Here is a 144,179-nt window from a genome sequence, read left to right on the forward strand (position 1 = left end):
CCATTTTTAAGTTCAGAATAGATTAGTTGCTTTGGAAGATGATCATCAGGCATCTGCACAACATGACAAGTCCAACAAAGTTGATGTTGAAGAATCATTGCTTCAACACTGGTAATCTTTGCTTCTTCCAGTACACTGATATTAGTTTGCCTGTCTTCCCAAGTGATGTGTAAATTTTTCGGAGACACCGTTAATGGAATCTTTCAAGAAGTTGAAGATGGTATTTATAAGTCGTCCATGTTTCACAAGCATCTAGTAAGGTTGGTAGTACAATAGCTTTATAAACAAGCATTTTGGTTTCCCTGCAAATGTCCCGGTCCTCAAACACTCTGGACTTCAAACAGGAGAAAGCTGCACTTGCAGAGCTCAGGCAATGCTGGATTTCGGCATCAATGTTGGCCCTTGTGGAAAGATAACTGCTTAGGTAGGAGAAGTGATCGACATTTTCCAACGTTACACCATTGAGTTGGATTTGTGATGCTGCAGAGGGGTTATTTTGTACTTATTGGTATCTATATTATAGACAGCATAATTTTAGAAGTCCAGGTTGTGTTTAATATCATATTTTCAAATGGGGTCTCCTGACTGGAGATTTCGGGGACTAAACCTGGAAACCTTTGTATGTAAAGCAGATGCTCTACTTCTGAGCCACAGCCCTAACTGTTTTGCTCATGGAAAATGCATTATATCCCCACACGTTTAAGACTTTCACAGTAAAATCCTCTTGAAAAGTTCCCAAAGCATGTCAGATCAGCTGTTACCTGTCCCTAATTCATGGCAATCATCTCAGTAACACTTACGTAACTGGCTTCTTGACATTGCTCCATTAGCTCCTCCACTATAATTAACATTATAATGACAACTTGGGCATATTAAACTAAATTTAAATAGCCCTAAAGATTTAACAACTAGCACCAGGAACAGAAATGGGAGGAATTTACTGAGGGATTGTGTGTGTGTAGGTGGGATTAGTTGCAGAAGGGCAAGTCATCTTTCTAAGGTGGGAAAGAGCTGAAAAGGCTTGTACTCAAAGCATTCCACAGACATGATCTCAGTTATCTACAAGAAAATCTCTTAAAATATGCCCATATTGCTCCTTCTCCTCCTTCGCCATTTCCCTCCCAAACATAATTGCAGTTTTGATTCTTTTTTCCCACCCCAAAGCTCATCATACAGCTAATCCCTTGCATATTTACTCAGAAGTAACCCCACCGAGATCAATGGTAGATGTACATAGGTCTGTGCCTCTACTCAAGTGAAAGTAAGCACCATGGTTGGCAGCCTGGAAATTTAGTTTCGCTCCTCCTTACCTGGTATCTCTCGGGCTGCTGAGTGGGACAGGAGACTTTGGCTTCAAGGAGGGGCATTTAAGGGGACTACAAAACAGGGGGAGGAGAAAATGAAGGGTGTATGGGGAAACAGAAGCAGTTGGGATAGGGTAAGGGTGGGCTTGGCAGACTGAATCCATGTCTGGACAGACCTGTGGCAGGCATGCACAAGCAACAAGAGAGAAAGGCGGTCTAAGAGCCCCCAGAGTTGACATTGGTGCTGATGGAAATGTTGGCTCCTAGCCTTTTTCAGCTACTGCGGCTAGGACTGGGCAGAAGAGGGTGGCACTGAATGTTTGCTAGAGGCTTAGATCATGATTGAAGAAGCTGCCGCTTCCTCTCCTCTTCAAAGACATGCTGTGGCCCACCAGCATGAAGCTCACAGATCAGTGGTGATCCACAGACCACAGTTTGGGAAACTCTGGATTAGTCTATTGTGGTCCCTCAAGGTTCCTCTCAGGATAACACTGAAAACTAGGTTTCCATAGACTTCCTGCCCCAAGAATTTAGTTCCTGAGTAATGATGCCTCAGTAGAAGATTTGGCTCTTCATATGCTGTGGTCTTGCTGTGTCCTTAGTGGTCTGAGCTGTTACTTTAATTAAATAATGAAAGACATGTGGGATAACCAGCCTTGTATAACCAACATGCTTAGTCTAATTAACACATGAAAGGGTTAAGACCACAGAGTAATCTGTCCTGCCAAGCTTAGCTAGGTCACACACCCTCACCTTTGGAGGAACATAATCAAGTTGATTCTTCCTTTCAGTCTACCTGAGGAGCTCAGCAGGTAAAGAGGTCGGAGTTGGTTGCCCCAGGCTCAGAACGCATGGCTCTGACAAGTCTCCCTTGAGTTCCTATACCAAAAATTTATGAATTTTCACCACTCAAGTTTTACTGCCTTTGTTTTCTGACTGACGTAAGGAAAAGCATTTTAATCTGCCCATCAGAGAGTTTGCAAGTAAACCATTTTTAACTCACCAAACGTGTGGTTTCCCCCCGCCCCTATGCTGGAGGAAGAGGGGACTACAGTGGTACCTCGGGTTAAGTACTTAATTCGTTCCGGAGGTCCGTACTTAACCTGAAACTGTTCTTAACCTGAAGCACCACTTTAGCTAATGGGGCTCTCACTGTTGCCGCGCCGCCAGAGCACGATTTCTGTTCTCATCCTGAAGCAAAGTTCTTAACCTGAAGCACTATTTCTGGGTTAGCAGAGTCTGTAACCTGTAGCGTATGTAACCTGAAGTGTATGTAACCTGAGGTACCACTGTATTTTGGAACTCACAAGGGCATATTTTAAAGGTCTAACAGCCTATATTTCTACACTTCATTTCCTGGGCTTCTTTCACCAAAGAGTACTTGTCCCAAACCTGGATCTTGGCATCTAGGTAATTCTCTTTTTTATATAACGTGTGACGCGGCAGCTAAAAAAGCCAATGCAATTCTGGGCTGCATCAATAGGAGTATAGCATCTAGATCAAGGGAAGTAATAGTGCCACTGTATTCTGCTCTGGTCAGACCTCACCTGGAGTACTGTGTCCAGTTCTGGGCACCACAGTTCAAGAAGGACACTGACAAACTGGACCGTGTCCAGAGGAGGGCAACCAAAATGGTCAAAGGCCTGGAAACGATGCCTTATGAGGAACGGCTAAGGGAGATGGGCATGTTTAGCCTGGAGAAGAGGAGGTTAAGGGGTGATATGATAGCCATGTTCAAATATATAAAAGGATGTCACATAGAGGAGGGATTAAGGTTGTTTTCTGCTGCTCCAGAGAAGCGGACACGGAGCAATGGATCCAAACTACAAGAAAGAAGATTCCACCTAAACATTAGGAAGAACTTCCTGACAGTAAGAGCTGTTCGACAGTGGAATTTGCTGCCAAGGAGTGTGGTGGAGTCTCCTTCTTTGGAGGTCTTTAAGCAGAGGCTTGACAACCATATGTCAGGAGTGCTCTGATGGTGTTTCCTGCTTGGCAGGGGGTTGGACCCGATGGCCCTTGTGGTCTCTTCCAACTCTATGATTCTATGATTCTACGATTCTATAACTATATTTTTTCCTTGCCACCAACAACACATTGGTGTCACTTGCCCTCTCACTACTTGGCCGTTCTACTTGCCTCATTGCTTCATCAATTGGGGCTTCTTGTAGCTTGTTGTTCAGCAGTTCTTCAGAAACCCTTCTCTGGGTGTCCTGGCTTTCTGAAAGTGAGGTAGATGACCATTGGAGAGATGGCCTTTTCTGAAGTGGTGCCCAATTTTTTTATTTTTTTTTTAATATATTGCCTGATGGCTTTGTTATTTTATCTCGGTGTTTAGTTTAGTATGTTATTGTGTAGTAAAAGGTGGGATACAAATTCCTCAAACGAATGAATCAAAAGCAAAATACTGTCCCTACCTAATATGGACGGGCATGGAGAAAATCCAAGTAATTTTATCCAAAGACCTACACAGAAATCAACAGCAAACTAACCAAAGGAACTGGGCTCTGACCTTTAGTTTGCAGCAAGTTGCCACAAATATGTTTGTCTCTCTATGATATCATCACTCACCAAAGAACACTTTGCTTTGTGGAAAAGGGCCAGGCAGCCCTGATAACAGTGTCTGCAAATTATGTGACGAGATTCTCTTTTTTATGCTATAACAGAATACAGTGCCACTCCCCAGCCCCCTACTAAAATTACTTGGTCAACTTTGGGAGGAAAGGTTTCCCTTTTTACAAATATGCCATAGTATTTTTGGAAGTGAGCCACGGTGTGATTATACGTGCTCACTTGCTGTGAGATTGGCTGTCGTTTTTCCCCAAGCCGCAACGTCAGCTTTTGAGTGACTCCTTCTGTGCCAAAATCTGTCCAGTGGAAAGAATGTCCCACAGTAAGCAGCCCATCGCGCCTCGTGCTTTTTCTTTCTTGCTACTTCTGTGACAATGAAATCCGTCTTAGCTTTCCTTCTTGGCTCCCGCGTCTCAGCTTCATGGGAAAATGCCTTTGCTCTCATAAAAATCCAAAGCATGTATTGTAGGTCTCTGATAAATTCTTATATGAAATTTGCAAGCAGTTTTACCTTCCATTATTTTGCTTATTTTTTTCTTCATGTTGGAAACTATTCACTGCAAATTCTGCGACCTTAGATTTTGTACCTTCTCATTATGCCCTCCACTCAAAGTCTGGCAGTGTTGTGGTTCTTGAAATTAAATTTCTTTTTATTTTTTTCCTGGAGATGAACTTTTATTGGTTTTCACATATTACATTACAATACAAAATACCATTTCCTCCCCATCCCCCCATACATTTATTTTTCTATTTCCTCAATCCATCATATTATTCTTTCCTCCTTCCTCCCACTTCCCTCCGCCCCCACTCGATTTCCTCCACATTATACAATTTACAATAATCTTTGCATTCTACAACCTTCTCACATCATCTATATATTCTTATTATTTTTCCTTACTAATTACTTCACATTTTAATCGAGGCATATTAGCATATCTTTTTTTGAGCAATATTTTGCCATATATTCATCAAAACATTTCCACTCCTTTTTTAATTTTTGATTCGACTGATTTCTTATTATAGCAATTAATTTTGCCAAAATTAAATACTCGTTTAGTTTACAAATCCATTCCTCCTTTGTGTGTATAATTTGTGACTTCCACCTAGCAGCAATCACTATTCTAGCAGCTGTACTTGCATATTCAAAAATCCCCCCCCCCCCCGGTGGTATCTCATCATTGATCTTGATATTAAATTTTTATCCCACTTTTCCTTCCAAGGGAGTCCAGGGCAGCAGATAGAAGAGTAGTAAAAGAATAACATCACAAATAAAATAAAAATCTATTTAAAAGAATTTTTGAAACGATGTACAACAGGTGCACACTCTTATAGCTAATAATTTCAAGGTTGGCATGAATGTGGACCTTAATAAACACTTTTTGAGAAACATTCAGTTACAAGATTAATATTTTTTGAATGTACCCAGTAACTCAAGTGACAAACACATTCTGTATAAACTTTGGATCTCAGTTAAAAATAGCCCAATAAAATACTTAGGAGTTTGGGTGCACTTATATTCACAAACAATTGTTGATCATAACTATAATAAAATAAGTACACAAAAAGATGAAGATCTTAAAAGATGGCAGATGCTACAACTCTCTTGGATCAGCTACTTCTGTGAATATAGTGGTACCTCAGGTTAAGTACTTAATTCGTTCCCGAGGTCCGTACTTAACCTGAAACTGTTCTTAACCTGAAGCACCACTTTAGCTAATGGGGCTAAAGCGCTGCTACCGCCGCGCCGCCAAAGCACGATTTCTGTTCTCATCCTGAAGCAAAATTCTTAACCTGATGCACTATTTCTGAATTAGCGGAGTCTGTAACCTGAAGCGTATGTAACCTGAGGTACCACTGTATTCCACTCAAGCTGTTATTTCTATTCTCTACTCCATCATTGGAAACCGATTATCTGAAACTTAATTCTTTACAGAGCATCCTTTTATTTGCTGTTCTATTGGGTTTATTTGACCATGTGACTTGGGTTCATATAGCCAAATAAACCAAACAGGACAGCAAATAAAAGCTTAGATCAGAAAAATTATGGAGGCATTAGAATACCAAACTTCAATGCTATTTTTTCTAGAAAAAGAGGTGCTAGAACTTGTTCTCTTATAATGACCGCTCTCCACATTAAATGGGGGGCACCCTTTGCGTGGTCGCGCGCAGCCCCCTGGACCCTATGTGGCACCATTAGCACAGGCTTGGCTTCGCCTCCCCCCCAGGTGGGATACCTGGAGGTCTCTGCCTACCTCAGTCAGTTGCCGAAACTGAGTTCCAGTGAATTCCAGCTGGAAAAAAAGCCCTGTCAAACTTTATAAGATAATATCAGGCAGCAAAACTTGACAGCACCAGTGATACTGATGAACCATTACTGAAAGCAGTCAAAGAACTTTACAGAATGCAACCAGCAAAATGCAGACCTTTTGGATTCTACTTAAGTGATTAATAAAATGTGGTGTCATTCATATATATATATATATATATATGAGAACATTCTCCCCAAGGACCTCAGTTTAAAAAAAGATCTTGTAGCTAACCATTTTTGGCAATTTACAGTTTTAAAAAATTGGAACAATTTGTTTAACTATGGCAGCTGGTTTGTGCAGGACCAAATTATTTTATATGAACAGGCAACAATAATATTCAAGCACAGATGCCCCAACGGTTCAATTGTTTTCAGCTGAGACGTGCAACTGAAAGCAAAATATGGATTACCGCATCAAAAAACCTCGTTTGAAAGTCCAGAGGAAAGTGCTAAAACTAAAGTAATAAGAAAGGTCTATTAATAATCTCAATATATGCAAACCAATCTCTTCATCCTTCATATAAAAAGAAATGCGGACAGGATTTAGCAAATTTTGGGTTAACAATCTTCAAAGCAGAATGGACGTGGGCATTTAAAAATATTCCAACAATGCTTAATTAATGTGAATACGAAAGATAGCTATCTTAAAACACTATTCCAAGAGTATTTTTAAAAAATGGTTCAAACGTGTTGCTGGAGGTGCAATGGAATTAAGGAGGATTTAATACATATCTTCTGGAGTTGAAGAAAAAAAACAACCCTGAATATTAGACGAATAAGTACAGGCTATGATCTGCCATGAGATTCTAAAATAACTCTCCTTTTGATACTTCATCCTGAACTCATTAATACTGTTTTACAACTGTATACTATGCTGAGAAAAACAGCAAAACAGTGTATTGCACAAAAATGGAAAAATAAAGAACCCCTATCATCGCTGATTGGTTAAGGGAAACCTGGCAAACTGTCTTAATGATATTTACACATGTGATAAACGCAATAGTTAATAATCAAGAAAACAAATTTGAGCGGTGGGACTTGTCTTCACATTTCTGGAATGGCAAAGTAAATGATGATGCTTTTGCTTTTAATTTATTCAGGGTGGTATGGGTTGGGTCTTTTTTAATATGATGTCTCTCTTCCCTCTTCATATGCAATTTCCTTGTTGTTCTTGTTTTCTTCTCTTTTTTATTTCACTTGTTTTCCTTTTTTTGCATGAGAAGCAAGGATGTTTGATATATAATGGTTTTTGCTACATATTGTCAAAACAGAATAAAAAAAAACACCCCACCCTTTGGAATTGCCCCTCATTACAGCGAGGGGGGGGGGTTGAGCTTCAGTTTTTGAATCCTTTGCCAGGGAGGATTAACTATCCTGAGACTTGACTAGAAAGAGCAGGGACTTCCTTCAAAAAGAAACATGTTAGCAACCAAAATCCCAAACATGTTCTGGCCTTTTCCATGAACCAACATGGGGGGGGGGGGGGAAGAAGTGCTTAACACAGAACAGAACTCCCAGCAGTCCTTAGCTAACAGTATTCTCTCGCATGAAGTACAATAGGGTGGGTCAAATCCCCTTCTTATTTTCCCCCAAACAGGATATTTGTGGAAGGAAATGCAGTCGGTATATAAAAAGCAGTCTCTGTCAAGTGGGTCATGAGTAAACTTCCCTTTGGAGATCACCTGATGCCAATTGAAAAGTAAATGTGTGGACCAAAGCCCAGGTGGATGCTCTAAACATATAAAGGGCCTTCTCGGTGGTGGCGCCCGCCCTGTGGAAAGCCCTTCTATCAGATGTCAAAGAAATAAACAACTATCTAACTTTTAGAAGACATCTGAAGACAGCCCTGTTTAGGGAAGCTTTAAATATTTGATGAATTATTGTATTTTAATATTTTGTTGGAAGCCGCACAGAGTGGCTGGGGAAACCTAGCCAGATGTAAAGGTAAAGGTAAAGGTACCCCTGCCCGTACGGGCCAGTCGTGTCCGATTCTGGGGTTGCGTGCTCATCTCGCTTAAGAGGCCGGGAACCAGCACTGTCTGAAGACACTTCCGGGTCACATGGCCAGCGTGACGAAGCTGCTCTGGCGAGCCGGCACCAGTGCAGCGCACGGAAACACTGTTTACCTTCCCGCTATAAAGCAGTAGCTATTTATCTACTTGCACTTAGGGATGCTTTCGAACTGCTAGGTGGGCAGGAGCTGGGACCGAATGACGGGAGCTCACCCCGCCGCGGGGATTCGAACCGCCGACCTTACGATCAGCAAGTCCTAGGCACTGAGGTTTTACCCACAGCGCCACCCGCGTCCCTTTACCTTTACCTTTATTTTGTTGGAAGCTGCCCAGAGTGGCTGGGGAAACCTAGCCAGATGGGTGGGGTATAAATAAATTCCTCCTCCTCTTCTTCTTCTTCTTCTTCTTCTTCTTCTTCTTCTTCTTCTTCTTCTTCTTCTTCAACATTGATTCAAAATGCCAAGGACATAGCCACTCACCGAACAGAGTGAATTCTATCCCCCCAAGAGGAATTTCGCCGAGTCCCACAACCACCTAGCCAAGACAACTTGGGAAACTTTCTTCCCCATATGAGACTCTCAAAAAGATATAAACCGAGTTTGAGACTTCTTGTACTGAGCTGCCCAGTCAAAGTAAAAACAAAGATCTCTTATGAACATCAAGTTTATGCCGTACTTTTTCCTGCGCAGGAACTGGGTTTGGACAAAGGGATGAAAGAACAATTTGTTGCAATCTATGATCTATGAAAGACTGACTTTATCCTAGACATGTCCAGGCAGAGAATCATCTCGCCCCAGTGAAAAAGACATAGCTCTGTGTTTGAAAACAGAGCACCCATTTCAAAATCTATGAGCTGAAGTAACCATTACCTGGAAAAGTGTTTTCAGCATCAGCTCTTGAAGGAGAGCCCTGGTCATAGGTTCAAAGGGGAGCCCTACCAGGGCATTCAGAGCCCAATTCAGATTACAATTAGGAAATCAATGAACCATCAATAAACTAGTAAGTGTCACACCTTGAGGATGATTAAAAATGGACCTCTTGCCTTCACATTCCAGAATAATATTGAGTGCCGCTACCTGTCTCCTTAATGTGCAAATACCGGGACAATAAGAAAAAGTCTGAAGACGCATCTGGCTCCCGCTTCCAACCATTTGTGCGCCACCGCAAAAAGGCCTTCCATGTGCCCCCATAGAGTTTGTTAGTGCAATTTCTTTTATATGTCAGCAAGGTCCTCCAGCACTGTTTTTGAAGGTTCACACTGCCTGAGCCTGAGCCACTCAAACTTCAGGCAGTCAAACTGGAAGATAAGAGTCTGCAGATAAATCACAGGGCCCTGAGAGAGGTCTGTTCTGGGTGATGGCTTCCAGTGTTTCCCGGCAGGCAAAGTCCTCAAAATTCAAAACATTATTTTTAAGTACAGTCATACCTTGGGTTACAGAAACTTCAGGTTGCGTTTTTTCGGGTTGCGGACCACCGAAACCTGGAAGAACCGGAAAGAGTTACTTCTGGGTTTTGGAGGTCACACATGCGCAGAAGCGCTAAATTGCGCTTTGCGCAGGCACAAAAGTGCCGAATCGCAACCCGCGGGTGTGCAGATGCTCCACTGTGGGTTGCAAACGTGCATCCCGCATGGATCACGTTCACAACCCGAGCGTCTACAGTACATGGATACTTGAGCATAAGACAATAAGGTAGTGGTCAAAGGTAAACAGTAAATGGACCCCTGACCATTAGGTCCAGTTGCGGACGACTCTGGGGTTGCGGCGCTCATCTCACTTTACTGGCTGAGGGAGCCGGCGTACAGCTTCCGGGTCATGTGGCCAGCATGACTAAGCTGCTTCTGGTGAACCAGAGCAGCGCACGGAAACACCATTTACCTTCCCACTGGAGCAGTACCTATTTATCTACTTGCACTTTGACGTGCTTTCGAACTGCTAGGTTGGCAGGAGCAGGGAGTGAGCAAAGGGAGCTCACCCCATTGCAGGGATTCAAACCGCCGCCCTTCTGATCAGCAAGCCCTAGGCTCTGTGGTTTAGACCACAGCGCCTCCCACGTTACACAGTACCAAAAATGGCGGATGGATGCAGATTTTGGTAGTGCCTGGTTGCTGCCCACCCCATGATTCATCACACAATTCAGTATCAGTACTGCAGGACACAGTCTCAAAGATGTGCTCTCCCAAGTCCACATTCCCAGCATGTTCACCCTTCTGTCTCAGCAATGTCTACACCGCCTTGGTCATGCCCACAGAAAGGAAGATGGCAGGATCCCCAAGGTCGTGCTCTATGGGGAGGTGGCTAATAATAATAATAATAATAATAATAATAATAATTTATTTATACCCCGCCCATCTGGCTGGGTTTCCCCAGCCACTCTGTGCGGCTTCCAATAAAACACTAAAATACAATAATCTATTAAACATTAAAAGCTTCCCTAAACAGGGCTGCCTACAGATGTCTTCTAAAAGTTTGGTAGTTATTTTTCTCTTTGACATCTGGTGGGAGGGCGTTCCACAGGGCGGGTGCCACTACCGAGAAGGCCCTCTGCCTGGTTCCCTTGGCTTCTCGCAGAGAGGGAACTGCCAGAAGGCCCTCAGCGCTGGACCTCAGTGTCCGGGAAGAAACGATGGAGGTGGAGACGCTCAGGAACCAGGCCCATTGGCATGCCAACTCTGCAGCAGTATCCAAATTCAGGTGGAGGCACAGATTGCTAGCTGGCTGATGATCTGAGCTGAATGACAAGTTCTTCCTCCAAGCTGGCTGTTAATGTATTGGTCACGTATTGGGTGCAACACTGATCAACTGTTCAGAATTCCTTCCAGCTACTTTTAGGAGCTATTACCAGTTATCTGACCTTGCTTTATATGTGCCACCCTGGCATTCGTGTGCTTGGATCAGGTGACAGAGGTTCAGGATGAGTCTGTAAAAGCTCTTATTCTGCAGAAAACCTTTGTGTATGTATTGCAAACAATCACTCTCTAGCGCATGGGTAGGCAAACTAAGGCCCAGGGGCCAGATGCGGCCCAATCACCTTCTCAATCCGGCCTGTGGACGGTACGGGAATCAGCGTATACATGAGTATAATGTGTCCTTTTATTTAAAATGCATCTCTGGGTTATTTGTGGGGCATAGGAATTCCTTCATATTTCCCCCCCAAAATATAGTCTGGCCCCCCACAAGGTCTGAGGGACAGTGGAGTGGCCCCCTGCCGAAAACTTTGCTGACCCTGGCTCTAGCCTAGCACATCACGGTTCCATTTAAGATCTTAAAGATGGAAGACTTTGCAGCCAAACAGCACCCAGTTCTGTTTTGGAACCAATCCCACAAAGCTAACGTCACCTACTGGCAGGTTCACATTAAAAAAAAAAAAAAAAATTAATGCGGGGAACGGGACAAAGGCTTCATTATAAATATGTGGTATCTATATGTAAACACACGATTAAAAAGTATATATACATTTGAATGGTTAGGTTAAACAGGCAACAAATGTGGCTTATCTTCCACCCCACATCTTTGACACCTGTAAAGCCACATATGGGAGTTTTAAGCTGCAGACGGCAACTGTGTTTATGGATCTGATAACTTTATAGGGCTGAGCTGAAAAAGAACAGATTCTTTTTCAGCTCAGGCCTATTTTTGCAACCTAAGAAATGCAGAATACGATCCCTTGTGCAGCTATGCTGTTTAAAAGCCACAGAAGGCAATGAGGTTTAAGCCACCAAAATGTGTACGAAGTTGCATTCCATATTGTTGCAGCGGTTACAAATGCACATAGTGTTTTTAAGTGGGCATGGTAGCAAAGGCGGCAGAATCAATGCCATGCATTTCTCGCTGACAGATCTTGGGTTGCATCGCTAGGAAACCTCTCTAGTTTAGTCATTGCTAAACAGATTAGATAAAACTCTCCTGTTTAGCTCAGGCTGAGATAAATACCGTATTTTTCTCTCCATAAGACGCACCCGACCATAAGATAGTTTTTAGTTTTTAGAGGAGGAAAAGAAGAAAAAAAATATTCTGAACGAAACAGTGGCTGTATGATTTTTGTGGTTCATGCTGTGGCCACAGACATGATATGTGATTTGATGGTGAGTTTGGGGTAGCCCAATGCAAAAATCCTGAGAATCCATGTGGATCCGTGCCATTGCGGCCCCGACAAAACAGTGGATGCGTGATTTTTTGATGCAGGCTATAGCCATGGACATGCTATGTGATCTGATGGTGAATTTGGGGTGACCCACTGCAAAAATCCTGAGCATCCATGTGTTTTTACCTCCTCCCTCCCAGGCAGCCTCCTTTATATCTAGAGTCCCTTATCCCCCCCGATCGCTTGCTGATCAGCTGCTCAGAGGTTTTGTTTCAACACCCCCTTCCCTCTTTCTAAAAAATAAAAGGCATGATCTGCTTTTTGCCCCTGGGCAATTCGGCTCCAGGGAGCACACATTTGCTCCATAAGATGCACAGACATTTCCCCTTACTTTTTAGGAGGAAAAAAGTGCATCTTATGGAGCGAAAAATACGGTACATACAAACACAGCAGTTAGCTTGGTTAATCCCTTGGAAGCAGGGGATAAAATCTAACAGCAGGCTTTACTAGGACCTGTGTGGCTTTCAGTTGGTCCTGATAAAAGAGAGCAAGTTTTCAAGAAAACTCAATCCTGATGGATGTTGTCATGAACTGGCAGGAATTCTGGGAGGAGGAAGAGGATTTTGGCAAGGGTTGCAGGTGGGAGTGGGTCACATGGGAGCCAGTTGGGGATGGTGAAGGAGAGATTGGTGTAGGTAGTAGTCATGGGGTGACAGAGGATGACGAGGGGCCGAGGGCCAGTGCCCAGGAAGCCGAGCAGCGGGACTCCTCACGAGAGCCAGAGGGGCCCCTGTCCTCACAAACACAGTGGGTCCTGGGGCGTAGGGAACAACAGGCAGGAGACTCCTGGAAGCAAAGAAAGGCAGGGCCTGCAGCCCAGTTCACCAGCTGGCCAGGTGGGGAAGGAGGCATGTGATTCTTCAGCTGGGGCAAACGGAGAGCAGGTGAGGGTCACCTGCCTCATCAAGCCCAGATGCTGCAGTCAGCAGGCACAGTATCAGAAGGCAGCAGAGCTCAACTGCCCATGTTGAGGGATCTCGTCTTGGTTCCTCCTGGACCTCCACAGGTTTCTACTGTGGGCTTGATGCTGGACTGCATCCTGACTTCGGACTTTGATTGACTCTGAACCTCATTTCCTGACCTTTGGCTTTCGACTTTGGATCTTGGACTGTGGACTTTGCGGATGCTCACCGACCCTCGGGTTTTGGACTTGGTCTAGGCATGCTGTCTGACTGCCAGGTGGGCTAGGGGATCAGGACAGTTGTTTAAAAACATTATCCCTGAGAAAAGAATGATATTGACCAAATAAAAAGCCCAAGACCTGTGGATTGTATTAGTTTTAGAAAGACCCCACAGCACGTACTACTTTTTGCTAAACATCTGCCCTGATAATGATGTTTTTTAATGAATTCACATTGCGTCCTCCTTAGATGGTTTCTAATAAAGGCATTTTCCTATTGTTATTTTAGGCAGATAAATATATTGAACCTGTGATATACTTCCAAGGTAAGTTGCAATCATAGAGCCATTAAACACATTACTCACAAAGGAATTGCTCACTTGATCACTTAAGATGGTCAGGATGATATGAAATTCCAGCAAAACCCAGTATTCCAGACCAGCCTGTAGAAAAGGAAAAGGAAAGTTACTTTAATTTAGATTTTTAGTTGAATTTAGTTTAATTTGGCCACCCCACCTTAAAAAAAGAAAACCCTTGCACCTGGCATATGTAAAAAATTTTGCATTGACTTGCTGGTATACTTGGGATGCCTGCTCCCTCATTTATAAGTCAAACCAGACTAGATAAAAGGTTTCTTTACTTGATATATTTTATTGTATAAATGAACTTTTTGCCTTTGCTTTTCTGAAGTAGGCAGAGACATGAGTTTACCATAACAAATTTCCGCTGTGAGTTTACCAATGCTCTTTCAGAAGTGTGTAATCGCCAGTCTAGCTGCCATTAGCAAGTAGCCAATTAGTTATTTCTTTTTACTATTGAAATTTTGACCACCCCAGATGTTCAAAATCACCTGAGTGGGTAACCTGTTGGATTTCTTCAAATACCTGACTCAGAAAGTGACTGCTTTAGGTCAGTTCCACCACAGGTGAAACAAGCAGTATGTCTCTTTTTCTTGCCTTTTTCTTGCAGTTCTGCAAAGATAACTAGGAAATGTAACGGGTGAAAGATGCCAGCAAAATAATCCAGAGGAAAATTGACTCATGTCATGTACTGAATTTTCCTTCCATTTTAAGATTCTGACAACTCGGGTACAGCAACAGTTTTGTATCTAATCATTTACCACATATAATTTCTGCTTTTGGCACTGCAGTACTCAAAGGCAATCATTACAGGAGCTTCCATTCAGTGGGTGCAAGATGGGGTCAAGATTACTTTTTATTACCTGCACATTCGCTCCCTTTTTAACAACAACCGTAACAATGAAAGTTTGGAATCGGGGCCGCCAGGTGGCACAACCTGGGATTTATGAGTACTCAGGCAAGCATCTGCACATCCCTGAGTATAATGCTTTTAAGAGGTTAAACAAGCAAATTCCTATTTGGGCAATAATAATTCCAGTTAGTTAGATCAGTAGATAGAAGTGCACATTATGCGGAGGGAGATCTTTGTCAAGCCAGAAGCAAATGAGAGATACTTACCTATTCAAACGGAAAGAGCTAGCGGTTTATTTAAAGGAAGCTGGTGAGCAGGGTGAAATCTTCAAGTGGTGATTACAAAAACCGCATGTTGGTTTCAATTTCCACTCCATATGCCAAGAGCAATAGCATAATTTGCTTCTGCAAAGAAACGGGGCAAATTAATTCAGGCAACAGGCAATGAGTAGGATGGATCTCTGCCAACACAAAGGCAGGCTGCACATTCTTTTCTTCATGGTTTACGCAGTAGCAAAGTACAGATTAGGGGTCAGTAAAGTTCTGGGGTTGTAAAAGCGTCTGCTCAGGAAGTTTACATTCTCTTGGTACAAAATCTCTCCCCCCCCTCCCGAAATATTAGCATATATTTTATTGAAGCAAAATCTCAGTGTCAAGCATAAGGATGGTGGAGAATTCTGTAATAGTTGAATGTGAAAGTGAGCTCTGCAGCTGTTCACTCATTTGTTAGCCTGGGAAGATGGTTGATTTCTATGTGAGCACCAGCCGTCTTTAACAAATATTCATTTTTGTTGTTGTTGTTGTTAAAAGTGAACATTGTTTTCAAACCCGGGGCATATTTAAAGACAGCTAGTTGTGTAGATATGTGAAATAAAACAAAACTGTGTCAAAGTCGACACGCACACACACACACACACACACACACACACACACACACACAGTGGTACCTCAGGTTAAGTACTTAATTTGTTCTGGAGCTCTGTTCTTAACCTGAAACTGTTCTTAACCTGAAACTGTTCTTAACCTGAAACTGTTCTTAACCTGAAGCACCACTTTAGCTAACGGGGCCTCCTGCTGCCGCCGCGCCGCCAGAGGATGATTTCTGTTCTTACCCTGAAGCAAAGTTCTTAACCTGAAGCACTATTTCTGGGTTAGCGGAGTCTGTAACCTGAAGCGTATGTAACCTGGTTAACTTTTCAACTAAAGCAATTTGTCAAATGTTTGTATACCACCCGGATACTGTTAATCCTTGACCAGTTTTTCAGTGTTTACTAACCACCTGACAAGCCAACACTATCAAAAATATGGACAACGACACTGAGGAATACATTAACGCTTGCAATCTACTTTTTTACCCATTTCTTCCAAGACTTTTTACCAAAATTGATTTATTAACACATAATTCCACCACTTATGATAGAAGGTTCCTTAGTGTTTGCACATCAATTTGTTGTGGTGGTTCAATGGAACAGGTGTCAAGTACCACCTATAGATCAGTTTTGGTGTGTTTTCATGCGTGCATGCAGAAACAAATTTCCGTAGTTTTTTACTCAATAGGACATTCCATTGTGCATCTGAAATGTTAATATTGAAATCTGATTCCAAAACTTTTTTAGAACTGGAATCATTTTGAGTGATTGGTAAGGATCCTGTAGATGAAAGAAGTTATTCTTTTAAGACTTGAAGAATATTCTGGTAATAATTTTCCCATTTTAGTTGGGCTTAGTGCTTTTAGTTGATACCATCTTATTATTGTTAAAATGTAAACTATGATGTAGTTGGAACCATGACATTTGTGTGTTTTGGAGCTGATGTTTTGGTTCTTCCCCAATTTTAAGAGTCCAACCCATTGACTAGCCCCCTCACCCCAGGAAGGCCTCTAGACTCCCATTGTTTAAATTGCAGTATATTAAAATTTCCATAGAACCAGAGCTTTTTTTAGCTGGAACTTGTCAGAACTCAGTTCTGGCACCTCTTGGGTAGGCGCAATTGGCATTATAAGAGGACCTGTTCATGGTGAGTTCAGCACCTCTTTTTCTAGAAAAATAGCACTGCATAGAACAACGGATGGAATATTATAGGTGATAACAGTGATTGTTCCGATGCAATAATCCCCCCCCCCCCCACTTTTGCCATACCCGCAGTTTGTGCTTCAAGCAAGGGTTTAAAAACCAAGCTATCCAATTTAATATTTCCTTCTTTAAATGGTATGGCTCAAAGATGCATAAGGTCTTCACTTGCACATTCCATTAGTTTGCCTAAATAATTGCAAAGGCATATGCTGCGTGCAGTTGAAAAAGCCCCATTTCTCTATTTTTAGATAGTTTCTACTGTTTGTGTGTGTGTGTGTGTGTAAGGTAAGTTAAACCTGGTGAGAGATTCATTTATACAGAGGCCAGGATAGGTTTATTTTGCTCCATTTTGTAAATCTTTTAAACTACCGTATTTTTTGCTCTATAAGACTCACTTTTTCCCTCCTAAAAAGTAAGGGGAAATGTGTGTGCGTCTTATGGAGTGAATGCAGGCTGCGCAGCTATCCCAGAAGCTAGAACAGCAAGAGGGATTGCTGCTTTCGCTGTGCAGCGATCCCTCTTGTTGTTCTGGCTTCTGAGATTCAGAATATTTTTTTTCTTGTTTTCCTCCTCCAAAAACTAGGTGCGTCTTGTGGTCTGGTGCGTCTTATAGAGCGAAAAATACGGTAGCGGAGTGTGTAACCTGAAGCGTATGTAACCCGAGGCACCACTGTATCAGGCAATTATACCACATCTCTGCTTCCGGTCTGATGGGATGATTCAGTTACAGTGGTACCTTGGGTTACATACACTTCAGGTTACAGATTACATAAGCTTCAGGTTACAGACTCCGCTGACCCAGAAATAGTGCTTCAGGTTAAGAACTTTGCTTCAGGATGAGAACAGAAATCGTGCTCTGGCGGCATGGCAGCAGCAGAAGGCCCCATTAGGTAAAGTGGTGCTTCAGGTTAAGAACAGTTTCAGGTTAAGTATGGACCTCCGGAACGAATTAAGTACCTTATTTTTCACCCCATAGGATGCACTTTTCCCCCTCCAAAAATGAAGGGGAAATGTGTGTGCGTCCTATGGGGCGAATGCAGGCTTTCGCTGAAGCCTGGAGAGTGAGAGGCATCGGTGCGCACCGACCCCTCTTGCTCTCCAGGCTTCAGGAAGCTATCCGCAAGCCTTGCAAGCCCTGTGGGAGTTCCCACGGGCTCACAAGGCTTGCGGGCAGCAGCCTCCCGCCCGAAGCACGGGGAGCCCTCCGGAGGACTCCCCGTGCTTCGGGCGCGTGTCCGCAAGCCTTGCGTGCCCGACGGGAGGTCCCGCCGAGCGTGCGAGGCTTGGGGCGGCAGCCTGCTGCCCAAAGCACGGGGAGCCCTCCGGAGGACTCCCCGTACTTCGGGCGAGTGTCCGCAAGCCTTGCGCGCCCGGCGGGAGGTCCCGCCGGGCGCGCAAGGCTTGGGGCGACACCCTGCCGCCCGAAGCACGGGGAGCCCTCCGGAGGGCTCCCCTTGCTTCTGGTGGGTGTCTGCAAGGCTTGGGGCGGCAGCCGCAGCTGGGGGGGGGGGAATAATTTTTTTTTATTCATTCCCCCCCCAAAAAAAACGAGGTGCGTCCTTTGGGCCGGTGCGCCCTATAGGATGAAAAATACGGTACTTAACCCGAGGTACCACTTTAACCTGTAGATGAGATTCTGCTCCACGAGTTATGTGGATCATATGAATGAACACACACACACACACACACACACACACACACACACACATATATATATATATATATATAATCAGCAGTAGCAGCAGCAACAACAACAACAGCAACAACACTTTGAATAATATAATATTAATATAATGATAATATAATGATATGCATGGATATGTTGGCAGGATTGTGGAATCCTATGCAGAAAGACATTTCAAATATCCCACCAGGAAGAAAATCCCCTTTAATATAATTGTTTTGCTTCATTTGTAAGACTACGTTGAAACAGATACCAGTTGCCTAAGAAAGGCATCTGGAATAGACAAGGCGGCTTATTTGTTTCAGCATTGCACACAAACATGATGCAGTTATTAATTGCCCTTCAAATATGGCTAGTGGGGGGGGGGGGCGTGTTATAACCTCTCTTATTGCTTTGGGCTGAAAGCTGTTCAAATCCCTTTCTCGCATGCAAACATACAGCATATATTGAAGCTCAAAAATAATCATGTGAAGCCAGAGAGCTTCACATCGGCATATGTGTTTAGGGGGAAAGGATGCTCACAAATATGATATAACAGAATATTTTAATTTGACTTTAATTTTTTGAGAGAATTAAAAGTTGACATTTTTCTTTTGTTTTTATCCCTGTGCAATGTTTATCACTTTACCAGGATATGCCTCTTAAAAAGACAGCTCATCTGGTGCTGATAATCAGTGTATTTGAACCACCTAGCTGTGGTCGCTAGGTAAAGGTAAAGGGACCCCTGTCTGTTAGGTCCTGTCACGGACGACTCTGGGGTTGCGGCGCTCATCTCGCTCTATTGGCCAAGGGAGCGGGTGTACAGCTTCCGGGTCATGTGGCCAGCATGACTAAGCCGCTTCTGGCGAACCAGAGCAGTGCACGGAAACGCCAGTTACCTTCCTGCTGGAGCAGTACCTATTTATCTACTTGCACTTTGATGTGCTTTCTAACTGCTAGGTTGGCAGGAGCTGGGACCGAGCAACGGGAGCTCACCCCGTCACGGGGATTCGAACAACCAACCTTCTGATCAGCAAGTCCTAGGCTCTGTGGTTTTAACCCACAGCGCCACCCGCATCCCTAAGGTGATAGCAAATACGACCATGTCAATTTCCCCTGAACTGAATATGTAAAGCAATGGTTGCATTTTGGATTTTTAGCTTGAATCACTCTGAGGGCCATCAGAATTTAACAGCGGAAGTTAAACATAATCCCATTAGAAAAAAACCCAGGGATTAGACACAGCTAAAGAATTGCAAGATGTTTCAACTTCCTTATTTCCCTATTCCATTTAGCACAAGAAGCCAAATTTGATAATTTCTCCGCAGCTCCCTTGTGTCTACTGATGTCATGCACAAAACAGGCAACGCTAGTTCTCAGTATTAGGGGGTCAGTGAAACAGTAGCAGCAGGAGGCCTCAGTTTGCTCCCAGAGGAAGAAAAGAATGTGACCCCGGGATGGAAGGCAGCCATCGTTCTGTTGAGACAGTTTCCGGCTGTTGTTTTAGGATTGCTTGAAAGAAGTGCTTGGCAAGGCAAACTCCTCTCTTTGCCCATTTGGCCTAATTAATACGGACATTAATATGTTGCCTTTGTCCATGGAATTTTCTTGGCAGGGATACTGGAGTGGCTTGCCGGTTCCTCCTCCAGGTGGATCATGTTTGGTCAAAATTCTCCACTATGACCTGTCCATCTTGGGTGCCCTGCTCGGCATAGTTCATAGCTTCTCTGAGTTATTCAAGCCCCTTCGCCATGGCAAGGCAGTGATCCATGAAGGGGAGAAAAGCAGTGACAAACCTAGGCAGCATCTTAGAAAGCAGAGACATCACGTTGCCAACAAAGGTCCGTATAGTTAAAGCTATGGTTTTCCCAGTAGTGATGTATGGAAGTGAGAGCTGGACCATAAAGAAGGCTGATCGCCGAAGAATATATGCTTTTGAATTATGGTGCTGGAGGAGACTCTTGAGAGTCCCATGGACTGCAAGAAGATCAAACCTATCCATCTTGAAATCAGCCTTGAGTGCTCACTGGAAGGACAGATCCTGAAGCTGAGGCTCCAATACTTTGGCCACCTCATGAGAAGAGAAGACTCCCTGGAAAAGACTCTGATGTTGGGAAAGATGGAGGGCACAAGGAGAAGGGGACGACAGAGGACGAGATGGTTGGACAGTGTTCTCGAAGCTACGAACATGAGTTTGACCAAACTGTGGGAGGCAGTGGAAGACAGAAGGGGCTGGCGTGCTCTGGTCCAGGGGGTCATGAAGAGTCGGACACGACTAAATGACTAAACAACAACAATACGGACAAATACTCAGAAGAAGAATCCTTAATTCCAAGCCATGTGTTGTGTAGCAATCAATATTTTAGCATTAACCTGTTTGTGTTGTCAGACCTGAGACACTTCAGAAACACTTTAACCCAGAGGCTCCCAAGCTTCCGATAGGTAGCCATTTTATTTTTAAGGGATTAAAATTAGAGGCCCACTTCATACCTTTAAAAAGTTTACTTTCAGTGTGAGAATAAAAATTACCCACACATAGTGGAGCTGACTCCCTGGGTTTCGGTGTGAGTCGCTTTTCTGAGTTTCCCTCCCGACTGAGAAAGGCAAACCCAATGTAAAGATCCGCGAAGAAATGCAGAATGCTTTAAAATATACATCTTCTCAATGTGGTGGAAATTTTTTGGTGCACCTCTGCATTCAGAGTACAGTGGTACCTCGGGTTAAGTACTTAATTCGTTCCGGAGGTTTCTTCTTAACCTGAAACTGTTCTTAACCTGAAGCACCACTTTAGCTAATGGGGCCTCCTGCTGAAAGTAAACACTGCCGAGTTTGCCTATACCTGGTTTAAAACAAACTAAATGGTGTTCCTTGGAGTAGTTACACTTTTAAGTTATAACTAAGCTGCTACTGTAGTTCAGGCATAGGCAAACTCGGCCCTCCAGATGTTTTGGGACTACAACTCCCATCATCCCCAGTTAACAGGACCAGTGGTCAGGGATGATGGGAATTGTAGTCTCAAAACATCTGGAGGGCCGAGTTTGCCTGTGCCTGCTGTAGTTTGTTTGTTTTAAAAGGCATCAGCAGACTTGATTATGGCAGTTTGCATAAAATCTATGTATCGGTTAAGTTTGTATTGAATAGGTTGTGTTTGCACTGAATAGACGTCAATCCAGGGAGCTGCAAAACCCATAGTGAGCAGTCCATGACTAGGAGTTAACTGGAGGGCTGAGTCTGAGCCAGGAAAGGTAGAAGCTGTTAGGATAAAGTCTACCTGGGTCTCATTCCGGTCAAGAGGGGAGAGTTTTTCTAGGAAAAGACTCCCAAGCCAGTAACAAGGGCTGAGGGTCCTTGGGTCTGTAACTGGAATATCTCAGGGGTGGGACTGCTAAGGGACAGGGTAACTGATGAAAAGTGCCCCTTGCTCATGAACCAAACTAATAAACACTGAAGGATCCGGTGCTTTGATTTTAAAAAAAGAATTCACGTGAAACATCTGAGAGAAGTGGCAGAAACTGAAGTGTAGTAGTTTGTTTTTATTTATTTATTTATTTTATTAATATATAAAACACATACATATACATTTACACAATACACATACACAACACACTACCTAATTTTCATGACATAAAACATACCTACATTACTCTATATAATACCTACCTATACTATACATATCAACATACCTACACACCTAGAATCATAGAATCATAGAGTTGGAAGAGACCACAAGGGCCATGGAGTCCAACCCCCTGCCAAGCAGGAAACACCATCAGAGCACTCCTGACATATGGTTGTCAAGCCTCTGCTTAAAGACCTCCAAAGAAGGAGACTCCACCACACTCCTTGGCAGCAAATTCCACTGTCGAACAGCTCTTACTGTCAGGAAGTTCTTCCTAATGTTTAGGTGGAATCTTCTTTCTTGTAGTTTGCATCCATTGCTCCGTGTCTGCTTCTCTGGAGCAGCAGAAAACAACCTTTCTCCCTCCTCTATGTGACATCCTTTTATATACTTGACCATGGCTATCATATCACCCCTTAACCTCCTCTTCTCCAGGCTAAACATGCCCAGCTCCCTTAGCCATTCCTCATAAAGCATCGTTTCCAGGCCTTTGACCATTTTGGTTGCCCTCCTCTGGACACGTTCCAGTTTGTCTGTGTCCTTCTTGAACTGTGGTGTCCAGAACTGGACACAGTACTCCAGGTGAGGTCTGACCAGAGCAGAATACAGTGGCACTATTACTTCCCTTGATCTAGATGCTATACTCCTATTGATGCAGCCCAGAATTGCATTGGGTTTTTTAGCTGCCGTGTCACCCCACACAGACACCCACCAAGTGACTTGACGTCCCGCCGTTCTTGTTACGCTACTTTATTTTTCCAACTAGCTTAAATGCATTTCATTATTTCTTTAATCTCTTCTTTTATCTTAACTTTACTCTTCTTTCACTCTAATCATTTTCTGGATTCACTCAGTATTTGTCAGAAATTCTACTTTTCCCACATAAATTTTGATGTATTCCTTAAAGGTAGCCCACTCCTTATTCACTTTTGGTACCATATCTCCTCTTATCCTCCCTGTTAGTTCGGCAATATGGAAGTATTTCATCATTTTAGATAACCAGTCTGTTTTAGTTGGAACGCTGCTGCTGTTCCAGTTTTTGGCAATCAATAACCTTGCTGCCGTAGTTGCATACATAAATATTGGTCTGACCGTAACTAAGTGAAAGGACCTAGAGAAGGGACAGAAACTGAAGTGTAGTGGCTGATTCCTGAGTAACTGAAGTTTAAGAAAAGCTGTGCTGTACATACTACAGTGGTGCCTCGCAAGACGAAATTAATTCGTTCCGCGAGTCTCTTCGTCTAGCGGTTTTTTCGTCTTGTGAAGCAACCCTATTAGCGGATTAGCGGATTAGCGCTATTAGCGGTTTAGCAGCTATTAAACCCTATTAGCGGCTATTAAAGGCTTAGCGGATTAGTGGATTAGCTGCTAAAAGGCTATTAGCGGTTTAGCGGCTTAGAAAAAGGGGGTGGGGAGCGAAAAAAAAATCTCAAAACTCGCAAGACATTATCGTCTTGTGAAGCAAGCCCATAGGGAAATTCGTCCTGCGAAGCGCATCGAAAAACGGAAAACCCTTTCGTCTAGTGGGTTTTCCGTCTTGCGAGGCATTCGTCTTGCGGGGCACCACTGTACTGTGTTTAAGCCCATGACCTCTTTATATTTGGTTTAAGTAATAAGTTAACTTCTACCTGAAAGAACGTACCTCCTGACCCAACATTGTTTTACCAACTTCTTTTTGTAAATAAAACCTTTACTGTTCAATTCCTGCCTGAGACTCCCTGAATCAAAGTTTCCCTCACACGTGACCCCCACCAGATAGACTGTGGTAAATTGTGGGCATTCCTTTCACTGGCGCACCATGAGGTGGATCCGCTATATATATTTAATTGGGGACAGTTACTGGGGTGAGTCCACTGCACCCAGCTTGGAAAGTTGCCCAAAATGGAATGCTGCCCTCAGGCTGAAAAGGTTCCTCACTCTGATACAAAGCCGGTCAGGACTTATTGATGAGGCTTTATAGATTTTTAGAGAGCCAGTGTGGTCTAGTTGTTAAACGCAGGAGTCTCGTAATCTGGTGAACCGGGTTCGCTTCCCCGCTCCTCCACATGCAGCTGCTGGGTGACCTTGGGCCAGTCACACTTCTTTGAAGTCTCTCAGCCCCACTCACCTCACAGAGTGTTTGTTGTGGGGGAGGAAGGGAAAGGAGAATGTTAGCCGCTTTGAGACTCCTTAAAGGGAGTGAAAGGCGGGATATCAAATCCAAACTCTTCTTCTTCTTCTTCTTCTTCTTCTAGATGAGCCGCATTTTCTGCTTATGGCATATCAAGTTCCAGCTTTCAGGGTCCTTTTGTTGGAGCACGTATCCTCAAAAACAAGTTCAGGTTTAGTATACCATGGCCACAGCTTCTCTGAGGAGTGATGCAAGTGATCCATTATGTCCCACTGCATTTAGCACACCTATCAATTGGGTGGAGCAATGTGGTGCTGTGGTCTCAACCACTGAGCCTCTTGGGCTTGCCGATCAGAAGGTCGGCTGTTCGAATCCCTGTGACGGGGTGAGCTCCCATTGCTCGGTCCCAGCTCCTGCCAACCTAGCAGTTCGAAAGCACATCAAAGTGCAAGTAGATAACTAGGTACCACACCGGCGGGAAGGTAAACGGCGTTTCTGTGCGCTGCTCTGGTTCGCCAGAAGCGGCTTAGTCATGCTGGCCACATGACCTGGAAGCTGTACACCAGCTCCCTCAGCCAGTAAAGCGAGATGAGCGCCGCAACCCCAGAGTCGTCCGCGACTGGACTTAATGATCATGGATCCCTTTACCTTTACCTTTATCTATTGGGGTATCAGTTTGTAGCAGACAAGGCTGGAAGCACTGGCATTTCATGAGAAAAAACGGATTCACATTCGCAACTTCAGGCTACAATCCTCTACACATACATTGAACTCATATGGGCTTTCTTCTGAGTAGACATCTATATATCTTAACAGCTGCGACTACTTTGCTACAATGCATTTCAAAATAAGAAAGGGAAAGCCAGCTTTGTTTCCTGTTAACGGGAAAAAGAAAATCCCAAAATAACTATTATGGAAAGTCCATTCAATTAAGACAGCTGTGTGTGCATCAGAGGACCAATACTATTTTCTACTGTTATTTGTTACAAATGTTCATGACTCATGTGCTGGGCTTTGCTACTTGTCAGCTATGCATCACTATCTTATGCTTGTTGTGTTTAATACCCTGCAGAACACCACAGCCCCTTCCCATTCCTCCATAAGATGCTAACCTCAGTTACTATTCTGTTCTTCATTATGCTGGATAATGAAATTAATTTCTCTTTCTTTTCCCATTCTTTACGATCACACTTTCATCCAGGGATGTCAAATAACTTACAAAAATAAAATAAAAACCATCTAGTCGAAAATCTAACAATACCATGCATCAAAATCATCCACCTATTAGTTATACATAACAATATATACTTTTGTCCCTACTCATTTATCCTTCCCAGTGGCGTAGCGTGGGGGGTGCAGGGGGGCCGGCCACACCGGGTACAACATCTGGGGGGCGGCGCGCTCGCACTCGCAGCTCTCTGCCCCTACCTGGCTCACTCACTCTCACTGCAGTGCTGGCTGTGCGAATCCGATCCGAGCCGCCGGGTCGTCGCCCACTGTGTGTGTGGGGGTGCCAGGCGTGCAGTGCGGTGCGGAGAGAGAGCGAGGGACTATCTGGGGGAGGGACAGTGCAGCGGGGGGGGGCGCAAATTACTTGCCGTGCCCCGGGTTAGAGGCGCAAATTACTTGCCTTGCCCCGGGTGCTGACAACCCACGCTACGCCACTGATCCTTCCCCCTTCCTCCCTCCTCTTTAACCACTCCCCCCAAAACTTGTTCTCTCTTCCGATCTTTAACCATGTGCACAGATTATTCATTCTAATTTGGATGCTTGGGTTGGCTTCCCCCCATGCTATCCAGTTCCTATAACATGTCCATTCATTCAAAATCTTTTGACATTTGTTTTCCCATGTATCTTCCGTCATTACCTGTTCAAAAATATCAGATTGAACATATTCAAAAACATAGTCATTCCATTTTTCCATTGTCCATTCATCCTTTGCTTTCCATCCTAATGCAATAACAAGCATACCAGCTAAGATCATGATTTTATACCAATCCTGCTCTTTTCTTTCTATTTTACTATTCCCCAGTATTCCTGGGATAAGCATTTCTCTATTGACTTCTATCTTAACCTGAAATACATCAGAGATAACCTTTATAATCTTTTGCCAACATTCCTTTACACAAATACACTTCCACCACATATGTGCATATACCCCTAACTCTTGACCGCAATGCCAACACTTAGGGCTCAGGATAAAGAAATTAAATAAGCTCACCCAACATGCTCAAAACCAGGGGAAACAGTTCCAGGGTATAGAGAAGGGTGAATCAGTGCATTGTTAAATATGAAAATCTGGCAGAAGATGCCTATGAACAGTATCAATGTGAGATTTTGTAGAATCCTTGGTAGCGAGTTGTGACATATGTGGAAGACACTTTGAGGATAAAGTTTTTTTAAAATAAGTTTTTATTCAAAATTAAAACAAAACATATTGTCCAGAAATATGTCATCCTTATCCCCCCCCCCATTTTTCCTCCCTCCCCCTCCCTCCCCCCACAGAACCCCCCCCACCCCCCCGACTTCTCTCAGTTCCAGTCTTTGATTTCTCTAAAAATGCTGTTTTCTGCATGTTACACAGTTGTATAGATCCTCAAACTATTTAGCTGATTATTATCAATAAAAAGTTTGTGAATGCTTATTCAAAACCAGCTAAGGAGTCCAGTTTGCTTTGTTGCGTCTTCAAATACTTTGTAAAGGGTTCCCATTCATCTTTAAAGTCACAGTTATCCTTGTCCCGTAGCTTGTATGCCAGTTTTGCCAGTTCTGCATCAATTTTTCTTGCCATGATTCTTTAGTTGGGGTTTCTTCAGTCTTCCATCCTTGTGCTTTTAAAACTCTCACGGCCGTTGTCGCATACATGAAGATGTTTTTGATGTCATGATTTGGGCTCCGTAGTTAGTCCATGGAATCAGTGTCAGCTCCCTGGGTTCCACAAAATTCCCCATGAAGGGGCCTGGCACCATTTTGGTGCCAGGGCCATGCACTGCTGAATGGCAGCCACAGCCTTGGGCAACCATGGTTGCGGAGCCAAGCTAGCACTCCTGCATGGAGTCCAGCTTTGTTGATTTTATGTGACTTGTGTTCTTCACTTTTGCCTGTCATGACTTAAATCTAGTGGGGAAGGGAAATTTGGTTGGGTGCAAGATGACCCCAGATTTCTTTAAAGGAATTATAAAATTGACTACTCCTGAAGAAACATAACCTGGAAAACCATAATCTTAACAACCACAGATCTATTGCCAATAGATCTGGGCTAGATATTCAAAAGAATGTTGATCAGGCCATGGTCAACTCCACTTTTAAGGAGGAAACAGATTCTGGTCAAGTTGCAGGCTTGGTTTTGGGACCAAAGCTGCCTAGGGAGCCCTGTGGGAAGGCTTTTGATGAAAGAGAGACGGGAAGATGTGAGCCTGCTGATTCTAGTGGACCTCTCAGCAGCTTTCAGTACCATTAACCACCATATTCCCTTGAATATGCACTCTGATGGAGCTGTGGGAGGCAAGACTTAGAGGGTCAGCTTCAGAAGGTGATGCTGCGGGCTACTGCTGGACTGTAATCCAGTAACAGCCTGGATGAGGGTGAACAAACTTGACATTCAAGCCAGACCAGCTGGGAATACAATTGGTGGGTGATTCAATCAACAGGTGCCATAACCCCTAACCCTGGAAACCACGGTGTGCCACAGAGGACCCTTATGAGGTTCAAGCCACTTCCTCAGGGGCACAACCATTGGTTCAGAGGATCCAGCCCTACCACCACCCTCAGATTTGGAGGATGAGTCCTTCCACCTCCTCAGCCTTGCAGAAATCCAACATTGCAAAATCATGTGAAACCCATTTAATAACCCAGCTAGCTCTTCCAGGGAAGTGAAGCTGGAGTCAACCACACTACGGGTCTCATCAGCCTATGTACAGCTTCAGTTGGCTTTACTTGGAGCTGTCCAAGGTCTTGTTTTTCCTGACCTCTGCCTAAGGCAGCCTCTTATTGGACTTGCCTTGATTTGCCTTCACTTGCCATGACTTGACTGTCTTCCCTGTGACCTGGCTGTATGTGCCTTGCCTTGCCTTGCTTTCACTGGGCAAAACCTGCTTCTCCTGAGCCTCAACTGTCCAAAGTTGAGTGGTATTCAACTTGTTATGAAAGGGCCAAATGGAGGTCCAAGTGACTCCTGTAGCTTAAAGTCCCCTTTTGCAGGCAGCTTTTGCTGATACGCCAGCTCCCTCGGCTAATAAAGTGAGATGAGCGCCGCAACCCCAGAGTCGGCCACGACTCGACCTAATGGCCAGGGGTCCCTTTACCTTTGCTGATGGGACGCAGGTGGCGCTGTGGGTTAAACCACAGAGCCTAGGACTTGCCGATCAGAAGGTCGGCGGTTCGAATCCCTGCGACAGGGTGAGCTCCTGTTGCTCGGTCCCTGCTCCTGCCAACCTAGCAGTTTGAAAGCATGTCAAAGTGCAGTTAGATAAATAGGTACCGCTCCGGTGGGAAGGTAAACGGCATTTCCGTGCACTGCTCTGGTTCGCCAGAAGCGGCTTAGTCATGCTGGCCACATGGCCCAGAAGCTGTACGCCGGCTCCCTCGGCCAATAAAGCGAGATGAGCGCCGCAACCCCAGAGTCGTCCGCGACTGGACCTAACAGTCAGGGGTCCCTTTACCTTTACCTTTGCTGATACACCAGGTGTCCCCATACCTGGGTGGTGATTGCTTGGCCTTAGTTGTCCGTGGCACTTAGCATATGGCAACGTATTGTCCATGCAACTGCTTTTAAGGTGGTCTGGACTACAGATGTAACAAAACAGAAATGAATAATTAACTGGGGCCATTTCTGGGCACAATTTGAAAGTGTTGGTTTTAACCTTTAAGGCCTGTGATGTCTGGGGGCCAGTTTTCCAAAAATATTGCCTTCTCCCGTATATACCCTACTGTCCCAACCAAGTGTAGTAAGGAAATTGAAAGTTGCATGCCGCAGACATGAGACTGAATTTAAATGAATATTAGCATAAAAATTTAATGATTAAGAAAGACTAATGTTTTAAGACATATGGAAATGTAATTATGTTAAGATATTAAGATTAAGTTGAACCGAAGATATGTCAGAGGGAAAGAATTTACTGTCCGAATATAAGATCTAGAATACAGAGTGGGAAGGTCTGGGGAAGTCGCAGACCCAGGTTAATGTTAAATAATGCAAAGACACAATGATTGTTTTTTAATTCTTTCTTTTATTTTTATTTTTTTCTTTTCTTCATGTACACTGTATTTTATATTGTTTGTATGTGTTGTTTCTATTTTCTGTTTCGTATTTGTTTGTTTGTATTGTCTCTTTATTGATTGTTAAAATAAAAAATATTATATAAAAAAAAAGAAAAAGGAAAAAAAAGAAAGTTGCATGCTGCATATTGTTGTTTTTGTTGATGCATTTAATTATTAGCTTGCATTAATATCCTGTTCCCTGTACGCCACTCAGTGCTCAAACATGGCCTGCAGGGGGACGGGAAGGTAATGGTCTGGCCCACCAGCTGTCTTCTGCCCCACACAGTATTCAGTATTCAACATGTATCTCTCTTTGGCTGAAACTAGATATGACGCCAGCCGCCTTTGGCATTCAAAACACATGATTGTGCGAGGCAGGAGAGAGGGACTGCATACATTCAAATGTAAGGTTCCACCTTAGGCAGGAATAACTTGCTGCAAAAATATAAGATGGGGGACACCTGGCTTTCCAGTAGTACATATGAAAAGGATCGAGGGATCTTAGTGGACCACAAGTTTAACATGAGTCAATGGTGTGATGCAGCAGCCAAAAAAGCTAATGCTATTCTAGGCTGCATCAACAGAAGTATAGTGTTCGGATCAAGGGAACTAATAGCACTGCTCTATTCTGGAGTACTACATCCAGTTCTGGGCACCACAATTTAAGGACTGTCTCGCCAGAGTGGTGCATGCTCTAGTTATCTCCCGCTTGGACTACTGCAATGCGCTCTACGTGGGGCTACCTTTGAAGGTGATCTGGAAACTGCAATTAATCCAGAATGCGGCAGCTAGACTGGTGACTGGGAGTGACCGCCGAGACCATATAACACCAGTCCTGAAAGATCTTCATTGGCTCCCAGTACGTATCCAAGCACAATTCAAAGTGTTAGTGCTGACCTTTAAAGCCCTAAATGGCCTCCGTCCTGTATACCTGAAGGAGTATCTCCACCCCCATCGTTCTGCCCGGACACTGAGATCCAGCACCAAGGGCCTCCTAGCAGTTCCCTCATTGCGAGAAGTGAGATTACAGGGAACCAGACAGAGGGCCTTCTCGGTAGTGGCGCCCACCCTGTGGAACGCCCTCCCATCAGATGTCAATGAGAAGAGCAACCATACGACATTTAGAAGACATCTGAAGGCAGCCCTATTTAGCGAAGCTTTTAATGTCTGATGCTTTATTGTTTTTGATATTTGGTTGGAAGCCGCCCAGAGTGGCTGGGGAGACCCAGTCAGATAGGCGGGGTATAAATAAATTATTATTATTATTATTATTATTATTATTATTATTATTATGTTGACAAGCTGGAACATGTACAGAGGAGGGCAACCAAAATGATCAAAGTTCTGGAAACAAAGCCTTATGAAGTCACATGAAGATGGAGCAAGTTTATTTTCTCCTGCTCTGGAGGGTAGGACTCGAACCAATGGCTTCAAGTTACAAGAAAGGAGATTCTGACTAAGAAGAATGAATGAATCTTTATTTGCGTCAGCCATTGGCCAAAGCAATAAAACAACAATACGATATACAAAGAATAGAAATAAAAAGTCAATTATGTAAAATAAATTTTAAGGTTTTGAATCAATAGCCAAATAATGGAACTTATTCTGATTGCCCCAGCTAAAAGCCTTGCAAGATTCTGACAAGATTCTGGCTAGTGATCCATGCGACGGTCACCTCCAGGCTTGACTACTGTAATTCACTCTACACGGGGCTGCCCTTGAAGCTGTCCCAGAAACTCCAGCGGGTGCAGAATGCTGCAGTGAGGCTCCTCACAGGGTCCCTGCCATGGGAGCATATTCACCCAGTGCTCTTCAAGCTGCACTGGCTCCCGGTGGAGTACAGGGTCAGATTTAAGGTGCTGGTTTTAACCTTTAAAGCCCTTCATGGCCTAGGACCCTCATACCTCTGGGACCGCCTCTCCTGGTATGCCCCACGGAGGACCTTAAGGTCCATCAATAGCAACACCCTAGAGGTCCCGGGCCCTAAGGAAGTTAGATTAGCCTCAACCAGAGCCAGGGCTTTTTCAACACTGGCTCCAGCCTGGTGGAACGCTCTGCCTCATGAGACCAAGGCCCTGCGGGATCTGATTTCTTTCCACAGGGCCTGCAAGACAGAGTTGTTCCGCCTGGCCTTTGGCTTGGAATCAATTTGATTCCCTCCCCCTCTTTCTTTTTTCCTTTCTCCTCCTGTGATGAGGCTGCATTTCAATGTTTCAATGTTTTAATGTTGTATTTTAATCTTGTTTTTAAGTTGTATTCATTCAACTTGTTTTTATTATTGCTTGTTAGCCTCCCTGAGCCCGGCCTTGGCTGGGGAGGGCGGGGTATAAATAAAAATTATTATTATTATTAACATCAGGAAGAACTTTCTGACAGTAAGAGCTGTTTGACAGTGGCACAGACTCCCACAAGAGGTGGTGGGCTCTCCTTCCTTGGAGGTTTCTAAGGAGAGAATCATAGAATCATAGAGTTGGAAGAGACCACAAGGGCCATCGAGTCCAACCCCCTGCCAAGCAGGAAACACCATCAGAGCACTCCTGACATATGGTTGTCAAGCCTCTGCTTAAAGACCTCCAAAGAAGGAGACTCCACCACACTCCTTGGCAGCAAATTCCACTGGCGAACAGCTCTTACTGTCAGGAAGTTCTTCCTAATGTTTAGGTGGAATCTTCTTTCTTGTAGTTTGGATCAATTGCTCCGTGTCCGCTTCTCTGGAGCAGCAGAAAACAACCTTTCTCCCTCCTCTATGTGACATCCTTTTATATATTTGAACATGGCTGTCATATCACCCCTTAATCTCCTCTTTCCAGGCTAAACATGCCCAGCTCCCTTAGCCGTTCCTCATCAGGCATCGTTTCCAGGCCTTTGACCATTTTGGTTGCCCTCCTGTGGACACGTTCCAGTTTGTCAGTGTCCTTCTTGAACTGTGGTGCCCAGAACTGGACACAGTACTCCAGGTGAAGTCTGACGAGAGCAGAATACAGTGGCACTATTACTTCCCTTGATCTAGACGCTATACTCCTATTGATGCAGCCCAGAATTGCATTGGCTTTTTTAGCTGCCGCATCACACTGTTGGCTCGTGTCAAGTTTGTGGTCAACCAAGACTCCTAGATCCTTTTCACATGTACTGCTCTCAAGCCAGGTAAGGTTGGGTGGACACCTGTCATGTGTGATCTAGTTGTGATTCCTGCACTGCAGGGGTTGGACTAGATGACCCTCAGGTTTCCTTCCAACTCCACAATTTTAGGATTCACCCTGCAGCAGCCACTTCCCAAGGCTGCCTACACATCTGGGTTGTCCCTGTGAGCTAGAGCTCTGAGCGCTGAGGGGAGGGCCAGCCTAGGCATGTTGGTCGGCTGCCCTGCTGCAGGATTGGGGACGGGCTGCCATGAGGTGAGCAAGCATGGCCTGCTCTCCTGCCTCCTGTGACAATTCTTGCAATTTTGAATGCCGAATAAAGCTACTCAGTTGTAACTTTCCTGCAGTGTTTTCCTATTTAAGCAAAAGGAGGTTTGGACCTTGTGAGCAGTGGCGTAGCGTGGGTTGTCAGCACCCGGGGCAAGGCAAGTAATTTGCGCCCCCTAACCTGGGGCAAGGCAAGTAATTTGCGCCCCTCCCCTGCACTGTCCCTCCCCCAGATAGTCCCTCGCTCTCGCACCGCACCGCACGCCTGGCACCCTCCCCTCCACAGTGGGCGGCGACCCGGCAGCTCGGATCGGATTTGCACAGCCAGCACTGCAGTGAGAGAGAGTGAGTGAGCCAGGTAGGGGCAGAGAGCTGCGAGTGCGAGCGCCCCCCCCCCAATGTTGCACCCGGTGCGGCCGGCCCCCCCTGCACCCCCCATGCTACGCCACTGCTTGTGAGCGGAGGAACAGCCAGGGTAGGAGTGAGAGAAAGCGAGTCTGCTGTAGCTGTTCTTGCTTGAAGTTTTCCCACACAAAACAGCGTCTGCCCGGAGCTGCTTTCGGTGAGAAAATGGTCCCAGTGACACAGCGAAGCACCCCTTCCCCCACCCTCTCAGTTGTTCTTCCACTCAAACCAGCGACTTTCTAAGGCTACTTTTGGAATCTGTTTGGGGTTCTTAAAAATAGCAACAAAACTGTGGGGGAAAAGATGCATGTAACAGCATGTCATCTCCAGTTTGGTCCTAACTCAAGCTCTCAAAAATCCCAGCATTCCATCCAGGGATCAGATTCTTTTTGAGATTAAAAACTGGCAACCAAAAATACGCATCCCCAACAGTGGTAAAACTGCAGCGAAACTGTTTTTCCATATAATAACTTTAAACAGCTGGAAGAACAGTGCATGGGCATGTTCTTGGCACCTGTAGGAATGTAGAAAGATGCCCCACACTGAGTAAGGCCATTTATCCAACTGGTTCATGGACAGGTCTGCAGAGCACGAGACTCTTAATCTCAGGGTTGTGGGGCTCAAGCCCCACATTGGGCAAAAGATTCCTGCGTCGCAGGGGGTTGGACTAGATGACCCTCGTGGTCCCTTCCAACTCTATGATTCTGTCTCCACTGATTAGCAATCGCTTTCCAGGGTTTCAGAGAGTGGCCTCTCCAGCTATATAGTGGTACCTCCGGTTAAGTACTTACAGTGCTACCTCAGGTTACATACGCTTCAGGTTACATACGCTTCAGGTTACACACTCCGCTAACCCAGAAATAATGCTTCAGGTTAAGAACTTTGCTTCAGGATAAGAACAGAAATCATGCTCCGGCAGCGCGGTGGCAGAGGGAGGCCCCATTAGCTAAAGTGGTGCTTCAGGTTAAGAACAGTTTTAGGTTAAGTACAGACCTCTGGAATGAATTAAGTACTTAACCCGAGGTACCACTGTAATTCGTTCTGGAGGTTCGTACTTAACCTGAAACTGTTCTTAACCTGAAGCACCACTTTAGCTAATGGGGCCTCCTGCTGCTGCCGAGCCACTGGAGCACAATTTCTGTTCTCATCCTGAAGCAAAGTTCTTAACCTGAAGCATTATTTCTGGGTTAGCAGAGTCTGTAACCTGAAGTGTATGTAACCTGAAGTGTATGTAACCTGAGGTACCGCTGTATCTGCCCCACAGCCCTTCCCCTGCAGCTACAGCTCTTTTTGTTGTCATTCCCCAATAAACTTATTTTTAGCCGGTTACCTGTAAATGATCTTGGAGAATGGCTTACCTTCCTGGGAAACTCTGCTGAGTAAACGAACTTTGTCTAACTAGCTTCCTGATAGGAGATAAATTCATGCATATACCACTTCTTCTAACATGGAGATTAATTGTTGTGCCAGGAAATAAGTGGCCTAATTTTCTTGCTGCTTGGAATTGGGATCCTCGGCTCTTTGAATCATATGATATTTTTAGGCCCATTGATAAACTTGCTCTTTCCGCTGTATGCACTTTTCAAGGGAAAGCAGCTATCTCTTAACAGGGAGACTGAGTGAGCAGGGAGAGCTCAGAGTTTTTACCAGTCTTTCGGGGTGCAACTGAACTGGCAGACACCACAACTGAGGATCTCAGATTTGGATTATTATTGAACGCAAGTGCCAAGAACCTCAAATCTATTTCTTATGCAGAATGTAGCTAATTTGGGATTTGAGGGGATGTACTGAGTTAAAGTAGTGGAAAGTTCAAACCTTGTATTTGTTTTCAGTACTAAGATTCCACACTGCAACGTATGTAATAAGAATGTATGAAAACATCCCTGAAGAAATGCAGAGTACATTTGCCTCGCCACTAAATAATCACAAAAAAAAGGATGAGAAAGATCTCTTAGGTTAGAGGATTTGAGTTCCTAGACAGACTTGTCCCAGGTATATCTTCAACTAAAAACTAACCATGGGATGTGGTTAGATACCTTCATGGCGCAATTATCCCTGGTTAATATTCAAAGGTTCATCATTAACTTACTATTTTTCATTCTTTACTTTTAAGCTTCTGTAATGGTTTCTGTTTCTTCTGTCAGTGTTTGAGAGCCATCCTTCAAACTGATTATGATTGAAGAGCCAAAAAACTGTTCCAGAACTATTCTCTGCTTCTCTCCTCTCCTTCCCCAATCAGTCACAATCGTCACACTTTTCTTCTGTTTGTTCATCATTCAGCAGCCCCCTTCTCATGAAAGAATTTCCATTGCAGCTGTGTATGTTTTGCCTGCTTGTCTGTATCAGTGCCAACCGCCATGGAAACACAACAGACTTGTTTAACTTGTACTCATAACATGCTCACAACACCCAGATCATTCCCCACTTTTCAGTTTCTATGCAATATTTCAACCACAAAGCGGTGCTATTGTGAAAGCTAACAATTACCAAAAAGAGAATTGTGATTATTCTTGTAAGCATTAGGGATACACGTATAAACCCAAATAGTTTCATTCTAGCCAACCATTCACCACCTCAACACTTCAGACACCTAGTGTTACATTGCGACATTGCCACATCACATTATTTCAACAACTTTTAATTACCAATTAATTTAAATACTTGGTGGTGTCCATTTTCCTAACCTCAAATTCTCACTATCTGATCCTCTGTCATTCGGAAGCCATGCTGTTTAGATTTTCAGCTGGTTCCATATCAGGGGGAATCTCTGGCAACTGCCCTCAAGATTTATATTTATACTATTTCTCCTGTATGTCCTCGTCTTAAGCCATATGAAATATATCTATATCTATCTATCTATCTATCTATCTATCTATCTATCTATGAATGATACACAATCAGATGACAGTGTATCAAAATCAAATGGCTATAACAGAAGATGTGGAAGATATTTCTTACAATTCACTATCCAGGAAAAAATTGAAATGCAAACAAAAGCCCACTAAATTTCAGGGCAAGAGGAATGGAGGGATGGCGAGTTTTTGTCGTTTTCCTAAAGCAACTCCCCACCTGCACTAAATCCCCCAACTCTTATCTGCCTTCAGAAGGGCAAAGATGAACACTGCTTTGTACATCAGTTTCATGGTCATTGGAGGCTAGGTCACCTATTATGAGGAGTTGGGGGCAAGTATCGCCCTCACTGCAGCAGCGCCAAGAGCAGCACTTTACTCCCCCCAGAAGTCAACGACAGCTATTCAATTTTATGGGTGAATTTGAAACAGGTGCATCTAGGGACTCCATGTGTGGAAGCAATGATTCTTCAACATCAACTTTGTTGGACTGGTCATGTTGTGCGGATGCCTGATGATTGTCTTCCAAAGCAACTACTCTATTCTGAACTTAAAAATGGAAAGTGTAATGCTGGTGGTCAACAAAAGAGGTTTAAAGACTGCCTGCCTCAAGGCAAATCTTTAAAAATGTAGTATAAACACCGACAACTGGGAAACACTGGCCTGCGAGCGCTCCAGTTGGAGAACAGTCTTTTCCAGAGACATCATGGACTTTGAAGAAAACTCGAACTCGGAACACAAGGGAGAAACGTGCTAAGAGGAAGGCACGCTTGGCAAATCCACACCGTGATCAACTCCCGCCCGGAAACCAATGTCCCCACTGTGGAAGGATGTGTGGATCCAGAATTTGGCCTCCACAGTCACTTACGGACTCATTGTTAAAACCATGTTTATGGAAGACAATCTTACTCGGCTATGAGTGATTGCCAGAGAAGAAGCTTGCTAAACAAGCAGCCTGCCTTAGGTAACCAAATCGTGGAGTTTGCTCCTATCTGTAGATCCCTGTGCTGGCAACCCCCCCCCCCCCCATTCTTGCAATTGATTTTTTTACCATCTTATTAAAATGTTGGCCTTGCTTCAAGTATTTCTGCAGCTTGCAATCTTTCAAAATGCTGTAGACCCACACCTTTCAAAACTGTTTGTAAAACAAAATAGAAATAAAAGATTCTTAGTGAGAGGAACTTTTGGGAGGAACCCAAGCATTTCATTCATTTATAGCCGAGGAAACAGGAAACACGGGTTGTCTCCCTTTTGCAGAGTTGTGAAGAGGGACCCTGCCTCCCCCACCCCCACCCAGGGATGCATATTTGGCAAGATTAGGTGTTGCGTCTCAAATTACAAGGCGTTGATCGCAGGAGGCCACAGGCACCAGTGGAGAATGGCAGGGAACATTTCCAGTTGCGAACAATGCAAGTTGCTGGTAGCCAGCCTCTCTGCAGGCTCATTGATTTAGGATCTTCTCTTTACTGCCTTCCCTTACGCTTGGACTGAGAGTGCACTGGCGGCCACAGTTTCCCAGGCTGTGAGCACATGTCAAATGGCTAACCTTTTGGCTGCCCATATTTCTCAGGACAAGAGCTGCTTTTAATTCTAGCATTTCCTGCAGGAGTTTAAATGCAGGAGTGAGCTGTTGCGAGCATTACATTTTTGCTCCAAGCGAACCATTTTTTTATTAAAAAGTTGTTATTAATGTTATTATTATTATGATGACTACATTCTGGATGGAAGATGCAAAGTGTTGAGTGGATAAATTTCCGTACAGACTGGAGGATAAGCAGAGAACGACAGAAGAATAAGTTTACTTAAGAAGCACCAGCGAAGGAAGATTACCTCCTCCTCAGCGAAAGTCAACCCAAGCAGTGAAAATGATGATGATGATGAGGCAGGTACAATGTGTAAAAATATGGAGCGTAAACATTAATTCATTAATAGGGGGAAATATATATATGCATGATTTATTATATGTGTGTGCAATTTCTGATTGATATATGAATTATATTCAGTGTGTGTTTTGCAAAGATGGCGATTGTCAGAGTGTGATCTTCATTTTCAAAGGACATTTGTCACACCTTGGGCTATAGAAATGAGAAATAACTCTTGTGACAGAGTCATTTCTGACACTGGACATCCTAAAACCCTAAGAATGAACCAACATTCACCTGTTTGATATCCATATGAGGGTAGGTGCTGAGAAGCTGGGTCTGCACATGAAGCAGACTGGACTGATATAATGCTCAGCAGTAGAATGAGCTACGGTGTCATGCTACAGATTTGGGGTGGCATTTTCAAATGTTTCCCTATATAATAAATTTCCCTGACAATAGAAAACTGGCATAAAGCTTTTAGCCCAGATGTCTGCCTGCTGCGCTGCTGTTTGTTTCCATGGTGTTTGTAGCATAGGGAAACAATAATAATAATAAAAAAGTTCTCCATCTGAACTGGTGGAGTCCTTTTTACCATCTCATAATCCCCTGCATGTGCAGATGTGAACAACCACCTAAGCGAAACTATTTTAAGCCTGTTGCTTATGAAAAGTGCAAAAGTACAGGCAAGGAAACTAAACGGAAGGGGAGACAGAAAAGATCTACCGACGGTTTGCTTAGACAATATATTATTGCAATAACCATAGCACTCTCAGTGTACTTGAAAGGGCAGCGATAAGACAAAAAGACTGATCTCTATCATGAGGAGTCTACAATCTAAATGGTAAAGAAATGGATAAAAGTTTTTCATGGAAGAAGGAAGGAAAGTATGCTGATCCACATTATTCTGTAAGGATGCAAACTGTGCAAACTTTCTGTAGCGTCAACATTTGGGTGGGAAAGTTTGCTCAGAACAAATCGTCCTCTGTGACCTCAAAGATGTTGGTTGTAACTTGCTCTTCACGTTCTATTTTAATCTGGCTGAGGAAAGAGCACGCACACACACACACACACACTCATACCCGATGATTTAAGCATGTATAAATTTAGAGGGAGAATTAAAGAGGCATGCAAGCTAAAATTATCATCTCCGTTCTTAGTGAGCTAGTGAGATAAATTCAAGGAAAAACGAGGTGGCAAAGTGGCCTTTCCTATTGATGCTGAGGAAATGCACACACAATTTTCATAATGGGTTCACCTACATATAAAACCTTGAACATTTGCCTAGTTTTGGTGAAATATGTATCAGTAGAATTCATTTGACTTATAGGCATTAACAAAAGAGGAGAAAAAGCAAGCCACCAGAAGCTGAAATCTGATTTGTAAGAGAGAGTGAGAAAGTTTCCAGTATTCCTCTCACCCCCAATATTTTGAATGCCTTTATATGATATGTACAGAATCTACCAATTTGCAGCCCTCCTGTGCATTTTTGTAGATGCAGGTAGGTCACTTTCAATATAGCTGTTAAGGCTGCAATCCTATACCCCCTAAAATAGACGTAAACTCCATTTAATCTGATGGGACCGTTTTGAGTAGACCGGGGCTGTCAGTGGCATCTCTTCTGAGAATTAACAGTGCAAATCTAAGCATGTCTACTGAGAATTCGGTAGGGCTTTCTGCCAGGTAAACGGGCTCAGGATTGCAGCCTCAACGCTTGAAAGCCATGCTAATAATTCCAGGCTGCAGTGCAAGTCAGTTCCGGGTAGCCTTGCACGCACGGGAGATGGGCCTCTAGGCTGCCATCCTGCACGCACTTACCTAGGTGCAAGTCTCCTGGGACACCGTGGGGCTTGCTTCCGAGGAAACGCACCGCACGTTTTTCCCCCGGCCAAGCTTTGCTCATGCCAACTCCACTTCCCATCCTTGTCAAACATGCCAGTCGAGGGCTTGAAATTACTTTTAATGCCCGGGAGCGCAAGAGGAGCACCCAAACGCTGCCTCTCCCTCCCCCCCCCCAAAAAAAAAGCAGCCTGAGAAAGAAAACTTCGCCCCGAGAGTTTCTTGCTGGTGTTTCCCGGCGCGGATTTGCAAGGGGCCGGCGCCGGAGGAGTGCGCGGCAGCCAAGGGGTTAAGGCGGCGAGCCATCTGGCGGAGCGGGTTTCTTATAGCCGCGCAGATTCAGGTTCGCGGGCGCAGAGGTTGCAGCTCGTCTCTCGGCTCGTAGCCGTGCAAGTTGCGGGGGGGCCCTGCTGCTGCTGCTGCTGCCGGCGGGCGAGCGCGCCTCTCCAAAGGGCCGGATCCTGCGCAGCCAGCTCGCTCTCTTCATGTCGGCTTCCCTGCAAACGGCCCCGCGGATGCCATGCTCACTTCTGCCACGGTAAGGGGACGGGGGTCGCGGGAGGGAGGCGAGGAGGGGGCCGAAACACCCCCCCCATCCCATTCCCTCGGCCCGATGAGGTTGGGCCTCGCTCGGGATTGCTTACTCGCGAGTAAAAGCCACGCCGGACTCGCAGCCTCCGCGCGGGGACCTGCCCAGGTTGGGGAGCTGGGTCCTCTTAAGAGGGACAGCGGGATGTGCGCGTGGAAGTCTGGGGGGGGGTCCCCTGGATTCTCTCCCCCCCAACCTTTGGAGGAGACATTGAGCAAGCCATGTTCCTAACAAAAGCAGGCGGGGAAGACGCGCGCGGGGGATTCCCCCCCCCCCGGCCACCCCCCTCCCCGTCTCTGTTACTCCAGGTAACTCCGATTCCCGCGGCCCGTTCCAGGTGTGGGTCGTCTCCTCCCTCCCCTTTCTCGAAGGCGGGGACACCCCCCCCCCCAAAAAAAGTCCAAATCATTCTCCTTTCCGGGAAATCAAAGGCAGGCTTTGCGCGCCCGCGTGTCGGCGGAGTGCGCCCCGTCCTCTGCGCGGGTGCGGAGGGGGAAGAGCCCCCCGTCGGGGCGCCCGAGGGAAAGCGCGCGAGAGGAGCCTCCGCCTTCCTCCTCCTCCTCCTCCTCCTCCTCCTGCAAAAGTCGCCGAGTTTCTCGGGAGCTTCGTCGGGAGACGCTCAGCCCGATGGCTTGCGGGCAGGGAGAGGCGGCGAGAGGCGAGCGCAATCCTGACATGGTTTGGATACTTTTCAGATCCAGCCCTTTAATCCTCCCCGTTAAAATAAAACTAGGAAAGGGAGAAAGTTGGTCTGGATCTCGAAATAGCCGGGAGATGGAGAGAAGAGCGGGGGGACGCGGGGACGGACAGACGGACGGCAGGATTTGGGTTTGAATGAAGTTTGCTGGCGGGCGGCTTCCTCGGTCACTTTGCGCGCAGCTATTTGGAGAGGCGAGCAGGAGTCTCAGCGCCTGCGAAGCGGAGGCTGCGCGCTGCGCCCGCGAGCTCCCTCGCGGTATAGCAGGGGCGAGGCGCGTGCGGGAGAGTCGGACTGGATGGGTGATCTTAGGTAGGCTGTATCTCCAGAGAGGTCTTCACCCCCCCCCACCGCCCCCAGCATCCAGGCAGTTGGGGGAACCACGTGCGTGCAAGAAAATGCAAGCTTTGCAAAAGCAATTTTTTATATACATAAAAAAAACACACCACATTCCAGGGATCCAGCTGCATTGTTGCAAAACCACAATAATGCAACGTAATCTGCAATCTCTAAACACGCCTCTTAGGGAAGAAGCGGCAATTTGGAAGAGCAGTAAACCCTTTTATAGCCTGAAGTCTTTCAGGGTATATGTGTATGTGTGTCTGTATGTTGAATCTCTTCCCCGCTCCCAAAATAAATCAAAATTCTCTGCGCATGAAAAAAATGGCACACCTGGGAAAAGATTAGGCGGAATCCTGTTCCCTCACCTGCTCCTTTTCTTTCTCTCCCACACACCTTTTTGTGTGTGTACAGGTCTGGCTTTCTTGTTTCTGGCAAGCTTTTGCTTCCTGTCTGGAGCGGTGCTGTCCCGACTCCGGGGAAGCTTTGCCACTGGAGTCTACTGACCTCATTATCATTATACTACCTGCAGAAAGTAAATATGGTTGTGTTGTGTTGTCTGCCCCAGTTGATGGTAGCCTAAAGACAGGAAGACAGTGGCAGGAAACTACAGGTGGAACTGATTCTTGCTGTAGTTGGGGCTGACATGGAAGCAAAGTGAAATTGGAGAGGTATGGTGCAAATCTGGTCTGGAGCATAGCTGTCAATTTACAGATTTGAAAATAAGGGACCAGCAGCCTCGAAAATAAGGGATCAACAATTACTTTGATAAAATACATATTTTGTTGCATGCAAATGGCTTTAGATACCTATTAGGTCCATAAATCACCATATAGCATATATTCAACACACAAAAAAGCAACAATTTGTTGTTGACAAAGGACAGCTGGACATAGAAAGGGCCCCATTACCTTCAGTAACTTATTTAAGGGACATCATCAATAAGGGACAGCAGCGGGACATGGCGCTGGGATAAGGGACTGTCCTGCCAAATAAGGGACGCTTGACAGCTATGGTCTGGAGGTTAAAGTGAGCAGGTGTGCTCACTGGCATCCAACATACAGGAGGGACACACTTTCAGACTCGAATGTTTTGACACTGCTGAGAATGCTACCAAGGGAGGTTGTGGCACTTCCAAAAGGGTCTTGGGGCTCAGGCCTGCACTGAGCGTATCTTAATGTCCCTCCTTAATGTTCAGTGCGAAGACAAGCTACAGTTGTTTGCTAATGAGGGACAGCTTTCCCTGGGCATTAGTTCTGAGAGCAGGAGGGAAGGTGGGGGTGTGGGAAGGCTAGGATACGGAGGAAGGGTGGTCTTCTTTGTAGTAAAAGCACTTAAAAGATCTGTGCAAATTTCCCCTAGGCGTGGGGAATGAACAATGAAAGGAATGGTCCACGCTTGTAATAAAGAGTGGAAGGAAACATTGAATGGAAAGAGAAGGTAAAGGCAACTGGGAACAAAGGTTGCTCGCATGGTATATAGTGTTAGGTTCTAGTACTGAAAAGACCTTTTTTATTTATAAACACTCACTCGCTAATCCTTTGTTCCCCACTAATATGCAGAGTAATCTCTCCTTGTTCTTAAGTATGCTCTGGAAGCATATAAACCAGTTATTATCCTGATTGCATTTCAACAGTGTGGTCAAAGCAGGTATGAGTTAATACTTTCTGGGGCCGCATAGGCATAGTAACATTTAGATATTAACTTGAATTTTAAGATTCTTGGGTGTATGTAGCTATATATGCACACAATAATATAAATATGCAAATAATAAAAGTTGTTTATTACTATGTAAATAATATGACAGCTTTTAGTAGCCACCAAAAAGAAAGCCTTCAAGGCCCGATTTATGTTTACAGAAAAGCCCAGTGTAGCCTTCTGGGACTGCAACACTGTGTGTGTGTGTGTGTGTGTGTTTGTTTGTTTGTTTGTGTGTAGCCCCAACTCCACACAAAGCTAGTAAAAAAGAAAAAGACCGCACTGGATAAACTGACAGACTGTCATGTCTCCCTGACGTACCATTAGTTTTCCAGAAGCAGGACATTATTTTGGACGTAGGGAAACATTCATTCTTGTGATTCTTTCACTTGAGTTCTGAAGTGGCATAGTCTTGGGAGGATCTGGAATTCTGAAGTGGCATAGTCTTTTTCCTGAAGATCTGGAAAAGTCTGGGGGGAAAGTGTCATGGTACCTTGGGAAATAATAGGCATATTGTGTTCTTTCATGCAGTGACCTATTTCATCAGGTAATCCCATTATACTGAAATTGCAGGGAATTGCTTTGCAGACTTCAGTTGGGGTTTGCTGGAGGATAAAACCAGTTAAGGCCTCTTGAATGCGCCTCACTGCTAATCCTAATGGCAACATTGCTGCATCAGTCTGAGAGCCCCTGTGGTATGGTGTCTGAAGACTTGAATGGCAGAGACATGGGTCCAAATTTCCATTTAGCTACCAAGCTTATTGGATGACCTTAGGTAGGTTGCTATTTCTCAGGCTAACCTACCTCATAATATTGTTATAGAGTCATACCTCAAGTTACGAACGCTGTGGGTTGCACATTTACGGGTTGTGGACCGTGCCGAACCTGGAAGTACCGGAACGGGTTACTTCCATGTTTTGGTGCTTGCACATGTACAGAAGCGCCGAATCGCATCACACGCGTGTGCATACACGCCGCTTCAGGCTGTGAACGCTGCAGGTTGCGAACGTGCCTCCCCCACAGATCACGTTTGCAACCAGAGGTATGACTGTAATGGATTCTCTGGAGAAATGATAGACAAGAGGCTGTTTGCAGGTGAACTTTGTTCAGAGGGACACACAAGGCTGCAAATGGCATTGTGTTGTAAGATGCTTGTGGTAATAATACAGGGCATAATAAAAGGATATGGTGGTACCCTAGTTGATATCTGAGGATATAGGCTAGCTTTAGTTGCTTGTAGAGATGGTGAACTCTGGCAAAGTGTGGTAATAGAGCAAGGAATAATGTATTACTTCACTGTGGAAGTATATTTTAATATATTTGCGAAGGAAGCTTGTTTGGTGATAAACAATCACTAGTACTGGAGAAGAAGGAACAAAGGGCCAAATGGGAACTTGGGCTGGTATTTAATAAGGAAGAAAACATGAGGTAAACTGGCTATGATGTCAGAATATTTTCCCATCATAATGTGAAGGTAGAGAAAACTGTGATGTTTAAGTGCAAAGAACTGCCTTGATGGAACAGACTGTCCATTTAGTTGAGCATTCTGTTTCTAACACTGACCAGTCAGATGCTTCAAGGAAGATGACTGCCATTTCGCCCCCTGCATCTGGTACTCAAAAGAAGGCCACTGCTTCTGAACATGGAGATTCAGAGTTAGGTATCAGAGTTATCAATGAAAGTTGCATCTTCCGTGAATTTTGTCCACTTCTTTTTGTAAAGCCATTCAAAGCAGAAATCATCTGTCTGACAGTTAAGATGGTAAGGAACCATGTTCCCAACAGGATCACTAGTGTGGGAAGAAGCCATCATCGTAGATCATCATAGAATTGTAGAGTTGAGAGGGACCCTGAGGGTCATCTAGTCCAACCTCCTGCAATGCAGGAATCCGGTCCACAGCTGTCCCTGGGTGAGCTCAAACTACCAAGTTTCTGGTTAACAGCCAGAGCCACTGACCCATTGCGCCACAGAGATCTGAATGGAAGCAGCTTGTACACTGGTGTTGGTAATATATGAATTGCCCCAAATCTAGTCTTTCTCATGACAGATTTGTGTGAGTGATAAAGTAGAATATTAAAATTTCACCGCAGTGTGCTTCATCGAGCCTTTAACACATCTATCATCTGTATACAAAATAGCTCAAAGTAGTGATTTGTGTGTTGGATTAGGACTGGGGAGACGCAGTTCAGATTTCCACTGGCCAGTGATGCTCACAGGGTGTGAGTATGAGTCTGCTACTCTCTCTGGCAGCTTCATCTACCTCACAGGGTTGTTGTGAAGATAAACTATAGAGGGAGGGACAACCATGTATGCTGCGTAAAGGTAAAGGGACCCCTGACCATTAGGTCCAGTCATGGCTGACTCTGGGGTTGCGGCACTCATCTCGCTTTATTGGCCGAGGGAGCCGGCGTACAGCTTCCGGGTCATGTGGCCAGCAGGACTAAGCCGCTTCTGGCGAACCAGAGCAGCGCACGGAAACGCTGTTTACCTTCCTGCCGGAGTGGTACCTATTTATCTACTTGCACTTTGACGTGCTTTCGAACTGCTGAGTCTGAGCAATGGGAGCTCAGCCCGTTGTGGGGATTCGAATTGCCGACCTTCTGATCGGCAAGTCCTAGGCTCTGTGGTTTAACCCACAGCGCCACCCCCGTCCCTGTATGCTGCATACAAACGTAATAAAAACAAATTAGGCATTTGGTAGCCTGGGTAGTAGATGGTGAACTAGAAGCTAATAGCTAGATGATATATTTACTATCTCAGCCAGCTGAAATTGGAGGGACAGGAATGTTTTGTAGGCAAAAGGAGTCAAATTTCATGGAAAGATGCACGAAGCCCACTTGAGAAGTTTTGCTCATCCTGTTAAAATGCCCCAGGCTCCCCTCAAAATCCCTTCAATTGCTTTGCTTGAATCCACCCCCTGCAGTTCATATCAGAACTTGCTTCATTGGCAGCCATAGTTCTGTTCAGGAGGAGCAGGTACTGGGTTTGAGGCACAAAGCTAAGGCAGTAATTTCCAAACAGTGTGATAGGGCACACACTAATAACTGAAGGGTCTGGCCTAAAGGTCTGCCGCCATCTTGCATATTTCCACTGTGCTGCTGGTCAGAATGTGGGGAACTCCAGAGCAGCATTGACCCTCGCTCTCCTTGCAGTGATGTTGTCCAAAGGGAGCCATGGCATTCTGTGAGGCAGCTTGCGTTGCAGCTGACTGGTGCAGCGGAGTCCCAGAAGCATCCTCACTTTTCCAAAAGCACTTGAGCTTGGATTGAATGGAAGGGAGAGCAGGACATTAAGAGACAGTATTACGTGAGCTGTCTTGAAGATGCAAGGAGAATGCCTGCCTATTTCCAGGGTGGGGTGAGGTTGGGGCAGAGCATAATACTGTAAGAGTTCACCATGTGTTATCAGGAACAAGAATCCAAACCACCCAAGTGAAAATGTGCAACTCTGTTTTCTTGATTTTGTTGTTTAGTCGTTTAGTCATAGAATCATAGAATCATAGAATCATAGAATCATAGAGTTGGAAGAGACCACAAGGGCCATCGAGTCCAACCCCCTGCCAAGCAGGAAACACCATCAGAGCACTCCTGACATATGGTTGTCAAGCCTCTGCTTAAAGACCTCCAAAGAAGGAGACTCCACCACACTCCTTGGCAGCAAATTCCACTGTCGAACAGCTCTTACTGTCAGGAAGTTCTTCCTAATGTTTAGGTGGAATCTTCCTTCTTGTAGTTTGGATCCATTGCTCCGTGTCCGCTTCTCTGGAGCAGCAGAAAACAGCCTTTCTCCCTCCTCTATGTGACATCCTTTTATATATTTGAACATGGCTATCATATCACCCCTTAACCTCCTCTTCGTGTCCGACTCTTTGTGACCCCATGGACCAGAGCACGCCAGGCACTCCTGTCTTTCACTGCCTCCCGCAGCTTGGTCAAACCCATGTTCGTGGCTTTGAGAACACTGTCCAACTATCTCGTCCTCTGTCGTCCCCTTCTCCTTCTGCCCTGCATCTTTCCCAGCATCAGGGTCTTTTCCAGGGAGTCTTCTCTTCTCATGAGGTGGCCAAAGTATTGGAGCCTCAGCTTCACGATCTGTCCTTCCAGTGAGCACTCAGGGCTGATTTCCTTCAGAATGGATAGATTGGATCTTCTTGCAGTCCATGGGACTCTCAAGAGTCTCCTTCAGCACCAGAATTCAAAAGCATCAATTCTTTGGTGATCAGCCTTCTTTATGGTCCAGTTAACCTGCAGATTTATGCTTGGAACCTGCTAGTTCAGACCAGCGTGGCATTATTAACAGCAGACCACTTAATAGGCTGCTGGGAGAGATCTGCAACGTATTTTGAGGGCAAAATCCCCCAGATCTGTGTCAAACTGGATGCCACAGCTAATAGACGTCCTTGGAGCACTGACTAGTTACAGTCTTGGTATCAGTTTTGGTTGTTGTGGATGCTTTCAGAAGTAAAGTCAGATAGAAGCCCTCTTGATCCTTTCCCATAATGGTAGATGAAATCTAGTAGGGATTGATTGATTGAATGGATGGGTCTGTGGTTTAGTTCAGGCATAGCAAACTCGGCCCTTCAGATGTTTTGGGACCACAATTCCCATCATCCCTGACCACTGGTCCTGTCAGCTAGGGATGATGGGAGTTGTAGTCCCAAAACATCGGGAGGGCTGAGTTTGCCTCTGCCTGGTTAATGCCTTTTTATGGGAGGGATTTATTCCCCCCCCCTTCCGTGGGCCCAGAGGTTTTAGAAAACTACTACCCAGTCTTTAATATTCCCTTTCTAGGTAAAATGAGGGGGTGGGTGGTGGGCAGCCAGCTGCAGGTGTGCATGGAGGAAACAGTTTATCCAGACTCGTCATCACTTGGTTTCAGGCCTAGTTTTAGCACCGAAACAGCCTTGGTTACCCTGGTCGATGACCTTTATTGGAAGAGAGATGCAGGGAGTGGAATCCTGTTGGTTTCCCTTGATATCTCAGCAACTTTTGTCACCATTGACAGTGGAATGACGCAGGTGGTTGGGAGTTTTGAGGCATGATGCAGTAGTGGTTCCACTCCTACCAGCCCCATCCTTACAGGAAGGTAGCTCAAGGGGCACGGCCAGATAATAATGGTTCATTTGGAGGAATTCCACCAAAACCCACATCTGCAAGGGGCCCCAGATGCTTAGCTTTTTTAATATATAATTTAAGTCTCTAACACCACTTTGAGGTTTTTTACAATCACGTGAGAGAGTAAATAACACCTCCCCAAATCATGTCCACTTGCTGTCACGGGTGGTAATGTCAGCTTCTCCTGTAAGCAGGCAGGTGAGAGGACAAAGTAGTCTGTACAATGCAAGCTTCTTACTCCTTCCTTCCTTCCCCACCACCTGCTTAAAGCAGGAGCCTGGAGTTGCTTCAGATAGCACTTTTGCCAAGCGCTTGAAGAGAGCCCCATTGCTCAGGTGAGAGTGCGTAGATTGTCTTAAAGAGCTTTGCAGAAGCACTCTTTGAAGCAGCCTCCCTTCTTGAGCAATGTTTACAGGAGGGAGGGGGAGGCTGCTTCAAACAGTGATTTTGCAAAGGGCTTTCAGACACCCCCTTGCACGCCCGCTCCTGTTTGAAGCTCCAGAGGCTCACACAGGGGTGCGAGCGCTGTCTAACCTTGAAGGAACTGCAGGTTCCCAAGCGCCCAGAAGCCAGCTGGAAAACCTGCACAAGGGATTTTGAGAGGTGGGTGGGGCCTCCCACCTGTCAAATTTGGCCTGAGAGGCCAGTCCTGATAAGGATCTGGTCTGTGGAGCCAAAAAGGATCTCCACCCCTGTTATACAACAAAATGTGCAGGCAGCTATGTGATGAGTCAGCCTGGCTGTTCCCCACCCACCCCTTTCGGTGCTTTCGCCCAATGAGGGAAAGCAGAGTTGTGATTGACAAGTGAGTTTTTTAGATACTGGGCTATAGGAATCCCTCCCTGGGCACTAAAGAGTTGCTATTTCTTCCTTCCTTCTAGTGCATTCTTCTTTCCTGCTTCCAATTCCTTTTATAATCCTTGGAAAACCTGTGCTTTGTCCTCCCTCCCTTGCTAGCAACCAAGATTTGTCTTTCCTGTGGTGGGCTTGTCTGAAATCAGGTGCTCACTAGAAGCTATTTTCTGCAGAAACTACTGCACATTAAGTAGGGACGGATGTTAAAGAACCTCCCCACTCAAAAGCAAATCAAAGTGTAAACTATCTGCCAGAGATTTATACATGTTCCCTGTTGTGCAGGCGCTCATTAAGAATTCAGTGTCTACAATAAAATTAAAAAAAACACATTTTATAGCATTTAAAAATCCTGATAATGATCTCCCATTAATGGTTTTGCTCCACAAGTACCCTTGCCTAGCAGGGATGTGTTCTTGAATGATGATAATGACTCTAACTTGCTTAGATGGAGATGGGTAACTATGTCTGGTCTGGGTTTCAGAAACTTTTGAAACCTTTGTCCTTTATATAGGTATATAAAGGTAAAGGGACCCCTGGCAGTTAATTCCAGTTGCAAACGACTCTGGGGGTGCGGCGCTCATCTTGCTTTACAGGCCGAGGGAGCTGGCATTTGTCCACTCCGCAGACAGTTTTTCCAGGTCATGTGGCCAGCATGACTAAGCCGCTTCTGGTGGACCAGAGCAGTGCACGGAAATGCTGTTTACCTTCCCGCTGAAGCGGTACCTATTAATCTACTTGCACTTTTTGGCGTGCTTTCGAACTGCTAGGTTGGCAGGAACAGGGACCAAGCAACGGGAGCTCACGCCATGACGGGGATTCGAACCGCCGACCTTTTGATCGCCAAGCCCAAGGCTCAGTGGTTTAGACTACAGCGCCACCCGCGTCCCAATATAGGTATATAGGTACTATACAAATGTAAGACTCGCACCTGTTGCTTTGCCCAGTTTTGCCTTTGGCTCCACTTACCCCAGACATATGGGACACAGGTGGCACTGTGGGTTAAACCACTGAGCCTAGGACTTGCTGATCAGAAGGTCGGTGGTCCGAATCCCCACGATGGGGTGAGCGCCCGTTGCTTTGCCTCTGCTCCTGCCAACCTAGCAGTTCGAAAGCACGTCAAAGTGCAAGTAGATAAATAGGTACCACTCCAGCGGGAAGGTAAATGGCATTTCCGTGCGCTGCTCTGGTTCGCCAGAAGCGGCTTAGTCATGCTGGCCACATGACCCGAAGCTGTACGCTGGCTCCCTCGGCCAATAAAGCGAGATGAGCGCCGCAACCCCAGAGTCGGCCACGACTGGACCTAATGGTCAGGGGTCCCTTTACCTTTACCCCTGACATGTGATTCCCCCTAACTGGAAGGTTGGTCATGCGGGAATGCAGTCCTCATGCTGAGAAAAATGTCCCATATCCCTGCTCTAGCAAAACAGTAAGGTCTGGAGGTTCCATAAGGAACTACAGGACCAGGACAATATGGGGGCATCTCTGCTAGCCCCAGATACTTCATCATCCCCACATAGATTTGGCCCTGAAAAACCGAGGGAAAGGTGGGCCCATTTAGGGTAGAAGCATCTGCTTGGCTTCCAGTTTTCCAGCTTTGTGGAAAGAATTGGCTTGAGCCAACATGAGAGACGCTTAACGCTCATCTTAAATTGGCAGTGCTTTTTGTTCGTTGGGTTTCTTAGTTTTTTTAAATGAAATTTATGGAAATACTTGGCTTTGTTTAGTGTTTGGGGGGGGAGCTCAGGTTGGGTGGGGTGTTTTGGGGTGCAGATTTTATTGTGTAGTTTCCAAATTTGCCTATATGCCTTAACCGTTTGGTGAGCCGCTGCCCCCGGTATCCTATTCCCAAAGGAGTAGGCATTGCACTCAGCATCCAGTAAGTGCCTGTCTCTCTCTCCAAAGATTGTAATCCTGGAGGAGAAAATAAATAAATGAAATATTCATCTGTGATTGTGCCGCCTTATTTTGTCAATAGTTTCCACCCACCCTTGATAAGGTCTAAAATGTGTATCACTTAGAAAGCTATTATTCTTCAGATTGTGCGGTAGGGTTGGGAAAGACTGGATGGGAAACAAATCTCAAGTTCATATTTCTTTTGCCATGTGCGCACAAGGTGACATTAGGGATGTTACCACTCCTTCAGCCTCAGTCCTACATCTGCAGGGTTTTGTAAGTATTGACCCCACCGTGTGAAGTGCTTTGGATGGTCTAGGGAAGTTTTTAATGGTTGATGTTTTAATGTATTTTTAGCCTTCTGCTGGAAGCCGCCCAGAGTGGCTGGGGAAACCTAGCCAGATGGGCAGGGTAGAAATAGTAAATTATTATTATTAAAATATTAGATATCATTATTGGTCTGGACAATTGTTTTTTCTCCTTATGAGATGCTCTGCTTGGTTTTATTTCCTACCGGCTAAACAGCATTTTGGTTAGTCATTTTAGATCTGGAAATAGTTCAGGAGGACTTCAATGTGCCAAATAGCATACAGGATTGCATCCTGAAACTTCGCTGTAAATTAAATTCATTTGCTTGCCTGTTAATCAGAATTAACCACTTCCTTAGTGCCGTCAAAATACCTACCTTTGGTATGTGCTTTTGTCTAAGTTTTTTTTTTTAAATTTTTGGTAAGTCTTGGTCTATATTTTGTCAGCTCTGTCCAGTCATTGGTCTCCTGATGCTCAGCAAATGCATGGAGGGAAAGCAGGGGCACAGATGCTGTCCTTGCCACAAACATTCCCACTGGCTCTGTTAAGTTGTGGGTGAAGATATCAGACGACACAGCGATTCTTCAAACGGCTCTTGTTTATTCACAGGCCAGAACAGAACTGAACTGAAGGGTTCAGTCAGCCTGCTTATATAGAGCTCCAGTACAACGTAACTGTAACAATTTTCTAAAACTATCCAATCACTGAGCGTCACTTTCGATCCCTTATTTGCATAACTATCTACAGTATCCCCCTGCTGGCCCAGGGTGAGAACTTCAGTACATAACAGGCTCCACTTCAGATCTCTGCATACTGAATGTGAAGACCTGAAGGGGTATTCTAAGCACTGAAGATATTCAGAAACCCTCCTTAGACCTTTATGCTGAACATGCAAAGATTGGGAGTGGAGCAGGCAAGGCTGTGGCCTCTCCTGCTTTATGTGATCTTTAAATACAAGTAGACCTAATGGCAAAGTAGGTCTTTTTCTCAGAGCAACAGAATTTAGTTTGACTTTCTTCTTCGTGGTACACTAAAGGGCTCTATGTTTGAAGCAACCCACAATTCTATGCTAGGTAAAATGGTTGGACTGTTCTTCCCTATAGCACTTTAGTGTTGCTGGAACATGCCTATCCCATAATTTAACCAGGATGCTCTCCTCGTCTCCACCAGGAGCTGTGAATTGAGTATTGTGGGCCAAGGTAAGGTTAAACAGGTGCCCTCACTACTACTGAAGGCTTAAAAAAAATTCTGATTTTAATAGTTTTATAAATACTTTTTTATTAGTTTTTACATATATTTTCCTGCATAACATCCTTTTAAACATCATTTTGAATTTTTTGGCTATCACAGCCTGAGACTTCCTTCAACCTCGACTGATGGTTTTCTAAAGTCTTTATAATTATGCATTTTGTTACAATAGTTATTGCTATTGACATCATTTGTAGGGTTTTAAAGAAGTTTTGTAAGGAGTAAGGAGTAATGATGTCAATTGATTACAATTGCTTTCCAGATATGTCGAAAACGTCTTCCATTCCTTTAGGAAAGTTTGGTCCTGCTGGTTCCGAATTTCCCTGTTTTTAATAGTTTTAACTCATTTTTTGTTTTCATTGCATTGATCTTCTTGTGTACCACTTAGCAGTGTCAGAAACTCACCTATATAAGCTAGGTGCCAAATAGGTCCTTAAACCAGGGTTAAAGTCGCCAAAACGGAATGTCTAGTTGCCATTTTGGCGCAAGACGGCTCTAAAGTTTTATTTTCCAAATGATGGACTGACTGATTATCAGACAGTATATATGTGGACAGTCACTGGATAAAGTGACTTTTCTTCTTGAAGTTCTCCAAGTTCTTAACCTAGCTCAAGGTTGTCACTTAAGCTGGATGTTTAGCTGGATGTCTGATTCCTGCCTCTTTTTCTTAATGCTTCTTCCACTGTGGTCTATGATTAAATGATTTCTGCAGGTTTTTGTGGTGCTTCAAATACATATATTGGGGGGTAATTATGACTCTAGCATACTACCTTGAACTCTTGTTGTCGTAAAGGGTAAAGGGACCCCTAACCATTAGGTCCAGTCATGACCGACTCTGGGGTTGCGGCGCTCATCTCGCTTTACTGGCCGAGGGAGTCGGCGTACAGCTTCCAGGTCATGTGGCCAGCATGACTAAGCCACTTCTGGTGAACCAGAGCAGCACACGGAAATGCCGTTTACCCTCCGGCCAGAGTGGTACCTATTTAATCTACTTGCACTTTGATATGCTTTTGAACTGCTAGGTTGGCAGGAGCAGGGATCGAGCAATGGGAGCTCACCCCGTCACGGGGATTCAAACCGCCGACCTTCTGATCAGCAAGCTCTAGGCTCTGTGGTTTAACCCACAGCGCCACCCACGTCCCATAAGACATGGTTACCCACCCACAAACCATGTGCACCCACACATGTGCACAAACGTGCCCTCTCTCTCCCCACCCAGCACTTCGGGTTGAAAAACATATTTCACATTTTGAAGCCTATTTGCTCACGTGGTGGCATGTGATCTTCCTGGAGCTTGCAGCTGGGGAAGGAGAGTTATTCCTTCCCCCTCCAGCTGCACTTTCCAGGAAGAACATTCCACCCACCCCCACAATTAGGCGTGAGCAAATTAGACTCCGGGAACCAGCGGATGACTTTTTCCCCCAAGCCTAATTGCAGTGTGAGGGCAGTTTCGGGGTGTGTGCACACAGCGAAGCGGGAGGGGAAGGCGAACATTTGCTTCTTCATCTTGAGGAGCGGTTCATAGAATCATAGACCTGGAGAGCTGGAGGAATCTCAGCTAAAGCATCCATGAAAGATGACCATCCAACCTCTGCTTAAAAACCTCCGAGGAAGGTCCATAATCTCTCGAGGGAGTCTGTTGCAATGTCAAACAGCTCTTACTCTCAGAAAGTTCTTCCTGATGTTTAGTCAGAATCTCCTTACTTGCAACTTGATTCCATTGATTTGGGTCCTAGCCTCCGGAGCAGGAGAAAACAAGCTTGGTCCATCTTCTTGCTGTGAGCTAGATGGGAAAATGTCATGGGCCACATTCAGCCTGTGGACCAATGGTTTCTCTGCATTTCAATACGCATGAAAGTACTGCATCTGTGGCTTGTACGTGTGGCAAATGTATTTTGGTAGAAGGTAATTAATATATGTGTATTACCAAAAATGTTCTTTTTTTTTTTGCAACTCTTAATTATTTCAGCATTTGTTATTAGATTTTCACCCACTGTCACTGCTGAAATAAATGAGCATTTGTTTAATCAACAGTGGTCTTGTTACTTCATGTAGCTTACTAGTTATCCTAAACAGTTTATTTCCTACATTGGTGTTTACTATTTTGCAACAGTTCTCCTCTCTGGTTATCCATGTTTTTGGTTCCAAGTTATTCAGCAACCATCTAATTTTTCCTTATAAGCCATTCCCTCTTGGTTTCTCTTCTCGGAAATGCCTGCAATTTACATTTATAAAAGTCAATATTTAAGCGTTGCACTTACAATATCCCATCTTTATTGTGCATCAGCAATGGTCCATTGAGCACATTGGAAGTTGTTCTGTGCAAGATTTGTTGAAATGAACAGCAGCTGCACAAGAGGCCGGGTTCAGCAATATATATTTCTAGAATGTTTAAATTGTGTTGCTTTTGATTTTGTGTCCCTTGAATATTGCTTAATTGATATAATGATAGGCTACTTTGAGAGCTTCCTAAGAAGCAAGGACAAAATGTTGTTAGGTAAATATGCAATGTTGGAGAACTTTGTGAAGGATCAAGTCTATTACAACAACAACAACAATCTTTATTATGGTCCAGAGACCCAACAGATCTATTAAGATCCTTTGAACAGTAAATAGATTTGCAACTTTCAGTTCTGATGGCACCTGTGCATTTATCATAACGTACAGTTTGAGCCAGAGTTTTTTTTCCCCTCCAAACCATTTTCACATTACAAACTCATTTCTAGTATTCATTTCCCAGAATCATATCCAGGACAACTATTCCCCACTACATTTTTTTTTTTGCCATACCGCCGTACAGATTTCGCCTGGTTGTGTTTCATATTATTTTCTCTCATATGTATTTGTTTGGAATTTTTTCCAGCCTAGAATGTTTGATTTTTCGCCATATTTTTTTAACCTTCCCTGATCCGTTTGCCTTGTTGTTCTTCTGGTTATTGCCCTGTTGTTTACGGCGTGTCCCAGATTAATGCCGTCTGTAAGTTTGAGCTATGTTCCATTGACCCTCGTCACATTGAAATAATTCAGCATCTTGTTAAAACAAATACCAGTGGAACTTCTGATTCTTGTGGTAGACCCCCAACCACTCTCCCTGCCTTGGTACCTTATTGTTTTTCATTACTGTGAATGCTTTAGTGCTGCCCATCATTTGAGTGCTGAGTGGGTGGGTGGGTGCCTTGCAGCATTAGAGAAATTGGGTCTGGGGTTGCATTTGTCGGAAAGCTGCATTTTATTACTTTAACAGTTTCCACGCACCCACATTGCCTGCTCTTCCCTCCAGACAAACGCTGTTGTAAACTGAGATCATTTTTTCTTGCCTTTGGGTATGGCCATGTCATTTCCCCTTTTTGAATTCCTCCACCAGCTCCCAGTTCCCCTCTACTGCCTCAGACCTCATGCCACAAGCTTGTAACAGTTCAGGCTTCTACGCTTGGCGCAGATGTTAACACCTCACCCTTATCTTTGTAAGCCTTTAGAAATGGCTCTCCCCTTCGTCGCTCTGTTGCCCATGTGTGCAATGGGTCTGTTTGAATAACTGTTCTATAAAATGTCCTCTTTCAGTTTGGGAAAGTATGTTTTGAGAGGTGGTGTATAAGTAAATAACTTACCGTATTTTTCGCTCTATAAGACGCACCAGACCACAAGACGCACCTAGTTTTTGGAGGAGGAAAACAAGAAAAAAAATATTCTGAATCTCAGAAGGCAGAACAGCAAGAGGGATCGCTGCGCAGTGAAAGCAGCAATCCCTCTTGCTGTTCTGGCTTCTGGGATAGCTGCACAGCCTGCATTTGCTCCGTAAGACGCCACACACATTTCCCCTTACTTTTTAGGAGGGAAAAAGTGAGTCTTATAGAGCAAAAAATACGGTATATTTATTTTATTAATTTTTCAAACTTAGTACTTCACCATCATGACCTAGTGGGCTTTGAATAGATTTCTTGCCTAGAAAGGTGGTGTGTGTGTGTGTGTGTGTGTGTGTGTGTGTGTACACGTACGGTGGCTCACAACACTTCATCCCTATATAGCATTATCAAGAGACTCAAGATAGGATGCAACTGTGATTGTATTGCAGACATTGCATTGCAGAGGGTTGGACTAGATGGTCCTGGAGGTCCCTTTCAACTCTACAGTTCTGTGATTCTGTAATTCTGTGAACAGGGTAACTTTCTGGATAACACTAAGTAGCTGGATCCACTTCAGTCTGGGTTCAGGATTGGTTTCAGGACTGAATCAGCCTTGGTGGCTTTGGTGAGTGGCCTTCATTCAGAGAGGGATGAGGAATTGTGAGCTATTAACTCTTTCTCATTCTTTCAGTGGCTTTGACCATAGAATAATAATAATAATAATAACAATAATAATAATAATAATTTTATTTATACCCCGCTCTTCCCTGTTTAAAAACCGGGCTCAGGGCGGCAACAGCAAATATAAAACATTGATTAAAATGCACTTAAAAACAGCATAAAACACCATAAAATACAACATAAAATGCAGCATCAATATCAATAAAATTCAAAACTTCAGGGATCATTTCGGAGGGGGGACCAGTCAGTAGACATCAAACGATCACCAGGGCTAACTGGCCAAGTTGGTTCTACTAGGGCCAGCAAGGAGACCAGGGAAAAATTTAAATGTGGGGTCCCAGAAAGGGTTTCTTCAGGGAAAAGGGGATAGAGGATCAGGCTAATTCAAATTGAAGGCCAGGCGGAATAGCTCTGTCTTACAGGCCCTGCGGAAGGAGATCAAGTCCTGCAGGGCCCTAGTCTCGTGGGCCAGAGCATTCCACCAGGTTGGAGCCATCACTAAAAAAGCCCTGGCCCTGGTGGAGGATAGTCTGGCTTCCTTAGGGCCTGGGACCTTTAAGCTATTATTATTCATGGACCTTAGAGTCCTCTGCGGGACATACCAGGAGAGGCGGTCCCGTAAGTACGAGGGTCCTGGGTGTTCTCCTGGATTGCCTGGGTGAAGGCTCAACATTCCAGTGGTTCTGTTCTTACGATTGAATCTAGACGAGAGGACTAGTGGAGTGTTCTGTTCCCCTTGGCATTTGTGCCATGATGTTCCAGAAGCACCATTTCATCCCCGATGCCATAAAGCCCACTGGGAGTGGTCCTTCGGAGTTTTGCAGCACTCTGTTTCTCCATAACTTCTGAACCAGGGGTGGTTGCAAGCCGTGGACCAATGCCTCGCTGCTGTGGCGAACCCTTATGCACCATATTGATCATGATTATCTGGAAGAGTGCTGCCAGCTGTTCCCCATGTCACAGCAGCCCAAGTGGCCTCAACTGGAAGCCAGGCAGTTAGCACTGACGGTCCCATGTTGTGGAGCACTCTTCCGGCAGAAGTTTGGCAGGCTACTGACTTTGACATGTCTCTTGAAGACCTCTTATGGGACTATGCAGCTTTTAAAAGATGATTTTTGTTCTGTTTTGTTGCTGCTGTGTGTTTTTTTCTTTTTGTGCTGTGAATGTGATATTTTACGTAGGTTAGTAGGCAGAGGGCCTTCTCGGTGGTGGCCCTGTGGAACACCCTCCCATCAGATGTCAAGGAAATAATGATAAAATTAACAAGTCTTTCATAGAGTTGGAAGGGACCCTGAGAATCATCTAATGCAATGCAGGAATATGCAGCTATCCCAGATGGGGATGGAACCTGCAACCTTGGTGTTAGTAGCACCATGTTCTAACCACCTGAACTATCCAGGCTGAGCTTAGTTGATTGCATTCATGCAAGTGTAGGGAAGCCCATGGTGCCCCAGACATTGCTGAAAAACAGCACCCTTCCCCCTTGACTGAGGCTAATAGCACAGTAAAGTGGTACCTTGGGTTACATACGCTTCAGGTTACATACACTTCAGGTTACACACTCTGCTAACCGAGAAATAGTGCTTCGGGTTAAGAACTTTGCTTCAGGATAAGAACAGAAATCGGGCTCCGGCGGCACGGCGGCAGGAGGAGGCCCCATTAGCTAAAGTGGTGCTTCAGGTTAAGAACAGTTTCAGGTTAAGAACGGACCTCCGGAATGAATTAATACTTAACCCGAGGTACCACTGTAGTTACAGCCCAGCAGCTGGAGGGCTTTAATGTCTTCCTCACTTGTAAGCCACACTCGTGTGCAGAATTTAACCTGCTATGTTGTTTTCGTTCCGCTTTTTGAAAAGCTCGTGTAGGACTGTTTACTTTGGTGCTATTTTTGCGCAGGTGATTGCAGTGTGAACAATATGCCACGGTTACCTTTGAACATGGGAGTGGTGGTGGTAGCTGGATGGACCTGTTTGGTGCTGTTCCTTTTTGCCTTTAGGGGGAGAAGCAGCTCTGGGAAGCAGGTGACTCCCGCCCCCCCCCCCCCAATTTCTCAGCCGGCCGTTTAAATGGTCAGCCCTAAACAGTCTTCCTTATTTCTGATACTTGCATGTAAGCACTAAGGCGAGCAACTGCAAGGACTTAAGAAATGTGTGACGTGTGTATAGCCATGCAGAACTTTGGATGAGGCTCAGGCAGGACTCTCAGATATCAAGCTGTGCCATGGAGACACCGGGAGACGGTTTGTGTGTTTGGAGGACGCAGAAGAACAGAGTTCAAGAGCAAGCCCCAGATCTCTGTATCTCATGCCACTGCGATATAAGGGGGAAGGGGGAGGCTGTTCCTGGAAGAGGCTGTAGTGACACCAACTTCACAATGCCCTGTGGAGGCAACCACCTGCACAGGTGTCCATGGTCACCCGTGTTTATACGAGGGAAGGAGAGAAGGTGTGGAACCACATCACCCTTCTTCAGCGCTTATGGTCACCATCGCTGCATGACATGGAATCATGCAGTGACTAGGAGGGATGCAGCACAATGCTAATTGCCAAATGGGCATGAGGGACAATTTCATTTAAAACAAATAGAAGTGCAGTGATGGAAGAGTTGGAAAGGACCCTTTGGCCATCTAGTCTAACCCCCAGCAATGAAATCTCAACTGAAGTTACTATTCACTTCTATGTCACAAAGTAAAATGCTTCACTTGGGGACACTGTTGAGGTAAGGGCCAAGTTTTCCCTGACGACAATTTTTCCCAGCTTGAGGGCTGTCATACTCTCAAGATATCCTCGAAATATACAAAGTGGCCGCCGAGGCCATATAACACCAGTTCTGAAAGACCTACATTGGCTCCCAATACATTTCCGAGCACAATTCCAAGTGTTGGTGCTGACCTCTAAAGCCCTAAACAGCCTCAGCCCTGTATACCTGAAGGAGGCTCTTCACCCCCATCGTCCAGCCCAAACACTGAGGTCCAGCTCCGAGGGCCTTCTGGCGGTTCCCTCCCTCCAAGAAGTGAGGTTACAGGGAACCAGGCAGAGGGCCTTCTCGGTGGTGGCCCTGTGGAACACCCTCCCATCAGATGTCAAGGAAATATCTGACTTTTAGAAGACATCTGAGGGCAGACCTGTTTAGGGAAGTCTTTAATGCTTTATTGTTATTAATCTGTTGGGAGCTGACCAGAGTGGCTGGGGAAACCCAGCCATATGGGCGGGGTATTAATAATACATTATTATTATTATTATTATTATTATTATTATTATGCACAGGTCCTCCCTACAGAGAAACCTGGCCTGTCATAATGAGGGGAATTTAAAGAGCTCAAAACAGAGTCGTAAGATCTAGCAGTCAGCTTTGTGTCCCTGAAGTCCTCTGGAATTTAAAAAAAGGACTTTACTTTTTTCCATGCAAACAGGCATGGTGAGACTTTCCTATCTAGGCAGTGAGCCCCACAGAGTGGATGCTACCAGTTGGAAAATCCCTGCTTCTTGGGAGGGCAGCAGGCTCTGCGCTGAGCCTTGTTTGATGCAGTGGGGACTGAAAACCTTTTACTGCCTGCAACATAAAATATAAAAATATAAGAATAAACCAAATATAAGAATAAACCAAATAGTTTGCATTTTGCTGCTCTTTAATTCTGTCACAATATCCTCTGCCTGGGGTGACTGGCCTTGCTTTGCCTAATTATAGTGCTGGCTCTGGTTTGATGAAGGGAAGTTGTCTCTAAGGTATTCTGTAAATGCTAAATGCTACCACTGAATGATCAGTATTTTGTGTGTTTTGATTATTTAAAATTATATATAACTTGTCTGATGTCAAATTGAGCTCAGGAATTTATTTAAAACAGTAATTTCATTCACAACAATAAATAAACAACAGAAAACAAAACAACAACAATATTAAAGCAAGGAGGAGCTGACTGCCATTTTATTGCATTGCAGAGTTAACAATTCACAAATCCCTAAGGAACATGACCAGGTCTTACCTGGTGTTGAAAAGGAGTCAAGGTTGGCGTCAGATAAATATTTTAGGGGAGGGTATTTAGAATCCAGGGCACCACCATAGAAATGGGTGTTTTTTTATCTATATATCCCAGGGTTCTGTGCAAATAATTTTTTATTCACATTAATAGTTTGTCCTTGGATAGTGAATGCTGCATTGGAGTGTAATTTGTTTGGGGGGGGGGGAGACAATCATTTTTTCCCTCCTTTTCACATCCAGAATACTCTGCATATGTGGGACTGTACATGCAAATTGTAGGGGCTGCCTTACAGAAGTCTGTGAAGACGGGGATTCCCTCCGAACTGTTGTTATCCGGAGCTGAGGAACGGTCACTTCATTGTGTCTGATAAAATACTGTGAATGGGGAACAGGTCTTGGAATGTTGGGGGCAGAGCGGATGCCATGGGAATGTGTATCCAATTATGTTCTATGGACTGCGCTGTGGTCTGGAATAGGGGTCCTTTTCTTGTGATGCAAAACATCTGGCATCCATAAAGTGCTTTCTTTTCCTTTGTCACACATGCACATGCAGTCATGCTTCTCAGTACTATGGTGCAAAATAATCGGACGGGAGTTTCTGTGAGAAATGGATTTGGGAGGCGGGGAGGGGGAGGGGGGACGCCCCTTCTGCAGCCAGGAGCTAAGTTACCAAGGATTTCCGAGAACTGGAAAGGAGATGGGTTTCTGCTGGAGTTTAATGTGAGCATACTTTAGAGCATCTATGGATAAGCAGCTGAGTAGGGTGACTGGATGGAGGACAGAGGAGGAATGCTCTTAGAGCAGGGGTCAGCAGGGGGCCGGTCCACTGTCCCTCAGACCTTGTGGGGGGCCGGACTATTTTTCTTTTTTAATGAACGAATTCCTATGGCCCACAAATAACCCAGAGATGCATTTTAAATAAAAGGACACATTCTACTCATGTAAAAACACGCTGATTCCTGGACCGTCCACGGGCCGGATTTAGAAGGCGATTGGGTCGCATCCTCCCCCCGGGCCTTAGTTTGCCTTCCCATGTCTTAGAGGAAATAGAGCAATGCAGGAAACTGGTTTGTCCTTTTCCACACTGTTTCACTGAGCAAAAATTCAACTGCTACAGCTCCCTGATGTTTTTGCATGGCTGTGACACACACTAGCACCCTTCAGTTGCTCTTCACGGACAGCAACAGTAAGTGGACATTTATCCCCATAGTCCCACCCCCTTTTCTTGCATTTATATTTCAATTTTTTCTGTCACAAGGTAATGTGCACATGGTTCATGGGCAGTCATCCATCTAGACTTCAGACCATACCCTCACAGTGTTCAAAACTCCCCTTGTTCTAGGTGCATTTTGCAACAGGGAATATCATTAAGGCGAACAGTTTCTGTGCTCTGGGCGCCGTACTGTGCCTAAGATTTCAGATTAAAACTGCAGAGTGGAAGGAAAGGAGGACCTTTTTTTCTGCCTCAGCATTCCAGCTACTCTCTGAAGACTGGAGAAGAGACCCCCTTAAGAATATTAGTGGGGTGGGCAGGGGAAGGACTAGACCATGCGAAAAATGTATTCTTGTCATAAAGAAGCATGCCTAGACGTTCAGTTGTTGTGCCCCTAACATAGGTTTCAAGGAGTCCTTTAGGTCCTAGCTTTCTTATCTCAGTTTCTAACGCTGTACCCTCAGATCCCCTAGGAGAAATGTACTCTGTCCATGTGTGCAACCTGCTAAACTATCCCCACTATCTGCATTGGGAGAATTAAGATTGGCAAACTCTGGACTGCTCTGTGTTTTTATTAATTTAAAGGATTTCTACTCTGTTCTTTAGAGTGGCTTGCAGAAAGCAGTAGTGCAGCAGTCTCTGTCGCCAGACTTAATGGCCTAAAAAAAATGACATATAAAAGAGATGGGAAGAAAGGAGTTGTGGAGGGAAGCTCAGTCAACGGTTCTGAAAAGTTACCATTCTTGCAATGCATCTGAATACAGGCAACACCCCATTTGTGCTCATTTAGCATGTGTGCAACCACTGACGTGTGCATTATGTTCAACACCGGAAGCGTGCAGAGCAGAACAGAATGGGGCAGGCTTATGCGTCTCCTGCTGGCGCACGTGGTGCCTTGAAACTTAACCCCCGTGTAACTGGGGACTTGTTGTTTAGTCATTTAGTTGTGTCCGACTCTTCATGACCCCATGGACCAGAGCAGGCCAGGCACTTCTGTCTTCCACTGCCTCCCGCAGTTTGGTCAAACTCATGCTGGTAGCTTCGAGAACACTGTCCAACCATCTCGTCCTCTGTCATCCCCTTCTCCTTGTGCCCTCCTTCTTTCCCAACATCAGGGTATTTTCCAGGGAGTCTTCTCTTCTCATGAGGTGGCCAAAGTACTGGAGCCTCAGCTTCACGATCTGTCCTTCCAGTGAGCATTCAGGGCTGATTTACTTAAAGATTTGGTAGGTTGGATCTTCTTGCAGCCCATGGGACTGTCAAGAGTCTCCTCCAGCACCATAATTCAAAAGCATCAATTCTTCGGCGATCAGCCTTCTTTATGGTCCAGCTCTCACTTCCATACATCACTACTGGGAAAACCATGGCTTTAACTATACGGACCTTTGTTGGCAAGGTGATGTCTCTGCTTTTTAAGATGTTGTCTAGGTTTGTCATTGCTTTTATCCCAAGAAGCAGACGTCTTTTATTTTCGTGGCTGCTGTCAGGCCAAGAAGGCAGGGCAAATCCCACCACACCGTTCTTCCTGCAGGCAGCTGATGGATCAATTTTTTCTGCCCCTCATACGGCATTTATCTATAGCTCAAACTTGTAGGCAGTGTAGTTAGGGTTCTGGTGTAGTGGGTGGAATTAGAGAAATCTGAAGAAGGAACTCTTCTTCCATTTTGTTCTCCTGCACATGGTCTGCACATGAACCAGTGTGGTGTAGTGGTTAAGAGTGGTAGTCTTGTAATCTGGTGAACCGGGTTCGCTTCCCCGCTCCTCCACATGCAGCTGCTGGGTGACCTTGGGCCAGTCACACTTCTCTGAAGTCTCTCAGTGCCACTCACCTCACAGAGTGTTCGTTGTGGGGGAGGAAGTGAAAGGAGAATGTTAGCAGCTTTGAGACTCCTTTGGGTAGTGATAAAGCGGGATATCAAATCCAAACTCTTCTTCTTCTTCTTCGAGCATGAGAAGTGATAAGCAAAGAGGACATTTAGCCCAAGGCTCTGCCAAAGCTTTCTTTCCAATCTTTTCCAGTAGTTCAGTGGGGTGGGGGCAAATAGAAGTGCCCTGGAAAGAGGCCAGTGGGGTGAGGGGAGAACCTTGGAGGTTTTTTTGTGGGGTGGGGGCAATGCTTGCATTCTTAAATTTTATGAGGTGGCAGAGTGCTCTTTTTCTTCCTTTTTATAATGCTGAGAAACTCCCCAGACATGTTCCCTGTGGCACAAAGCATCACCTACCGTCTGTGCTTCTACAATGACCGTGTGACTACATGACTGTTGCCTGGCCATATAGTCATTACAGAAAGTGTAGAGAATGCCGCCAACAGGTAATCTTTTGTGAGAAAAGCCCTGAATCACAGAGAGGTCGTGCAGTGAGTTTTTTAAAAGGGAAACACACAATTCATCTGTATTTAAGAATAAAAGTACAACCTCCTTCTCCCTCCTGCAATTTCACCAAATTTTCTGTGGTCCCCTTGAAAATGTGGAGAGCAAAGGTTTAGTTTGAAAGTTGGGGATGGGTCTCTGCACAGTGTTAGTGTGGGGGCTGTAATTCCGCTGAATTATCGGGGGGAGGAGATAATTTGGCTTCTGAAAACTCAGCATTGTCTTGAAAAAATAAGCCAGAAACTTTCTTGCATCTGTAGTTTTTTAAAAATTATGTTTGATAAAATTTCAGAAGCTAAGTAAGATTTCCGTTTCCAGATTTCAGTGTCCCACCTCTTTCCATGAGCAGCAAAACCAGAACAAAATATGCAAAAAGTAAAGTTTTTTTTTTTTTAAAAAAAGGCATGCATATAAATGTGCATTAATTCATATAATCCAACTTTTCCTGCTGCAAGGTTGTTGCTCTTTTCTGTTTCTTTTATTGCTTTTTTTTTATTTGGATACAGTGTGCCCATACTATTGGTTACTTTCGAGCGCTCAATAAAAGGCAGATTTTATTTCTATCTATAGCAATAAGCCCTTGAGTGTTACAGAATTAATCTTATTGGCGATGCCCTCATATTAGTGGCAAGCAAGCCCTGCTTATTTTAAGCGCTTCCCACCAGTGTCGCTTACCCCGGGCGCGGTGAAAACACTTGATCCCACATGCAGTAGCAGCTGTTGTTAATATGCCTGTGTAGTTTTTGACTTTATAAACTGCCTAAAACTGGAAGTTAATAGCACTTCTGTATATCAGCACTGTTAATATTCCTATTAAAAATGGAATGCAACTTCCAATTGTTTTATCTTGGGCTACACTATCATACATAGTTATGCTATGATTATTTCCCAAAAGAATACCAGCACAGTTGGCTGTGTGTGTGCTTAAGTCCACTGAAATTACTAAGGCACACGGAACAGTCCTTAATATTATTAAAGCCTAGTTCCGAGGATGTTAGCCTGTGTGTTGGAGCTACATCTGTTCAGACGGCAGGTGGAGGCCGACATGTTTGCATCTTAGGTAGGGGATGAGAAAGAGCATGGATATCGGTCCATCTATGCCTTCTCCTGCATGGACAGATGGCTTCAGAGACAAATTGTAATGGGCATGGTATATTAGAGCCATGTTCTGCTCCAAGAGGGGACTTAGTGCTCTTACGATGCACACTTATTACTTCTTAATTGCTGTGTTCTTCTGAAAAGAGAGAACCCTGTTAGGCTATTAGGGTACCGTATTTTCCCGTGCATGAGATGATATTTTTTCCTTATAAATATAGGCAAAAATTCTGGCTCGTCTTATACATGGATAGCAGAGGGGGGACGGGCGATTGGTGGCAGCAGCCAGCAGGAAATAGTCAGCGGTGAAGCATGCAACTTCCACTGGCATGCTGGTGATTGGTGGGGGTGATCCCCCCAGTAAAAGCTCAACAACTCTGGGCAAACTCCCCCCCCCCAAAAAACTCAACAACTTGGGGCAATTTCTACCCCAAAAATCTTTGTTGTGTTCCAAAAAATAGGGGGCGTGTTATACACAGAAAAATATGGTATACAGTAGACCCTCGGGTTACATTGTTGTTGTTATGGTTGTTGTTTAGTCATTTAGTCGTCTCCGACTCTTCGTGACCCCCTGGACCAGAGCACGCCAGGCACTCCTGTCTTCCACTCCCTCCCACAGTTTGGTCAAACTCATGCTTGTAGCTTCAAGAACACTGTCCCACCATCTCATCCTCTGTCGTCCCCTTCTCCTTGTGCCCTCCATCTTTCCCAACATCAGGGTCTTTTCCAGGAAGTCTTCTCTTCTCATGAGGTGGCCAAAGTATTGGAGTCTCAGCTTCAGGATCTGTCCTTCCTCGAGTAATGTAAACTTTGGGTTGCAAAAGCAGCAAACCCGGAAGTATACTTTTGGGTTTCGCCGCTTGCGCATGTGCAGAAGCGGGCCTCTGGGTTCGGATATTTTTGGGTGCACATGGACCCCCGGAATGAATTAAATTCATATCCAGAGGGTCCACTGTATCGGATTCCTTCCGATATTTTCTATGAGCCCAGTATTTTATCTAGGTTGTTCTTGGTTCCTGATTTCTTCTTTTCCCCTAGGGCTCCTTGATAACCCAATGAAAATTTCTGGATTGATGGGTTTTATCTCTTCTGCAGCCACAGACTTGTCTCTAGTAGGCACTCCGATATATAGTGACAGAAATGCTCAGCACACAAGGCTCTCCTGTATGTGCCCTTTTGGGACTGAAATAACTTATTGGGGTCCAATAATAGTTTTTATGTTGGACTGTCTTTTGGGAATGTTTTTAAATTAGTTTTTGTTACTTACATTTTATGTCAAAATCAGTCATATTCTTCTTTCTAAGCATCAGGACTGTGAGGTAGTGTGCATAGAAACCAGGAAAAAAACACCCTTATTTAAATTTAAGAGGAATTGCATTTATTTGTTTGTTTGGAATATTCATATCTTGCCTTTCCAACAAAATATTGCTCAAGGTGGCTATAAAAACATCAGTTACCATATACCGTAAACATCACAGTCAAGGAAACAAACCAAAATAAAGACAGCCCCTCACCAGATCTTTAAGCAGCAGAAAACATAGATTTAAAATCAGTCAGATACTCGAATGCCATCAAAAGGTGTGAGGCCAAGCAGCGAAGGTAAAGAATTCCAAAATCTGGGTGTGACCACTTCAAAAGGCTCTTTTGTGTTCCCACCAAACTCACTTTTGACATCTGCGGCACTCAGATAAATGACCTGTCTTCCTAACCAGTGCTTCCCCCCCTTTTTTTAAAAAAGGAGGCTGGTACTGTGTACCTTTGAGTACTCCCCAAAAAACCCACACTGATCCCTTCCCATCAGAATGAGCTACACAGGACCCTAGGTTTGTAAACCTCTGTCCGTAGCTCCTAGCAGGGACTTTTAAAAATTTGCAATCTCCATCTTGGAAATGGGTCTGTAAATGGACATCAGTTTATAGTTTTATAACTGTATAAAAATACAGTTTTTGTACTTTTAAACATTTCCCCTTTGTCTCTCTGCTTTGTGATCATTTGGATCCTATTATTGATATTAGAGAAATTGTCTTTTATAAATATTTTGGTCAAAAAAAGGGAAGGAAGTGTGCTTCCGCTATATGAGTTTTCGTAAACGTTGGCATATGTAGAAATCATAATAGTACATATGGGAAGACTGTATGTCTAGATGAAAGTGGGATGTTTGTTTCTTTTTGTGTTCATCCAGTTTAGGAAACCAGTCAAATAAGGGCTGAAAGGGGTGGTTGGGTAATCCAAGTGTTTTTCCTTTGATTTCTGGCCTGCTCTTACTGCAATTGTACTTCCACCACAAATGACTTAACATTCAGCTTCCACTTCATAGCAGCTAAACGGCATTGAGTTCTACTTCGACCACATCAGCTAGTGCCTCATGCACCTTTGTATGTTCATTCTAGCATGCAACTGTACGAAAAGAAAAGAAACAAAAGGAGAAAATATAAAAGTTTCCCTTTTAGTGCACTATATAATTTTCAAATATTACACACAATTGCTGACACTTACTTCCCCTTTACAAAACGTCTCCTACAAACCTTGGGCAAATTTTAAAGTTTAGTTGATCCATTACATTTTTACACAGTTGAAAGCGAGGTCAACTATTACATTTCCTGCCTGAAAAGCCCAACATAGATACAGTGGAACCTTGGTTCTCAAACTTAATTCGTTTCGGAAGTCCATTCGACTTCCGAAACTGTTCGGAAACCAAGGTGCGGCTACTCATTGGCTGCAGAAGCCATGTTGGAGGTTTGGCTTCCGAAAAATGTTTGAAAACCGGAACACTTACTTCTGGGTTTTCGGCGTTCAGGAACCGATTTGTTTGACAACTAAGCCGTTCGAGAACCAAGGTATGACTGTACGTCATCTGGAGTGTGAAGGCACTCTGGGATGGAGGAGGGATGCAGGTGAGACATTGGATTGTTGGATTGTAAAGCACTTCAGGGTGTTTCAAGGGAGGAGACGTGTACATTAAATAAATAATAAAATGTGTGATGGTCCCTAATGTGGGCTGGACTGCCAAATCACTGGGGTTAGGCAGTTGGCTGTGTGGACAAGTGCAGTATTTTACACCTCCACTCCATTTTTGGGAGACCTGCTCATTCCTGGACAGCCCTAGGGCAGAAGCTGAACATGCTACCAATTAATACAGTGACTAGGTTCCTGTAAGGCCCAGAATATTTCGCTTAAAAGTCCTAATTTTGGAGTGTCAATCAGATACCTGGGGGGTGGGGAGATACAGTGGTACCTCGGGTTACGAACTTAATTCGTTCCGGAGGTCCATTCTTAACCCAAAACTGTTCTTAATCTGAGGTGCGCTTTCGCTAATGGGGCCTCCTGCTGCCGCTGCGCCGCCATTGCGTGATTTCCGTTCTCATCCTGGGGCAAAGTTCTCAATCCAAGGTACTACTTCCGGGTTAGCGGATTTGTAACCCAAAGCGTTTGTAGCCCGAGGTACCACCGTACTTTTAAAATGCACTGTAACATTTGCCCTCCAGTTGAAGGCCCAATGAGGAATAGAGGTTCTCTTCTCATCTGTTATTTATTTATTTGCTTTTTGTTACATGAATGTTCCACATTTTCTGCATAACTCTGTAGCGTAGACTATGCTGAGAGATGGTGAGTGACTGACCCAAGCTCACCCAGGGAGCCTTGAACCCTGGTCTCTAAGGTCCTAGTCCACTACATCACACATTTCCATGAACAAATATTCCGATTTCTTCCCTTATTTGCTAACCTAAGTCTGTATTCCAAATATTGATGTTCCCTGTTGTGAGCATGTTCCATTAACAGCTGCTAGAATTTTAGCACCATATTCTCTCTTAATTCCCCACACTGTCTTTTGTCTCAGAATAATTACTTGTTGAAATGTGTGATTTTTTTCAGTGAAAATACTGGAAGAGTTGCGGTCTCAGCCCTTGGCCCCCAAAGACTTCTATAGAAAGGTCTTCAACTTTTCCAGTTTAGGCTCTTGAGTCATGCTAGAGCGTGGAGAAAAAAGTTTGTATGGTACGGTTGCCATATATCCGGAATTTCCCGGACACATATGGGAAAAAACTCAATTTAGGGCAAAAATTTTAAAAAACCCTCAACAACTTTGCCAAAAAGCCAACAACTTTTCACTATTTGAAACATGGCAACTCATCTGGGTTGTATGGAATATTGAAAACTGGCTTTTAGAAGGAATGTATTGCTTTACGCAACAGCTGTAGCCAGAATATTAGTGACGAAAAATGGGAAAACAGACAAAATACCAGAATTACTAGACTGGAGAGCCAAAATTTTTGAATTTGCGGAAATGGCAAGGTTAATAGCATCAAGTAGAGGTTGTCCTAATCAAAAAATCTATAAAGAGAGGGAATGTGTAAACGTTTACATAAAAAGAGTTGGTTTTGGAGCTTAAAAATTAATATGCAATAGCTTAAAGGGTGCAAGGAGATAGGATAATATCATAACAAAGATGGAACAACAAATATAAACAGCGGGTAATGCAACAACAACAAAATTACAGTATGTAAAGAAGATCGCACCCGGGTGGAGGGAAGCAATGGATCTTGGGGGAGGGTGGGAGATGAGGGTGCTAATTGAAAAATTGTCAAAGATCTATATAGGATTGAAGGGATTGAAAATAAGGAATTACAACAAGGAGACAAACATGAAGGAATATTAAAGTAATGGAATCTGAGAAGAGATTAGTATAAATGAAAACATGAGACTCAAGGTTTTGCCAGTGCTGGCGAAGTCAGCTGTTGCCACAGCCCAGGATAAGGGAGCACGCTTTGGGAGGGGTGATTGGGCCCCAAACGAGACCCCCAGAGTCCTTAGGCTGTGCTTCATCCACTCCCCTTCTAAGTACCTTCCCCACTGGCAGGAAAACACCCATGGAACGAGAGCAGTGTCTTTCTTTGTACAAATGCTGATTTGCACAGAAGTTACTTTATTAAAGGACGCTTGACCATTAGGTTCGGTCACGGATGACTCTGGGGTTGCGGCACTCATCTTGCTATATTGGCGAAGGGAGCCGGCGTACAGCTTCCAGGGCATGTGGCCAGCATGACTAAGCCACTTCTGGGGAACCAGAGCAGTGCACGGAAACACCGTTTACCTTCCTGCCGGAGCGGTACCTATTTATCTACTTGCACTTTGACATGCTTTCGAACTGCTAGGTTGGCAGGATCTGGGACTGAACAACGGGAGCTCACCCCGTCACGGGGATTCAAATCACCAACCTTCTGATCAGCAAGTCCTAGGCTCAGTGGTTTAACCCACAGTGCCATCCATGTCCCTTATTAGATATATAATAAATAATAATAAATTTTATTTATACCCCACCCTCCCCAGCCAAGACCGGGCTCAGGGTGGCTAACAACCAATAATACAAACAAGTTGATTGAAATACAACATTAAAACATGAAAATCACAGGAGGAGAAAGGAAAAAAGAAAGAGGGGGAGGGAATCAAATTGATTTCAAGCCAAAGGCCAGGCGGAACAACTCTGTTGTTTTTGTTTTTTTTAAAAAATAATATTTATTAAAAAAATTTAAGGTTACAGAAAAAAAAGAAAGGAAAAAAGGAAAAAAGAATAAACAGTACAAATCAATACATTACAATACATAAAAAGAAAACAAAAAACACAATACATCAAAACAAAAACAATTAAAAACACATCCAATATTTTCCATTATCTTTCATTAACCTATTTCCTCGACCTCCTCACACCTCCCTTTTTTGTGTTCTAGTTATTATTTCAGCAAATCCTTTCCATCTTTCACTGCTTTCTGTCATTTAATTATCTTAATTTATTTTAACCTTATCTTACCATCATCAAAACCCTAAAGCTTATTAATACTTAACTCCTTATAATGTTTCTACTAAAGCCATATAATTTCATTCCAACATTTTCCTATCATTCATTAATTTTACAATATTTCTCTAAATAAATTTTTAATTTTTTCCCAATCTTCTTCCACCGTCTCTTCTCCCTGGTCTCGGATTCTGTCAGTCCTTTCTATCAGTTCCATATAGTCCATCAACCTGGTGATCTTCTGTCCGAGGCTCTTAGCTCTTAACAACTCTGTCTTACAGGATGTGGTGCTGATGTAACTTTGAGAACTACAATGTGCTTGACAGTCTTTGTTCCCATAGGTTTATCATTTCAGGTGGTAGCAGGCGACATCTCCCCTCTGCAGCCTGGCCCCTGAAGCGACCTGCCCATGCGGGGAAAATCCTGGGTGGGCAGATCCATGGTTTTGCTTTCCGTGCCCTTTCTCAGCACGGAAGGAAAAATACGTGACCCTTCCCTGTAAGATGTGCGTGAATGAGAAGTGTATGTGTGGTGACAAATTGTGTATGTAAGAATGGGGGTGGGTGGGGGTGATTTGGCCCCCGGCCTGTTTGGGGCTGGCCTTGGCCACTTGGGGCTTGTGGTCCTGACTGCTTTCCTCTTGAAGGAATTCTGTCCTCAATGGGGAAAAGGTTCCCTCTTCTAAGAGCTGCCCATTTTTCACCCTGTAGCATCTTTTCATTGCTCAGTTTCCTTCCAAAAGACTTTATTGCATATATTCAAGTTTGCATCTGATATGTGTGTTTCCTTCTTTTTCTTTCCTTCCTTGCATTGTTTACTCGTTCCCATTTCTTTCTTTTGCTCTGCATTTTTGAATTCCTTCTCATTTGTCCTCATGTGTTCCAAATTAATGCAATTCCCCTCCCCCCCCGACATTTCTGTCTTCAATATTTTTCTCATGTGGACTGAGTTTATTATTTTGCTTTCACAAATGTTGACCGTAATCCTCAAACCACTTTGGTCTAATGGCACTGAAAATCAACGAAGCAAGCTGCCAATTTTAAAACAAACAAAACAGATATAAAATATGGCTTTGGTTGGCAGACCAGTTTCCTGTAGAATCCTTTCTCACATGCAAGGATTACATTATTCTCTTTTTTCACATGTTCAGTGTTGAGGCTGAAGAGATCGGGGCTCCTGCATCTTTGAAAGTTATAAGGGATCTTCTGCAGGTTTGTCATACTTGCTGGAATGGCCTTCTCTACACAACGATTAAAAGGGCCTCTTGTAGCTGTGACCTCCCTAAGTGTGAAAGACAGTTTGTTTTGAGTTCAGATATTGATTGATGGAGTTGCTGCTGTGCCTACACAGGAATGGCAGGGTGGTTAAGAGCACAATTCTATATATCTCGATATATTCAGCAGTAAGTCCCATTGAGTTCAGTAGGAATCTGAATCTTTTCCACCCCATCAATATCCTTCACGGGAGGCAACCACAGCTATACACAGCATCCCAAGTGTGGTTACACCATAGATTTGTATCATGGCAGTACAATACTGACAGTTTTGTTTTAAGTTCCTTTCCTAACTATCCCTAGCATGGAATTCGCCTTTTGGGTGACTGCTATAAGCTGGGTAAAGCTCTTCATTAAGCTATCCATTATGACCCCAAGGTCTCGTTCCTTTGGGAGGGAAGGGAAACGAGGCAAAAAGAGCAGCAAGGAACAGGCAGTGACTTGCACAAATGCAGCTACGTATGCCTAGCCATTTTTTGTTTGAGGAATAAGGGATTTATTTCCCTTCCTTTTCCGAGACACAGACCAGTAGGAGCATTCTTCTTCTTCTTCTTCTTCTTCTTCTTCTTCTTCTTCTTCTTCTTCTTCTTCTTCTTCTTCTATAGTTTAATGGTGATTTCATTTTCTACCAACCTAAGTCCTTTCCCCCTTTCATATTTTATTATAGAACAGGAAACTGCAATCCTTTCTAACATCACAAACATTTGGGGCTGAATTAATGAGCATGAAATAGCGACTCTTCCCTGATTATATACGTGTTCAACTCTTTCTGATAAGGATATCAAGGTTGCTTAGTCACACAAGGTTGCTCTAAGTCACTTAGAGCAGGTATCTTCAACCTTTTCAGATCCAGGACCCATTTTTTAACCCAAACCTGCATTTCTTACTCTTTTACCATATATTTGCATGGTGGCCATGCCTCTATAATGACCCACTTTGGATCAGGCCACAACCTGCTAGTGAGTCCTGACCAACCGGTTGAAAACCAGTGACTTAGAGGTCATCTCCTGTCAGTAGGCGACTTCAATGAGTTGATAAGGCTGGGTTTTTAAAGAAAATTCTTTGCATTATTTTCAGAATCATCACATATACATTCTGGAAATAAAGGTAACCCATAGCCAACAAAACCAATGAAATTTCCCCAGGGACCCCAGAAAATACACCACAACTTGTAACAGCATACATCAGTAAAACACGTTCTTAGTAAGTGATTCACCTCTGGAACTGATACTTGGTTTTCTGGAGTATTTGTGAATGAAATAAAGGTCCACCCTTCTCCTGCAAAGGTGTATTTGTGCTGTGTTCCTCTTCCTAGTCTCAGTTTGTGTTTGTTCTTCTGTAAGGGCAATACGGGTGGCGCTGTGGGTAAAACCTCAGCGCCTAGGACTTGCTGATTGCCTGGTCGGCGGTTCGAATCCCCGCGGCGGGGTGAGCTCCCGTCGTTTGGTCCCAGCTCCTGCCCACCTAGCAGTTCAAAAGCACCCTTAAGTGCAAGTAGATAAATAGGTACCGCTTTATAGCGGGCAGGTAAACGGTGTTTCCGTGTGCTGCGCTGGTGTAGGCTCGCTGGAGCAGCTTCGTCACGCTGGCCACGTGAACCGGAAGTGTCTGCGGACAGCGCTCGCTCCTGGCCTCTAGAGTGAGATGAGCGCACAACCCTAGAGTCTGTCAAGACTGACCCGTACGGGCAGGGGTACCTTTACCTTTACCTTTAAGGGCAATACACCATACTCTCTTGTACCAACTGTTCAAGTTCACACCTTTAAGTCTTTCCAGGGTGTCTGTATAACTAAAATGCTGCCACTAGGAGAAATCCAAGTACAGTGGTACTTTGGTTTTTGAACAGAACATGTTCCGGGAGTCCATTCGACTCCTGGAACCATTTGAAAACCAAAGTATGGCTTCTGATTGGCTGCAGGAGCGTCCTGCAGTCAATCGGAAGCCGTGCCGGACATTCAGCTTCTGAAAATCGTTTGAAAACCGGAACACTCACTTCCGGGATTCCATCGTTCGGAAGGCGTTCAGCTTCCGGGGTACGACTGTAGTGGTTTCCCCCCCAAGTCCCAAGTCCCATTTAAATACAGATTCAGTAATGCAAGCTCTGAAGGCTTTTTGATATACTGATGAGTGATTTTACTTATGTCATTAAACGCTTGTTCCCTCAAATTTACCGTCAGTCAGTCATGTCCACCACAAGTGCCTATAGATGCCTGTGCCCCCCACCACTGGTAGCAAACTGATGAAGTATGTTTATGCATATATGAAAGTTTAACTGGGGTTAAGCACCATTTCTGCAGTTGTGAGAGCAGTGTTTAAGTTGGCAAGGCTGTTAGTTAATACCACATACGAGACTAAAATTGCCTTTGAGCCTCTCTGGTGGTATTTACGTTATGTATGATTTCCAAGGAAGAGCACAAGTAAGAAACCCATTGAGCAAACAGAAGCAACCCAAAGCGAGTGGTGGAAGAGGCAAAGTGTGTGTGTGTGTGTGTGTGTGTGTGTGTCTGCTGCTTGAACTGAGTTACAGACCTGGCTGGGGTTGAGCCAGCAGCTATGCAACTCCTATCAGTAGCCTGCCACCGTCAGGCACAATAAAATCTTATTTTGCAGACTTTTCAGTACTCTCATTTTGCTTTACATCCTCTTTTTCCTCTTGTGTGTGTTTTCCAGAAATATGTCTACTGTGTGAAACTTCTGCCTTAGATTCAGGTAGTTAGCTGTGTTGATCTTCCACAGTCGAAATATATAAAAAATTGTCCAGTAGCACCTTAGGTAAAGGGACCCCTGACCATCAGGTCCAGTCATGACCGACTCTGGGGCTGTGGCGCTCATCTCGCTTTATTGGCAGAGAGAGCCAGTGTACAGCTTCCGGGTCATGTGGCCAGCATGACTAAACCGCTTCTGGTGAACCAGAGCAGCGCCGTTTGACATGCTTTCGAACTGCTAGGTTGGCAGGAGCAGGGACCGAGCAACAGGAGCTCACCCCGTCGCGGGGATTTGAACTGCCAGCTTTCTGATCCGCAAGTCCTAGGCTCTGTGGTTTAACCCACAGCGCCACCCGTGCCCCACCACGTAGCACCTTAGAGACCAACTAAGTTTGTTCTTGGTATAAGCTTTCGTATGCATGCACACTTCTTCAGATACACCACGGGTTGGCAAGGTTTACCTCACCTGGGCCGGTTCACTCCAGCAGAGATCCCTCCATGGGCTGGATCGCGCACTCGCCCGCGACTTTCGGCATCTGTTCATGTGCAGACACGATTTCCGGCGCCGCAGAAGCGAGTTGCTGCGCTGCGCTGGTTTAGTGCAGTGTGTGGGGACTCGACAAGCGGGCGGCTTGGCTCGGGGGCCGGTTAAACAACTCCCGTGGGCCACTTGTGGCCCATGGGCCTTAGGTTGCCAACCCCCTGTGATACACAGAAAGTTTATACCAACAACAAACTTATTTGGCCTCTAAGGTGCTACTGGACAATTTTTTTGCCTTAGAGTTTGTGTCATTTGTAGTATAGCACCACAGGCAGCTCCTTCAGTGCTGGTTTCAACAAGAGTATACAGTGGTACCTTGGGTTACATACGCTTCAGGTTACATACACTTCAGGTTACAGACTCCGCTAACCCAGAAATAGTGCTTCTGGTTAAGAATTCAGGATGAGAACAGAAATTGTGCTCTGGCGGCACGGCGGCAGCGGGAGGCCCCATTAGCTAAAGTGGTGCTTCAGGTTAAGAACAGTTTCAGGTTAAGTACGGACCTCCAGAACAAATTAAATACTTAACCTGAGGTACCACTGTATAGGGGGGACGCGGGTGGCGCTGTGGGTAAAAGCCTCAGCGCCTAGGGCTTGCCGATCGAAAGGTCGGCGGTTCGAATCCCCGCGGCGGGGTGCGCTCCCGTCGTTCAGTCCCAGCGCCTGCCAACCTAGCAGTTCGAAAGCGCTCCCGGGTGCAAGTAGATAAATAGGTACCACTTTATAGCGGGAAGGTAAACGGCGTTTCCGTGTGCGGCTCTGGCTCGCCAGAGCAGCGATGTCACGCTGGCCACGTGACCTGGAAGTGTCTCCGGACAGCGCTGGCCCCCGGCCTCTTGAGTGAGATGGGCGCACAATCTTAGAGTCTGTCAAGACTGGCCCGTACGGGCAGGGGTACCTTTACCTTTACCTTACCACTGTATAGGCATATTCTTATTCTTCAACTGCTTTCTGTGTACAAAGGTATTTCAGGAAAAACTCTGGCTTTGCTTGCTCCATAGCCTTTTCTGCCTTTCGTCTGCGGTGCTGAGCTCCAGATGGTCGCTTTTTAATCAGCCGTAGCTCAGTAGGAAAATGAATACATTTTCTAAATAAGATTAAGATGTGAGTGTAAGATTTAAAATTAAGTGCATTTTCACTTGGGGTGTGTGTGTGTGTGTGTGTGTGTCAATTCTACAGTCCATATTTCATATATGCATAAAAAACAATGCTAATGTATTAATTACTTCAAAATGATAAAATTATTCAAAATAATAAAAGTCAAATATTATAACAAATTTCTAAGACATAGCAGGCTGGTAGGGCTGCTGGGGCTGTATTTGTTCCTATATATATCTCAGTAGGAAGGCATAATGGTTAAGGGGAAGTTTGGTCTGAAAGCAATATAGTATAAAATTAGGTGTGGGGCTCTGTCTGTCCCTTCTTGGTTTTCCGCACTGCAGGCTTTCTTACAGCTCTAATGTAAGGGCTGATATTCAATCTTATGGTATCAAGACAGTGATGATATATTTGATGAACACCCTTTGTCCAAGTCGTTTATAAAGACGTTGAACAACAACGGGCCCAGCTGAGGTCAGACAGAAATTCCTTGTAGGATTCCCAGTGCTCACGGAAGATGTTTTTATCCTCCAAGCATTATAATTGCAGCTTGGAGTTTTGTAGTTTTAACCAGTTTTTACCTTTCCTGCATCTTATTTCTTGTACACCGCTTAGAGATTATAGTACTTAAGCCATGGATAAATTGTTTAAATAACAACAACAACAACTCCAAGGTTCTGGTATGAATGTGAGATCCGGTGATAAAAAGGGAGCAAGCAAGATCTTTCTCAGGCATTGCCAAGGCGTCTCAACGGTTGCTGCCCCGTCACTTGTTGCACTGATGTGAATCTGCATGTGTTTCTGTTTTTCTTAGTTTCTGTCAAATGCAATATCAGCCCGCTTGAGCACTGATCCTGCATGTTGGCAAAATCCTCAGATGTTTGCTTCTCTACCGGCCTTGTAAACCTTTATGCTGTAGAATGTCCCTGTCAGCCTGCATTGCTTTCTTCATTATCTTCAGCATTTTCACTTTATTCAAGTTTCTGAGGCTAAAAGCTGAAGGCTTCCTTTTATTTGCTGGCTTTAGATTTTCCATCTTCTATCAACAGATGGATTACCAGTGGTTCTATCCTACTAAACTCAACAACACAAACATGGTGTATATAAATACTTTATAGTGATGTGATTCCTTGAAATTCTCCTTCAGCAGCTGCCCCGTATTTACCCATTCAGAGCTCCCTCAGAAGTTGGACCCAATGCCTCTATTCCCCCTTGCTTTTTGCGTGTGTAGGTCCCCAGGCCACCCCTCAAATAACTTCACACATAACACGTAATTTAGTTTTGGTTTTTGGGCACTATTTTGGCCACAACTTTATTAAAATACAAAATCAGTGAGTGGTTGTTTAGACATTGGTTATGACTATCTGTCCCCCCGCCTGGGACAGAACTGACATCCCGAGGTCTGATCGGTAGCCAGTAGAAGAGAAAGTCAAACTGGGGGGTCATTTGAGCTAAGCGTCGGACCCACGCCGCTCTCCCCAGCAGCTCCCCGAAAGCTTGCCGGCCCGGTCCTATGACAAGGATTCCCATGACAGGGATTGGGCGGCCCTGGTCCCATGACAGGGATTGGACGAAATCATGGCAAGCCCCAGGATTCCTTTAACGGAATTCCCTTCAGCGCAATAGGAGGGGCAGGCACAGCCTGTTCAGACCCCTCCACCACCAGCCAGTGGCGTAGCGTGGGGGGTGCAGGGGGGGCCGGCCGCACCGGGCGCAACATCTGGGGGGTAGGGTTAAGGGGCCAAATCCACGGGTTAGGGGGCGCAAATCCACGGGTTAGGGGGCGCAAATTACTTGCCTTGCCCCGGGTGCTGACAACCCACGCTACGCCACTGCCACCAGCATATTATAACCAATGCCTAACAGCAACCTTACAAGTTGTGACAAATTGCTGAGTAGTAGGCAAAAACCAAATGGCACAGCCAATCACCAAATGGCAAAATTCCTACTTGGCCCCTGTGCCAAGGCAGACGACCCCATGACAGGCAAAGGAAGGTCAACCGGAAAAGAGGGCGGGCGGGCGGGTGATCTGATGCACTCTGCAAAGAGAAAGAGAAACCAGAGTGCGCCAATATTTAAAGACCATGGTCCCACCCACCCAATTTGCAACATACAATTTGCCCCAGCAACCCAGTTATCCAATCACAATGCCAGGCAACAACTATTAACCTGCCTGGCAACAAGAGGCCTGGCCCGGTGGCCCACACCGCAACACGTGCTCTCATTTATTGGAGAACACGCTTTCTCTTTGATTCCAATATAGAACTCTTCTTTGAGAGTGGTTTTCTTTTTATTCAGGCCAGAATTCAATTGCTTGACTGTATAGTGGTACCTCAGGTTACATAAGCTTCAGGTTACATATGCTTCAGGTTACAGACTCCGCTAACCCAGAAATAGTAATATTCAGGTTAAGAACTTTGCTTCAGGATGAGAACAGTAATCGTGCTCCGGCGGCACGGCGGCAGCAGGAGGCCCCATTAGCTAAAGTGGTGCCTCAGGTTAAGAACAGTTTCAGGTTAAGAGCAGACCTCCAGAATGAATTAAGTACTTAACTCGAGGTACCACTGTACAGCCATAGAAAGCATTCGTTCAAGACACCAACTTGGTCGCCATCTTGAATTATGGGGTTTCTTTGAAATGAAAGCCCTTCATGATATTTTGTTAGCAAACTCATTAAATACAGAATAGGCCAGGCATAGGCAAACTCGGCCCTCCAGATGTTTTGGGACTACAACTCCCATGATCCCTAGCTAACAGGACCAGTGGGCAGGGATGATGGGAACTGTAGTCCCTAAACATCTGGAGGGCCGAGTTCGCCTCTGCCTGGGATAGGCGATAGTACCATCAGGTGAATTCACTTTTGGTTGGAAAACTACACACGGTCTGCTCATTAATGGCTCATCTTCATACTGCAGGCAGGTTTTGAGTGGAGTGCTGTAGCACTCTGTCATGCCTGGTGTTCTTTAACATTTTTATCTTGGATGAAGAGGTGGAAGAAATCTGCAGATGGCACAAACTTTTGCAGATGGCATAAAGCTTGGAGGACTAATTTGGCACCTCGGAAGAACAGAAATATATTTTCAAAATGAATTTAACAGGGTGGAGAACTTGGATTCATGACAAAATGAAATTCAGCAGAGACGAATGCAAAGTTCTGCATGGAGAACTCTCTCGACAGTAAGAGCAGTTAGACAGTGGAACCAGTTCCCTGTCTTCAAGCAGAGGCTGGGCAACCATCTGTTGGAGATGCCTTGGGTCTGGATTTTCTGTATTGATCATAGATAGCTTATAATGCATTCTTCGGTTCTGTGATTTTGTGACCAAAAAACCCAGCATTCTGTCTCCTTTGGTGGTCAACAATACAGTGGTGCCTCACAAGATGAAATTAATTCGTTCTGCGAGTTTTTTCGTCTTGTGAAGCACCACTGTGCATTGATGGTTTCCCATAGGAATGCATTGACGGTTTTTTAAAAAAGGCGCAAGACGTTTTCGTCTTGCGAAGCAAGCCCATAGGGAAATTTGTCTTGCGAAGCAACTCAAAAAATGAAAAACTCTTTCGTCTTGCGAGTTTTTCGTCTTGTGAGGCATTCGTCTTGCGAGGTACCACTGTATAACTCTGGGAAGCCTATGAGCACAACATGGATTTCGTGGCCTTTGTCTGTTGGTTGCTTCCTTTTTTTAATAACAATTTTTATTAATTTTAACATATAAATTATAATACATGCCACAAAACTTCACCACTTATACAATCTTTTTTGGACTTCCATCAGCACCTCTGATGATCCACCGTTTTTATCACTTCTTATGCATTTCTTAAATTCATATTGCCTTTAATTATCTTAACTAACCATCCTCCCCCTTATCCATTTTTGCAGTAGTTCCAATAATTCACCTCAGAAAACTTCTTGCAAACCTACAAACGTAGTCTTATCATCACAATTACTTTTCAAATAGTCTGTAAATTTACACCAGTCTTCTGTGAATTTCTGGTCCCGCAGATTTTGAATCCTTCCTGTTAGTTTGTCTAGTTTTGCATATCCATTAAGTTCATCCTCTATTCTTCTTTCGTCGGTAATTCTTCTTGCTTCCATTTTTGTGCCAATAATATTCTTGCTGCTGTCGTTGCATATAAAAACAGCTTACAGTCTTTTCTATTTATATCACTTCCTACAATGCCCAGTAAAAATGCTTCTGGTTTCTTTATAAATGTATATTTCAACATTTTTTTCATCTCGTTATATATCATTTCCCAGAAGCTTTTCACTTTTTTACATTCCCACCACATGTGATAAAAGGTTCTGTTGGTTGCTTCCAATAAGTTCCGTGTAGCTATCATAGCTACTACTTGTTCATTGAGCCACCCTCCGTGAGGGAATGAAGGATAATTGTGGTTGATGAGGGTATGGCTGCTTGCACGCCATTTCCCCCTCGTCCACAGGACTCTGGTTGCTCTTCCACTGTGCCCCCTAAATTTTGTGGTATTGTTATTGAATGCAGCTTGGTCCATAATAAGGCCTCGTTGGTTGAGGGCGCCAACCTGGTGTGCATTGCCCTCACAGAGCTGCAATTCTCAGTGGTTTAGCAATCTTCCCTCTTCCCAGGCAACTCTAAGAATTGAAGATCTCTGAGGGTTTCTTAACTTAAGCACCCTTAAGAGACTACAGTTCCCAGTATTCTTTGGGGAAGCCATAACTGTGGTGTGTGATACTTTTAAAAATGTATAATGCAGAAGGGGCCTCTCACAGATGCCTCAAATTGGTTTCGTTTCTCCACGAACCAAGGCTTTTAGTGTTATGGCACCAGTAATTTGGAACACTGGAAATCAAACAAACACTTAAAATCCTAAAAATTGCATTGCAAGAAGCAATTTGATTGGTCCTTTATTTTGTATTTTATCATTGTATGGTTTAATGATTTTATTGTACACTGCCTTAAGGTTTTTTTATGAGTTGGCAGTTTATATAAAAAAAAATTACAAGTCAAAATCATTTTCCCCTGTTATGGTCAATGACCAGCATTTATTCTTATAAGTAATTTGTCTGTGCTTCTTCTAGTAATTTAAACCAGTGGCCATCACCGCATGTCACAACATTGAATTACAAAACTTAGCTGTGTATTGCATGAGGAAATAGTTTATTTTATCTGTCCTGAACCCATTGCCAGTATGTTTAATTTGGTGACCCTGAGTTCAATTGTTTTCAGGAGAGGTAGTAAAAATTTCTTTATACACTCTCCTTGCGACATTAATAATTTTATAAGCATATCCTGTTTCCACCGAAGAAGACACCTCAGTCTCCTTTCCTCCGTCCCAAATTGAAAAGCCTCGAGCTGTGTTTCCTAGTAGGGAACAAGACACATTCCTGAATTTGGCATTGTGTTTCAAATCCAACATTTTCTGCCTGAAACGTAATGTGCACTGACATCCATGATTGATGGACAACAGTGCCGTGCATGGCATGGATTGGATCTTGATTCTGAATGAGACTTTGTGCTATCATTAGCCAGAGCTCTTGAAACTGTGTATGAAGAGCAATAAAATAGGCTGAACTAGGTGGCCGGCCACAGAGAGAGAGGACGAAGGGCTTACTTAGCAGCGGGTGAATGGAAAGTCCCAAGGAAATTTGAATGGGTTTGCCATGTTGAGAAGTCTTCTCTGCCCTGTGACAAGGTGTCTGTCCAGCCGTCCTGTGCGTTTCCGCTTACATAAGCAGATTGGATCTTAAAGCGCAGTCTGAGCTCAGACCTCTTCAGGTTTCAGTAATATGGTTGCAGGTTCAAAATCTGAATCCCCCAGAACCAAATGAAAAATGCGCAGTCTTGAAGCCTGGCTAGGAGCCAAATGTGGAAAGGGTGAATTATCCAGTTACTGAACTCTCACAGGAGCAGCTGTTCCTCTCGAGAGCTTTCGACTCAACATGGTGGGAATGTTTTGAATGCACAAACGTATAAAATAATCTGGCAAAATTTCAATCACTTTTCAAAGGCAGAATAAAAACTTGAAGGAAAGCCACAGTGCTTTGGAAGCGTGTAGAAGATTTATAGGCCCCTGACAAGCAAACAAGTCGGGGGGGGGGGTGTCTCTAAATTCCAGTTGCTGTTTCTCTGTGGAGGCTGCAGCTAGGAATGGAGGATAAATTTGATTCAGTTTGTGTTTAAAGGCAAACATACCCAACTCACACTTTCTGAAAACTGTAACACAGCTAGCCCTCAAAATTCACACGTCTCCTAATTTTGCAGTACAGTTTTCCAGTCAAGTAATGTGTGCAAATATGCATGTAGCAGGGGGAGTAGTGCATATAAATATGTATATTAGTGGAAGTAAGATCAAAAATACACCAAATTTGAAAAACTGCATACAAAATTGTGAATATTTAAAAGTTGCACTAAAATCTTGCTGAATTTTCATGAGAACTTTTTGATACCAGTTTGTGATGATGATGATTTTTTAATGTGGAGAACAGAACTTTGGAAAGACTGGAAAATGAGAAACCCTTAAAAAAACAACCAAATAAATAGCTGTTTATTTTTAATTAAAGGGGTAGAGATCTTTTTTTTTTTTTAAAGGAACATAAATAAGAAAGCAGATTTGACAGATAATGCCCATCCCTAGTTGCAGTATGGTTGCAGCTGGAAGCATTGTTCTTGTAACAGGGTGTTGAAATAGGTGGTTCAGCTGTGTTGCCAAATGATTTTGTATGCACCTTGCACACTCAGAGAGCAGAGTTGGAGTGTCTCCAAGAAATCTCAAGTTATACCTTCCCTCCCTCTGAAGCTGCTGCCACATGTGTTTGCCACTGCTTTCCAAAGCCTGTGATCCAACATCTGTCAGGGATTTTTTAGCTGTGATTCTTGCATTACAGAAAGTGGACTAGATGACTCTCCTGGTGCCTTCTATAAGATCAGGGGTCAGCAAACTTTTTCAGCAGGGGGCCGGTCCACTGTCCCTCAGACCTTGTTGAGGGCCAGACTATATTTTGAAGAAAAAACCCAACGAATTCCTATGCCCCACAAATAACCCAGAGATGCATTTTAAATAAAAGGACACATTCTACTCATGTAAAAACACGCGGGCCGGATTTAGAAGGCGATTGCACCGGATCCGGCCCCCGGGCCTTGGTTTGCCTACCCTTGTATAAGATCTGCCTAAGCATTTCAGAGGGGTGAGAGCATGTTTCCAGTGCTAAATTACTCATGGGTCCTGGCACCAGTGCCCACAATGATTATGTGGAGTCATCTGTCCCTTTGGGGGTTTGGACTCACTGCTCTCTATGATGTACATAGTGACACCACCTCCAATAGGCCCTTGCAGTAGATTTTGTGTCCACAGACACAACTGTGTCCCACTGGTTTTCTGTGCTCCACCACATTCCTATTGTTCCCATTAGATGCCATCCTGTAAGACCAAGCACTCTAGTTCACCTATCATGGTTCAGAGGCTTTTAGCATTAGTCTATAAGCAGTTGTGAGGGATGCAGGTGGTGCTGTGGGTTAAACCACAGAACCTAGGACTTGCTGATCAGAAGGTCGGCGATTCGAATCCCCGCAATGGGGTGAGCTCCTGTTGCTCGGTCCCTGCTCCTGCCAACCTAGCAGTTCGAAATCACGTCAAAGTGCAAGTAGATAAATAGGCGGGAAAGTAAACGGCGTTTCTGTGCGCTGCTCTGGTTCGCCAGAAGCAGCTTAGTCATGCTGGCCACATGACCCGGAAGCTGTATGCCGGCTCCCTTCGCCAATAAAGCGAGATGAGTGCCGCAACCCCAGGGTCGGTCACGACTGGACCTAATGGTCAGGGGTCCCTTTACCTTTACCTTTTTATAAGCACTTGCATGCAGCACTTAGGTTTTTGCCTGCAGTTGTCTCTCAGTTGCTCTCCTGCGACCTTTTATTCGCAACGCCTAGTTCTGTGCCTCCTGTAATTAACTGTACATCAGCTTTATCACCTTCACCCCCAGGGAAAGATTCATTCTGACCCTTCTCAGCTCCTGTCGGATTTTCCCGCTCAATCACTGGAGAGCCAGCGTGGCGTAATGGTTAGAAGGAACATGGGTGGCTCTGTGGTCTATGTTATGGTAGAGGCCCGTAGAAGGAACTTCATACTCTGCTCTCAAAGTGCACAGGAGTTTGGCCTTTTGTTTTTCCCATCCAAAGTAACAGTTCATTATAAAAGCTGCAGAAAAGATGGGAGATGTAGGGTTTTCACAGTGAGTCCCCATGGCTGATGTAATGACTCAGTCTGAAGCCTTATTTACCTAGGGATCCATTAGCCACGCCATCCCCTGGACCTCGGAGGGAACAAAAGTACCAGGAAAGCAAAATCTTCTTTGGAGAAAAAGAGTTTATTGAGATCTGAGCACAGAGTCAAGGTCTGTACTCAGAGACAGCCTGCTGGTTAGTTCCTAGAAATACACTGGCTGTAAAGCAAGACACTTCAGCAGACTTTCTTATACCCCCAGACTTCCCCAATCGGCTAGCAAATATTGCTTGCTTAACACATTTTATTGCTTGCTAGATATTCCTGTCTTTCTGCTAAGCCAAGCACTCCCTCCCACCTCCTTGTACACGTGTTCGCTAGCTAAGCATTCCCTTCGTATCTCTTCTTATCTAAAGCAGAAGTAAAGCAGGAAACATCTTGCTAGTGGTTTTTAGTTGACAGCAGTTTTTGGCTAGGCAGGAAACGACCTTCTGACCTGTAACTAGCATCAGCAGTTTCAAGTAGCTGGTTAGACAGGAAACGGCCTCCTGACCTGTCTGATTTAGACTTTGCAAATAACTGCATTTTTGGGTTTGAGCTTGTGTAACCATCCTAGCAGAGTGCCGGAATTTACTATGTGTAGATAATATTTGAGAGCAACAGAATAAAATATTGAGAGAAACCTTTCCCATCTCCCTTTACTCCGTCCTCTTCTTTTGAACAATCTATTACTTAGATTCGTTCTGGGGTAGGGGTCTATATTCTCTCATTACAGCAATCACGCGAGGTCCCATCATGCGAGACATCATCTTTTTCATCATATGTTGCAGGCATTGCATTAAGCAGGGTATACAGAAGCAGAAAAGCAATAGAAGCATTATTGGGCCTATTCTCCCCACAAATACGATACCGTTCATGCCAACAGAAATACGAGAGCATCCATATGACAAGGGCGGTACATATCACTCCTACCCACCAAACCCAATATCTCCATGGTTCCTCCCACCAATATTCAGGGGGTGTGCTCATTGTTGAAGAGCCCACTGATATTTGTGCCCGACTACCTGTTGAGCCTCAAGGATGAGAGCCCACCGGTGAGCTGATGCTCCCACTATGTGGGTCAATTTTTCTATTAGCCCTGTTGGGTGGATTGAACTCTCGTGCTGCCTCCCTAGTGACCAGAGCATATGGAAGCTGAAATCCTGGGGTGGCAATTCTTACTGGCACGCACTTGTTTAGTAATTTCAATGCACACCTGGCTCAGGTTCCCATCTATCACCTGGGTTAAGAGTAGGACCTGGTCTATCAAATGAGATTGGTACAGTGCTCTACCTTCCAGATAACAGTTGACTACCCTCCCACAACAGCAAGAGCGGTACAGAACTAGATAGATTTCGATCGTCTCTACAGCTTCCCGTAAGAGCACTGTCCACGCATGCTGGTCAGTGGTGTGGGAGAGGAGCCACAACGGGGCAGTGGGGTGTCTCAATACGGTAATCTCATCAAACCCCAGTTTCCAATAGCCAAGGAGCACGCCATCTCTTACCACCGGCAAGACGAACCAGTCGTAGCAGAGTCCATCAGGCCAATAGGGTTGGTATGGTTCGGTAGGGTCAGGGCAATAAGACATAGAGCAAGTCAATAAAGAAAATAAGAGAGAAAAGAGAAAGTCTTTGTAACTGTCCTTGTGATGATTAGTCGCAGGATCTCGTTGCCCGTGGCCTAACGCTTTTTCCTGGTAGCGTCAGACACAAGGTGATGATCAACTTCAGAGGGTCAGCGGGATTTCTTTTGCAAGTCCAGACACCCTTCTTCAGATGCGTGTGATGTACCCAGGGGATCACCTCGACTACTTTCACTGCAGTTAGGGATGAGGGGGTCGCCAGACGCTGTCACTCAGAGGGACTGGTGAACCGGCTCAGCGAGACTGCCACGGGACTGCAGGTGTACGCTTGAGGGACTACCTGGAAAGAAAGCAAACACACACAACAAACACAGGGATTGCACTTGTTCTTGGGTGATGTGATCTCCCATCTGCCCAAACCGGCGGGGATGCCTCGGACGAAAGGGGTTGGCCTGCCATATAGAAGTTCAAAGGGTGATAGTTCTCAGTCTCTTGGTTGGCGCACAGGGCACATTTTGGGATATAGCAGCAGTTAGTTATAGCAGCAGTTAGTTGAGGTAGAATATTCTCCCAAGGTGCGCCTTAGCAGCTGGGCCTCCCAAATGGGTGGACTCGTGGTAATTCTTTACAATTGTGCTGGCCAGATGTTGGGGCACAAAAACACGGCTGTCCGGTCCTTCCTGGAGCGTTGCTCCTTCTTGGCTGGTCCACTGCTGTTCATCAAGGGTGTAACGTGGTTCCACATCGTCTGGAGTGAGTTCTGGTACCAATATCAAAAGTCCCGGTGGTGCCTCTAAATTGGCTGGAGAACAAATGTCTACGTCGGGGGCGCTGCCTGCGGGCGCCCCTCCCATCCAATTCTTCACCGTGCGTAGAGATATCAGCAAGGCGGTCGTCACTGGAGGGGATCTTCAGGATGCTGAGACACAGTCCAATCTGAAGCAGCTTTCTTATGTGGTGGACCCAAGGGGTGGTGCCAGCGACCTTCACAGCTGTGGGTGTGGAGAGCAGATGGGCCCTTCCAGCACGGCGGCAGTGGTGCCTGGGACCAGTCTCATCCACACCTCGTCACCTGGCTCAAACTGGTCATGCAAGAAGTTCGGGCCTGGGTTGAGAGAGAAAATCTCGAGAGAGAGACTGTACATAATTGTTCAATTCCACATCTTGAGCAGGGATAGGTGAAAGCATGCACACATAAGGAACCGGTCTCCCAAACATCACTTCAAAAGGGTGACAAGTGAATACGTTTCAATGGGAGGCTACAGACTCTAAGCAAAGCCAAGGGCAACATGGACACCCAATTAGACCCTGTTTCTTGGGTCAATGGTTTTTTTTTTTTTCAAAGTCCTGTTCATCCTTTCCTCTTTTCCAGAACTTTGGGGCCTATATGCGGTACCCACCATCTTCCTTCTTCACTGGCAACAGTGGGGTGTTTCACTGTGATTGGCATTGTTTCAAGATTCCATGTTGAAGCAATCGCTTCAAATGCACCCACACTCCTTCAGCTGCCTGTCGTGGGATGGGGTATTGGTTTTTATCTTTCGCCCATAGTCCAGGGTCAACATCATGAGGCAGGCTAACAGGGAGGATTCCCTCCTCTTCTTTTACCATCATCAAGCACCAATGGTCTCTCAGGGGCATTTCTAAAGAAAACTCTCCTGCTGGTCCAGTTGTCATCATTACTTCCCCCATTGGTTGGAAGGAAATCTGGGCTTGTAATTTTGTTAACAAGTCTTGGCCCAATAAAGGAATGGGACACTCTGGTATATACAAAAAATTGTGCTGGACTACTTGGCCACCTAGGCAGCAGGTAACAGACTGCAAAAAAAAACGGGGCCTTTTGTGATTTACCTGTGGCCCCAATTATATTAACCACTTGGTTTGTGGGTTTTGTTACAGGCACAGGTAAGACTGAGTGGGCAGCTCCCTTGTTCACCTTCTCCTACCTGTAATAAGGTAGCTAGGTTAAGGGCTGTGGTAACCTGAAACTTCAGGCGTGAATGTAATAACAGCATCTGGCACTTCCTCATTTTCGCTTGTGATAGGAAATAGGTGCCTTTCATGTCAAGTAAGGCTGGGACTGCATGTGGAGTCACACAGGTGGTGTCCTGTCCAAACGTGAATTTTATCTGCCTTCGTGAGTAGGGTGGCCACTGCCACAATCGCTTTCATACAGGGGGGGGGCAATCTCTGTTCTGTTGGGGTTAGCTTCTCTGACAAGTATGCGACGGGTTGCTGCCAATTTTTCAGTTTCTGGCATAAGACTCCCTTGGCTACCCCCTGGTCTTCATCTATGAACAGCGTAAAAGGCTTCTTGGGGTTTGGATGCCAAGCACTGGGGCTTGTTGTCACTTTGAGATCCTGAAAAGCCTGCTGCTGTTCCCTGCCCCATATAAAAGGATCCTTCTCTATTCCCTAGTTGACTCATGCAGGGGCCAAGCAATGCTTCTGTAATTAGTAGTGAGTCCAGGAGATATTGTTCATCATCATAAGTGGGATTATAGGTTTAAAAAAAAAAATCCCTTCAAACAATTTTACGATCTTTGCTGGATTCTCCTCAAAAGAGGGGTTCTGATTTCTCCAATTACAAACATCTGCACTTGAAAAGGGTATATGCTGGACCGTGTAGGTCTGTGGTGCCTTCGCTTGTTCAGCTGGGACAGGGGCTGGTGGATCATAAACCCTCTGAAAGGGGCATTTCTCCAGTTGCCTGATCCTTCCTGGTTTTCTCATACTATCTGTGAGACATAACTCTCTTCGCCGCCTGTCCCCACTTACGTTGCCATCTCTTCCTCTTTTCAGGGGTGCAGCATTCTGCTGCCTCAACTAACAAGGGGCTTACATCCAACTTCTTCCTCAAATGGCTTTACAAACTCCTTTAGTCTCTTTTTCTGTCTTTCTGTCCACATTTTCTTTCCTTGATTCATATCATCTAGTGTCTTCCTAAACTCTTCGTTATCTTCCTCATCTTCCTCTTCTTCCGTCTCACTATCCTCCTTCGCAGGTCCTCCTCCCCCCTACACCAGCACCTCCCTGTGCTTCTTGATCTTGGCCTGGGGGGGGGGGGTTTGGAGGGGCTGTTGGTGGAGTGTAAGGTGGTGGCTTAATCACTCCCCCTCCTCATCTTCTGGGTCTTCTAACACCAGAGGCTTCACTGTACAAATCCTGTTCTGTGTGTTGCTGTCACAGCAAGACTTTAGCCATGGTAGATTCTTTTCTTTACATTGGTCTTCCATGTAGAGATATAGGGGATCTGGTCTGGGTGGACATTTAATATATTTTGCCACAGGGGGTTGATTTGCCACAGGGGGTTGATTAATTGCAAATCAAAGCCACGCAGTTCTCTGGGTTGGCAAGTCCACCTCACATAAAGTTTTGAGTCTCTGTTTTTTCAATGTGAATCATCACTCTTCGTGGCTGTTTTCCAGTTATTAAAAAAACATTCCAGAGGAATACATTGGCTTGCTCCAGACCCTATTTTTTTTTTTTTTTTTCTTCAGATACTCCGCACCTGACTGGGCTGTAAATTCTTTCACAGTTCACACGATACAGATTGTGGTCTGCACGAGGTCGCCCTGGCAGAAAACGCACAACCCTGCAATCGCTCGGCCAAGGGGAGCGCTAGGCCCCGACCCACACTTGACAACAATTCAGTCACTGGAGTATCTGACACACAACATGTCAACAAAACACTCAATTCCCTCTGCCCCATTCCCTTTCCCAAACCTTTACCAATTCCTTTCCTGGTGGCATTCTTACTGCCGGGCACTCTACTGCCAACTACCAGGTGAGGCTGATCAGGCCTCTGGCCCTTTCCCTCGGGCCCCTAGCCCTTTCCCTCGGGCTTACCTTTCTCCGCTGCGGACCTGTCCCCTCGGCGCCGTTCTGTCCTCTTGTTCTCCCTCAACTAGATGTCTCCGCTCCAGGACGGTGTGGCAATCTCCCCCTACAAACTGGCAGGGTGTGCACCGGAAATGCGAACGCCGATTGGAGCTGTTCACCTTAGTTGAGCCTGGCCCTCCGGTCCGTATTTGGGGAGGGGGCTGATCCCGGGCGAGCCCCCAAAGAAATGAAGCCTTATTTACCTAGGGATCCATTAGCCACGCCATCCCCTGGACCTCGGAGGGAACAAAAGTACCAGGAAAGCAAAATCTTCTTTGGAGAAAAAGAGTTTATTGAGATCTGAGCACAGAGTCAAGGTCTGTACTCAGAGACAGCCTGCTGGTTAGTTCCTAGAAATACACTGGCTGTAAAGCAAGACACTTCAGCAGACTTTCTTATACCCCCAGACTTCCCCAATCGGCTAGCAAATATTGCTTGCTTAACACATTTTATTGCTTGCTAGATATTCCTGTCTTTCTGCTAAGCCAAGCACTCCCTCCCACCTCCTTGTACACGTGTTCGCTAGCTAAGCATTCCCTTCGTATCTCTTCTTATCTAAAGCAGAAGTAAAGCAGGAAACATCTTGCTAGTGGTTTTTAGTTGACAGCAGTTTTTGGCTAGGCAGGAAACGACCTTCTGACCTGTAACTAGCATCAGCAGTTTCAAGTAGCTGGTTAGACAGGAAACGGCCTCCTGACCTGTCTGATTTAGACTTTGCAAATAACTGCATTTTTGGGTTTGAGCTTGTGTAACCATCCTAGCAGAGTGCCGGAATTTACTATGTGTAGATAATATTTGAGAGCAACAGAATAAAATATTGAGAGAAACCTTTCCCATCTCCCTTTAAGTCCAGGATCTCCATAGTCTGATAATCGTACAAACATAATGAAGATGTTTCAGGTGAAGGGGGGCTTTCCCTACTTGTAGGCAAGTCAAATCTGTCACCATTTTTGAATGTTTTTACAACTCAGGCAATGTTAGATCTGTTGCTAGAAGGGGACAGATATATTCTGCTTACCATATTTTTTGCTCTATAAGACTCACTTTCCCCCTCCTAATAAGTAAGGGGGAATGTGTGTGCGTCTTATGGAGCGAATGCAGGCTGCACAGCTATCCCAGAAGCCAGAACAGCAAGAGGGATTGCTGCTTTCGCTGCACAGCGATCCCTCTTGTTGTTCTGGCTTCTGAGATTCAGAATATTTTTTTTCTTGTTTTCCTCCTCCAAAAACTAGGTGCGTCTTATGGCCTGGTGCGTCTTATGGTGCGAAAAATACGGTAATGAAGAACGTGATGTTTAAGAAAATTAATCTCAAAATGGTGGCATGTTGCTGTGTTGCAAAATCAATGAACTGGCATAGTTTCCACCTTTTTAAAGAGCCTCATTTGTATTGTCTGCTCTTGTTATTAGTTATATAGCATTTCACCAAACAAATATTATTCATCCCCCTTTAAAAATAGTTGCAGTGGGGTTAAGTGTACTACTTAGCCCTAGTAATACACTAGGCACTAACCAATAGGTGTTAACAACAACAACAACTATTATTATTATAATATAATATAATATAATATAATATAATATAATATAATATATCTACTGCCTTTCATCCAAGGATCACAGGGTGGTATGTTTTTGTGTGTGTGTGAGAGTGTGTTTGTTTGTGTGTGTGTAAGTTTGGGGCTTATTTCCCCTTGGGGATGAATAGGGATGGGACTCAAATACTTTTCTTAACTGGGTTTGTGTTCCAAGTTTGTGTCACAGTTGCTCAGTCCACGATGACGCTAAGCTTGTTGTACCAGTATGGTCTCATTCCTCAGCCTGGAATGTCAACAGTGAACTCAATTCTGGTGTTGATTTTTACAATTCCAGCCAAAAAGATCTCCCTGCAAATGCGAATTGTGTGCCCCCAGGGCACACAAAAACAACTCCCATCCTTGGATCCTGTTTTTGGGTGCAAGCACCAAAAAAACACAGCAAAACGTACTTCTGTGAATAAACATATATAAGATGGGTGGTGCCTTTGTGATCCCTTGAGGCAGTTGATGTTCTGCCTTTTCCTGTGATCTGGGATTTCTCCCAAGCTTTTGAATACCTCCTACCATTTTCTAAAAGGTATGGTGCTTTCTGGGGCTCAGTGCGCTCTTCAGTGGTGGGCAGAGGTTCTTGCACAAAATTATTTCACCCACTGCTGTTTCATGCTAGGATTGGTGGGGTGATATAACGTGTCCCAGAATTGACATTAGAAGCCTAGCAGAAGAAAGTACTATTGAATTCAGTGACACTTGCTCTCAGCTAAGCAGAGTTTGGATTGTTGCAGAGTTCTGTATTTTTTTTTTTATTGTAAGGAAATGTAAAAAATTGGGAGTCATCTTATACACAGATAGTGCATGGGGGAACAGGCGATTGGTGGCAGCCACGAGCGGGAGATTGTCAGTGGCGATTGGGCGGGTGATTGGTGACTGCGGCAAGGCCTGCTGACGATTGGCTGCTGCGGCAATTGGGAGGGCAGTTGGCGGTGAGCGGACAGGCGATTGGTGGCTTCAGCAAAGTGTGCAATTGGCAGCGGCGGTCAGGCGGGTGAGCGATTGTTGGCAGTCCCCCCCCAAAAGCTCAGGAACTCTGGGCAATCCCCCCATTTCCCTAATTTGGTGTCCCAAAAAATAGGGGTTGTCTTATACACGGGGGCGTTTTACACACAGAAAAATACGGTAAAAAGCAATCCAAAGCCCATCCTAGAATCATAGAATCATAGAGTTGGAAGAGACCACAAGGGCCATCGAGTCCAACCCCCTGCCAATCCTAAAGCCAGATGTGCTGTTGATGTCTTTAAAATACTTTTTCATTAAAAGTGAAGTTAATGAATGGGATGTGGCAACCTATGTAGGATCCAGGAGGATGGGGCGGCGAGTTTTTGTGACTTTAATAGCTAAACAGAAGACACCGAGTGCTGTTGCTAAGGATAGATAGAGGTGTTGCACCTAGCTTGTATATCTGAGTTTCCAACACTGCAACCTCTGTTGCTGCTATTTGTTCCTTAATTTGTGTTTATGCAATTTCTGCCTTCCCTTCAAGGCTTTCTTATTATTCATCCTCCACTGATCTAATGTTTTGGATACTCAATAAAATTACCACAAATGTTCTGACACACTGGGGTTGTTCACCGATGTTTAATTAATTAAACAACATAGTTTTATTTGGGTTTTGAACAAATGTGCAATTAATTGTTACTGTTCTGAAGTTTATTGTGTTATAATCTTCCTTAGTGGGCCAGGCAAACTACTGTTCAAAACAATGGTTTTCCTTAGGGTGGCGCAGGGGGAGAGTTTATGTAACCAAGCCAGGGTGGGGTGGGGGCTGAAAAAGTTTGGGAACCACTGGATTAGACCGTTGAGACATTTGGATGGCATGTAAAATTAATATGGCAAAAGTTTTCATTTTTGTTTACGGCAATATAGAAAATATTTCTAAACTCCACATAAAAGTAAGCCAAATTTAGTTTATTAAAACAGCTAAAACAACTTAAATCAGTGATGGCCAAACTCCAGCTGTTTTGGGACTACAACTCCCATTACCCCTAGCTAACAGGACCAGTGGTCAGGGATGATGTGAATTGTAGTCCCAAAACAGCTGGAGGGCCAAGTTTGGCTTTCACTGACTTAAATGGTTTACCATATATAATAGAAATAAACTTGCTAAATCTAAATCGGCTCTCCTTATATGGTCAAGACCAGCACTTTGAATTCGGAACAGAAACTAATTGGTAGTAAGTGCAGTTGGGTGAGAATTGGCGTAATATGCTCAAACCGTCTTGCCCCAATGAGTAACCTGGCTGCTGAATCTTGCAGCAGCTGAAGTTTCTGAAATGTCTTCTGAGGCAGCCCCATGTCTAATATTTTGAATTAATCTAACCTAGTGGCTACCAGAGCATAGACGGCAGACGTTAGGCTATCCCTATCCAGATAGGGGCGGGACGTGGGTGGCGCTGTGGGTTAAACCACAGAGCCTAGGGCTTGATGATCAGAAGATTGGCGGTTCGAATCCCCGCGACGGGGTGAGCTCCCATTGCTTGGTCCCTGCTCCTGCCAACCTAGCAGTTCGAAAGCATGTCAAAGTGCAAGTAGATAAATAGGTACCACTCTGGCGGGAAGGTAAACGGCGTTTCCATGCGCTGCTCTGGTTCACCAGAAGGGGCTTAGTCATGCTGGCCACATGACCCGGAAGCTGTACGCCAGCTCCCTCGGCCAATAAAGCGAGATGAGTGCCGCAACCCCAGTCGGCCACGACTGGACCTGATGGTCAGGGGTCCCTTTACCTTTACCTTTCTCCAGATAGGGGCACAGCTGGGCCACCTGCTGTAACTGATGGAAGGAGCTCAGTGCCACGGAGGCCACCCAAGTTTCAAGAGCAGCCATGGATCCAGAAGAACCCTGAAGCTATATACCCACTCCTTCAGAGGAAGTGTAACCCCATCAAGAGCAGGCAACCTGCCAGCCATCCAGTCTAGAGAACTGCCGCCTATCAGTGCCCCAGTCTTAATCTGGATTGAGCTTCAGTTTATTGACTCTCATCCGGCCTATTACTGGGGCAAGACACTGGTCCAGCACTTCTGCTGCCTCATCTGCAGATGTAAAGAGAAGTACAGTGGTGCCTCGCATGACGAAAAGAATCCGTTCCGCGAGTCTTTTCGTCTTGCGGTTTTTTCGTCTTGTGAAGCAAGCCCATTGACGGAGTAGCGCTATTAGCGCTATTGACATTTTAAGGGCTAAAAACGGCTTTTTAACGCTTGGGAGATTAGCGGTTTTGCTGCTAAAATGCTTTTAGCAGCTTAGCGATTCAAATTAAGGGGTTTTGGAGCGGGAAAAAAATTCAAATTTTTTCGTCATTTTTCGTCTTGCGAAGCAAGTCCATAGGGAAATTCGTCTTGCGAAGCGCCTCTGCAGAGGGAAAACCCTTTCGTCTTGCGGGTTTTCCGTCTTGCGAGGCATTCGTCTTGCGGGACACCACTGTAGAGTGGTGTGCCATCAGCATACTGCTGACAATGTACTCCAGAATTATGGATAACCCCACTCAGCGGTTTCATGTAGATCAGGGGTCAGCAACTTAAGGCCCATGGGCCAGAAGCGGCCTGCGGAGGTCGTTTGACCGGCACATGAGCCACTCCCGAACTGAGATGCCCACTCACACGCTGCGCTAAACTGGTGCAGGGACTTGCTTCCGCGGCGCAAAAAATCATGTCTGCGTAGAAGCAAGTGCTGAAAATCACAGGCGCGCACACAATCCAGCCCATGGAGGGATCTCCGTGGGACCGATAGATACCGTATATACTCGAGTATAAGCCGACCTGAATATAAGCCGAGGCACCTAATTTTAGCACAAAAAACTGGGGAAACTTATTCACTTGAGTATAAGCCGCTTCACCACACCATAAACCTGGTGGTAGCGGCAGCGGTGGAGGAAGAACAAGGAACAAGGGCTGCTTGTTCCTCCTCTGCCGCTGCAAACAGCGGCAAGGGTGGCGAAGGAGGAAAGAGCAGCCCGAAAGCAACTGTGCCTCTCCCAACCGCGACTCCTGTGCCTGCCCTTGTGAGAGGCGGGCGGCGGTGGGACCAGCGGCGAGAAAGGGCTCCTTTTGGGCCGCTTGTCCCTTTGCCGCCACCACCCGCCTCACTCGAGTATAAGCCGAGGGGGGCTTTTTCAGGATTAAAAATATGCGGAGAAAGTCGGCTTATACTCGAGTATATACGGTAAACCTTGGTGACCCCTGATGTAGATGTTGAACAGTATAGGGGATAAAACTGAACCCTGGGGAACCCCACATTGAAGGCTTCAGGGGCCCAAAGAGTACTCCTCAAGCATCACCCTTGGGAATGATCACCCAAGTAGAACCAGAGCCATCACAAAGCGGTGCCACACACCCCTAACTCGGACGTCTGCTCCAGAAGGATACTGTGGTTGATGGTATCAAAAGCCACTGAGAGGTCAAGGAGAATTAAGAGGGACACATTTCTTTCTCTCCTGGCAGAGGTCATCATACAGGGCACCCAAAGCAGTTTAGGTGCCAAAGCTGGGCCTAAATCCCAATTGAAATGGCCCATTAGTTGTGTCATTAGTTACTATGCGCAGGCTGCCTTTGGGATTTTGATAATTATGTATTGCTGTTTGTATCCTTTTGCTTTTTTGTATGCACCCTCATTTTTGCCTGAATGGCAGTTCACCTGCCAAGCATAATTTGTTTTTATTTTTATAGTATATAAATTTTATGAAAAATATAATTCATTGTGTTTCCCTTTGCCTTTTGGGACCTGAGTTTACAACTTGAATGCCATATTGAGCTCCACTGGCTGCAGTTGCTTGGCTGAATTGGAGTGATTCTCCCAGAGGACATTAACAGAGTTCTTGGGGATCTCTAGCCAGTTTCACACACTCTCTTGGCTGACTGTAGCTAGTCAAGTTGAGCTACTCATTTTGGTCCATTCTGTGATGGTTTCCTCTCTTAGGGAGGGACTCCTATCCTCCTCTCTTGAAGGAGGCAATTGTGTGTTTTCTACTTTAGAAGTTATCCCCTGAATCTAACTAATCTGGTCAGTTTTATGGGCAATTTTATTTGTTTGTTTGTTAAATTTCTACCTTACCCTTCCTCTGAAAGGATGGGGTGGTAGCTGTATGGCTCTGGGACATTCAGGAGGGAAATGATCATATAGATCATTATCAATCTGACTTCAGGCTAAGTTTTGGTTGGCAAATGCGTCGATAAACTGGTGGATCCATGCCATGGGTAGGCAAACTAAGGCCCGGGGGCCGGATCCAGCCCAATCGCCTTCTCAAACCGGCCCGCGGACGGTCCAAGAATCAGCGTGTTTTTACATGAGTAGAATGTGTCCTTTTATTTAAAATGCATCTCTGGGTTATTTGCGGGGCATAGGGATTCGTTCATTCCCCCCCCCCCGAAAAAAAAATAGTCCGGCCCCCCACAAGGTCTGAGGGGCAGTGGACCGGTCCCCTGCTGAAAAGGTTTGCTGACCCCGATCTATGCAGTGCTTTTTTTCTGGGGGGACGCAGGGGTACGCATACCCGTAAACATTTTGTGAATCTAAGTTTGGCCTCATTGAGGGGCAGTATTTCAATATGAGTAGGAAAATGAAAGTACCCCTAAACATTTATTTTTTAAAAAAACAACAACACTGGATCTATGTCAAGAGATATATAGGGGCCTATCCAAGCAGGCTGATTTTCTTGGATCTCTGTTGCTACCATTGTGACCTTCTGAGGCATTGCAATGTGGAGTCTCCTTGTTAGGAAGATCCCAGAAAATAATCTTGATGCATTTATGCTTTGCACTGCTTTGTGGAATTTGTCTAGTGGAGCTCCTCAAGATCTGATCTTGTCCACCACGTTCTTCAATATCTACATGAAACTTCTAGGAGCAGTGTATTTGGAGATCTGGCGTGATCTGACCACCACTTGGGTGGCAAAAAGCTGCCTATAAAAAAAAATGGCACCAATAAGTTGATTACACCCAGCTCTACTTTTTTCTGCCAGGCCTGGGTGAGGAAGTGGTAATTGAGAACAGATGTCTGGTGGCAGTGATAGACTACAGGAAGAAGAATAAAATGAAACCCATACGCCGAGATCTTCAGAAGAATACCTGCTCCAATTAAAAACCCTACATAAGTTTGGGAGTGGCATTAAGGTGCAATGGGATCTGCTCTTCAGAATGCACTCCCTAGGGAAGCTTGCCATGCAAGTTCTCGTCTCATCCTCCAGAAACTTTTTGTTCCAAGTTGGTATTTGGGATGGGAGGCAGATGTTGCTTTGCTGAGTGGGTGATATACAACTAAGTCATATTTGGAGCGGCCCCATTGAAATTTGCTGAGAATTATTAAACATTGCCCACTGTTTCTTCTGTAGTGCTTTGTTTCTTTCATTTATAAAAGTATTTATATGCCACCAGATCGTAAAACATCAGTGTGGCGTGCAACAATAAAACATAAAACTGCATTTGAAATAGTACAACATAATTGGAAAAATGACTTGCTAATTCAGAATGTTTTAAGCAGTTGCAGGCGGAATAAAAAAATAACTGAGAGACACCTCAACATCAAAATCAAGCATGCCTGCCGAATTTCTGCTGGAAAAGTATTCTATAGTAAGGGAGCAACAAAATTAAATACCAGGTATCTACTTGAAGCCAGTTTAGCTTCTGTGATATGGGGGAAATCTGGATGCTCTCAGGGACTGAGCTGTGATGTAAGCGTTCAATTGGTCTTTAAGATATGTGGGACCCTAGTTCTTCAGGGCTTTATATACCAATCTGAGCCAGTAGCATATGGGAGCCGGTGCATATATTCTAGCAGAGATGTCTCATACTGTTGGTTGTCTGCCCCACCAGCAGTCAGTAGCTTGCTGAGACCCTTAAAGCCAGAACTATTCTATCATTTTCTGGCCAAATTCAAAATTTCCTTTCCAAGAATCTTGATCCCTACTCAGACTAAGACAGACAAGTTTCATAACTTCATCCCACCTCTTGCTGGTATGATTTGATCTCTCAAATGGTTAGTGATTTTCCGTAAATTAGCATTCATTCCTAATTGCAAAGTCATACAGTGTTAGAAGGAATTCAGGCGTGGTAGCCCATAACAGTATTTTGAAATCTACGCAATCACATAAATCAGGGTTGATATTGTTGCTATGCAGTGCCATTTGTTCCATTTTCCTAGTGTGAGACTCGATTCCTATTCACTAGCTAAGTTTTTCTTCCAGCCAGGTGCAGGTTAACAAGAGCCTTGCCATTGTGAACACCTCTGAATCTTGAGATAGGGTAAGAAATTCTGATGTTTAAATATGTTAAGGTTGTGCTATTCATAGCTGCCAAGTGTCCCTTATTTGGCGGGACAGTCCCTTATCCCAGCGCCATGTCCCGCTGCTGTCCCTTATTAATGATGTCCCTTAAATAAGCTACTGAAGGTAATGGGGCCCTTTCTATTTCCAGCTGTCCTTTGTCAACAACAAATTGTTGCCTTTTTTGTGTTGAATATGTGTGATATGGTAATTTATGGACCTAATAGGTATCTAAAGCCATTTGCACGCAACAAAATATGTATTTTATCAAAGTAATTGTTGATCCCTTATTTTCGAGGCTGCTGGTCCCTTATTCTCAAATCTGTAAGTTGACAGCTATGGTGTTATTTTAATTCATTTAAAACATTTATATGCTGACTTTGAGAAAACCCTTCCAAGAAGGCTTACCATAGAACACGGTTTTATTTTCTTGATTGCTCACTGATTTTACACTCCATGATATGTCTGCATGAGCAGGAGATTGCTGCTGTTTGCAGGCTTCTCTGGCTTTCCACGGGCTTCTGCCTGGGCGCTGTGGGAATGGGATGCCCCTTAGTTCTCCAAAGGCATCAGTATGAGGACAAGGGAACCGTTATTAGAGCTAGTTGTAGAGCAATTACAGTAATCTCCTTTCAGCACTAATCCGTGCGATGATGACAGGGATCCCCTCCAAATTATCTGCAGAGGAGAACATGCTGCAAAAATGTTGATAGGCACCGACTGTTTGATATGGAAACTGTTAAGTTGTGGGTAGACATAGCAGACGACACAGCGATGCTTCAAACAGCTCTTGTTTATTCACAGGCCAGAACAGAACTGAAGGGTTCAGCCAGCCTGCTTATATAGAGCTCCACTAGAACGCAACAGTAACCATTTTCTGTAACTATCCAATCACTGAACGCCACTTTCGATCCCTTATTTGCATATGTGGACCTGAACTATCTACAGTATCCCCCTGCTGGCCCAGGGTGAGAACTTCAGTACATAACAGAAACAGATGATATTTAGGTAAACTGCTTCACATGGAGGCTCCCATTCAGCTGATAGCGAATAGTCGTTGATAGGATTTCCCTCCCAAATATTCTCTCTCCTACATGAATGAGTCTGATCTTTTTAAAAGAGTCACCTACATTAAGGATCCCTGCAGTATGTCTTACAGCAGTGAATTCCACAACAATGGGTTGTTTGTAGCACTTTTGTCCATTAATTTCATCGGCCCTGCTTACAAATCATCTCAAGCCATAGTTAAACCATGGCATTTCACTAGTATTTGTGTGCCATGGCTCACAGTAAATATTGCATCTGCAAAGTATGGGCCAATGTTCATTTATTAACTAAATTTCATGCAAAGCAAAGAATAAAGCATAGCAGGAACATTTTGTGTACAATGCAAGGGCTGGGTGGGAGATTTGATAGTTTCTATTTGGAAAGAAGGTTTTTCTAAAAAAAGACTTTACCCAAATAAGTCATTGGATGTGTCTGGAAGTGTGCAGAGTGCTGTTTTCCTTTTGATAGCTGGGGCAGACTTTTTAGCAGTTGCATTTGGAGACGCATCATCTGATATCCCCCCAAAAGTTTGCTCTTGCTCAGTAGAAGAGTAAGAATTGTCTGCTTTCTTTGTATCCACCCAGTTCACTGATCTGAGCATTCCTCTTGATTCGAAGGAGGTGATTCAAGCAGAGGTTACTAAATCCATTACCTTTGTAGTCTTTCCTGAAAATAGCAGCAGCTTCCTCTTAATGTGGGTCCTGCTGCATCTCTGCATTGGGAATAACTGAATCAATCAATCAATCAATCAATCAATCAATCATTCACACCTGATGCAAGTGAATGATCACTCTCCAGAAGAGGTTGATTGGAAGGGGCCAAGTCCAGACGATGAATTATGCAAAAATATGGTAGGATAAAAAACCCCCCATGGATAAGAACTTGGGTGTGTTTAATTATTTGTTTCTTGTGTTCAGTCAGTTTGAGAATTGTTCACGGAGAGAGGAGAGCGCTTCCTATCTCTCTCTGTGTGCATTTCTGCATTTGGGGCCATTTCCTTTTTCAGGTTCATATCCGTTTCCCACCCAATATATGTTTGTTTAACTTTAATAAAATGTGTGTAAGCAAAGGTTTTAGATCCCCAGGGGTCTGGTTAGATATCACTACTTCCTAACATTCTCCCTTCCTTTTAATATCTCAAGCTCAGGATAATGATTCTCCAGATGCATCAGCTTTCAGTGTTTACGTTGACTCTCACTTAGTAGACTCTCACTTTATTTTCTGCCAAAGGCCTTAGCCTTTTCCAGGCTCTTAATATTGTCTCACTCTGGACCTACTGGCCTGTGCAGATGGTCCTTAATCAGTTGCCAGCTTGCAGTTTGGACGTTCTGCTCCTAAAGGAAGCACAAGAAATGCCTGGTGCTAAATCAAAATGGCGATACTGCAACCAGTAAGTGGCTTTTCCGACAGGCTTTTTACTTTCCTTATTGCAATTTGCGTTTGATTGGAAAACACTGGCTTGTGTTAAACGATAAACCAAACTGGGGCTTACTGGGGCTGCACAAATGTGACAGCTCCTGCAGAGGAGATTTCAGCTGTAGTGTGAGCAGGAACTAAAGTGATTTAGAAATGGTTGTGTTGATGCGGGGAGGGAGGCAGGAATCAGTTCTGGGTGTCACCAGCAGGGAAAGCAAGCTAAGTTTGCTAGCAGCTCACCGCTAAGTAAAGTTTGTTCCTTCTAATTCAGTCTCTGCGGCTTCTTCGTAACCTTGCAAATGCTACATGCAGCCGTCCAGTGAGCTCCCCTCCCCCTGGATGCTGCTCAGCAGATTGGTGGAAGAAGTCCAAAAGAGTGGACAACCTTTTCTTTCCGGCCCTAAGGGTACCATTGGTGCTGGACAGCTTCTACTGGATTTGGCTCCATGGAAGGCAGAAGACCGTTACATCTACAGCTGCCCGTCTGCTTCTGGCAGACTCTTCCTAGCAGTAGCAGAGGTGCTGCAGCAGAAGCAGCCACACTCGGTTTTTGTACTATGCAACCAATTCATAAACTCGCCTCTGCTCAAGCTAGGCAGCTTCCTTAGAGGTTGAGAACGGGGATGCAATGGCTGTTCTTCCATGGAGGCAGGACATGGAAGAAAAGGGGGAATCTTCTCTTGCCATGCCCTCCTTCCTTCTTTCTACAAAGAAGTAAGTGTCCATACTAGTTGGAAAGTAGCAGTAAAAATTTAATAACTTAATTTATAGTAGAAAAGAGAAGGTTATTAATACACACATCCCCAAAAGTCGTGAAATACAGCAATAGCAGCATTTTCTCTGTAATGGGGGGGACGGGACAACGACGACAAAGTATCCTCCCAATCGTTTGAGCCTGTGGTCAATCCACAGGCTTCCGTCCAGCCAAGAGTGGAAAAGTCTGACCTCTACTATTGGACTATTGAGCTCATCCCTAATTAGTTATTTGCATTCACTTATCTGTGGAGCGCAAAGATTTGAGAAATATGAAGAGAGGCCACAGGCAGGGGCTGAAGCAGTAAAACTGACCCTGGACTTGACCGCATGGGGAAATGGTTCACCACAGGGAAAAAGGAAAATTCCTGTACATAGAAAGCAACAGACTGCAGCTTGGGATAAGGAGAAACTTGGTCCACTTTGCATTTTACCTAATTCACGCTTCCTGGGGCAGACTGCAAACTGAAATGCAGCTGCCCTTCAAAATTTGCACTTCTCCAAATTTTGTGACAGCCAAAAACTGCACAAGAGCGTATATTTTGGGGGGAAAGCATTCATAAAAAGGGGGAATGTGCACAAATGCCTTTTTTAAAGGACTTCTTTGTAAAAAACAAACTGATAAGTTTGATGTTGTGTAGTTGAGGAACAGTTTTACTCCTACCAAAGCGTAGTCACCTGACCTTTTTCTACAACACTGACATAACTGTTGATATCTGATGGTTCCATGCCTTCAAGCTTAGTTTGGTGGAGTGCAGCAGCTGGACAGTTTTCATTCTCCAGTTGATATCAGCCGTGCTAGACGCTCTAACCACTCTTTCCTCCCACCTTTGTGAGATCTGGGTTACCGTTTCACATTTAACTTGCTTCAGCAAGAGTGCCGGTCCTTCCATTCCTGCAATCTACTGTTAGAAACCCCAATGTTTTCTCCACAGACTTCTGTTTTTATAGAACAGCAAGAAATTGTCATTTAAGTATTAAGGAAAACGTAGTCTAGACTTAGGTGAGCTCATTTCATAACAAAATATGGGAATGAGGAAAACACATTTCTTGACCATAAAAGGGCAGCCTGCACGTTGACAGTCATTTCTCCCTCCCCCATCCAGAGCAGAAAGCTGCTGTTAACTGGTCCAGAGATGCAAGTTGCAAAAAGCTAGCACATTAAGGCTGAAATTCTCAGCACACTTGGTAGGGAAGAAGTTCTGTGGAGCGCAGTATGACTGACATCTGAATAAGTATACTTAAAGTTGCACTGTTACTATACTGTATTGTACAGTTTTGTGGACCAGAGTCTACAACTAAAAGTAGTGAAGCAACTAAAAGTAGTGATGCTACTAAAAACATTAGGGCAACTGTGGGCTAACAGGCTACTTCACACACACACCTTGTTTTCTTTTGCTAGGAAGAAAAATGAGTTTTATATTTACAGAGCAAAAGTGCATAGTCAGGGTCTCTGCATTATTAAAGCATAAGTAATATGGGATATGGGATCTTGAGATGTTCAGCTTAGAACATCTGCTGTGCTGGAAGTGGTCAGTCTACTAGTCTCCGACTTCTTTGCAAGATCCCAGGAACCAGCAGTCTCTAGCTGCTGGTCCACTGGTGTCCCGCCAGTGGTTTTATCTTCTGCTCACTCCTGATATTGAACTACTTAATGCGTTATATAATCACACATGATTTCCCCACTCCACTTCATTGGCTGCTATTTGCAGGAGTGAGAAACTTGCATGATGTTACAAAGGCAGAGTGGAAGAAGATGGGGTGAGATTCTTGTTTTTAGTGGTAGTCGTAAGTCTGCTGTAACATTTGATTCTGACCATACACTTAGTAATAAACGCACACATCTTTGCTCTTCTCCGTGGCCACCATGAGGGACACTGTGAATACACAGGCTTACGGATCGTGCATGGATTCAGTTTTGCCATGTAAAAATTCAGCTGGTATCAGTGGAATGTATGTGTGAATTAGAACCTTACAGCAAGAACTCCTGAGATCATGTGCAGGTCAGATTTTTCTGAGAGTTTAAAAAATAGGAATGATATGCTTGCCGTGCTTGTCTACATGCATGTCCCAAATTCAATCCCTGGCCTCTCCAGTTAAATGAATCTCAGAGAGTAGGGATATGAGAGATTTCCATGTGAGATTCTGGAGAGCTCCTGCCACTCATATCAGACAATATGATCTTAATCAGTACAGTATAAGGCAGATTCATAGATTTTTTCCTAGCTCAATGAGAAAGCAGACAGAAAGCCCAGTGTTAATTCCTGGCACCTCCAGCTATAGGGGTCCAGAACAGCTGGGCTGGAAAGGGTTACGGCCAGTCACAGTAGATAATATTGAGCGTAAAGAGCCAATGGTTTGTCTAAAGAAGCTTCATATGACCATATGAATTTGGGGAAAAGCTTGCATGAATTTATTGGCCGTTTGATATTGCACACGCAGTTTGTAAAACTTTGCATCTGCCAAATATTGAAAAGAAAATGATGAAAAGAAAAACAACCACCACCAACCACTTGACTATGTAAGCTCATTTGTTTGTCTCCAAGTTGACTCTTGGTTCTTTTTCAGATCTTACACGTGAACAAGGTGATGTCCATCTTGTTTTATGTGATATTCCTTGCTTATCTCCGTGGCATCCAGTCTACCAACATGGACCAAGGGAGTTTACCAGAAGATTCAATAAATTCTCTCATTATAAAACTTATTCAAGCAGACATCTTAAGAAATAAGATCTCCAAGCAAATCACAGATATCAAGGATAGTGTTCAAGACACAATGAAGAAAACAGAGACTGCTGAGCCTGATATGGATGGCAATGAAAGCGTGAAACTGGACTTCCAGCCAGTTATCTCAATGGATACAGAACTACTAAAACATCAGAAACGCTACAGCTCTCCCAGGGTCCTCCTGAGTGACAATACCCCATTGGAACCCCCACCATTATACCTTACGGAGGATTACATTGGCAGTTCTGTGGCGGCAAACCAAACGTCTCGGCAGAAGAGGTTTGCTGAAAACAAGAGTCATCGTGGGGAGTATTCCGTGTGTGACAGTGAGAGCCGATGGGTCACCGACAAATCTTCTGCTATTGACATTAGAGGACACCAGGTTACTGTGCTGGGGGAAATCAGAACAGGGCCTTCCCCAGTCAAGCAATATTTTTATGAAACAAAGTGTAAACAAGCCAAACCTGCCAAAAGTGGCTGCCGTGGTATAGATGATAAGCACTGGAACTCCCAGTGCAAAACATCCCAAACATTTGTACGAGCATTGACTTCAGAAAACAATAAACTTGTAGCCTGGCGATGGATAAGAATAGACACTTCTTGTGTGTGTGCATTATCCAGAAAAATTGGACGAACATAGGTCTGTGCCTCTCCGTCGTATAAATTATTATGTCTAAATTATATGATATGCATGTAGCATATAAATGTTTATATTGTTTTATATATTATAAGTTGTCCTTATTTATTAAATTCCAGAAAACTGCCATGTGTGTATGTATATGTGTATGTATATATACATATATATATACATATATATATGCATGCACATAAACAACACCAATTAAATAACAGTAAAGTATGGATATCTACAATTGGCTACACCAGTTTTCATGACTGCTTGTGACTTCTGTTCCTCTTCAGCCTTCCATAAGTTGCCTGTAAAATCTTTGTGTAACATTGGTATTTTTTTGCCCAGAACTGTCAATCCACTGACTTTCATGGAGTAAACCTGTTAAAAGAAATTAGATCAAGTTGCCGAGACTTCTGTACATGCTTTTCCATTCCTTGATGATAAGATTAAATATATAGTGTTTAACTGTATCCCTTCATCCCAAAAACAAAATCAATCAATGTAGGCTATAGCTAGCATTGACTAGGAATAATATTCATTTTCTGTATGTTCTGCCAGCTTAACCATTAGAGTTACCATTTATTCCGCCCCCCCCCCCATCCTGTCCCTGTGTCACTGTTCCAGACCCACTGCTAATAAGCCTGCAATTTAAGTTTAGGCTTGTTTTTCTTTTCTTTTTTTAAAAAATACATTTGTTTTGTAACTGTTTTTAGTGCTGCCAATTTGTCTTTTAGAAGGCTAGGAGAAAAATCTAAAATATTTGTCCTAGAAACTTACCAAAGCCAAGAAACAATCCAAGTGGATCATTAATATAATATATAAAAGATGGGATTCCTCAAAATAAGCACTTTAAAAAAAAAAAAAATGTGAGCAGCCTTCTTCTGTTTGGAATAAGCTGTTTTACTCCTGATGTTTCATTGCATTTATGTGTTTATTGGTACAGTAGGGGAAAATCCGGTTCAGATTTTAGTTGCTACAGTGTTCAGATATAGACGACGATATATTTCTGGAATAGGCATCAAAGCCAGATCCATTCAAAGCTGCTCAAATGGTTTTGGAGAACTTTTGATGGAAAAAGACATACTGAAAATTGAGCAAAACCCCTTTTTGTGTGGAACGAGCACTCTTAAGTCTTCCAAGTCTCAATGCAGTCCACCTTCAATTTTGCATAGCTGGTCATATGGAACAGCTAGTAGATCAATCCTGATTCTGTCTGCCGATCTTTCTTTCTGGATTAGCGTGCAGATGTGTCTGGACATGTGTGTTTGCAACACAGCTCCCACACTTCCTTTCACCCCCTTCCAGCCCTTCCTGGGTTTTCATGTTTGTTTTTATTGTAACTATATTGGTTTAATAGCAATTCAGCAATAAGAAAGAAGGACTGTGAATGAAGAAACAGGTGCCTGTAGCTAGTCATTTCTATTTTATCACTTAGTTATTTAAGGGACATGGGTGGCGCTGTGGGTTAAACCACAGAGCCTAGGACTTGCCGATCAGAAGGTTGGCGGTTCGAATCCCCGCGACGGGGTGAGCTCCCATTGCTCAGTCCCTGCTCCTGCCAACCTAGCAGTTCGAAAGCACGTCAAAGTGCAAGTAGATAAATAGGTACCGCTCCGGCGGGAAGGTAAACGGTGTTTCCGTGTGCTGCCCTGGTTCGCCAGAAGCGGCTTAGTCCTGCTGGCCACATGACCCGGAAGCTGTACGCCAGCTCCCTCGGCCAATAAAGCGAGATGAGCGCCGCAACCCTAGAGTCGGCCACGACTGGACCTAATGGTCAGGGGTCCCTTTACCTTACCTTTTTATACATAGATTTCTATATCATTAAGGGGAAAAATCTCTTACGTTTTTCTGCACTCGGGTCAGATTCCCAGTTCTGCACACACCCTAAGAGGAGTTGCTCTTTCATTTTGGGGGAAGTGAAATCTGTCTCTAGTTTCTCCTTCTGTTCTATCAGAATTCAGTGGCAAAGTATGTTTTACTGTGTTAGTCTGGAAACAGGACCAATGAAGAGATGCAGCGATGCTTCCTTGCCTAACCTTCTGCCCTTGCCCATCATTATGTTCCTGAGAAAGAAAATCTGAATGTTCATCTACTTCTAAGGAGGAGCTGCAGAGGCTGAGAAAATGGTTTAATTCAGTTTACAAACTAAAAGAAAAACTGCTATGTAGTCTGGAATCCTTGTTTGTTCACTATGCAGTTGGGCATAACATCATAACCAAATTTTGCATGGTGGTTCCTGAGGTCAAGGAGCAGGCTTTCATCTATGCTTGGATACAACCGGATGTCATTTTGAAACAAAATGGGGTAAAAAGGTAAAGGGACCCCTGACCATTTGGTCCAGTCGTGGCCGACTCTGGGGTTGCGGTGCTCATCTCGTTTTACTGGCCGACAGCTTCCGGGTCATGTGGCCAGCATGACTAAGCCGCTTCTGTCGAACCAGAGCAGCACATGGAAACACCGTTTACCTTCCCACTGGAGCGGTACCTATTTATCTACTTGCACTTTGACGTGCTTTCGAACTGCTAGGTTGGCAGGAGCAGGGACCGAACAACGGGAGCTCACCCCGTTGCGGGGATTCGAACCGCCAACCTTCTGAATGGCAAGTCCTAGGCTCTGTGGTTTAACCCACAGCGCCACCCGCGTCCCTATACGGGGTACTGAACCTTTAAAAACTGCACTGATTTAACCATTGTTTTCAAAACTGCACTGATTTTGTTTGTTTGTTTCTTAGAATTCCCAAGCAATGCAGGGCTTGAGGCTGCTAGTATTACGTGATTAAAAGTTTAGTAATTGTCAAGATATTTGTAGATGGCTCCATAAGACAAAACATCCCCAAAGGCAAGGCAAACAGAAGAGCTAAGAGACAAGCTGACACATAATATTTAATGCTACTTAAGGATTGATGTATGGGACGTGGGTAGCGCTGTGGTCTAAACCACAGAGCCTAGGGCTTGCTGATCAGAAGGCCGGCGGTTCGAATCCCCGCAACGGGGTGAGCTCCCGTTGCTCGGTCCCTGCTCCTGCCAACCTAGCAGTTCGAAAGCACGTCAAAGTGCAAGTATAGTGGTACCTTGGGTTACAGACGCTTCAGGTTACAGTCTCCACTAACCCAGAACTTTGCTTCAGGATGAGAGCAAAAATCGTGTGGTGGCGGCGCGGCAGCAGCGGGAGGCCCCATTAGCTAAAGTGGTGCTTCAGGTTAAGAACAGTTTCAGGTTAAGAATGGACCTCCAGAACGAATTAAGTGCTTAACCCGAGGTACCACTGTAGATAAATAGGTACTGCTCCGGCGGGAAGGTAATGGCATTTCCGTGCGCTGCTCTGGTTTCGCCAGAAGTGGCTTAGTCATGCTGGCCACATGACCCGGAAAAACTGCGGACAAACATTGGCTCCCTTGGCCAGTAAAGCGAGATGAGCGCCGCAACCCCAGAGTCTGTGACTGGACCTAACTGTCAGGGGTCCTTTACCTTTACCTTTTTAAGGATTGATGTAAACTCGCATTCCTTAATTTTAACCATGATTTCATGTCTTTGATCAGTATGCAATCTGGAGTTCACATCTCTGGTATTCTACTATACTCATTATTGGCTAAAGTTGTAGTAAAGCAAAAGGTGAACTACTAGGCATAACAAATCAATCAGAAAAACATACGTGAAGGATAAAACGTTCATAGTTCTAGCATTTTGCATTGAATAACCCCAAAGTATTAATTCACAATAGCCAATTGGTATGGAATGTAGCTCTGAAGTGCTGTGAAACGAACCAGCCAAGATGCCTAAGAGTTCATCCAGGGAGAAGCCAACAGGTAAGTAAGTTGAATTTTCAAACAACCCCACAGAAAATTTCAGTAACCCATAATACTCACTTCAAATGCTGTTTTAACACTTCAGCAACAACCACCTTCTCTTGTAGCTTTCTAGTGAAGAAATGGACCACTCAACTACATTACGTGCTTAAAATCTTTAGAATCTAGTGCTCTTTGGGATCATTCTTCATATTAAATTCACATATTCAAATCAATAGCTGGGGTTTTTCCCCCCTTGTGCTATAGCATACACCTTCCTTAGAAATTAACACTTCAAGCTAACCCAGAAGGAGAATGTATGCTGGTCGTTCCTTCAACATACTCCTCCTCATATCCTGTATATTTCTTAACTGTTCCATTATTTCTTTGCATTTTCTGTGGGATAACCTTGGTTCTTTATGTGAAATTGCCTTTCCAAGAGGAACTTGGTAGAGTTTCTGATATGCAAAGGATCCTTTCAGACAACAAGCCTGCTGGAACGGACTAAAGCTCTATATCAGGCATAGGCAAACTCCAGCCCTCCAGATGTTTGGGACTACAATTCCCATCATCCCTAGCTAAGAGGACCAGTGGCCAGGGATGATGGGAATTGTAGTCCCAAACATATGGAGGGCCGGAGTTTGCCTATGCCCGCTCTATATAGCCTAGCATTTTCTCCCATTGTCACCATCTGGCTAGATGTCTATAGGAAGCTCACAGGAGATATTCAAAGGTTGGGTGCCTCTGATCTTGGAGGTAGCATCTAGCCATCACGGTGAGTAGATATTGATACTGTCTGTTTTGGGTCTGTGGACCGCATTAGAGCTATGTGTGTGTGAGTGATATTGATACTCTTTATCTTCCATTAATTTATCTAACAGGTCTGTAGATAAATGTTTCCTTTGTGTTGACCTGTGCTTCCTAGAGGCATCTTGCTAGACATCGCTGGAAACGGGACACTGAGCTAATTGGAGTCTTGGTCTGATCCAGCAAGACTCTTCTGTTGTGTGCAGCCAGGTGGAGGTTGATTTGAACAAGTCCAAAAAGTAAGCTGCTTTTTTCAATCAGCTAACCATAGAATCATAGAATCCTAGAGTTGGAAGAGACCACAAGGGCCATCGAGTCCAACGCCCTGCCAAGCAGGAAACACCATCAGAGCACTCCTGGCATATGGTTGTCAAGCCTCTGCTTAAAGACCTCCAAAGAAGGAGACTCCACTACACTCCTTGGCAGCAAATTCCACTGTCAAACAGCTCTTACTGTCAGGAAGTTCTTCCTAATGTTTAGGTGGAATCTTCTTTCTTGTAGTTTGGATCCATTGCTCCGTGTCCGCTTCTCTGGAGCAGCAGAAAACAACCTTTCTCCCTCCTCTATGTGACATCCTTTTATATATTGGAACATGGCTATCATATCACCCCTTAACCTCCTCTTCTCCAGGCTAAACATGCCCAGCTCCCTTAGCCGTTCCGCATAAGGCATCGTTTCCAGGCCTTTGACCATTTTGGTTGCCCTCCTCTGGACACGTTCCAGTTTGTCAGTGTCCTTCTTGAACTGTGGTGCCCAGAACTAGACATTGGAATTCGTTCTTTTTTTTTTCTTTTTCCAAAATATAGCCTGGCCCCCCACAAGGTCTGGGGGACAGTGGACCGGCCCCCTGCTGAAAACGTTTGCTGACCCCTGTTCTAGTCTAACCCCCTGCAATGCAGGAATCTTCTGCCCAACCTGGAGCTTGAACCCACAACCCTGAAATTAAGTGTCTCATGCTCTATTCTGAAATTGCACCTATGGCATCATCAAGTCGTACATATTGCTGACAAAGAACTCATGGATTGCTGCAGCCAATAAGGCTAAGCAACAGTATAAACAAAGGAGGTAAGCTGAGGGATGGCAAGAAGGAAGATGGGACTGAGGAACAACAGGACTTGAGAAATAACACAAATGCCCCAATTCACCATAGGCAGGAGAGACTTCTCGACACAGGAAATTGGTTTTATTTGAAGTTCCATTTATATCTTGACCTTTCAGTCCTGTTATTTATATCGTGACCTTTCAGCAAATGTATTTTTTAACGATAGCCCGAAATATATAAAACCATCCATTTTATTTATTAGAAACATTTTGGAGCAAAATAAAATCAATGGGATCCTGTGTTCTTTCTGCGCACTTTGCAAATGCAATTCATCACGGATGTGGCAGGGAGAGCGAAAGAGCACGGGAATCGGTCCTCGGGCCTGAGAAATGAGGAGGAAAGGGTAAAGAGCTAGTTGTGAGGGAATTTGTTTTCTGAAATACTTTGCCTGTATTTGGTTAATGCGGATGGCAGGAGGTTGAAGGAAGCCCAGATGCCTGGACAATAGTAAACAAACACAAGGGTTTCCAAAAAGTCTTCTGAGAACTGGGCATTCTATAAGCCTGGTGTTCTGAGCCTTGTATTCTTAAACAGTTAATCCCTTTTAAGCAGAGCTGTACCCATGAATCATCTTAATTGGAAGATTAATCAGCTGCAGCTGTGGGGAGGACCATCATCTTCTAATTCCTTCAGTATCTACAAAAGGCGCCACATCTTTGACAGCCACTCTGAACAGGCCAGCTACGCAAGTGGAGAAGGGCCAGCACAAGGCTAATCTGAATTCTCTTTCCTCTTGGCACCAATGGTTAATGCAAGTTCAGTCATTGCTCCCTTTGTCAGGGCTGTGGCCTCAGGGTCATGTCCTAGTGGGACAGCTTAGTCCGTAGAGCATGAGACTCTTAATCTCCGGATTTGAGCCCCATGTTGCGTGAAATATTCCTGCATTGTAGGGTAAGGTTACCAGATTTTTTTCAAAGAATCCGGGGACACTTTTCTTTTTTAAGAGAAAAAAAGTTATTTAAAAAGTTGTTTTTTTAAATAGAAGTAATTGTTGGGATACTGCCAGGGAGACAAAGTCCATCTTGACCTCCATGTCATCTCCGGATGTCCATTGATCTCCGTAGACACGCAGTATCAGCAATTAGCGACACGAGCTCCAGAATTAGCTTCTGGCATTCTAGAGCCGATGCACGCTCTTATCAGCAGATATGCACAGCGAAAGATGCACTCAGGAGAGCATTATATAGAAGTTTATTCAGCGTTGATCAGAACAAACAAAAGCCATGACTGCCTGCTTGAGAGAGTTCCGGCAGTGAGAGAGAAATGAAAACAAAGACACAACAGAAACATCCTGTGAAAACAGGAAATACGCAGACTCTGTGACTCAAAGCCTGCTCCCTTTTAAGGTGGAACGGAAATATCCTAACAGTAATATCTTCTCTTCTGTAGTCTCCTCTTGTGCAGCCTTCCTCTGGGCCCTGGCCTGTTCTCTTGGAGTGCTAGCCGCCATGGAGTAGGCTCGGGTCAGGCCTGGGCTCAGCCACGTGTCCTTGCCCTCCCAGTGCTCTCCTACCTCTCCTCCTCAGTGACAGCGGCTGCAGCGGAGCGGCAAGGTTGGGGCTCCCCTCTTTCTTCTCCTTCCTCTTTCTCTCTCTTCCTTCTTCTCCTCTCTCCTTAACCCTGTGTCAGCTCCGGGGTTTTCCTGGCCCTGGACAGCCACTGGGCAGTCAGCCGGGAAGCCGAGCACTCTTGCTCCTGGCTCAATTTGGGTCGGTGGTTCCCCCAGTTGATGCGCCGGGCACCCCCTGTTTCCCCTTGGCAGTGGCGGCAGCAGTGGCAGTCTCAGCAGCCCGGAGCCAGCCTGGTAGCGCAGTTGGCTCTGTCTGGCTTCAGGAGCTGCTCGCTGCCATGGCACCCGCCATTTTGCCTCGCTGGAAGTCCCCATATGATGTGTCTTGTGCTGTTGAACCAATTAAGCAACATTCATCCCCTACTAATAAATCTACAACACTTAAAAAATAAATCCGGGGACATTAAATGAAATCCGGGGACTGATTTTGTCCGGGGACAGATTTGTAAATCCGGGGACTGTGCCCGGGAAACGGGGACGTCTGGTAACCATATGTAGGGGGTTGGACTTGATGAGCTTTATGGACCCTTCCATGATTTAAAGCACTTGCCCCAAGGGAACTGGAACCCTTGGATTATGGTGGGAGACACTGAATTATATGATATAGCATGAGGGGAACAGAGCAGGCAAACTAAATAAAGAAAGCTGGTTGCCCACAGCCTGGTACAGAGAGGCATGGCAGAGAGCCATGGAGGCCCAGTGAAGGCAAGGGATCCCATTAGGGATAAAATAATGATTCCATTCTGCATCGAAAACACTCCACAAAAATGGGGGGCGGGGGGAGCAATGCTACTAGCCCTCTCATTTGCCTCCACCCCATTTCCCACACAGTCACACATTGACCAAGTTGCAAGTTGGAAAGGAGGGATAATGGCAGCCAAGGCCATGATCCCTAAGGGCCTCTTTCTAATCCAGGCATAAGCAAACTCAGCCCTCCAGATGTTTTGGGACTACAACTCCCACAATCCCTAGCTAACAGGACCAGTGGTCAGGGATGATGGGAGCTGTGGTCCCAAAACATCTGGAGGGCCGAGTTTGCCCAAGCCTGTTCCAATCTGTTCCGCTACTGTCAGTTCTGCAAGTTTGCTGCTGCCGCCGTTGTTGAGTCCACCTGACTCATTGACCAGGCAAAATAAAACAAAAACAGCTGTTGTTCTCAGTTGCAGGTGGGTGGAAGTCTAGGAAAAGCTTTTACCACCAACCCTCTCAGCTGCTCCCCTCGCTCCCACCGCCTGCTTGATGCCTTGGCACCTTTAAGCATGTGTGGGAAAGAAGAGAAGAGGGAAGCTGGTAAACAAGAAGAGCTTGTTGGGACTTTAAAAGTTGTGAGGTGTTCTCATAATTTCCAGAACCTAGCCAGAAATTCCCAACCCCCAAGAAGAAAGTTACTGCATATGTGAGTGAACACCAGGGGGGAAGGGGCAGAAGTATATCACTTCACTACTGACATCACCCAAAGGGTCAAAATCTCCCTAAAGCCATGAGGAAGAGGACTATGAATGTGTGTTACTGAATCCTGAATCTGTTATTGAGAGTGTGGGACACAAACTCTCTTCCAGGAATCTTAAACTGAAGTGACAGAGAGGAGCATGAGATCTCTTGGATCTCACGCCCAGCCTCAGAAACAACTCCTCGCCTTCCAAGCCAGTCCAAGGGTGGTTGCCAGTGTGGTGTAGTGGTTAAGAGCGGTAGTCTCGTAATCTGGGGAACCGGGTTCGCGTCTCCGCTCCTCCACATGCAGCTGCTGGGTGACCTTGGGCCAGTCACACTTCTTTGAAATTCTCAGCCTCACTCACCTCACAGAGTGTTTGTTGTGGGGGAGGAAGGGAAAGGAGAATGTTAGCCGCTTTGAGATGCCTTCGGGTAGTGATAAAGCGGGATATCAAATCCAAATCCAAACTCATCAGAGGCATGAAGCCTAATCTTCAATTGCAGAGTCTATGCACATGTTTGCAAAGGGTGAGAAGAATTGTTAGGAGTAGAATCAGGGAAATGAAATGGGGATCATTTATCAGGTGAAGTGGACTTTAGTCCATGAGATCTCAAGCATAACAAATTGTTCAGTTTTTGAATGTGCCACAAAATTTCTTGCTGTTTTTTTGCTGAAATAGGTGAATGCAGGTGTCCAAATTAATTATTTTGTTAAATTTGTGCAAAAATAAACAAATGTCAAGGGGGAAAGACCGTATCTTTTGCTCTATAAGAGTCACTTTTTCCCTCCTAAAAAGTAAGGGGAAATGTGTGTGCGTCTTATGGAGCGAATGCAGGCTGCACAGCTATCCCAGAAGCCAGAACAGCAAGAGGGATTGCTGCTTTCACTGTGCAGCGATCCCTCTTGCTGTTCTGGCTTCTGAGATTCAGAATATTTTTTTCCTTGTTTTCCTCCTCCAAAAAGTAGGTGCATCTTGTGGTCTGGTGTGTCTTATAGAGCAAAAAATACGGTACTTTGTCCTTGAACTCAAGGTACAATGCTATACAAGTCCCATTGAGTTCAGTGGAGGTTACTCTAGAGTAAGTGAGTAAGAGTAAGATTTACATGGAACATTTTGTCAGCTCAGTCTGATCCATACAGATGTGAAAGGCAGGTTCCACTGGGCAGGAGACTTAGGAAGTGTGAATTGCTTTTGAAAGCTCAGCAGAAATCACCACCCACTCTAAGGAGCCCCAAGCAAAGGTGAAGGTCAGCAATGGGAAGCCTTTCATCTTTTTAAAGTAGTCTGATATTTGCAGTCTTTTTATTTGGCTTTTGTCAACAGGCTTTACCCTTCCCAGATTATGAACCTGTTAAACCTGTTACCTTGCTGTGCAAGAGAAAGAGTAATAATTACTCTAACCAGTGATTCTACTGGTGGCGAGATTTGCATGCATATGATGCTATGTAGGTCTCTGTCTACGATCAGGGCAACACCTCTCATAGCAAATTCCTCACGCAAACCTGTATTCCCACTCAGTCCAGCCAAGTGTGAGGGGGTGGGTTTAGAGGCTAGCTCTTCAGGAACATGTATTCAATTTAAGATATTATTAAAGCTGATGTGCAAAGAATTGTGTTTACTCTCTTGTATTCCCTGATGTCAGAAGCAGAGCTTGGGCCATTCAAAATCCTTAAACACAGACCGTATTTTTCGCTCTATAAGACGCACCAGACCACAAGACGCACCTAGTTTTTGGAGGAGGAAAACAAGGAAAAAAATATTGTGAATCCTAGAAGCCAGAACAGCAAGAGGGATCACTGCGCAGCGAAAGCAGCCCTCCCTCTTGCTGTTCTGGCTTCTGTGATAGCTGCGCAGCCTGCATTCGTTCCATAAGGCGCACACACATTTCCCCTTACTTTTTAGGAGGGAAAAAGTGAGTCTTATAGACCAAAAAGTACAGTAATTCTCCTGTAAGTGAAGAGTTGCTCTACTGAAATCAGTGGGTGACATTCTCTTGCAAAAGCTCCACTCCCTCCCTCAGCGTAAAGTTTGGTACAGCCTGAAGGGAGGCATATCATAATATAATGCCCAGACTGTATGTTTCTGTCAGTGTGTGTGTGTGTGCGTGTGTGTGTGTGTGTATTCCCCTAATAATTAATTCCGAACATTCAAAATGCATACAGAAGGCTGGAGGTTCGTGGTTGGTTTTTTGTTTTGCAGATGTTGTGATAAGCACAATTCTCTGTCGGCATGGGGTTGAGTTCCGCCCTGACAGGAATCCAGGCTGGAACCGCAGGTTGCAGGTGGGGCGGAAATATTTCTGGAATCGATCCAGGGTTTGCTCCTTTCCAGCTTCTTTCCTTCATCTATCACCATCTCCCTGCTTCTCAGGGAAAGGACCGTTTTCTTGCTTATGCTATTATTGGTATTGTGCAAGAGGCCATCTATATCTGTGCTGCTTTGCAGAGTGCAATAGGACAGGCCCTACCCTAGGAAGGTTACCTGGTTTTGTGTGGAGGGTTGGTGATAGAGGAAGGACAGAGGCTGGGAATTTGACACGGGTGGATGACAGAGGAAAAGGAGGCACAAGGGTAAACGGGAGCAGTATGTGTTCGTTTCTCTGCTCACATTTGTTGTTGTTTAGTCATTTAGTCGTGTCCGACTCTTCGTGACCCCATGGACCAGAGCACACCAGGCACTTCTGTCTTCCACTGCCTCCCGCAGTTTGGTCAAACTCATGCTGGTAGCTTCGAGAACACTGTCCAACCATCTCGTCCTCTGTCGTCCCCTTCTCCTTGTGCCCTTCATCTTTCCCAACATCAGGGTCTTTTCCAGGGAGTCTTCTCTTCTCATGAGGTGGCCAAAGTATTGGAGCCTCAGCTTCAGGATCTGTCCTTCCAGTGAGCACTCTGGGCTGATTTCCTTCAGAATGGAGAGGTTTGATCTTCTTGCAGTCCATGGGACTCTCAAGAGTCTCCTCCAGCACCATAATTCAAAAGCATCAATTCTTCGGTGATCAGCCTTCTTTATGGTCCAGCTTTCACTTCCATATATCACTACTGGGAAAACCATAGCTTTTACTATACGGACCTTTGTTGGCAAGGTGATGTCTCTGCTTTTTAAGATGCTGTCTAGGTTTGTCATTGCTTTCTGCTCACACTTTGGCTTAGTGAAATGCACTCTTGCAGGCAAGCACACAGATGATGGCTGATAGAATCACACATAGAGGTGCCTCTCTGCCACCCTTTCTCAGCAGAGAGGAGCACTGCCGGTGAGGGTCTGCTTGCTTTCCCTCCCACCCAGACTTGGTGGGATTGGATTCACCAGATTCAAAGGCTCTGGGTCTCACAAGAAGCCCACACCTTGAATCTCTCAGGCACAACAGCCTAGAACTGGTGTCGTGAGAAAACAGAACCAAAGAAACAGGGCTTAGGATGTGGTGGTAGATGCATTGCTCTTCTCCTCCCAGCCCTACTTAGGATTCCTTTGTCAGTTACCATATGGCAAAGGAATGAATGGGTTGTGCTTTGTGGCAAAGGTAGCTTTGGGGATGGGATTTGAATGAAGGCACCACAGTTTAAGAAGGATATTGACAAGCTAGAATGTGTACAAAGGAGGGCAGCCAGGATGATCAAGGGTCTGAAAACCAAGCCTTGTGAGGAACGGTTGAAGGAGGTGGGTATGTTTAACCTGAAAAAGAGGAGACTAAGAGGAGATATGAGGGACGCGGGTGGCGCTGTGGGTAAAACCTCAGTGCCTAGGACTTGCCGATCGTATGGTCGGCGGTTCGAATCCCCGCGGTGGGGTGAGCTCCTGTCTTTCGGTCCTAGCTCCTGCCCACCTAGCAGTTCAAAAACACCCCTAAGTGCAAGTAGATAAATAGGTACCGCTTTATAGCGGGAAGGTAAACGGCGTTTCCATGTGCTGCGCTGGTGCTGGCTCGCCAGAGCAGCTTTGTCACGCTGGCTACGTGACCCGGAAGTGTCTCCGGACAGCGCTGGCCCCTGGCCTCTTAAGTGAGATGGGCGCACAACCCTAGAGTCGGATACAACTGGCCCGTATGGGCAGGGGTACCTTTACCTTTAAGAGGAAATATGATAGCCACCTTCAAATATCTCAAGGGTGTCACAGGGAAGATGGAGCAAACTTGCCTTCTCCTGCTCCAGTGGGTAGGACTTGAACCAATGGATTCAAGTTACAGGAAAGGAGATTCCGACTCAACATCAGGAGGAACTTTCTGACAGTAAGAGTTGTTTGACAGTGGAACGATCTCCCTCCGAGAGCCAGTGTGGTGTAGTGGTTAAGAGCAGTGGACTCGTAATCTGGTGAACCGGGTTCGCTTCCCCGCTCCTCCACACGCAGCTGCTGGGTGACCTTGGGCTAGTCACACTTCTCTGAAGTCTCTCAGCCCCACTCACCTCACAGAGTGTTTGTTGTGGGGGAGGAAGGGAAAGGAGATTGTTAGCTGCTTTGAGACTCCTTAGGGTAGTGACAAAGCGGGATATCAAATCCAAACGCTTCTTCAGAAGGTGGTGGACTCTCCTTCACTGGAGGTTTTTAAGCAGAGTTTGGATGGCCACCTGACATGGATGCTATAGCTATGATCCCTGCATTACAGGGGATTGGACTAGATGACCCTTAGGGTCCCTTCCAAGTTCTATGATTCCATGCAGGTGTTATTTTATGAAGCCATGTGTACATTGATGCAATGACAATGAAAGTGCATCCAAGTATTTTTCATCTGTTGCCCTTGAGATGCTGGATCACGGCTGCTATTATTCTGGCTCCTCGGCTTTGTTGTTGTTTAGTCGTTCAGTCGTGTCCGACTCTTCGTGACCCCATGGACCAGAGCACGCCAGGCACTCCTGTCTTCCACTGCCACCCGCAGTTTGGTCAGACTCATGTTTGTAGCTTCGAGAACACTGTCCAACCATCTCGTCCTCTGCCGTCCCCTTCTCCTTGTGCCCTTCATCTTTCCCAACATCAGGGTCTTTTCCAGGGAGTCTTCTCTTCTCATGAGGTGGCTAAAGTCTTGGAGCCTCAGCTTCAGGATCTGTCCTTCCAGTGAGCCCTCAGGGCTGATTTCCTTAAGAATGGATGCGTTTGATCTTCTTGCAGTCCATGGGACTCTCAAGAGTTTCCTCCAGCACCATAATTCAAAAGCGTCAATTCTTCGGCGATCAGCCTTCTTTATGGTCCAGCTCTCACTTCCATACATCACTACTGGGAAAACCAGAGCTTTTACTATACGGACCTTTGTTGACAAGGTGATGTCTCTACTTTTTAAAATGCTGTCTAGGTTTAAAATGCTGTCCTCGGCTTTAGGCTGCTGTAACAGGTAAACCTATAAGCCAACCTTATAAAGAGGAAAGAGATATAAATGCTCTCTAATAATAAATTTACAAAAAGAATTAACGATGGTTAAATATCTCTGCTGCAGCAATTTGCAAATGGATATGATCACTGAAGTGAAAATGTATGATGGGACCATATATATAAAAATATTTTCAGTAACGGTGAACGACCAGGGCAGCAGGTTAACATGACTGAAGCAGGAAGAGGAGTTCTCAGCATATAAATATGTTATTATTTTATTAATAAATAATTTTGAGCAGGGATGAACCACTACTATTTTGATGTCATAGAGCTGGGATGAACAGGAGAGATTAAGACTCAGATACTGACCCTTTCTAAATGCCCGAAGGCCTGCTCCGGTCAGATTCTGGAAATCGTGGGGGGGGGTTAGTAAAACATAATCTATAGAGCCAGACATAAAGAAATAGTTGGTTGAGCTTTGTATTTCTCCCCACCTCTACCCAGACCCACACCTGCTTTTCTGAACAGCCCAAAGACCTTTTAAAACGGCAATTTGATACCATACGGCTGACGGCTGCTGGACATCAATCTGCATAAACTGCTCAGCAGATGGAATTTTCAAAGCCAACATCAAATCGACCACCAGTGTAGATGAAGCGGAGAGAAAGGGGGATGGAAAATGCATTTGTTTGTCAAAAATATAACAAATGCATTAGTCTAAGCAAGGGGGGGAGAAGATGTAAATGAATGAGGTGAGTTTGTAAACTAAGGCTGGAGCCCTGTACACATCGCTACTGAAGAGGAGCCTTGTTTTTAAGCCAACAAGAAACTTCAACTTCAACTTACACATGTCTCTCTTGAAAAAATGTTACTCCAGCAGCCTTCAGTCAGGATTTGGAAGATCAGTTCAATGCCAAGAGAATAATAATAATAATAATAATAATAATAATATCTGAAAAAAGAAAGTTTGTTCGCTTCATAGTAACACACATTTTCCACCTCTGAAGCTGTTAGTCATATATACCTCTCCTTCCTATGTGTTTTCTCTCCAAAATTTCACTCCTTTTCAGACTCTCCCCTCTTTATTACTCCAGTTAGCAATGCAATGAGCTGGTGGAATCCTAAAGTGCTGGGGAGAATTGTACCAGTTCAGATACAGGTAGAGATACCATTAACAAACAAACAATCAAACAAACAAACAAACCACCAAATCAATCAAAAACTCGTCACAAGCAGAAAACAATTCCCTGCTGTAATTTTCTATCTGCAGGGAGTTTTGTAGGGAAGAATTCAAGATGTGACCTTCGACCTTGAAATAATATATTTCATTCTACTGCCTCCAGATTATACTGCTGCATGTGTATATATCAAGGGTTATGTCAGGCTTCCTCAAACTCGGCCCTCCAGATGTTTTGAGACTACAGTTCCCACCATCCCTGACTACTTACTAGCTAGGGATCATGGGAGTTGTAGGCCAAAAAACATTGGGAGGGCCAAGGTTGAGGAAGCCTGGGTTAATTTTTTTTGTGCACTTGGGCAAAAAAAATGAGAGGCACAAATACAAGATAGGTGACACCTGGCTTGAGAGCAGTACATGTGAAAAGGATCTAGGAGTCTTGGTTGACCACAAACTTGGCATGAGCCAACAGTGTGACGCGGCAGCTAAAAAAGCCAATGCAATTCTGGGCTGCATCAATAGGAGTATAGCATCTAGATCAAGGGAAGTAATAGTGCCACTGTATTCTGCTCTGGTCAGACCTCACCTGGAGTACTGTGTCCAGTTCTGGGCACCACAGTTCAAGAAGTACACTGACAAACTGGAACGTGTCCAGAGGAGGGCAACCAAAATGGTCAAAGGCCTGGAAACGATGCCTTATGAGGAACGGCTAAGGGAGCTGGGCATGTTTAGCCTGGAGAAGAGGAGGTTAAGGGGGTGATATGATAGCCATGTTCAAATATATAAAAGGATGTCACATAGAGGAGGGAGAAAGGTTGCTTTCTGCTGCTCCAGAGAAGCGGACACGGAGCAATGGATCCAAACTACAAGAAAGAAGATTCCACCTAAACATTAGGAAGAACTTCCTGACACTAAGAACTGTTCGACAGTGGAATTTGCTGCCAAGGAGTGTGGTGGAGTCTCCTTCTTTGGAGGTCTTTAAGCAGAGGCTTGACAACCATATGTCAGGAGTGCTCTGATGGTGTTTCCTGCTTGGCAGGGGATTGGACTCGATGGTCCTTGTGGTCTCTTCCAACTCTATGATTCTATGATTCTAAGTGATGGAGTGGTTGAGAGGACTACCACATATAAAATAAAGCCAAAATGAAATTTTGCAAGCCATACAGCTGAATACAAATGCACTTGACATCTCTCTATATAATAAAAATTGAAGGCAAAGTTGCACAATATCAGTGGCTGCGGCATGGAAGCAAGGAGGGGGGCACACTGATAGGGGAAAGTGGTGGTTTAAAAGACTGGCAGAAGTTTTAGTAAAGTGGGGTGGAGAGACACTGAGAGAAAACACTATTTTAATACTTTGTTGGAAGCTGCCCAGAGTGGCTGGGGAAACCCAGCCAGATGGGCGGGGTATAAATAATAAATTATTATTATTATTATTTTAAACAAATGCCATAGGTTGAAATAAAGCAGGGGTGGATTAACAATGAGAGGGGGGAAGGTGGTGATTTCAAAATGGTGGCAGAGGTTTGAGTAGAGCAAGCAGGGGGAAGCACTGAGGGGGTGGGAATCCAAGCCTCAGCTCAAAGCAGTGGTTATGCTCAACATCAAAAAAACAAAGATCATGGCCACTGGTCCCATCACCTCCTGGCAAATAGAAGGGGAAGAAATGAAGGCAGTGAGAGATTTTACTTTCTTGGGCTCCATGATCACTGCAGATGGTGAGAGCAGCCATGAAATTAAAAGACGCCTGCTTCTTGGGAGAAAAGCCATGACAAACCTAGACAGCATCTTAAAAAGCAGAGACATCACCTTGGCGACAAAGGTCTGTATAGTTAAAGCTATGGTTTTCCCAGTACTGATGTATGGAAGTGAGAGCTGGATCATAAAGAAGGCTGATCACCAAAGAATTGATGCTTTTGAATTATGGTGCTGGAGGAGACTCTTGAGAGTCCCATGGACTGCAAGAAGATCAAACCTCTCCATTCTGAAGGAAATCAGCCCTGAGTGCTCACTCGAAGGACAGATCATGAAGCTGAGGCTCCAGTACTTTGGCCACCTCATGAGAAGAGAAGACCCCCTGGAAAAGACCCTGATGCTGGGAAAGATGGAGGGCACAAGGAGAAGGGGACGACAGAGGACGAGATGGTTGGACAGTGTTCTCGAAGCTACCAGCATGAGTTTGACCAAACTGCGGGAGGCAGTGGAAGACAGGAGTGCCTGGCATGCTCTGGTCCATGGGGTTATGAAAAGTCAGACACGACTAAACAACAAAATGCTGAGCGACAGCTCAACAGCAACCTGGGAAGCTGCTACTTTGTGGAATGAAGTGGATGGGAGGGGAAATGGGTGAGGAGGAGCACTTTGCTGGGCTGCTTCCGCCAAGAGGATGAGGGGGCTGGAACAGGAAGTAGAAGCACTCAGGAGCATGCAAGTAGGATGTCCCTGCCCCTATCCTACCCCAAGTTGGCTTTCAGTACTGGTTTATGTCTGTTTGCTCAGCACCAAAGCTCACAGACTTACTGCTGCTCTTCACACCTTCAACAAAGCCTACGTGCCTCCAGACATCGTGCAGCAGGACACAAAATTTTCAGAAGGTCCAGGGTTATCATCACCATCATTTTCAAAGTTATATGCTGCCTATCGTTCCCGGTGAGTCCAGGATGATAAACACACAAACAGCAGAATGTTAAAAAGAAAATACTGTCTATTACAAATGCAGACTGGGAAAGATCTGAATTTGAAAAGCTCGTTGAAAGACGAAGGTCTTCAGGAGGCATCAAAACGACAACAGTAACAACTCCTGTCTAATATTTAAAGGGTGGGTGCTGCAACACTGAAGTCCCGATTCCTATTCTATGTGAACAGACCAAACAGCAGCAAATGCCACTGGGCTGACTTCTATTCCTGACATGGGACAAATAAGTAAAGGCCAGCAATTTCTGCTCCCCTTTCCATCAGAATTCGCTGATACAGTGGTGCCTCTCAAGACGAAATCAATTCGTTCTGCGAGTTTTTTCGTCTTGTGAATTTTTCGTCTTGCGAAGCACAGTTTCCCATAGGAAATGCATTGACGGTTTCCCATAGGAATGCATTGACGGTTTTAAGAAAAAGGCGCAAGAGGTTTTCATCTTGCGAAGCCCATAGGGAAATTCGTCTTGTGAAGCAACTCAAAAAACAAAAATTCGTCTTGCGAGGCATTCGTCTTGTGAGGTACCACTGTATCCCTATTTTTAAGTTCCAGGTGGAACTTTGTTTTTTACCCAGCCTCTGCAAATATAAAATTATGCCAAGGTGAAGAGTTCTGTATAGGCTTTTCCCCGACATGTTATTTTTCTATGCCAGGGAGGTCCCCCATCCTAGGAAGCGTTCAAACGTGCAGCAAAACAGCTGTTTGCACCAGCACGCAGCATTTCCTGAATACAAAGCCTTGCTGGCCTGCTCTTTGTCCTTCCTATAACAAAGAAAAAACGCTTTAACAATGTTTAATCTCACCATGCCTGGAGTTGGGGTCAGGAAAGGGACGTGAGTGGACTGCGGGTTAATTGAGGGAGAATTGATTTGAGGCACGATCTAAGTGGGTAATGAATTTGAGAAAATATATCGTCTGTGCAGAACATTAATTTGGAGAAATAAATTAATTTAAGAGGAATTCGTTTAGATGGAATGAGTTGTCGTGAACACAGTGGAATTTCTGAATAAAGACGGCAAGACCAGGAATAATTGTGCAGGTCGCATTTGAAGTAAGTAGTAGGGACTCCATAAGATCGTTGAGTCCACGGTCTAAAATTACTTAGCTGCATCAGTAGCAGTGGCGTAGCGTGGGGGGTGCAGGGGGGGCCGGCCGCACCGGGCGCAACATCTGGGGGGGGGACGCTCGCACTCGCAGCTCTCTGCCCCTACCTGGCTCACTCACTCTCTCTCACTGCAGTGCTGGCTGTGCGAATCCGATCCGAGCCGCCGGGTCGCCGCCCACTGTGGAGGGGAGGGTGCCAGGCGTGCAGTGCGGTGCGGAGAGAGAGCGAGGGACTATCTGGGGGAGGGACGGTGCAGCGGGGGGGGGCGCAAATTACTTGCCTTGCCCCGGGTTAGGGGGCGCAAATTACTTGCCTTGCCCCGGGTGCTGACAACCCACGCTACGCCACTGATCAGTAGACAAGACAACAAGGATCAAAACAGCTGTACAATATGCAGGGATGGGGGAAGATGATGATGATAAGCTGTTACCCTTTATTTTTGATGCATTTCAAATGAAAATGATTTTCAAGGGAAATGACTCTTAAAGCAGTTGTTTAAGCCTGTCACCATGCTTAAACAAAGGTTTGAGGTAGCCTTTCTTTCAGAGACTTAGCAATGGAAAAAGGGGGGGGGGGGATGAATGTGAGTGGATAGTATAGTTTATTATTACGGTCGGAGACCAGCTTGTAAAACGCAAATGGAACTACAATCCCAAAAGCAAAACAAACATTTAAAACAATATACAGCAGTGGATTTTAAATTTAAAAATGCGGTAGGCATATAATCACATAAAAACTTTAAGATGGACTGCCATAGAGAAATGACCCAGAGTTGCCTGTGGATCCGAGTTCGGGAATTTTCTTAACAATCTAGTTTGAATCGGGGGGTGGTCTGCACCTACAGATCTGTGCGCAGAATCTGGCAACCGTCCGGGTCGTCTTGTGATCTTTGCCTAAGAAGATTGAATTTTTGCTTTACCAGGAAGTCAGCAAGCCTCACCAGCAGGGGGTCATTGGTTTCTCTACATGCCTCATGGTAAAAGGGACTAAAAAATATGTATTCAGCACTTCCTATTTCCCCCAGTGGGCAGGCACAAAGTCTCTGGGCATATGGGACTTTTTAAAAGGATCCTTCCAAGACCGGCGAGGGCAGAGCCGAGCTTCTGGCAAGTGTAAAAGCCCTTCTTGCATTTTTGGATACGAGAAAAAAGAGATATGCTGCCGGTGCAGCTATATAGCTCTTGATTTCTACAATTTTGGTGAGTGGATTTAATGACCCTACTTGTTTGTAAAGACTATTTCCTATGAAAATAAGTTTTACTTGAAATATATATGCACTTCCTTTTCTTACACAGTTCTTTTTCCTTCTTGAAGTTATTCCATTTTGTCCTATCAGCAACTGCATGGGGTATTTAACTCTCAGAGTGACTTGCCCAGAATGAGCAAACATGGAACTCTCTGCCCCAGGAGATTCTTCTGGCTCCCACTTTGCCAGTAGGCTTTTTTTTTTTTTTTTTTTACATAAAGTGGTGGCACTGTGGGTTAAACCACAGACTTGCCAATCAGAAGGTTGGCGGTTCGAATCTCCGCGACGGGGTGAGCTCCCGTTGTTCGGTCCCTGCTTCTGCCAACCTAGCAGTTCGAAAACACGTCAAAGTGCAAGTAGATAAATAGGTACCGCTCCAGTGGGAAGGTAAACGGCGTTTCCATGCGCTGCTCTGGTTCGCCAGAAGCGGCTTAGTCATGCTGGCCACATGTACGCCGGCTCCCTCGGCCAATAAAGCGAGATGAGCGCCGCAACCCCAGAGTCGGTCACGACTGGACCTAATGGTCAGGGCTCCCTTTACCTTTATTCTGCTTTCCTCTTCTCCTCATCCCATTTTAATCAGAGTCTAGACTAGCACAGCCTCTTCCACAACTTTCCAAATTTTACGTTTATATTGGCATTTGCTACATCCTGTCACTATTTGAATGTCACAATTTTGTACATGCAGAGTCCTTCCCCTTTCTTACTTTTCTTGTGGCACTCCTGCTGTCCACTTTGTGCTGCCGTGCAAACAAATATTGAATAAGCTAAATATCTGTGACGGCTGCTGAGCGGCTTCTGGATTTTTGTCCCCCCCCCCCCAACTGATATTTGTTATCAAGGCAAAAGGCAGACTTTTATGGCTGCTCTCTAATTGAAGTGGTCTGCTGTGCTGTACCAAAATGGAACAGGTGAGTTGAAACAGGGAAAAATATTTCATACAGAACGATGAAGGCAAAAGTTGGACAGACCAGTGGTTGCAAACATAAATGAAAATTAAATGAAGGATCAACACCGGAATGGTTTTTTGACTAACTAAGAAATACAATGTGATATTAGATGATCAGCACTCTGCGAAATTCAGAGCATGGAAAGTCACCCAAAGATATATAATTTGGCTTTTATATTTGGCTATTGTATTGTAATTTGGAATGTTTTAATGTGGTTTTTACTGGAGCATTAAAATGGAAAACTTAATTATTTTTTTTTTTTTTTAAGGAACAGGCGAGTTGGGAGAAGCTTCACTTTAAAATGCCAGACAAGTAACAACTCCAAATATTGAATGGTTTTGTTTGAATCTATTTTAAAACAAACACGTTTCATGCCTCTACTGTGCCTATCAGGGTCCCCCCCCCCCCCCAGCTAGGGGAAACTTAAATAATCTAAGGGAGGAGCTGGGGCACACTCAAATCCAGCACATGCCATATGGATATGGACCCAAAAATGAGTGCCTGGAACACTTCCAGAACACTGCAAATGTGGAAGCAGCCTCTGTTGTTGATTTCCTAATGTTTTCATTGTTTAATTGGCTTCCTGGGTGTAAAGTGTTTGGGGCATTTCCTTCTGGAACTAGAAAGAAGGCTTTGCCTATACAAATAAAACATGATGCACGTCTGGGGGAATGGCACTGTGTTTTGTCTGCTTACGCAGTCCCCACGACATCCCCATCATGCTCCAAATCGTTTGCTGCTGGCAGGGGGAGGTGCAAGGAAATAACATGGCAGAGGATTGCCCTTTCCCCCCAGCCTGAGTGGAAATTTAAAGTCTCTCCAGTCTGAGTCTAACACTCTTATTTGCCACACCTGAGCAGTCTCCAGAAAGGTGTAGCCTTTACACGCACGCACACACACGCAGAGGTGCTGATGAGTTTTGACACAGACCTCGAGGCTAGTCTATCAAGGAAATATATTTAGCATTACTGCACAAAATAATAAAAACAATACCAAAAGCAGCTGAACTGCAAAAAGGCAGCAGGAGGAAGAATGTTTTCCAGTTGTTCTCAGAAAATGAGAACACTTAGTTTTCTTTGGCAAGCGCATTAGTTAATAAGAGCCAGATTTTTAAAAATCCTCTTTTTTTTTTTTAAGGATCAGCTTATCCTCTCAGACATGTCGTGCTATTAGAATTTCTCAAAAGTAACTGTGAAGTATAAATTGGGTACCATTACTCAGATTAGAAAAGATTTAAAGGGAGAAGGAAGTATGTTTCTGGATGCAGTGGTTTCCAAACTTTCTACCCCCCAAAAAACTCCCCTCCCCATATTGACTCATCTGTCAAGAGGCATTGTAACTGTAAAGGTAAGGGGCCCCTGACCGTTAGGTCCAGTCGCGAACGACTCTGGGGTTGTGGCGCTCATCTCACTTTACTGGCCAAGGGAGCTGGCGCTTGTCCACAGTTTTTCTGGGTCATGTGGCCAGCATGACTAAGCCGCTTCTGGCGAAACCAGAGCAGCACACAGAAACACCATTTACCTTCCCGCCGGAGCGGTACCTATTTATCTACTTGCACTGGCATGCTTTTGAACTGCTAGGTTGGCAGGAGCAGGGACCGAGCAATGGGAGCTCACCCCCTCGTAGGGATTCGAACCACCGACCTTCTGATCGACAAGCCCAAGGCTCAGTGGTTTACACCGCAGTGTAGTATATCACAAATGATTCTAGTGAATATAGAAGGGTTTATGCTCCTCTCATATGGGACATTAGCCAGGACAGTGTGACCAAGAACACATCCAACATTGTCTTGTGCTCTCCATTATAGGGAAAGATGAGTATTGGATGACACACTGTCTCATAAATTCTTGTCTGTCACTTCTGACCACCTTATTGAGTAATTCCTCATAAGCTCCCCAAGAAGAGCTGTAGCTCCCGAGTAGAGCATCTGCTTTGCATACAGGAGGTCCAGCATCTCCAGATCAGGCCGGGAGAATTCCCCGTCTGAAACCATGGAGAGCTACCACCAGTCAGTGTGGACCAACTAGATGCACAAATTGGTCTGACTTGGTATAAGGTAGCATTCTATGTAAGGAACAGTTTGAAAATGATTGGCCAAACCATAGAATCATGGATCCACTGTCAAGCAGCTCTTACTGCCAGAAAGTTTTTCCTGATCTTTAGTCAGAATCTCCTTTCTTGTAATTTGAAGCCATTGGGTCCCATCTTCTGACAGTGGAATGAACTCCATTGGAAGATGGTGGCTTCTCCTTCACAAGAGGCTTCTAAGCAGAGGTTGGATGGCCATCTGTCATGGATGCTTTAATTGAGATTCCTGCATTGCAGGAGTTGGACAAGATGATGCTCAAGAACCCTTCCAACTCTACGATTCTGTGAACTCAAAATGTTCCATGCTATTTTGGAACACTTTAGGTTGGCCTAATAAAGATATTGCCCTAATATGTATTTTGGTTTTTTTCTGAATGAGTTGACATGACTGCCTTTACTTTTTCTTTGATTTCTTATGCAAGTGATAACCAGGTGCTGATTTATTCTGCAGATCAGAACAATTCTTCTTTGCGTAACTGAAGATGAAAGTTTGTACATAGCCCAAATTTGTACATACGTATGTGCTTTTCATATTGTACCTCCCTCAGGGGCATGGCCGTACCTCCCATTTACAGTCATAAGGTAAAGGTAAAGGTACCCCTGCCCATACGGGCCAGTCTTGACAGACTCTAGGGTTGTGCGCCCATCTCACTCAAGAGGCCGGGGGCCTGCGCTGTCCGCAGACACTTCCGGGTCACGTGGCCAGCGTGACAAGCTGCATCTGGCGAGCCAGCGCAGCACACGGAACGCCGTTTACCTTCCCGCTAGTAAGCGGTCCCTATTTATCTACTTGCACCCGGGAGTGCTTTCGAACTGCTAGGTTGGTAGGCGCTGGGACCAAACAACGGGAGCGCACCCCGCCATGGGGATTCGAACCGCCGACCTTTCGATCGGCAAGCCCTAGGCTCTGTGGTTTAACCCACAGCGCCACCCGCATCCCATTTACAGTCATAATATGTCCTAATTGGACATTCCATGCAGCAAAGTATAGGAAATGAGTTGGCTACCATATATGTAATAAACCTAGCTGTCAACATTTCCCTTTTTTAAAAGGAAATTCCCTTATTCCGAATAGGATCCCTTGCAAGAAAAGGGAAAAGTTGACAGCTATGGTAATAAATAGGTTTGAAATAGATGTGAGTGATCGTTACAATGGCCATAATTTCTGGTCCTCATAGCACTTTGCTGGTTAAACTCCCACTGCTATTATATGTTTGGTAGCATAGTTTCTTAACTTCCTTATGGTGTTTGGTAAACTCATATAGGTTCATTAGTTTCAGAATTCATAACCTAACCTGTTCCGTGCAATGATATATGACACTGAAAAGGATATTCAGAGTCATTTTCTTGTCAAGCTGCATACAACTGATCTGCAAGGATGGCTTTTTTAACATGCTGATGCCTGAAACTCATTTTCTAATGGACTTCCTAGGGCCTCCTCCTCCTTCTGCACATGGTAACATGGAGGTGGGCTTTTTCCCTTGTTGGCACTAGTAGTGTAGAATGCCCCTCCCTGCTGAAACAAAAGAGGAGGCCCCATTAGTGTTGGCTCCTTAATACACAATTATTCAAACAAGCATTCCACTGAATTGAATTTGTGGCTTTATTTAGAAATCTATGTTTAACTCTTATTTTTTTTAATTGTTTGTTTTATTATATATTTTAAATAAGGATGTTTTAATGTCGTGTATTTTAACTACGGGGTGATTTTGTAGTGGTTAGCTGCTTAGGAGCCAATTAGCTATTAATTAATTAATTACTTAATTAATAATACTTGTAGTGGTGGTTAATAATATTAACTGGATTTCTTACCCATCTGTCACCTTAAGGCTCCAGGGCAGCAGGATACAAGCACATATAAGAATGCAATACTGAAACCATTTAAAACAATTTACAATCAGAAGAATAGGGTTGCCCAGGGCAAAGAGGCTCTAGGTTATATTAACCTACTATAAACACGTGTAGAAGAATGAAGTAAAAATTATAAAATAGGGTTCTGAGCCTGAGGTCATGCATGCATGATAAAGCGTGTTCTCCTTCATGGAGAGCACGTGTTGCGGTGGGGTCTGCTGAGCCACCCCTCTGTTACCAGGCAGGGTCTCTAAAGATGGCCTGGGGCAGTGATTGGTTCACTGGGTTGCTGGGGTAAAAGTTATGTTGCAATTTTGGTGGGAGGGGTAAAATGTTTAAATACTCTGCACACAGCCTGGAGCTTTCTCTTCGCTGCGTGCAAAGGATCACCCGCCCACCCACCCTTGAGTAAGGGGTTGTTGCATTGACCTTGCTATGCCTGTCATGGGGTCGTCTGCCGTTGGGACAGGGGCCTGGTAGGAATTTTGTCCATCTGGCTGATTGGCTGGGCCATTTGGTTTTTGCCTACTGCGTAGCAAATCGTCACAACTTGTAAGGTTGCGGTTAGGCATTGGTTATAAATTGGTGGAGGAGGGGTTAGGATAGGCTGGGCCTGCCCCTCCATGGTTGCTGCGGAAAGGGAATTCTGCTAAAGGAATCCTGGGGCTTGCCATCTTTTTGTCCAATCCCTGGAATGGGACTAGGGCCGGCAAGCCTTCGGGGAGCATGCGGATGAGAATTGAGGGTCTGTGACTCAGCTCCATTTCTCCCCGACTTGCTTTCCCCCGCACTGTCTTTCGGTGGTGCCCGGAAGTCAGTTCTGTCCCCAGGCGGGGGGACAGATAGTCTTAACCAATGCCTAAACAACCACTCACGGTTTTGTATTTAAATAAAGTTGTGGCCAAAATTATGCCAAAAACCTTAAACAAAAATTAAGTGTGCGTTGTGAGTTATTTGGGGGGTGGCTTGGGGACCTCGACATGCAACAGATATGCCCGTTCCTTTCTGAATTGTACCCTGTGTTTTAAGAAAGCAGGAAAGGGCAAGCAGCAAACTAACGCAGCAGCCTGGGTACCAGTTTTCCTACCTGAACAGAAATGGCTAAAACCATCCTAGAGTTTGCTTTGGGGGGGGGGTATTCAGTGGCCACTGCTGGACAAGCCGTACAAATTAGCTGTAGCTCCTAGTTTAAAAGACTATCTTTTCACCCTCACCTTCTTAGCTGGGGTTTTGATGCTTTGGAAATTAATACCAGGAAAATGTCACTGTCCTAAATGATTTAACAGAAGCAATTTATTCCTGTTTCAACTGGAAACTGAAACCTCAGTTTAAATAAAGGATTCTGTCCAAAGCTGTTCCACACACACACACACACACACACACACACACAGACTGCCTTCACAAGGCAGATTACAGAGGGGGAATTATAAAACACCAAAACACAACAATTTTATGAAATAAATTTCAAAATTAAAAACTTCCACCATAGGCCACAATAAATACAGTATAGACTATAATCAATGTATACACACACATACATACAGTACACAGATACAGAATGCATGGACCCACATTCCCTGAAAAAAGTTGGCAATTGAAATGTTTTATTCGCTTCATATCTCCCCCCCCCCCGCCCCCGAACCCCGGCAGAAAGCTCCTAGAAAAACCCTGAATTTTCACTTGACATGGAATCCGATGGCAAGCCAGGCCTTATCAACTCCACTTGATAATCCAGCACAATTTCTCCTGCAGCCCCAAACTCTGAACCAGAGAGCAGCAAACAGGGAGAATTCCACCCCCTTTGGAATCTGAGCCGGAATCACTGTTTCCGGTGGGGGTGGAGGCATTTAGGGAATGGCTGCAAAGCCTGCTTGCTCTCCAGAGGAGACTGAGCCAGTCTCAAAATACAGTCAGGACTCCGCTGCAACGAAGGGAGGTGGTTTTGTTTTGTTTTGTTGTTTGCCTGCCTTGGATATCCTGGCATGCGAAAGTAAAAAAACAAAAACAAAGTCCCTCATGGGATTGCTTCTTACAGAAGCAAAGAAACCATCTCATAAGGGCAAAGGGTTTGTTTTTTTTTAGTTTTAGTTTTTAAAACTGTCAACATCATCCCAGACTGTGATGGGAGGAGGGGGGCAGTCTAGCTGAGCCAGGAGGCTCACTTACAGTGAGGGGGGGAAAGTATTTGATCCCCTGCTAAATTTGCCGGTTTGCCCTCTGACGAAGAAATGACCAGTCCATAAGTTTAATGGTAGGTTCATTGTAGTTGCGAGAGACAGAATAACCCCCAGAAAACCCAGAAGACAAAAGTCAGAGACAGATGTGCATTATAATAAGTGAAATAAGTATTTGATCCCCTATCAACCATCAGCCAGCCCCTATCACTCATTATAATGCACATCAATCTCTGACTTTTGTCTTCTGGGTTTCTGGGGTTTTTTTCCTGTTGTTCTCTCGCAGCTACAATAAACCTTCCATTAAAATTATGGACTGGTCATTTCTTCATCAGAGGGCAAACCGGCAAATTTAGCAGGGCGATCAAATACTTTCCCCCCTCACTGTAGACTCCCCCACCACTACCTCTGATCATCCAAGATGCAGGCAGAGGTGCTTGTTTGTATATTTAGGTTAATTTGTGTCACTGGATTATTTCTCAGTTGCTCTGCTAAATACTGTTAACAATGAATGAATGGATAAATAAATGAAGGAATGAATGAACCATGCGGCTGCCTATCACACAGACTGCCAGGTGCCTAGGGAGTGTGTAGTATTCCGCTCTCCCTTTAAAAGAATAGGTAAACAAAAGATTTCCTTCCTCTCTGTTGCTCCTTCAGAGAAGCCCAGGGAAATGTACCTCACGAAACTTACCAGGTTAGTCTCAGTGAAAATCTCCCAGAGCCTGGAGAAACTGTCATCAGTTATATCACTGCTTTGAAAAGATATATCATAGAATCATAGAGTTGGAAGAGACGACAAGGGCCATCGAGTCCAACCCCCTGCCAAGCAGGAAACACCATCAGAGCACTCCTGACATATGGTTGTCAAGCCTCTGCTTAAAGACATCCAAAGAAGGAGACTCCACCACACTCCTTGGCAGCAAATTCCACTGTCGAACAGCTCTTACTGTCAGGAAGTTCTTCCTAATGTTTAGGTGGAATCTTCTTTCTTATAGTTTGGATCCATTGCTATTATTGTGCGCTCCGGCTTGGTTTCTGCATTGAACAGAAAGACAGACAGATTCATATGGACCTTCTGTAGAATTCAGCCAGCATTTCTCCATTGAGAAAATGCATCTCAAATATTGGGTTAGTGAAAGGCATCCTAAATCCCTCTTATAGATGTGGAGGGAGGAAGGCTTGCCCATAAGTGATACAGCCAGCAACTCCCAGCCCCCCACCCAACCTTTTTTTTTTCTTCACTTGCTGTCGACAGAGCTGCTGTTTGTGGTTGCCTCACAACAGGACCTCTTACCTCCACCCTGCCTTATAAGTCATGGCACCCCAGGCTTCTTCCAAATGGCTGCAGAAGTTGCGGGGGGGGGGAGGGAATCCTTGTTCTTTTCAGCTTAAATATATATATATTGTGCAATCTAATTTTAGTCTGCAGAAGTCTTCTCCCTATTTTAAATAAACAAATAAAACCCTTCTCTGCCTTCAGAGATGGTCCATTTGTTAACCAGCTCCATTCCCTCTACGGTGGTACCTCGGGTTACATACGCTCCAGGTTACAGACTCTGCTAACCCAGAAATAGTGCTTCAGGTTAAGAACTTTGCTTCAGGCTGAGAACAGAAATCGTGCAGCGGCGGCGCAGCGGCAGCAGCAGGAGGCCCCATTAGCTAAAGTGGTGCTTCAGGTTAAGAACAGTTTCAGGTTAAGTACAGACCTCCAGAACGAATTAAGTACTTAACCTGCAGGTGGCGCTGTGGGTAAAAGCCTCAGTGCCTAGGGCTTGCCGATCGAAAGGTCGGCGGTTCAAATCCCCGCGGCGGGGTGCGCTCCCGTTGCTCGGTCCCAGCGCCTGCCAACCTAGCAGTTCGAAAGCACTCCCGGGGGCAAGTAGATAAATAGGGACCGCTTATTAGCGGGAAGGTAAACGGCGTTCCGTGTGCTGCGCTGGCTCGCCAGATGCAGCTTCGTCACGCTGACCACATGACCCGGAAGTGTCTCCGGACAGTGAGGGCCCCCGGCCTCTTGAGTGAGATGGGTGCACAACCCTAGAGTCGGACATGACTGGCCCGCACAGGCAGGGGTACCTTTACCTTTACCTTTTTTACCACTGTAATAATATGAGATGCAGGTAGGCTTGTTCTTGGTTAAGCTTCACTGCATGTGCTTTCCTAAGCAGTGTATCAACCCCCCCCCACCTACACCTAAGACTAAAGGGACCCCTGACCGTTAGGTCCAGTCGTGGCCGACTCTGGGGTTGTGGCGCTCATCTCGCTTTATTGGCCGAGGGAGCCGGCGTACAGCTTCCAGGTCACGTGGCCAGCATGACTAAGCGGCTTCTGGTGAACCAGAGCAGCACACAGAAACACCATTTACCTTCCTGCCAGAGTGGTACCTATTTATCTACTTGCACTTTGACGTGCTTCAAACTGCTAGGTTGGCAGGAGCAGGGACCGAGCACAGAGCAACAGGAACAAAACACTCTCCATCGTGCATCTGAATATGTGCCGTTTCTGCATTTTCTTAAACAACAACAAAAATCTCAGCTGAGCTCCTGTTACTGCGTGACTTATTTTTAATTATGAACAAAGGAGCTGCTTATCTCATAACAGATGCATGGGGCCATCAGAAAGTAACAAAGTTTGTAGCGAAATAAATGTCTGGGCTGAAAGGAAAAACTCCAGCAGCGCTGAGGAATAACAAAAGGGTGTTTATGGCTAGCAATAAAGGCTCAGTGGGATCACTCTCCAAAAGCTGAGCAAAACACCGAAAGGGTGGGGCCTCCTTATATGCTGCTGTTGTTGTTTAGTCATTTAGTCGTGTCCGACTCTTCGTGACCCCATGGACCAGAGCATGCCAGGTACTCCTGTCATCCACTGCCTCCCACAGTTTGGTCAAACTCATGCTGGTATCTTCGAGAACACTATCCAACCATCTCGTCCTCTGTTGTCCCCTTCTCCTTGTGCCCTCCACCTTTCCCAGCATCAGGCAGGGTCTTTTCCAGGGAGTCTTCTCTTCTCATGAGGTGGCCAAAGTACTGGAGCCTCAGCTTCATGATCTGTCCTTCCAGTGAGCACTCAGGGATGATTTCCTTCAGAATGGATAGGTTTGATCTTCTTGCAGTCCATGGGACTCTCAAGATTCTCCTCCAGCTCCTTATATACATAGCTGTTATCTATTAAAGCAATACATATGCATAAACGTCCTCCAATCTAAAGTTACAACCCTATACTAACTATACCATGTATGGTCTTTCCTTCATTATCTATTCATTGAGCTTATAGGTCTCTATGTGCATCAAATGGGGTGACTGATCACCTCATCTGTCTCCGGAGAAATCGCTGTGTGCGACAAGAAGCTACAGTTAGAACTGGATATGGAACTACTGATTGGTTCAAAATTTGGAAAGGAGTACGACAAGGCTGTATATTGTCTCCCTGCTTATTTAACTTATATGTAGAATTCATCATGCGAAAGGCTGGGCTGGATGAAGCCCTAGCCAGAATTAAGATTGCCGGAAGAAATATCAGCAACCTCAGATATGCAGATGACACAACCTTGATGGCAGAAAGTGAGGAGGAATTAAAGAACCTTTTAATGAAGGTGAAAGAGGAGAGCGCAAAATATGGTCTGAAGCTCAACAACAAAAAAACGAAGACCATGGCCACTGGTCCCATCACCTCCTGGCAAATAGAAGGGAAAGAAATGGAGGCAGTGCAAGATTTTACATTCTTGGGCTCCATGATCACTGCAGATGGTGACAGCAGTCACGAAATTAAAAGACGCCTGCTTCTTGGGAGAAAAGCAATGACAAACCTAGACAGCATCCTGAAAAGCAGAGACATCACCTTGCCAACAAAGATCCGTATAGTTAAAGCTATGGTTTTCTCAGTAGTGATGTATGGTAGTTTGAGCTAGACCATAAAGAAGGCTGATCGCCAAAGAATTGATGCTTTTGAATTCTGGTGCTGGAGGAGACTCTTGAGAGTCCCATGGACTGCAAGAAGATCAAACCTCTTCATTCTTAAGGAAATCAGCCCTGAGGGCTCACTAGAAGGACAGATCCTGAAGCTGAGGCTCCAATACTTTGGCCACCTCATGAGAAGAGAAGACTCCCTGGAAAAGACCCTGATGTTGGGAAAGATGGAGGGCACAAGGGGAAGGGGACAACAGAGGACGAGATGGTGGGACAGTGTTCTCGAAGCTACCAGCATGAGTTTGACCAAACTGTGGGAGGCAGTGGAAGACAGAAGTGCCTGGCGTGCTCTGGTCCATGAGGTCACAAAGAGTCAGAAACGACTAAACGACTAAACAACAACAACAAATGTGCATCAAGTTGACCAACATACTTTGCTCTCCCACAGGCGTTGTGGGGGACAAACTACATTAGGCTTCAGACATACTTCCTGTAACTGAGCTCTGCGCCGTGAACTGTCTGGAATGTGGATTCTCTGATCAGGTGGGATGCTCCTTTTAAAAAAAGTTATGGCAATTTTGCCCACAATGATACTCATATATATCTGGATAAGACAGAGGAGCGCTTTATTGGCCAATATTTGAATATTGCACTGTTATGCTATAAATTCAAAGAAGTGATTTTTAAAACAATACTAAATTGAACAAAAAGTTCTCACATTTTGACCTGTCAGTTTTGGTTTTTCTCAGTTTCTCCAATATTAAAAGTCCACCCCATTCTACAAAGTATTTGATTGTTGTTCTTTAAACACACAACAAAAATATGTATGCAGTTTCCTGAACATAGACACTCTTTTTAGTACACATTTTGGGTAGCCAGGGCACCAATGTGAACAAAATATTATTATACACAAAACAGCTCTGTGAGGCTGACAGGTCTCAGAAACAGCGACCGGTCTGGGGCTACTCTGAATTCTTAATGCTGAAAAGGCCTTGAAGTTAACTCTCCCCAAGTTTCTAGACACCTGGTTGCCTCCTCTGCCCCGCCCCTCACAAAATCAATGAGGGCTGGCTGCAAAATTATGCTTGGGCATATTTTTAGGACCCACCTTATTGGGCTTTTGCCCAATCCCAGCTCTCTTGTCATCCAGCAACCCTTTTACAAGTTCCTTTGCATGACTTGTTGCGTGTCGAGGTCCCCAGGGCCACCCCCATAACTCACACATCATACCAAATTTTTTGTTTAAGGTTTTTGGCATAATTTTGGCCACAACTTTATTAAAATACAAACATGTGAGTGGTTGCTTAGGCATTGGTTGCAACTATCTGCCCCCACTGTGGGGGACAGACTGACATTCCGCACGCCTGCGAAAGTCAGAAAAGGGGAATACACTTGGGGGTAGCGACGGAGCAGGGAACCTGCCCTCAGCCCTCCCCAAATGCAGCCAGGAGCTCATTGCTATGGCCCGAGCCCCCTTGACAGAGTGGACAAGCAATATTTAGCCCCTGATTCCTTTAACGGAATCCCTTGCAGCAGCAGCATTAGAGGGGCAGGCACAGCCCAATCCATGCCCCTCAGCCAACCAAACCATAAACCAATGCCTAACCGCAACCTTGCAAGTTGTGACGATTTGATATGCAGTAGGCAAAAACCAAATGGCCCCAGCCAATCAGCCAGATGGACAACATTCCTACAGGGCCCCTGTCCCAAAAGCAGACGACCCCATGACAGGCATAGCAAGGTCAAAGCGAACAACCCTAAATATGGGGGGGGGGGGGACAGGCAATCCGATGCATGGGTGAAAAGAGGAAGCCCTAGCCTCGTGCAAGGAGTTTTAGCATTTCTGGCTGTCAACCAACAAATGGCAACATTAACTTCTTCCCAACAACAAGGGAAGCCCAATCGCATCAGTGGCCAATGATCAATTAGCCCGCCCTCAACTCTGGAGTGTCCTGGCGGCCCCCACCGCAACACGTGCTCTCCATGAAGGAGAACACGCTTTGGAAAACAAAATCCAAAGGTGGAGGAGAATGAAAGGCAAGGCCCCGGTCCCCTCAAATATTTTATTGTGGGGGGTGAAGGGACCTGGGCCTCTAGGAGTTGGTTCTGATGCTACCAGCCATTTCTATCCCTCTTCTTCATGCATTTGTCTAATCCTCTTTTAAGGGTCTGCTTCATTGCATGACCATGAGTTCTAGTGTTAGAGGGAGAAAAACTTTTCTCTTTCCACTTTCTCCAACTTCTCTAAACAGTCTCAAACACTGCAACCTTTCCTCATAAGAGACTTCTCCATCCCCTTTTCTAAAGCCTTTCCAATGCCATATTGGGGCGAGGTGACCAGAACTACAGTAATCCAAATGCAGTCACACCATACAGTGGTACGTCTGGATGCGACCGGTATCCGTTCTGGAGCCCCATTCACATCCAGAAGCGAACGAACCTGCATCTGCACATCTGCGGGTCACGATTCGGCGCTTCTGTGAATGCGTGTGATGTAATTTTGAGAGTCTGCTCATGCGCGAGCGGCGAAACCCGGAATTAACGTGCTCTGTTACTTCCGGGTCACTGCGAAGCGCAACCCAAAAATATTCATCCCGAAGCTGCTTCAACCCGAGGTATGACTGTAATTGCATTATGATATTGATGGTTTTATTTTCAATCCCTTTCCTTATGACTCCTAGCATGACATTCGGCTTTTTCCCCTCAGCCACCACACACAGTTTCAACTGTGGATCCTACCTGTAGCTGCTGAATGCCATAAATCTGGAATAAGAGGAAGAAGGCTCAGACCAAAGGAAGGCCTGAGATTTATGCAGGGACAAAACCCAGGGCTTTATTTCACCTGGGTCAATCGCGCCCCTCTGGAGGCTTCACCTGGGGCAAAAAACCCAGCTAGCCCCCTGCCCCCCCTAACTACGGCACTGATGTAGTGCTCAAAAATGTAAAGGCATGTATAGGCATGAAGAAACAGCCTCAACTCTTGCTTTGCCCAGGTAGATATGTCAACATTGCTCCAAAAGCAAAACTAAAGATCCCCTAATAAATCATACCACTGAGGAGGTCCAGAAATGTCCCCCCCCCCAAAAAAAATACCAATTTACTCAGCTGTCTCCTTTGGGTGCTAATTGGCCCCCAAGCAGGGGAGGTCGACTATGGAAATGACTAAAAAGGCCCAACAGTCTTGGCAAGGAGGTTTGGGTCTAATACAGTGGTACCTCGGGTTACAGATGCTTCAGGTTACAGACTCCGCTAACCCAGAAATAGTACCTCGGGTTAAGAACTTTGCTTCAGGATGAGAACAGAAATCACATGATGGTGGCGTGGCAGCAGCAGCAGGAGGCCCCATTAGCTAAAGTGGTACCTCAGGTTAAGAACAGTTTGAGGTTAAGAATGGACCTCCAGAACGAATTAAGTTCTTAAGCCGAGGTACCACCGTATTTGTTTCAGCAAAATCCCTTTTCCTCAAGGATGGTGAAGTTGTGTTTGGATTTTTTCACTCCATTTGTAAGAAGAGGTTCACCAAAGGAGATGAGCTCTCCCAGGTGGTCTTTGCATGACTGCAGAAGATTATGCACACGGCTGTCTTCTAACATCACCTTCTTCTCTTTATGTATTTTCCGCAATGCCTTCATGGCAAGTTATCCAGTGCTTCTAGGAATTCATATTCCAATTCATTCCTTATGGTGCTTGTGTAGTTTATGTCCCATTGTTAGGGTGAATACAAAGCCTGTCTCATCAAAATGTTACTCAGAAATCTTTCCTTCCAAGAAGAAACCACAAGCTTGTATTTCAGGCAGAAGAAATGCATCCATTTCACTGTTGAACAGATCTTACTGTCAGAAAGTTCCTCCTGATGTTTAGATGGAATCTCCTTTTTTGTAACTTGAACCCGTTGGTTCGAGTCCTACCCTCCAGAGCAAGAGAAAACAAGCTTGCTCCACCTTGCCCTGGAGATATTTGACGATGGCTATCTTATCAGTGTGGAAGCCGCCCAGAATAGCTGGGGTAACCCAGTCAGTTGGGCAGCAAATAAATAATTTATCATCATCATCATCATCATCATCATCATCTCCTCTTCCTCTCTGTCTCCTCTTTTCCAGGCTAAACATACCCTTGATCGTCTTGGTTGCCCTCCTCTGCACACATTCCAGCTTGTCAAAATTGTGGTGCCCAGAATTGGTCACAGTATTCCAGGTGTGGTCTGACCAAGACAGAATAGAGTGAGACTATTACTTCCCTTAATCGGGACACTAGACTTCTGCTGATATAGCCTAGAATAGCATTAGCTTGTTTGCTATTGTTGACTCATGTTCAGCTTGTGGTCTACTAAGACCCCTAGATCTTTTCCACATGTACTACTGGTAAGTCAGGTCTCTCCAATCATATATCAGTGCAGTTGATTATTCCTGCCTGACTGTAGAAGTATATTTGTCCCTATAGAAATTCATTTTGTTAGCTTGGGCCCAGTTCTCCGATCTGTGAAGGTCATTTTGAATCCCCATTCTGTCTTCTGGGGCATTAGCTACCCCTCCCAGTTTGGTGGCATCTGCAGATTTGATAAGCATCCCCTCAGTTCCCTCATCCAGGTTGTTTATAAAGATGTTGAACAACAACAGGCCCAGGACAATATCAGACTACACTGAAGGGTTGTTGTAAGCTGCTTTCCATTTGGACCGAGCCCATGACAGTAAGGCAGGAATATAGTAGATTTCCAAACTGGAGGATATGATCTCTGACTGTTCATTATGCTAATACCCTGCAGATGTACTATTAATTCTTTTAAAATTATACTTTGATGATGATTGTAATTGCCATCTGACTTCCAAAACACACACCATTAATCAAGAGATGGTCAGCTGATGCTTTGACTCACATCTGCACTGCAGCCTTAAAACAATTTAATTGCCAAGGAGTCATGGAAATTGTGGCTGAGTGACACAAAATCCTCTCCTAAAATGATCATTTCTTTAACTCTTTCAGGAACACCATAAAAAAACTGTTCTAAAATTGATTTACGATTGTAGTGCAAATCTTTCCAACTCTTTCAGCAACACCATTAAAAAACTGTTCTAAAATTGATTTACGATTGTAGTGCAAATCTTTCCAAGCATATGCCAATACAAGAGCGATACAAGGATGGCAACTAATTGATTGATGGGTTATTTGATTTCTATTCTGTTTAATATATTAAAAATATTTCTAAAAGCGATGTATGGAAAACTGAAGCAACAACTGACAAAACAAAAATATTACAACAATACACAGTTACATGTAAAAATGTTACATGAATACAAAGTTATCAATATCAGTTCATTTCCCTTCTGACATAACCTTCCTCTGAGTTTACGGGTTCTCAACCAGAGTCCAAACAAACTCTCAGCTCACAATGAGAAGAGTCTCTCTAAACAGCGGACGTCACTCTAGTCTCTCCCTCTAGACCTGCTTTTTATGTGCAGGTGGATGGTCCATCCTCAGGCTGCCCACAGCTGTGTCCCATTCAGCTTCACTCTCCACACCCTGTTCCAGGTGCAGCAGATATGTTGGGTTTCCCCCGGGGTCCAAAGAATGGGGAAAGCGGCCCTCTGCACTCACAGCTCTTTCTTCAGTCTCTGTCTTCCCCTCCTTCAGCTCCAGAGACAACCAAAGATGCAATGCAAGATGCCACAAAGAATGATGCTGAGCACTTAGCAGATAGTCATTGTTACATATATTCGACTGATGAACTAGTTTGTAAGTGAAATCGTGTCCTCCCTAAAAGAGGGCACATGTTGCGGTGAGACCTGGAGACTGACCTCCTGTGTTGTGGGTGGGTATATTGGACAGCCACAACACCCGATTGATAGGTCCCTCAATGTTGGGTTCAATCTGGCCAATGGGGAGCAGTCTAAATGGATCGAGAAAAGCAATGACAAACCTAGACAGCATCTTAAAAAGCAGAGACATCACCTTGCCAGCAAAGGTCCGTATAGTAAAAGCTATGGTTTTCCCAGTAGTGATGTATGGAAGTGAGAGCTGGACTATAAAGAAGGCTGATCGCCAAAGAATTGATGCTTTTGAATTATGGTACTGGAGGAAACTCTTGAGAGTCCCATGGACTGCAAGAAGATCCAACCTATCCATTCTTAAGGAAATCAGCCCTGAGTGCTCACTGGAAGGACAGATGGTGAAGCTGAGGCTCCAATACTTTGGCCACCTCATGAGAAGACTCCCTGGAAAAGACCCTGATGTTGGGAAAGATCAGGGGAGAAGGGGACGACAGAGGATGAGATGGTTGGATGGTGTTCTCGAAGCTACCAGCATGAGTTTGACCAGACTGCGGGAGACAGTGAAAGACAGGAGTGCCTGGCGTGCTCTGGGCCATGGGGTCACGAAGAGTCGGACACGACTAAACGACTAAACAACAACAACTAAATGGATCGAGGGACCTATATATACCTGTTCATGTGACCCAGAACTTCTTCTTTTGGCGTGTGCATCGGAACACCCGCCCACGTCTCCCTAATTTTAGGGCATTGTGCGATTGACCTTGCTATGCCGTCGTGTGTTGTCTGTCGTTGGGACAGGGGCAAGGCAGGAATTTCCCCACTTGGCTTACTAGCAGTTGCCATTTGGGTTTTGCCTGCCGCGTAGCAAATCATTACAACTTGTAAGGTTGCGGTTAGACACTGGTTCAAGGTGATAGGGATGGGAGAATGGTCTCGCCATCCCTATGTGAAGGATATTCCGTTAGAGGAATCCAGGGACTCAACTGGTTTGGTCAACCCCGAGAGGGGGTTGTGCCCATGCCTGAGTCCAGGGGAGCATAGGGGGGAGTGAACAGAGTCTGTTCCCAGGCTTTTCACCTATCTCAGGTGCTCACCCTTGGCTAACCTATGATAGAGCTCTGGGTCAGCGCTACCTGCAAGGGTGTATGGAGCTAGTCGAACCAGAGCCTATGTAACCACTCACCTTCTGTAATCAATAAAGTTGTGGCCTAAATTCTGCCAAAAACCAAAACTAAAATTTGAGTCGTGTGAATTTATTTAGGGGAGAG

The 144,179-nt window shown here is 44.8% G+C and overlaps 1 protein-coding gene and 1 long non-coding RNA gene across 6 annotated transcripts; one reads left to right on the forward strand and one right to left on the reverse strand.

The window, feature by feature from the left end:
* Positions 1 to 13,823: 13,823 nt before the first annotated feature.
* LOC310677792 lies at positions 13,824 to 39,819 on the reverse strand. The gene is made up of 3 exons (XR_014511454.1): positions 39,734 to 39,819; positions 14,937 to 15,074; positions 13,824 to 13,901 (listed from the first exon to the last, which is right to left on the reverse strand). It is a non-coding gene; the product is annotated as an uncharacterized lncRNA (long non-coding RNA).
* On the forward strand, positions 37,345 to 106,358 carry NTF3 (neurotrophin 3). Of its 5 annotated transcripts, XM_083440951.1 has the most exons (3): positions 37,346 to 37,939; positions 99,321 to 99,374; positions 105,179 to 106,358. In XM_083440951.1, exon 3 carries the CDS (start codon positions 105,200 to 105,202, stop codon positions 105,974 to 105,976), a length of 777 nt encoding a protein of 258 aa, XP_083297077.1. In that variant the 5' UTR covers positions 37,346 to 37,939; positions 99,321 to 99,374; positions 105,179 to 105,199; the 3' UTR covers positions 105,977 to 106,358. The 5 variants fall into 5 exon arrangements, with proteins under 5 accessions (XP_083297075.1, XP_083297077.1, XP_083297078.1 ...); XM_083440949.1 differs by lacking the exon at positions 99,321 to 99,374 and having other exon boundaries at positions 37,345 to 37,939; XM_083440952.1 differs by lacking the exon at positions 99,321 to 99,374 and having other exon boundaries at positions 37,346 to 37,935.
* The last annotated feature ends 37,821 nt before the right edge of the window (positions 106,359 to 144,179 follow it).

This window comes from Podarcis tiliguerta (genome assembly GCF_965153285.1).
Source record: "Podarcis tiliguerta genome assembly, chromosome: 5".
Classification (NCBI taxonomy): Eukaryota; Metazoa; Chordata; class Lepidosauria; order Squamata; family Lacertidae; genus Podarcis; species Podarcis tiliguerta.

Bases quoted from the DNA above. Each gene is read 5' to 3' on its own strand.
- NTF3 (XM_083440949.1), top strand. From the start codon at position 37,919: ATGATGATGATGATGAGGCAG. The intron at 37,940-105,178 runs GTACAATGTGTA...GTTCTTTTTCAG, and splicing joins TGATGATGATGATGAGGCAG to ATCTTACACGTGAACAAGGT.